The sequence below is a fragment of the Aquarana catesbeiana genome, linkage group LG01, assembly GCF_042186555.1.
Source record: "Aquarana catesbeiana isolate 2022-GZ linkage group LG01, ASM4218655v1, whole genome shotgun sequence".
NCBI lineage: Eukaryota > Metazoa > Chordata > Amphibia > Anura > Ranidae > Aquarana > Aquarana catesbeiana.
The window spans coordinates 244,255,303-244,399,481 of NC_133324.1; the positions used below are offsets into that span (position 1 = coordinate 244,255,303).

At 42.6% G+C, this 144,179-nt stretch overlaps 1 protein-coding gene across 3 annotated transcripts; it reads left to right on the forward strand.

Moving 5' to 3' along the window:
• The first annotated feature begins 6,228 nt into the window (after nt 1-6,228).
• Nucleotides 6,229-89,093, forward strand: SBNO1 (strawberry notch homolog 1). 3 transcript variants are annotated; one of them, XM_073627185.1, is made up of 32 exons: nt 6,229-6,595; nt 8,989-9,120; nt 17,647-17,751; nt 20,222-20,528; nt 34,123-34,223; nt 35,077-35,164; nt 37,078-37,238; nt 37,338-37,471; nt 38,367-38,457; nt 38,542-38,703; nt 38,834-38,969; nt 39,050-39,155; nt 42,783-42,936; nt 43,183-43,365; nt 43,451-43,548; nt 44,852-45,003; nt 45,102-45,305; nt 50,110-50,283; nt 50,383-50,576; nt 54,313-54,444; nt 54,535-54,670; nt 56,909-57,021; nt 57,205-57,276; nt 61,269-61,368; nt 61,551-61,625; nt 63,985-64,131; nt 64,231-64,325; nt 66,120-66,212; nt 74,883-75,020; nt 80,460-80,536; nt 82,313-82,506; nt 87,704-89,093. In XM_073627185.1, the coding sequence occupies exons 2-32, from the start codon at nt 8,989-8,991 to the stop codon at nt 87,844-87,846; spliced, it is 4,197 nt and encodes a 1,398-aa protein (XP_073483286.1). In that variant the 5' UTR covers nt 6,229-6,595; the 3' UTR covers nt 87,847-89,093. The 3 variants fall into 3 exon arrangements, with proteins under 3 accessions (XP_073483286.1, XP_073483302.1, XP_073483294.1); XM_073627193.1 differs by having other exon boundaries at nt 6,246-6,351; XM_073627201.1 differs by lacking the exon at nt 17,647-17,751.
• Nucleotides 89,094-144,179: the final 55,086 nt, after the last annotated feature.

Consider the following 144,179-nt stretch of genomic DNA (forward strand, 5'->3'; position numbering starts at 1 on the left):
TACAAAAAAAAGTGTAAAAAAAAAAACATATATATATATAAAATAAAAAAAAAATAGTTGTCGTTTTATTGTTCTCTCTCTCTCTATTGTTCTGCTCTTTTTTACTGTATTCTATTCTGCAATGTTTTATTGTTACTATGTTTTATCATGTTTGCAATTTTTTATACTTTACCGTTTACTGTGTTTTATTGTTAACCATTTTTTTGTCTTCAGGTACGCCATTCACGACTTTGAGTGGTTATACCAGAATGATGCCTGCAGGTTTAGGTATCATCTTTGGTATCATTCTTTTCAGCCAGTGGTCGGCTTTCATGTAAAAGCAATCCTAGTGGCTAATTAGCCTCTAGACTGCTTTTACAAGCAGTGGGAGGGAATGCCCCCCCCCCCACACCACCGTCTTCCGTGTTTTTCTCTGGCTCTCCTGTCTCAACAGGGAACCTGAGAATGCAGCCGATGATTCAGCCAGCTGACCATAGAGCTGATCAGAGACCAGAGTGGCTCCAAACATCTCTATGGCCTAAGAAACCGGAAGCTACGAGCATTTCATGACTTAGATTTCGCCGGATGTAAACAGCGCCATTGGGAAATTGGGAAAGCATTTTATCACACCGATCTTGGTGTGGTCAGATGCTTTGAGGGCAGATGAAAGATCTAGGGTCTAATAGACCCCAATTTTTTCAAAAAAGAGTACCTGTCACTACCTATTGCTATCATAGGGGATATTTACATTCCCTGAGATAACAATAAAAATGATTAAAAAAAAAAAAAAAAAAAAAAAATGAAAGGAACAGTTTAAAAATAAGATAAAAAAGCAAAAAAATAAGGAAAAAAAAAAAAAAAAAAAGCACCCCTGCCCCCCCCCCGCTCTCGCGCAAAGGCGAACGCAAGCGTCGGTCTGGCGTCAAATGTAAACAGTAATTGCACCATGCATGTGAGGTGTCACCGCGAACGTCAGATCGAGGGCAGTAGTTTTAGCAGTAGACCTCCTCTGTAAATTTAAATTGGTAACCTGTAAAGGCTTTTAAAAATGTATTTAGTTTGTCGCCACTGCACGTTTATGCGCAATTTTAAAGCATGTCATGTTTGGTATCCATGTACTCGGCCTAAGATCATCTTTTTTATTTCATCAAACATTTGGGCAATATAGTGCGTTTTAGTGCATTAAAATTTTAAAAAGTGTGTTTTTTCCCCAAAAAATGCGTTTGAAAAATCGCTGCGCAAATACTGTGAAAAAAAAATGAAACACCCACCATTTTAATCTGTAGGGCATTTGCTTTAAAAAAATATATAATGTTTGGGGGTTCAAAGTAATTTTCTTGCAAAAAAAAATATTTTTTTCATGTAAACAAAAAGTGTCAGAAAGGGCTTCGTCTTCAAGTGGTTAGAAGAGTGGGCGATGTGTGACATAAGCTTCTAAATGTTGTGCATAAAATGCCAGGACAGTTCAAACCCCCCCCAAATGACCCCATTTTGGAAAGTAGACACCCCAAGCTATTTGCTGAGAGTCATGTCGAGTCCATGGAATATTTTATATTGTGACACAAGTTGCGGGAAAGGGACAAATTTTTTTTTTTTTTTTTGCACAAAGTTGTCACTAAATGATATATTGCTCAAACATGCCAAAGGAATATGTGAAATTACACTCCAAAATACATTCTGTTGCTTCTCCTGAGTATGGGGATACCACATGTGAGACTTTTTGGGATCCTAGCCGCGTACGGGACCCCGAAAACCAAGCACCGCCTTCAGGCTTTCTAAGGGCGTAAATTTTTGATTTCACTCTTCCCTGCCTATCACAGTTTCGGAGGCCATGAAATGCCCAGGTGGCACAACCCCCCCCCCCCCCCAAATGACCCCATTTTGGAAAGTAGACACCCCCAAGCTATTTGTTGAGAGGTATAGTGAGTATTTTGCAGACCTCACTTTTTGTCACAAGTTTTGAAAATTGAAAAAAGAAAAAAAAAAAAAGTTTTCTTGACTTTCTTCATTTTCAAAAATAAATAAGAGCTGCAAAATACTCACCATGCCTCTCAGCAAATAGCTTTGGGTGTCTACTTTCCAAAATGGGGTGATTTGGGGGGGGTTTGTGCCACCTCGGGGTCCCGTGCGCAGCTAGGCTCCCAAAAATTCTCACACGTGTGGTATCCCCGTACTCAGGAGAAGCAACAGAATGTATTTTGGGGTGTAATTTTACATATTCCCATGGCATGTTTGAGCAATATATCATTTAGTGACAACTTTGTGCAAAAAAAAAAAAAAAAAAAATGTGTCTTTTTCCCGCAACTTGTGTCAAAATATAAAATATTCCATGGACTCGACATGCCTCTCAGCAAATAGCTTGGGGTGTCTACTTTCCAAAATGGGGTCTTTTGGGGGGGGTTTGTGCCATCTGGGCATTTTATGGCCTTCGAAACTGTGATAGGTAGTGAGGAGTGAAATCAAAAATTTACGCCCTTAGAAATCCTGAAGGCGGTGATTGGTTTTCGGGGCCCCATACGCGGCTAGGCTCCCAAAAAGTCCCACACATGTGGTATCCCTGTACTCGGAAGAAGCAGCTGAATGTATTTTGGGGTGCAATTCCACATAGGCCCATGGCCTGTGTGAGCAATATATCATTTAGTGACAACTTTTTGTAAATATTTTTTTTTTTGTCATTATTCAATTACTTGGGACAAAAAAAATAAATATTCAATGGGTTCAACATGCCTCTCAGCAATTTCCTTGGGGTGTCTACTTTCCAAAATGGGGTCATTTGGGGGGGGGGGGGGGGTTGTACTGCCCTGCCATTTTAGCACCTCAAGAAATGACATAGGCAGTCATAAACTAAAAGCTGTGTAAATTCCAGAAAATGTACCCTAGTTTGTAGACGCTATATCTTTTGCGCAAACCAATAAATATACGCTTATTGACATTTTTACCAAAGACATGTGGCCGAATACATTTTGGCCTAAATGTATGACTAAAATTGAGTTTATTGGATTTTTTTTATAACAAACAGTAGAAAATATCATTTTTTTTCAAAATTTTCGGTCTTTTTCCGTTTATAGCGCAAAAAATAAAAAACGGCAGAGGTGATCAAATACCATCAAAAGAAAGCTCTATTTGTGGGAAGAAAAGGATGCAAATTTCGTTTGGGTACAGCATTGCATGACCGCGCAATTAGCAGTTAAAGCGACGCAGTGCCAAATTGGAAAAAGTCCTCTGGTCCTTAAGCAGCATAATGGTCCGGTCCTTAAGTGGTTAAAGAGGTTGTAAACCTCCCTGGGTAAGCCTAGAATAAGGCTTACCTATAGGTACTGTAAATATCTCCTAAATGTGCGTTGTTTAGGAGATATTTACTGTATACTGTGCTGATGATGTCATTGGTGCATGCGCTCTGAAGGAATGGCCGCCCGTGCCTTTTCTTCAGGAGCATGTGCTGTGACCAGGGGCAGTGATGTCACGTGGCTGGGCCAGTCACACAGCCGGAGTCCGCTGCCCCAGATGGAAGACGGGTGAAGATGGATGCGTCCTGCAGCGGGGACGAGGGCTTCTTTTGCAGGTGTCACATAATGTGCTAGTTTGCGATGCATACTAGCACATTGTGCCTTTACTTTGCAGGGAAAAAGAAGGAAGAAAAACCCAACAGGGTTTACTTCCTCTTTAGGGACTCCTGACCCCGACATGCCACATTTGGCATGTCATTTTTTTTTTGGCGGGGGGGCGGGAAGTTCTCCTTTCCCCCTCCCTCCATGCAATCTTCTGGGACACATAACAAGTCCCAGAAGATTGCCCAGCTATTCAGGATACGCATGCGCACCTGGCTGTGAGCCTGCAAGCTGTCATAGCTGGTTGTCCACAGTAGTGATGCTGGTGCCGGGGAGAGAACCAAGGGTTGGGACGGCCGCATCAGTGGACTGTGGGACAGGTGAGTGTGTGATTATTAAAAGTCTTTAAACCACTTGCCGACTGGCTCACGCCCATATATACGGCAGCAGAGTGGCACCGCTGCGTGAATCGCCGTACCCGTATGGCGGCTCCTTTAAGAGCCATAGCAGACGCGTGCTTGCCGCGATCGTGGGCACAAGAGCCAGAACGGGGATTTGTGTGTTTAAACACAAATCCCTGTTCTGACGGGAGGAGAGACTGATCGTGTGTTCCTACTAATTAGTAACAGTGGTCTAGATCCTCCTCTAGTCAGTCCCATCCCCCCACGGTTAGAAACACACCTAGGGAAAACACTTAACCCCTTGATTGCCCCCCAGTGTTAACCTCTTCCCTGCCAAGGACATTTACACAGTAATCAGTGCATTTTTATAGCACTGATCGCTGTATAAATGTCAGTGGTCCCCAAAAAAAAAAGTGTCAAAAGTGTCCGATCTCTCCGCTGCAATGTTGCATTCCTGCTAAAAATTGCAGATTGCCGCCATTACTAGAAGAATAAAAATTAAAAAGTGCGATAAACCTATTCCCTATTTTGTAGACGCTATAACGTTTGCGCAAACCAATCAATATTGACTTATTTATTTTACAAAAAATATGTAGAAGAATATATATATCGGCCTAAACTGATGAAGAAATTTTTTTGGGGGGGGATATTTATTATAGCAAAAAGTAAAAAATATTGTTTTCTTTTTAAAATTGTTGCTCTTTTTTGTTTATAGCGCAAAAAATAAAAACTGCAGAGATGAGCAAATACCACCAAAAGAAAGCTCTATTTGTGGGGAAAAAAGGGGTGTAAATTTTGTTTGGGTACAATGTTGCACGACCGCGCAATTGTCAGTTAAAGCGACGTAGTGCCATATTGCAAAACATGGCCTGCTCATTAAGGGGGCAAATCCTTCCGGGGCTGAAGTGGTTAATAAACAAACCAAAACGGCTGGAACTACGCTTTAAGGCCGAATTCACACCTGAGTGTATCGTTTTCAGGCGGAAAGTCGCACTTTTTTTTTGCACAGGTCAAAAGGTCACCAATGTAAAACAGCAGAAAACCACCTGTAATCTGCCAAAAAGGAAGCTCATGTACTTTTTTGAGCTTCAGGTGACAGAATGCTCAGATGTGAACAGGGGCCATTTAAATGAATGGGATTTTGCTTGTTGGGTATTTTGGAACTTTTGAGATGAGCATTTTCAGCTCGTAAAACGCTTAGGTGTGAATGCAGCCTAAGCCCAGGTTCACATTGAGGGCATGTTTGAAATTGTACAAGTTCAGCTGAACTCGCACGATTTCAAACTGGCAATGCAGTTCAAATTTGGGGGCAATTTGACAGACATCTATACGGGTTCATGCACAGATGTCTATTCGAATCGCCCCGAAGACGCCAAAAGTAGTACAGGAACTACTTTTGGGAATCGGTGTAGCATCGATTAGGACAGTGCCATTGACGTCAAATCACATGCCAAATCGGCCTAATGTGAACTTATCCTTTCGAATAAAAATCGGTCTTATCTAAAGTAAGAAATCGGTCTCAGAACATTGTAAATTGTTGCAATTAGCTGCAGAGGATTACAGGTGAATCAATAAATGACCCCCAGGGGGCAATCTCTGTCACACAGGTAGAACGACACCAGGCTCCCTCAAGACTGCCTATCAAGCACATTGCACACCTCATATGCACTAACTACATACCTCCCAACGTTTTGAGATGGGAAAGAGGAACACCTATCAGCAAAAGTATGCAAGGCATAGGACACACCCCTTACCACGCCCCCTTAAAGGAGAATTGTACAAAAAAACAAGATTGGTTAAACCCACAAGTGCTTTTTTTTTTGCTGCTATTCCTTTAGATTAGCTTTTGGAATTTACAAATGCAGCAATTTAGAACTCAGATGAAAGATTTAGCGCTGGAAAATACTTTTTGATAGATAAAAAGTGCATTTTGTAATGAACGATATAGATCAGACCAAAATGAGGGACAAATGAGGAGGAATGAGGGACATTGCTCCAAATCAGGGACAGTCCCTCGAAATCAGGGACAGTTGGGAGCTATGTCCCATAAAACTGATAAGAATTTCTGTCAGCCATCTTCCTCGGTTAAACTGGAATACGAAGAGACGCCAAAAGCTTTCCAGCAGTAGAAGGAACCTCGTTGCTGCGCAACTTTCCCCAGCACGACCTTAGGGACGGCCCAGCCAGCCTCTAACACACGCACTGCTATCACATGATGCACCAAACTGCTGTTGACACGACCGTCCCAAAATGGTGTCCTCATGACGACAAGCCCCGCCGCCCGACCGCCCACCAACGTCACTTCCACCGAGGCGGCGCCTAGGTGCATCACGTGATCCCAACTGCCTCCTGCTTGGTGTTACCTAACAAAACAAGAATTATAATGAGAATTGGTCGAAGCGTGCGGCGGGCTCCCGGCGAAGGTCTGTGTCTGAGGTGGAAGCGGCAGGAAAGGAGCCGGCCGGGCGGGAAGAGCTGCGCAGCGGTCGCTGAGTGGGGGGCGGGTGGAGAGGCCGAGGCCTGTGCGGGTCACGTGGTGCTGCGCTGTGGTGTTTCCCCGGTAAAGATGGCGGCTGTGAGGTAGAAAGCGGCGGTGGCTAAAGAGCGACAGCAGCGGTACTGAGGCGACACGGCGCCCGAGTGAAGAGAGTTCCTGTGACCGGCAGTGTAAGTGTGTACGGGGGATGGGAGAGGTATCCGGCTAGAACAGGGCGCCTCAGAATATTGGGCTCGCTCGCGTCAGGCCTGGTGAGATCGACTTATTCCCGGCTGTGCTGACTGGTCTGAGGAGAGGCGACCTGAGTGCGCGGCCTGCTACTCCGACACCAGCCCTGTGTTATTGGCCGCTCCCAGTACTATCTCCTTGTCCTTTACTACCTCAGCTCCCCGGCTACAACTCCCCCTCCGCCCCTAGCTTTCTTCACCGCCCCAACTCCCTCTCACCTCCCCGGCCCTAGCTCCCTTCACCGCCTGAGCTTCCCTCACCACTACTTTCTCTTCTCCATGTCCGGCCCAAGGTCCCAGTACTTTCCCCGGTCACTGTATCCAGAGATAAGGGAGCCCTGACACAGCTACACGTGTTCTGCCCTGGCCGAGCACAATGAAGTAAACCGCTGGACTCTGCCCTCCACCACCCCCCGCACATGGTGCCCCGGACTCGCAGGACTCTAGATTAGTCATCCCGGCCCAACCCGGAAGTTTATGTTGTGAACACGTGGTAGGAGGAAGGTTGGGGAGGTCCGGGCTCGTGTCCCACTGCTGACCTTTACTTTGCAGGTGTGAGGATGGCTTCCCCTCTATTCCTCTCCAGTGTCACACAGGCGACCTTATCTGCTGGCCTTCACTTGTTTTTTTAGCAGAAATGTATTTTGTGCCATGCTGACAAAGGAGGCTTTAGATCGCCTGTTTAGTAAATGGAGATGTAGTCACAGGCAGCAGGCTCTTTGATTTGTTGGAGCTGTTTCTTTAGTATATTTTACTAAAAGGTAATTGAGTAGGCTGCTGACCTTAACCCTCGGTTCACAATGCGACTTTGGTAGCAGCGCGCGCCTTTAACAGAATTCAGTGCAAGTTGTGATGAAGGCGCCCCAAAGTAGTTCAGGAACCTCTTTCTAAGCCACTGCGACTTGAGTCGCATTGATTAGAAGGGTTCCATTGCCCACTGCCAGGGGCATCAAGTCGCAGCAGTGTGAACCGAGCCTAGGGCATCATGCACACTGGAGGTTTCTCTCTCTTCTGGACACCTTTCCTCCTGGAAACGGCATTTTGGCAGTGAAATAGTTTGTCGCTTAACATGTTTGGACGCGTTAGGACGTTCATTTATTTCTTTGGAAAGAACGATGACTTGTTCTGGCCTTTGAAATGGAATAACGCTGATGCACTGAATGTATGTTTTAGACCTGTTTCCATACGTCAAGCTTTTTTTTTTTTTTTTCTTATGCTGCTCCTGGATGCACTGGCAGTGGGCTTTTTTTTTCTGCTTCTAAACGTTTCTGCCTTTTAAACTCTAGCTGCCTATGTGTAAATGGGCTAACGTGCAGGAGCATTTAGAGGCAGGGAAAATAAACACTAAACACCCCTAGAAGCAGATGAGAAAATATCCAGAGTGTGCATGAGGCCTAAATTGTAGAAATATGTAACAAATTTGTAAGCTACATTCACACCTGAGTATAGCATAGTGCAGTGATGGCGAACCTTGGCACCCCAGATGTTTTGGAACAACATTTCCCATGATGCTTAACTTTACTGCAGAGTGCACGAGCATCATGAGAAATGTAGTTCCAAAACATCTGGGATGCTAAGGTTCGCCATCACTGGCATAGTGTATTTTGGGCAACCTACCAGTGTTTTGTTTTATCGCTTGTGTACATGTATTTTGTGAGCTTTGGACAAGACAGGATGAGGAGGAGGAGAAGTCTAGTTGTAAGGCAGAGAAATGCATATAATCACTTGAATTAGGCATATTCAGGCAAACCCATTGAATTTTATGGGGCTAAGTATGCATGAATCTACTCAAAAAGAAGCTCCTGTACTTCTTGTGACAGGCAACCCACTACAAGCAATAGAGCGTACTAATGTGAACAGGGGCAATTTAAATGGAGTTCTAATTGAGTGTTGTCATAAACATGTCAAAACACTCAGGTGTGAATGGGGCCTTAGTCATTTACATGTGTGTGTTTTTTTTTTTTTTTTTTTTTTTTTTTTTTTTTTTTTTTTTTTTTTTTACTTTTACATTTCAAGTAAGAATGTCAGTTTTACAAAACATGTGGTGCATATCAGGTCATTTTTGCATCATATGACTGTATAGTGCCCTTTCTGCCAGAAACCAGTTTTTAGCACACAGTTTTGTCCGTGGCCTTTCAGTCATTGACGTTGGCTGGTGTCTTGGTTTTTATTTGAGATGGATCATTTAGGAATTGGTAGTGCCTGTCCTCTGTTTTGCCTTAGGGCAAATCCAGAGGTTGACCCTTTTTGTCTAAATGTAAATGCTCTAGTTATGCATGTGTGCTGAAATCCAGTGTTGGTGGTCTTATGTGTGACTTTAACACTTTATTTTCAAGATGATGGATCCAAATCAGGATTTGTTACTTGCTGCTCTGAGCGAGTGTGGCATCAGCCCTAACGACCTTTTTGATGGCGATTCCTTGGATATAGGTCTACTTGCTCCAAGCCAAGCCCCCATCACCCAGCAAGTAAGTTTGAGGAAACTGCATGACTTTTGCTACCCTGTAGATGTATAGGGAAAATACTTTTTATTTTTTTTGTAAAGTTTTTCGTTTCAAAATATGAATAAAAAGAAGCTGAAAACTGGTCTTCTGATTGGACTCCTTGTACACTGATGCTGTAACAATTCTGTGACCTTTAAGTAACTCTGTGTTGAGGAAAATATAGAGGCAGACATTGCTGACCTCGTTAGTGTGAGTAAGCTGGAACAAACATGCAGCTTACTAAGTTGGCATTCTCAATCCGTTGACTTTTAGGTCTTGTGCACATGAGGCCGTATATTGTAAATTATTGGTGTACTTCTGCATCGGGCCTACACCTGCTAAAAAAAAAAAAAAACACCAATCCTCAATTGCGAGTAGATTCCAGGAGGTGGAGTATATGGGATTGTATTGATATTATTTTTTATTTATTTTTATGGTTGAACTAGATGGACTTGTCTTGGTTTTTTTTTTTTTTTCAACCTGAATAACTGAGTATAAGGTCCTGTCATGTTGATATAGAGTTCCTATGCTCCTACATAAGATTTATTACCCTTCTGTCTCCCCCACTTGTTGCCACTGTCAACAATCAGACCGTTTATTACTACATATATTCTGGACATGCCCCCTTATCTGCCCTTTTGGGGACTCAGTCCAGAAACTGATCTTTAGACTGACAGACATTTTGCTAGCAGACGAATCGGAGCAGTGCTTGCTTCACCTCACTCCACTTTTGAGGCATAGATATAAGATGTCCCTCTTGATCCATCTTCTCAATGCTGCTAAAATGTATACCACAAAGGTGGAAATGCCCAAAGCCCCCAACAGTTATTGGATAGCTGTGGTACATGAAATTTAATAGCATGATTTCCAGTACTCGGGAGCCTACAACAGCCTTTTGGCCTCCTGATTAGTGACTGTGCATGATTACCCAAACACCCACCACCACTACTATTTTCCTCCAAAGATTTCTGTTCTTTATCTGCCATTTCCTATAGTCTGTTCATTCTCTTCCGCTCACTCTTGCTTGTCATCTAACTTTCATGATGTCATGCTTTTGCCTATATTCCTTTTATTTAAAAATTTGTTCTCTTACACCGGCCTCTGGGTGAGCCTATTGTTACATACTTTTACACTTCTTTACAGAGTACTGAAACTCTCAGTTGCCGCTCAGGAATAGACCTGATGTTTTTGTGTTTTATGCTTATGGCTTTATTTTAATATGTCTGTTTTAAAAAAATATATATATATATATAACCCATGATCTGTTACTTATAACAGGACTGCGATAATGTGGCGATCAATCTGACACTGGGGGGAATTGACTAACTGCCACAGACATTAATTCAGTGATACTATATGCCAGTGATTGCGAACCTTGGCACCCCAGATGTTTTAAAACTACATTTCCCATGATGCTCTTGCACTCTGCAGTGTAGTTGAGCATCATGGGAAATGTAGTTCCAAAACATCTGGAGTGCCAAGGTATGCTGTCACTGTACTAATGACACTGGCTGGAAGGGGGTCAACATCTAGGGCGATCAGGGAGTTAGGTCTGTCTAATTATGTGTAATGTGTGCTGTTTTTCAGTAATGATCTCTCAGGGGGTGGTGCAATTAATAGATACTGGCAGCCCCCACACATTTTCTTAAAAGGAGCATGCTTTTGGTGTGAGAACATGTGTGATCAACCCATGCGATTCGATTTTTGTCCGAAATTGCAGTTTGCACTGCAAACTGATCTGGGGGTGTCACTAACTATTGACACCTGCAGCGGTTCGTAGAGGGCAGTGTGAACTGCCTGTGTGAGATGTGATGTGGGAACCAGTGTGTCTTCTATTACCACCTTCTTTCCGGATATGTCTGATTTTGCTTTCAGTTTGCTAATTTTGGCATTGGGCCTAACATCTTTCAGCTGGCTAGGGAGAGTACCTTTTTTTTTTATTGGTAAGCACTCTGATTGGATAGGGTGCATAAATTTAGGCCTAAAGTCAAGGCCACCCTTGCTGCGTGAAAGAAGTCTAAATTGTAACAGTAGCCCATGTGCTGATAACTATGAATTACGATACAGCACTGCGTCGCTTTAACTGACAATTCCGCAGTCGTGCGACGCTGTACCCAAACAAAACTTACTCCCCCCCCCCCCACACACAAATAGAGCTTTCTTTTGGTGGTATTTAATCATCTCTGCCGTTTTTTATTTTTTGCGCTATAAACAGAAGAGCCACAATTTTGAGAAAAACACTTTTAGTTTTTGCTATAATAAATATCCCACTGCTTTTTTTTTTTTTTTTTTTATTTCCTCAGTTTAGGCCGATATGTTTTCTTCGACATATTTTTGGTAAAAAAATCACAATAAGCGTATATTAATTGGTTTGCACAAAAGTTATAGCGTCTGCAAAATAGGGAATAGATTTATGGCATTTTTCTTTTTTTTTTTTTTTTTTTTACTAATGGCGGCGATCGGCGATTTTTTTTTTTTTTATCGGTACTGCAATATTATGGCGCACAAATTGGACACATTTTTGGGGCCATTGACAATCATACAGCTATCAGTGCTATAAAAATGCATTGATTACTGTATAAATGTCACTGGCAGGTAAGGGGTTAACACGGGGGGGGGGGGTCAAGGGGTTAACTGTGTTCCCTAGATGTGTTCCAACTGTAGGGGGGTGGGACTGACTAGGGGAAGAGAGAGATCGGTGTTCATACGTGGTATGGACACACGATCTGTCTCATCTCCCCTGAGAGAACCGGGATATGTGTTTAAAAGGCTAAATTGATCTTTGTAAAATAGAAAAGTACCAGCACATAAAATTTGTGACATACACGAGTGTTCGCTAAAGGACCGGTATAAGGCTTATTTGGGCTGTGACTATAATTCTCAAGAGCAGAGGAGACATCTTCCAAAGAGGAGCTGCATGGTCAGAAGACGCTCCCATCGACAACAACAGGTCATCTCAGCCATTGATCAATCACTGTAGCTGGTCTTTGTGTTTACATACACAGCCCTCAAACTGGGAGTGGGACCCACGCCCACTCTCCAAACTACCCAAAGGGTTAATAAGTAGAAATAAAAGAAATAAGGGGAAGAAGAAATGGGAAAGGGAGAAAAAGGCAGTGAGCCTCTCTCCTAAGGCACAATGAGGCTAGCCTTAGATCTGACGAGGCTGTCCCTGTCAAGTGATTAAGGGGTCCCAGATATTTTCAAATCGGGGAAGCTGGTCCCGCAGGTTGGCAAAGGGGCTTTATCCAGGACAAAATTTGTTCTTTAAGAGGTCAAAAGATAGCATCGGGGATTTCCAAGATCTTGCGATCGTTATTCTGTCTGTCTGTCTGTACAAATGAAAGATATTAGACGTTGAGTGGGTCTCGGGGGTTCCCTCAACAGGGTGTCCAAGGGGTGCCTGCAGCGGGGACTTAGTCAAATTAGTCCCCATGAGGGAATAGATAACGTTGTATGCTCTGATCCAGAATCTACAAACTTTTGGGCACATTCATCAAACCTGATATGCCGTTCCCTCTTGACTGCACCCTCAGTTCTGGCAGGGACCAAGTACTGTTGCATTAGTACTTTGTAGTTGGCCTCTATTGGGAGGTGTGTATAATTGACTTTGCAGCGCCTTGCGCAGTTTATGCCACTATGCAGGGTACAAGACCTCCCCTATATCCTGTTCCCATTTTTCCATAAAATGGTGTTTGTCACCCGTGGATGTCAAAATGCTGTAAACCTTGGATATAAAAAGTCTACACACCCCTGTTAAAATGTCAGGTTTCTGTGATGTAAAAACATGAGACAAAGATAATTTCAGAACGTTTTCCACCTTTTTTGTGATCTATAAACTGTACAACTCAATGTTTAAAAAAACTGAAATCTTTTAGGTGGGGGGGGTAAAAAAAAAATTAAAAATAAAATGTGGTTGCATAAGTGTGCACACCCTCTTAAAACTGTGGATGTAGAAAACGCATCTGAACTCTCCCAAAAGCATGTAGGAAAATGTGTTATGGTCTGATGAAACCAAGGTTGAACATTTTGGCCATAATTCCAAAAGATATGTTTGGTGCAAAAACACTGCACATCACCAAAAGAACACCATACCCACAGTGAAGCATGGTGGTGGCACCATCATGCTTTGGGGCTGTTTTTCCTCAGCTTGAACAGGGGCCTTAGTCAAGGAAGATGGAATTATGGACAGTGTTAAAAAGTAAAATAGAAAAAAATGTTTTTAAAGTGCCCTGTCCCTCTGTGCTCACGCGCAGAAGCGACTGCATATGTAAACTGGGCTCAAACCACACGTGAGGTATCGCCGTGATCGTTAGTGAGAGCAATAATTCTAGCAAAATACCTCCTCTCTAACTCAAAACTGGTAACCTGTAAAATATTTTAAACCTCACCTATGGCGGTTTTTAAGTGTCAGTTTGTCGCCGTTCCACAAGTGGGTGCAATTTTGAAGCATGACATGTTTGGTATCAATTTACTTGGTGTAACATTCTTTCACAATCTAAAATAAAAATTGGGTTAACTTTTTATCGTGTAATTAAGGTGTATCTCTTTCCCCAAAAATTGCATTTTCTAAGACCGCTGCACAAATACGATGTGACAAAGTATTGCAGCGAACGCCATTTTATTCTTTAGGTTGTCAGAAAAAAAATATATAACGTTTGGGGGTCCTAAAGTAATTTTCTAGCAAAAAAAACCTAATATTTTAATTTGTAAACACCAAGTGTAAAAAAAAAAAAAAAAAACAGGCTTAGTCCTTAAGTGGTTAAAGCACAATTCTGGGCAAAACCCTTTTCTATGTATTAACTTTTTATTTTGGCTAAAGCAAGGGAGAGTTATAACCAATGTCAGATATACAATGTGGATCGAAAGTTTGGGTACCCCAGGTAAAAATGTGTATTAATGTGCATAACAAATCCAAGGAAAGATGGAAAAATCTCCAAATGACATCAAATTACAGATTAGACATTCTTATATGTCAAAAAAAGTTAGATTTTATTTCTATCATTTACACTTTCACAATTACAGAAAACAAAAAAATGGCATCTGCAAAAGTTTGGGCACCCTGCGGAGTTAATATCTTTTACTGCCCCCTTTGGCAAGTATCACAGCTTGTAAACGCTTTTTGTAACCAGCCAAGAGTCTTTCAGTTTTTGTTTGCGATATCTTTGCCCATTCTTCCTTTTAAAAGTCTTCCAGTTCTTTGAGATTTCTGGGCTGTCTGTCACGCACTGCTCTTTTAAGGTCTATCCATAGATTTTCAATAATGTTGAGGTCAGGAGATTGTAAAGGCCATGGCAAAACCTTCAGTTTACGCCTCTTGATGTAATTACCCGTGGATTTTGAGGTGTGTTTATGATCATTATCCATTTGTAGAAGCCATCCTCTCTTTAACTTCAGCTTTTTCACAGATGGCATCAAGTTACCATCCAAAATTTGCTGAAATTTTATTGAATCCATTTTTCCTTCTACTTGTGAAATGTTCCCTGTGCCACTGGGTGCAATACAACCCCAAAGCATGATTGATCCACCCCCATGCTTAACAGTTGGACAGAGGTTATTTTCATTAAATTCTGTGCCCTTTCTTCTCCAAACGTACCTTTGCTCATTCCGGCCAAAAAGTTCTATTTTAACCTCATCGGTCCACAGAACTTGTTTCCAAAATGCCTCAGGCTTGTCTATATGTTCATTTGCAAAGTTCAAACGCTGATTTTTGTGGTGAGGACGTAGAAGAGGTTTTCTTCTGATGACTCTTCCATGAAGACCATATTTGTACAAGTATCTCATTATAGTGGAATAGTGTACCACAACTCCAGTGTCTGCCAGATCTTTCTGGAGGGATCGTGCAGTCAAACGTGGGTTTTGAATTGCTTTTCTCACAATCCTGCAAGCTGTTCTGTCTGATATTTTTCTTGGTCTTCCAGATCTTGCTTTAACTTCCACTATTCCTGATGACTGCCATTTCTTACATTCCGAACAGAGGATATAGACATCTGAAAACACTTTGCTATCTTCTTATAGCCTTCTCCAGCTTTGTGAGCGTCAACTATTTTAAGTTTCAGTTTTCTAGACAACTGCTTAGAAGAACCCATGGTGCTGATTGTTGGGGCAAGGTCAGATGAGTCTGGCCATTTAAAACCTTTGAGATTGACATCACCTGGTCTTCCCAGACGATGATTGAGAATAATCCATGACACTGGCCGGTCTCAGCTTTGCAAAGGGGGCAGTGCATGCTATAAATTCTGCAGGGTGCCCAAACTTTTGCAGACGCCATTTTTTTGTTTTCTGTAATTTTGAAAGTGTAAATGATGGAAATAAAATCTAACTTTTTTTGACATATTATAAGAATGTCTAATATCTGTAATTTGATGCCATTTGGAGATTTTTCCATCTTTCCTTGGCTTCGTTATGCACATTAATACACTTTTTTTTTACCTGGGGTGCCCAAACTTTCGATCCCCACTGTATATATTTTTTTTTTCGCTATCTGTGTCCCATTGAGGAGATTTCCCTTCACTTCCTGTCCCATAAGAGGAAATTATATTTTTGGGGACCCCGAAGTTCACCAGATCTAGTGTCCCAATTGAAAGATTTCTCTGCTATTACTTTTCTGGGGACAACGCAAAATTTGGGATTTTCTTTTACTTTCCCTTTCAATGATAATGGAAAACAGGATAATTGGCACAGACAGCAATAAAAAGTGAGAACCGTTCTAATCCGTCTCCACTCCATCCAAAACTAAAAAAATTTAACTAATATGCAATGATTTTTGCTCAGCAGCGCCGATCCTCCTTCTCGGTCTCTCGCTGGCAAACGTTGGTGTGTTTGTTTTTTTTTTTTTTTTTTTTTTTTGTTTTTGTTTTTCTGACCAAAAATGCAGTACGCAGGATTTTTAACAACTGAAGCACAACAGACCAGTGTAAAGACTAACAGTACATAGAATTTAAAGGGATGTATTTTATTTTTATTTTTTTATAACTTTTCTTGCGCTAAAGATGCCAATAATGGCCGACAATAAATTGATATTCATTTAAATTCATGATATTAAAGTCAAATTTAATTTATTTTTATATATAATTGTATTATATCAGCCAAGTGCATCCTGCATTTTCGGTTTCGGCACCAAAATTTCCATTCAGTGCACCTCTAGTGTTAAGTGTGTCTTGGCAAGGGGCATATCTCATTCACTCTGTACCTCATTAATTTTATGCTAATGTGTGCTTTGTTCTCCATTTAGGTTTTAATTGCTTTCTATGTCCTTGATTGGGAGATGCACCCTTTTTCCTGTTGACTTTGGTCACTTGGATAGAAAGCAATGGGAAATCCAAAATGTTACTTTTGTCGCTAGCATAGGAAAAGGGAAAAACTTCTAAGACATCTGTCTTGCTGATAATTATGTAACAGTGAATTTCCCATCCCCTTCTTCCTGTAGTTATGTAAATGAAGGGGAAGCAGGACACAACAAAATGAGCCATTGGTACAAATGGTAAAGTGGTTGTAAAGTCCTCCGTGTGTTTTTGTTTTGTTTTGGGTTTTTTTTTGCCTTAAAGGATGTGTACACCTTCCGTTAAACAAACAAAAAAAGCGGTCATACTTGGCCCCGATCTTCCTCCTCCTGAGGTCCCTCAGCGGTGCTCTTGGCTCCTCTTCTTGAGTGCCCCGTTGGAGAAACGCTCTCCCTCGGGGCACCCGTGCGGGCACGCTCCCGTGTCCTGCTGCTGCTGTGTCCATTGACAGACAGCAGGACTCAGGACTCCGCCCCTCAGTTTCCCCGTCATTTGATTTGATTGACAGCAGCTAGAGCCAATGGCTGCGCTGCTATCTATCCATTCAGGACCCGAGATGCCGGCTGGAGCAGGTGTGCTCATTCATGGCGCAGGAGCGATCGGGCTCAGGTAAGTAAAAGGGGGGCTCTGAGGGGCTGGTGCACTACAAGAGGGTTTTTCACCAATGCATTGAGGTGAAAAACCGCAAGGGTTTATAACTCCTTTAATGCATTCTCTTATTTGTAGTGAAGGACCACCTTCTTTCACCAACCCCGCCCCCCTTACTTACCTGAGCTCAATCCAGGGCTGTGACAGAGCAGTGGTGCTTCTTTCTTCTTCCTCCACTGGACTCGGTGAGAGCAGTGGGAACTTTGTCATCAGCCTGCTTTGTGGCACATAGCAAAAAAGAGCTGCCAGAAGCACAAGCTGGGGGACCCCAGAAGAGGGGGTTAAGTGGTTGCTCTGTGCAAAACCATTGCACAGAGCAGGTAAGTATATATGTATGTGTGTGTGTGTGTTTGTTTTTTTTTGTTTTTTTGTTTTACAAAAAACCTTCACAATTCCTTTAAGCCTACAGTGTAGCTTAGTCTATTTAGCACGATACTATAAAAAATAGTGACTTTTACACTTGCAAATTTCTACTAGCTTAACCATTAAATGTTAGTGTATAGACCTAAGCAAAATACATTTTTTTTTTTTTTTTTATCCTCCTAATTTTTTTTTTTTTTTAAATGTCATTTTCCACCAGTCTGTGCCAATTGGTGCTTTAAGTGGAAACAAAGAGATTGAAGCATCAGTTTCTGTAAAACAAGAAGCAGTGTCTCTAACAACCCCAGCATTGCTGAATGTCCGGGTAAGGTTCATTTCTAATTTTCTACTTAACCTTGTTCTAAAACAAAGTACATTTCATAAGGTTTTGATAGAGTAGGGAATGGTTAAAGCCAGCCCTCTAGTCCCTCTGAAACTTGTTGGCTTTGTGCAAAATAGTATATGAATAATTTAACTGGAAAATGGAAACTGTTGTATGATCTCGATAGTGGAAAGGTGGTGATTTTCCTTTTTATTTTAAAAATTTTTTAAAAAATTTATTCTAAGTCGTCATTTCTCAACCTTTTTCAGTGAAGGCACCCTTGGGGGGTTGGGGGTGCACGCAACATGGTGACCGGTAGTGTGTTGCTCTGATGACGTAGGCTCTTTACTATGTGATCAGCTGTGCCCAGTCACAGCGTAACTAGGAAGTGTCAGTTATCGGCATTCCTCTATACACGCTGACAGGTTGTGAGTAGAGGGAGAGCTGATGAGTGGTTCTCCTGACATGGGGGATCTGTACTGATAATTGGTGCAATGCCTGTCAGTGCCGCCTATCAGTGCTCATAAAGGCTGCCCATCAGTGCTGCATATTATTGCCTCATCAATTCCTGTTGGTGTTGCATATTAGTGCCTCCCCATCAGTGCTGTCTCATCCATCAGTCCACATCAGTGAAGGAGAAAACGTACTTATTTACAAAATTTTATAACCGAAACAAAAACATTAATTCTTTTCAAAGTTTTCATTTGTTGTACTGAGAGCTGAAAAATGGCCTGCGCAGGAAGGGGATTAGGGTGCCTGGTATTGAAGTGGTTACAATTATGCACAATCTTGAAGCACTCCTTTCTATAATGTAAAAAAACTAAGTTTTACATAATGCAGTGGCCTCTACACATGTAGCACACCCAACATTTTAGGGTGATATTTACAAAGCAATACACCTTTGTTACATAGGAAGGACTAGTGTTCTCAACCTCAATTTCTCTACCTCATTCAACTAACCTGACCCAAGAGCCAATGGAAAGGGGCAGGGGAGGGGCAAACAAGGATACTGTCAGGTGCTCAAGATCCTTATTATCAACCTATGGTGGCATTGGTTGTTATAAAGCTGGCCCACACAGTGCACCAGGTTGTAATGCTGCTCAATAAAGACTTTTATTTATTTTATTTAGGCTTTGTGTAACAAAAATGGAAGGTCTGATCCATCCACTGGCTTATTGACCATTTTTGGCAATTTCTGGACCTTTTGTCAAGGCATCCCTGAAGAACCTAGAAGGCACCCCAGGGTGCCACAGCTCCCTAGTTGAAAGGCTGATTTAAGTGCACAGCAGTTTATTTAGGTGCCCATATGTATCTGATGTCTATGAAATGCTACCATCTGACACTGCAGAACACTTCTCTCTTTTCTTTAGACCTAAATAGCCCAGTTACACCTGTGTGTGATACGTGTGTTCTATGTGCCCTAATTTCCATGCACCAAGAAACATACCTGACAGATTTTTGACTGACACAGTACAGTGCATGTACAGTATATGCACATGGATGCGTTTTGGTACATTGAAGGGCCAGGTATGTTGTTTACTGTGCAAATGTGTATTGGAGACTCATTATAAATTAATGGGAATTCCTCCCATGTGCAACTTGTGCTACCAACATGATTTTAATGTGCGTACATCTAGCCAAATGGTCACCTGATGCTGTGTATGTTAATTCCTGGTGGAAGTCAAATCATGTGCATGTCTGGCCCCTCCCTTTTAGTCTTTACAGTGTATGGCACAGTTGACCATTACTGAAAGGTTATTCTGTTCAGCAAGATTGTGGGAAACCAGCCTGTGTTAAGGACATTTGTGAGTCCCAGCTGTCTGTATTGCTTTCCCTTGGTGCAGGATTGATGCATTTTTGAATGCTGCACTACAGCACTGTAATTAACCTTTAGCCACTTCAGTTGTAGGTGGGGTGGTGTTTTTTGATCATTTTAATTTCTCATGTTTTCTTGATAGCCTGGAAACATGCTTGGTTATTTTGTAAAATGGTGTGTAGAGCTATAATCTATTGCAGCCAATTAGATTTTTCTGTGCAGTTAATAAATGAAAGAAATATGAATTCCATTTGGGAACTGCATCCGCTGCAGTGTATGCATTGCTGTTTGAATAAGCCATAGTCCAGAGGTAGGCAGCCACGACCCTCCAGCTGTGGTGAAACTACAAGTCCCATGAGACATTGCAAGACCCTGTCAATCGCAGGCATGACTCCTAGAGTCAGAGGCATGATGGGATTTGTAGTTTCACCACAGCTGGCGGGCCAAGGTTGCCTAGCTCTGGAATAGTCCATAATAGGGACTATTATGATGGGGAAAGATCTTTTGTTAGAGTGCATGAAATGCCTAGTTGTCTTTGTGTTTCCAGATGTTTGAAAACATGAACAATTAATCTAAATTTAATTTTGTCAGGTTGTTTTGTAATGTTACAAACTTTAAAGACAAAACTTTTTTAAAAAAGGTTTGTTTATTTTTCAGCCTCCATCAACAACAACATTTGTTCTGAATCAGATTAACCAGTTGCCAACGCTTGGCAACACAATAGTGATGGCAAAGACGCCTCCTGTTACTACCACCCGACAGACTATTACAGTAACAAAAATCCTTCAAACAAGTGCTACAACAAGGCCCTCCACAGCTGCCCCTGTAGTGCAGGCCACTGTGACTACTGCACCAACAAAAGAACAAATTCAGTTGAAGGATCTACTAAAAAATAGCAGTCTAAATAAATTAATGAAACTGAAACCACCTGCAAACATTGCACAGCCAGTTGCAACAGCAGCAAGTAAGTATCTGTCTTGTAGTTTTACTTTGTTTGAATTTCTTGTATGTTAATAAGTTAAAGTGATTGTAAGGCTTCGTGGTGTGTGTGTTTTTTTTTTTTTTTTTTTTTTTTTTTTTAACATGTCATACTTGCCTCCACTGTGCTGTTAGTTTTACACAGAGTGGCCCCGATCCTCAACTACTGGGGTCCCCCGGCGGCGCTGGTAGCTCCCCCCCCGCATTGTATAAGTCTCGGCCCCGGCGCCCACGTCATTGGATATGTTTGACAGTAGCGCAGCCATTGGCTCCCGCTTCTGTCAATCTATCCAATCAATACAGGACTCGGATGAGTAAAACGGGGGCGCTGGGGGGTTGGTCAGTGACAAGTTTTTTTTCACCTTAATGCATGGAATGCATTAAAGTGAAAAAACATGAGGGTTTACAACCTCTTTAAGATCCTAGTCTCCCTTATGGGCAAGGTAATGACCATTGCAGCAAGGCCTTGGTTATTATCTTGGTATGCAGCTGGCCACACAGGATGCAGTGGTCCTGGGCTCCCCGATCACACCAAAGATCACAGAAATGGTGGTGGCACAGGGGGAGGGGGGCATACCACACCACACTCTGTTAAATTGATCTGCAGGCGAAGAAAGGGGAAAATTGGGACTTTAAATGACGCGGATGTCTCCATCCCGGTTTTATGAAAAAGGGGAGAACATGGCGGGACTTTAAATGAGACATGTAAATCATGATTAAAAATTCATACAGTGAAATACATGATAAAACAGCAAAATTCATATATATACTTATAGCAGGGATTCTCAACCTTTCTAGTGCCGTGACCCCTTGATAAAATTTCCCAAGTTGTGGGGACCCCTAACAGTAAAATTATTTTCATTGGTCGCGTTTGCTGGGCACAGTGGCGACGACAATTGATGGGCACAGTGGCTGCGTTTGCGGGCACAGTGGCTGCGTTTGCGGGCACAGTGGCTGCACAGTGGCGACAATTGATGGGCACAGTGGCTGCATTTGGCACAGTGGCAACAATTAAAGGGCACAGTTCCTGTGTTTGATGGCACAGTGGCAGCGTTTGCGGGCACAGTGGCTGCATTTGATGGCACAGTTGTGGCGTTTTTAATGGGGTTTTTTTTTTTTTTTTCTGTTTTTTTTTTTTTTTTTTTTTTTTTGCGCCCCTCACTGATTTATATATAAACGTTCCGGTTGGTTCCTCAAAAGTGGTTATTCCGTGCCAGTGCTAGATACATGTTTGGGTGCTATACACTTTGTATATCTAGCACTGGCACGGAATAACCACTTTTGAGGAACCAACTGGGATATCTATCTATCTAATCTCTCTCATAATAAAAAAAATGTTGTCTTGTCAGCTTTTCCTGTGTGTCTGACTTACCAGAAGTCACAGGTGTTCTTCTTCAGCAAGTGATGTTTCGTTGCCTCCCTCTTGGTACACTCATCCGCAGCAAGCGGACTTCGGTGGGTGTAAAAAGATGTCCGCTTGCCGACCTTTAAGTCTAAGCCTTACTGCGGACGAGAGTGCCAAGATGGTGGCGACGGAACGTCACTTCCGTACAGTCCCTCCTCTCCAGGAAGTGACATCTTGCTGGCCGAGACGGACGGACTCCGGCAGTAACTTCGCGTCCGTCTCGGCCAGCATTCACGACCCCCTGGAGAATCGGCAATCGACCCCCAGGTTGAGAACCACTGACTTATAGGAACATGAGTAAACATGACAGTATGTAGACCCTTATGCTACATCAACTGAGCAACTCCCTATTTGCTTGAAATTGCTGATAGCATTGCACATATCCATACAAATAAAAAATACGTGTAAACAGTTAAACGGTTTAGGCATTGCATGTACTACGGCTCTACGTGTTTCGTGGAGTGTGTTAATCCACTCATCAGGAGCGGCAATGTCTTTGATCTGAAAAAAAGACCATAAAAAATGTCTAAATCAATTGCCTTAAGGGGAAGAGTACACCAAGTGGAAAGATGTAGTGTGGGGAAAAATATACTCTGGGTAGTACTCACAACCACCATGTGGAGATGCGATCTTGAGAGCTGGAGGCTCCCCTAAGGGTGTCCTGTCCGGGAGCTGTGGCAGGGTATGGCACAAGCGGGCCTGCCAACTTTGTCCCGCAGCCTGAGAAGGACTCTCCAAACACCGGTGGCTCATCTGCACCAATGGCAAATGGTGGCTAACAAAAAATCTTGAGTGGTTTCTAAAAATTATAAATGTAAATATATATATGAAGTTGCCGAAAAAACTGTTTCTGTGCTTGAGTAAGATCAGAAAAGTACAAGTAGATCAATGTAACTACCTTGTATACCTGATAATGGGCTAGGAGTCAACAGGATGTGCATTCACAGGATGCTAACCAAAGAAAGGTGAGCCAGCAGCGTGGACAGACCGTCTCAAGTGGGGCCAATATAGGGGCTCACACGTCCAACCCCGCCTAACGCCACGTAGCGTGAGAAAGGAGGGGGTGGCGCCGTTGCCCAGGTGACACGTCACTAGGCATGGGCGTCAGGGATCCCCCTCGCTTACCGCAGATGGATTGACACAGCCAGTGTAACGTAGCTAGAGAGAGCGCCGCACGCATGGCGTGTGTCACGTGTTAAATTGATTTGGTGGCTGTAGAGCCTCTCAGATCACTTCCAAAGTAAAACCCATCTCCGGCTGCAAATTTTGATACTAGGATCATGGTGTGATATCATGATCCTGGTATAAACACTTACGTCCCTAAGTTGCACCCATACATCCTTGGATGTTAAGTGGTTAAGGTGTAACTAAAGGTAAAACTTTAACTCCTGCAGTGTATCACGTTCTGTGAATGGGTTATGGAGCAGTTGACTGACTGGATTCCACAGCCCATTTACAGAACAGAGTATATTGTGAGTTTTGTAATACAAGTTCTGTGGGTAGCTAAGAAGCCAGAAGGGGATGGGTGAGTGGTCTAACTTTTCATGGTAGCAGAGGCTGCAGTTAACCGTGTGGGAAGACAGCTGCTCAAGAATGTATCTGGTGGCTTTTAGGCAGCACTGCAGGGGTGATTTAGCCTGCAGGTAATAGAGTACACATTATTGGGCATAACGTGTATGGAGCTCTAGCCAAAAAAAAGTTAATTTGAGGTATAATATTTCCGTGTCAGCAGTCTACAAGGCACATCTTATTGGCTGAAATACAGAAAATTATTGCTTGAAGCTTGTTGTCTCTTCACTTCCTCATACCTCCAATGCGGGGACAGTAGGCGGTAGTCGCCATCTTAGTTCCAAAGCAGAGCTGAGCTGTTTACTATATAATAAAGGAGTTGCATAGAAACATGTATACACATAAGAAAATAGGCATTTTTATGATTATCATTATGTACATTACATTCCTTCACAGTCCCCCCTAAAATGGCTATTTTATTTTCTCTTTTCTGTCACTCATCTAAAGGTCATCCTCACCTGGCCCATTCTCTTCAGCAACTCTTTTAGGCTGTATATAGAGACAGGCAGCAACTAGTTCACTACCCCCCTCAATACAGCTAGAGAAAGGTAGTCAGGTGCTATCTATCCCTATAGGATTGTGAGATTATGGACAGGGAGTGACTGTAGAGGGGTGAAGGGTTTGTCCTCTTCCATCATAAGGGGGTCCTCCCCTTCTTGGTGGAGAAATGTAGGTGTGCTGTTATCTACAGCCTTGCTCATTAACTTCTTTACGAAAGGTAGAATACAGCATACAATTGGTGGATGTATTAGTGAAGGGGCTGAGGAAACATTCCTGACTGTCTTGTGGGATCTGGAGAGGGACTGTCCCTAAATGTGGCCTGGCACTACCACAAACATAGCAGTTACTTCTGTTATGTTGATTTGCACTGAATCTCATCCGCTCAAGCCACAGATTAGTGTCAGAGAACCCGGTTTCAGCTGCCATTGTCTCTTCAAAGGTTGGGTTTGCCATTGCTATCATGTCTTTTATAGCAGTGGTGGAAGGTTTAAGGGGATTTGTCATTGGTTTTGATATGTTATACAAGTCTTTTAGATAAAATCTTGCTATAGGAACACCCTTTGATGGGTACCTGCCTAACCAGTAAAGTCCTGCGTCACCAGGGGTGGAATTCTCAATGTTTAAAACAAGGCTTTCTCCGTCATCACTGCATCCTGACATCCAGATGGACCTACGCTTAATGAGGGACTTCCCCATGTGATCTTTCCTATTTAAGGCGCTCTATGGTTGATACCACCAGCCTGCTCCGGGTATTCCATCCCACTGATTCCCAATAGTCAGTTTTGTCACCAATAATCATCCGTTATACATATGTATATCTGATCAGGAATGGGTGTCATGCAAGCCCACTGTGCCCAACCTGGTCTATACCTGTTGCAATATCTGGGTAATATACTACAGAAATCAAAGGTAAATGCAACCATTGTGTGTTGGATGAATTGTACCAAAATGTGGTGATGCCATTCATCTTGGTGATGGCCGCCTGTTGAGTACCTGTTTTGGTGATAACCATCTGCTGAGCTTTTACCAAACTTATTAGAAAAAGGATATACAACACGATCATTGTGGTGCAGAAGAGAGTCTTGTCTTTAGAAGATGGAACTTTCTTGCATTGGGAGGCATGTATCCAGGTGCTTTTCCCTTCTAGCTTGACTGATGTAGCTGTGGTCAGCAGCACCTGGAATGGTCCATCATATCTTGGATCAAGGGAATTTTTCCTTGTGAATTTCTTTACTAACACCCAGTCTTCTGGCTGAAAACTGTGGGTTCCCGAGTCTCTCTGGATCTGGAATGGAGGAAAACAATTGAGAATGGATATTGGTTAATTCCCTAGACAAACATGTGACATAGCTAGGTAACACATCAGATTGTAACTGCACTCCACGAATGGACAGCCACCACCTCACCCACCTATATTAAAGACGCGAACGACACCCTTCAATCCCATCCCTCTAAAATCGCCCAACTCTTTCATGACTACTATTCTACTTTATATAATGACCCGAGTGTTCCACATAACCCCCCCTCTCCTACTCTAGCCCAAGCCATCTACTCCTATTTAGCAGATTGTGACCTCTCTGCCCTGGCCAGCCTTAACTCTCCTATTTCGGGAGAGGAAGTGGCTGACACTATTAAATCCCTCCCGAATAACAAAGCTTTGGGGCCTAACGGTCTGCCATACCTCTACTATAAAACTTTCCTGCCGCTTCTCCTCAGTCATATCACTCTGCTGTTCAACTCCTTCATGGTCAATACACCCATTCTGAGAGATATGCAGACCTCTTTCCTTACAATGATCCCCAAGCCAGGAAAGGACCATACACTGTGCTCTAACTACAGGCCAATTGCTCTCCTGAATACAGACCTAAAATTTTTTACTAAACTACTGGCAAACGGGTTAAATAACTTCATGCCTTTACTGATACACAAAGTTCAAGTGGGGTTTATCACCATTCATCAGGCTGGGGAATAAACTCTCCTGGTATATCAACCTCGTGGAAGTAGCAAACAGGAACAGGTCTGAGGCATTGCTTTTAAGCCTAGATGTGGAAAAGGCCTTCGATAGGCTGGGCTGGCCCTTCCTCTTTGCTACCCTTCGACGAACCGGTATAAAGGGCCCCTTCCTTCAAGCCATCACCAGTCTATACTCTTCTCCCTCGACCCTAGTCAAGACTCAGTTTGCTACCTCCTCTACCCTACCTATCACCAATGGTACCCGACATCTCCTAGTCGCGCACCTACCAACTCCTGGTTACAGATATGTCACCAACAGGACCTCTGCATACCTATATGAGCAAATGGGAGCAGGTCCTGGGTGAGGTCATACCATTGAAGACATGGCAGCTCATCTGGTCACAGGCCTCTAAGAGCTCTATATGTACTTTATACAAAGAGAATCAATACAAGATCTTACTTCACTGGTACCAACCCCCCGACCTGCTCCATTCTATATACCCCTCTGCTGGTCGCAGTTGCTGGCATTGTCACGAAGAGGTGGGGACGCTGTATCATATCTACTGGACCTGCCCACTGATTACCCCTTATTGGCAGATGGTACAATCTCTTCTCCAATCCATCTTTGACTCATGGGTGCCACTTGACCCTAAACTGTTCCTTTTAGGCCTCCCCCCTCCTTCCTTCTCTAAAACCTCCAAAAAACTCCTGGCTCAAGTGCTAACGGCCGGGCGATGCCTGATAGCCCTGAAATGGAAAAAGAGGGAACCCCCCTCTCTGTTTGAATTGCACACCAGGATTAGGGACGTTAAACGAATGGAATATTTGACAGCATCCCTAAACAATACTCTTGACAAACATAACCGAGTTGTGGGATATGCTAGAAGCTCCCAAACCCAGATGAACTTGGGGTGGATTCCCCCAGACAGCGCGGAGGCTCAGGGTGGGTGTCCTCTTCTCTCTTACCTCCTTATATACCTCTAACCCCCTCTTCTTTCCTTATCTCCACCCTTCTTAGCCCTCTTGACTATACCTAACCTCTCTACTCCTTTCTTTTTTTTTTTTTTTTCTCTCCTCCCTCTTGCTACAGATGCGCATTTGAGCAAGTTTGAAATAAGTGGTAGCACAGAGTCATTGACTCATACTCCATTGTTTATTTGCGGATATGCAATGTTTTTTTCTTTTTTCTTTTGTTCCCCTCCTGTTATACATGCCTCAACCTTGTTTCTATACAGGTGACAATGTGTATGAATAGCCCGCTTGATGTATACCACTTATCACATAGCAAGACTTTTCTTTTTTCTGTTTGTCTTTTTATGTTGGAAAAAATGTAAACTCAATAAAAACTGTCAGTTTTCAGATTGCAACTGCAGTGGGAAGTAACAGCCAAGTCTGGGGGTTGAACCAAACAAAATTTCATAAGGGGATAGGGCATGTTTCCCCCCGGGGGGGGGGGGGGTCTGACACTGAACAGGGCAATGGGCAAACTGTCTGGCCAACTCATGTTAGTCTCTTGGGCCATCTTTAACATCCTGTTTTTTAGAGTCCCATTCATCCTTTCTAGCTTCCTGCTACTTTGAGGGTGGTATGGGGTGTGTAGAGCCAACTGAACCCCTAGTGCTGCCCAAATCTCTTTTGTAAGGGTTGCTGTGAAGGCTGGGCCCTGATCGCTCTGTATCACCTCTGGGACCCCAAATCTACATACTATCTCACTCAGTAGTTTCTTAGCCGTGGTCTTAGCTGTCATGTTTGTAACGGCATATGCTTCTGGCCAGCAGGAGAACATGTCCACCACTACTAGGGCATATTCATATCGGCCACTTCTTGGCACCTGTATATCATCAATCTGTATCCTCTGGAACGGACAGAGGGTTTTCGCCAAATGCTGCTGTGGTGTCTTTTCTGTTCTCCCCGGATTGCATTTTGCACATACTGCACATGGGGCGCAGTCATTTCTGGTTAAGGTGGTTATCCCTGGGGCCCAGTAGTATTTGCTGATCAGTGAATTCATTAAGTTCTTCGAGAGATGCGCAGGTCCATTCGCCCATTGGAAAACTGCTGGATACATATATCTTGGTAAACAAGTTTTCCCTTTCATCAAATGCAGATCTCCATCGTGGTCTGCTCCTTTATCGATCCATTCCAACTATTCTTCTGTGTGAGCAGCCCCTTGCATAGAGGCTAGGTATTGCTGGTCAGATGGCACATGCACTGCCAAAAGCATTTGCACTGAGGATCCACTCTCCTCTTTGGCCACTTTGGCTGTTTTTCGCTTGTTTAGCAGTTTTATATCCGCCAAGTGGTTCCCTCTGGCTTCTTGAGAATTTAGTTTGCCGTGTGCTTTAACCGTCAAGACAGCCACTTGGTCAGGCAGGAGTAGTGCATCCATTAAATCCATGATGGCTGGGCTGTGTTTCACCGGTGTTTCGGCCGCTGTCAGAAACCCTCTGACCCTCCAGATGATACCGAAGGCATGAGCTACTCCAAGGGCGTACCTTGAGTCTGTGCAGATGTTGGCTCCTTTACCTTCAGCTATCTTGCACGCTTTAGTGTGGGCTTGGAGCTCTGCTTCCTGAGCAGATACAGTTGGTGGTAATGCTGCTGCCTGTAGGATTTCAGATTCGGAGGTCACAGCATAACCTGTGTGGTACTTGCCTCCTTCATCTGCATATCTGGAGCCATCCACAAAAAGTGTATAGTCAGGGTTTTCCAGAGGAATTTCACTTGCTGTAGGGAAATGTGTGGTTTCCATGCACATCATTTTAAGGCAGTCATGTGGAGTAGTACAGGGGTCTCCTCCTTTACCTTCTCATTCTTGTCCCCACTCGAAAAATGGCAGAAGGGTGGCCGGGTTGAGAGTAAAACACCTTTTGGAAGGTCACATTGTCAGGAAGAAGTAGGGAGATGTGCAAACGTAGATGTCTGGCCGTGGACAGGTGTTTGGGTTGCACCTGATTTAGGATGGCAGCAATATCATGCGGTGCCAGAAGAAGCCGGGGATGTGCTAAAATGAGATCTGAAGTTTTGTCCAGCAGAGCTTGGGCAGCAAAGACAGCTCTTAAACAGAAAGGGCCACCTCTAATCATGGGGTCCAAGTAGCAAGAATAGTACCCAATGGGTCTAGTCTGTCCTCCATGTTCTTGGGCTAGGACCCCTGTGGCGTGGCCTTTCCGTTCCGACACAAACCGTTTGAAGGGTTTCCCATAATCTGGAAGGCCCAAAGCAGGAGCGGTGGATAATGCTTGCTTCAGCAGAATAAAATTGTCCAGGGCCTCACTTGACAGGGTAAATAACAGACTTGAGGGGATCATACAGTGGTTACATAAGGATTGATGCATCCGGGATCCACGCCCTGCAGTAAGATATGAGTCCAAGAAAGGCATGCAGTTGTTTAGCTGCTTTTGTTTTGGGAATATCCTGGATTGCAGCTACTCGGTCCGATGTGAGATGTCTTGCGCCCTTGGAAATGCAGTGGCCCAAAAAGGTCACTATCTTGGTACACCACTACATTTTGTCTTTGGAGGCTTTACAGCCTTGTTCCTCAAGGTAGCATAGTAGACTTTCTGAATTTTCTTCTGCAGCGTGTTGGTCATCTGCACAGAGGAGATCGTCCACATATATGAGGAGAGTCACTGCAGGGTGTTTTTTGCCATGTATCAAGTATGGGGGCTATGGCTTTGGCAAACTGGCTCTGAGAATTTTGCGCCCCTTGTGGCATAACTGCCCAGGTGTACTGTTGTCCTTCGTGGGAGAAAGCGAAGAGGTACCTGCAGGAAGGATGCAGGGGTACACTGTAGAATGCATTTGTCAGGTCCACCACAGTGAAGTACTCAGCCGTTGGAGGTACACCTGATAATAAGGTGTGTGGATTTGGCACAGTTGGGGTGTCCAACACTGTGACTTCGTTAATTACTCGCAGATCCTGCACCATCCTGTATCTGTCAGGTTCTCCCTTAGGTGTTTTCTTCTTGACAGGAAAAAGAGGTGTATTACACGGTGAGGTACATGGGATCAAGGCCCCATTCTGGACCAAAACAGCTACATGTTTTGAAATAGCTACTGATTGTGCCAACTTAAGTGGGTATTGTGGTTTCCGGGGCAATGATGCGCCCTCTTTGAGCTTGACTGAAACTGGTGGCACTTTTAAGTGACTGATGTCTTCCAGGCCTGTGGACCATAGGCACGCAGGGATTCTGTCAAGTACTTCCTGTGGTATTGAACTTGGAGTTATTGCTTCATGAAGTGTCATCATCGGAGGCAGAGCACACAAAGTAGATGAGCCTTCGAAGGATAGGGGAGTATGTAGCTTCACCCCCCCATCCCCCCCCCCCTTCAGGCGTGAAGATGATTGAAGCCTGTAGTCTGGACAGCACATCAGCTCCTAGCAGATTCAAGGGACATGTAGAGGACACCACAAATCTGGCAAGCAAATCAGGAAATGTCCCCACTTGGAGTGGCTCAGTAAGTGGACTGGAGCGGGGCACCCCATCCACTCCCACGCAGGAAACCTCAATAGTGGAAAGGAAGGAAATAATCGGGCAGGTCCTCAACACGCTTCTGGCTGCACCTGTGTCAATGGGAAAGGTAGGTTTTCCTTGTATAGGTAACGTGACCTTTGCTAGGGGTCCCATTTGAGGACACTGCCATAAGGGGTGACACGGGTTTGCCCATTTCCTAGCGAGAGTTGGGGTGCGGGGGTTGATGTCCACGTTGCCCTTCGCGGAGATCCCTGTCTTGTCTGGGATGTCTTGGGGCTCTGCATTCTCTTCTGAAGTGACCCCGTTTCCCACAGTTGTAACAGGTGATCCTTTCCCTGGTATTGGGCAATGGTGGTGGACGAGTGTAGATGGGATCTTCGTCATGGGTTACCATGTGGGGCGTTGTTTTTTTCCCTTTTAGGTTTTCTATCCCTCTGGCCACCAACAGTAAATCTGACATTTTCATTGAGCGGTAATCAGGGCGGGCCACCATCAGGCTTTTTCTGATCTCCTCTCTGAGCCCTGAGACAAAAGCAGATAACGTGTGTGTGCGCGCGTGCCTTTTCATAGTGGGAGAAACCCAGATCATCAAAGGCCTGTATGAGTCTAGCATGATACTTTTCCACAGACTCCCCTTTTATCTTGGCCAATATCTTGGATTGTGGTCGTCTGATCGCCAATTTCTCCTTTGTCTAGTCACGGAGTTGGGCACAGAACTCCACGCCTGAGGTATAGGAAGTGGCACTTGAAGGCTGCCTGTATGACCGGCCAAAAGACATGTCCTGCTTTAATTTGGCATAGGCTGATCAAGTCTCTCCAGGCAGCTAAGTAAGTTTCTTGTATCTGCACTATCCTGCGGTAGAAGGGCATTGGCTGTCTCTCTGGGTCAGGCAGACTTGTCACTAAGGCCGCTGCTTGTGATGGGGTAAAAGCGACATACATCACCGGTGCCCCTTCTGGTAATCGAGACTGGTGTTGGGGCGGGGGCTGAGAGGGGGCACTGTTCCCTTGTTCCTTACAGTTGTCAGCATACGTTTGAGATCCTCTCGGAACTGTGAGTCCGGAGCTGGATTGGTGGTTAAATCAGCGGGTGGCCTTGCTGCCTGCTGTTGGTCTTTTATTCGGCCTGTGAATGTGGGGCTTCCGTATTGGGGAAGACAGATGTGTGGTAGGAACCATCCTGGTTTAGAACAGGGAGAACTGGGTATAGGCCATGGTTGGGCCTTCCGGGTGTACCAAGGTGGCCGCCTGCAGGAAGTGCGCTGGGCAGGAAGTGAAGGCCTGGGTGCACTAAGATGGCTGCCACAGGAAGTTGTCACGGTGGTGTCATAGGGTGGTGGTTCAAACACATTATCAACTTTGTGGTACACATACGTAATACAATCGCCATCTTTCTTGATTTCCTCCTCTCTCCAACCCTCTTTGTGCAATGCCTTTGCCGTTCTGTACCAAGCTTCTGCCACATCCAGGAAGCGTTATCACACAGAATTCCTCTCTGTTCCCTTATTAGTATATGCCATGCCTCCGGCTGCAGTCTGCCAGCACCGTCTTTAAAATCACAAACTTTCGCTACTTAGGACAACCTAACCTATTAACTACTTCAGCACCTTCTCTCCTCTCCTCACAATATCACATGCTATCATTCTCTTCTCCGGCTTGATTATCTTCTGACCCCCCCCCCCCCAAGCTATGTCGCCCTATTCTGTTCCTTCCCTTTCCCTGCAGTCTCGGCTGATGGCTTGGGGGGGGGGAGTACGGACAACTAATAGCTTGATAACCCTCCTGCGTGGCTCTCTGTTCTATCTCTTCGAGGGTCTGCCCAAACCCCTGTTTCACCGGGTAATGTACGTTTAATCTCAGAACAAGCACGTCAGGGGTGGTGGGGAGCAGCGGCTTGTGGCCCAACTGATCCTTCGAGTAGCCACCTTCCCTCACCTTCACCAGTCCCCAACCCCTCTCGTGTATGGCAAACTGTAATCCACAAATGCACTCGGGACAGGACATTACACCTGCCACCCTTTGTACTGTTTAGCTTCAGCAGCTGAGCTAAACCCTCAGGGGTCTCTCACACTGTCAACCCCGAGTCAGCGTCCGTAAACGCTTGTTGCAAGGTTCCATCTTCTCAGGGGCTAACAGCTCACCTGAGTCAGGACATTCAATTGCAACTGTACTTACTTTCGGTCTGCTGAGTCGCAATCCTTCAGGATGACAGACACTACACAAATACACAGTCAGCAGAGATCCAGTGGCAGGTTCATTAAAACAGCCCCAGGCGAGGAATAAAGGTTACCTGCCTCTGAACATTCTCAGGGAGCCAACAAGACCGGTGGCCAGACCAGTCAGAAACAAGTCGTACAGTGGTAAGGATAAATATGCTTACCGTACTGTTAGGGTTGCGCAGACCCCCTTGGTCTGTCTCGGCCAGCCACTCTGTCCCTCAATCGCGGTCTCCCTTCGGTCGAAGCCTGGAGCCCCACGCTCTGGGTGCCAATTGTGATGGTTCAAAACCTCAATCGGGTTCAAATTTGGTATCTGCTGCTGGTCCTAATTATAAAGTGAAGCTATGCGTGCACGCCGGAAGCAACCACTCTGACACCTGTTCAGCTCGATTACTTCCACATCTCTGTTTATTGCAGGGTGGTGCCCAATGTTTTATACACAAAGAATAGAGTTATACTTCACTACTATGTAAATGTGGTCAGCAGTCTACAAGGCACATCTTATTGGCTGAAATACAGAAACTTGATGCTTGAAGCTTGTTCTCTCTTCACTTCCTCATACCTCCAATGTGGGGGCAGTAGGGGGTAGTCGCCATCTTAGTTCCAAAGCAGAGCTGAGCTGTTTACTATATAATAAGTAAGGAGTTGCATAGAAACGTGTATACACATAAGAAAATGTTTTTTTTAATGATTAGCATTATGTACATTCATTCCTTCACAGCAGCAGTGGGCTTCATTGGCTCCTGTTTCTGTCAAAGTAATTGAGCCAATGGGGGGGGGGGGGCGCGACCCACAAATTTTTTTTTTTTGTGCAATAGTAAAATGTATATCTTGTGTGGTTATCATACCTTGTACTATGTGCGTATGCTTGCTGGAACCACATTGTTTTCGCAGCATTGAAAAATACATTGTTTGTTTCAGAAATTGTAATATTTTCTCCAAAGGTGGTAAGTGCCACCAAACCAGGTAAATTTTTTTTTTTTCTTTTTTAGTTTGGGTGTAGGTTTTGTGTTCGCTTTTTTTTTTTTTTTTGTTTGTTTTTTTGTTTTTTGTTTTTGCACAACCTCTAGATGGGTATTTATTCACGGATTTTCTTGGTGAACATTGGCTTTCTCTGTAGTGTTGTCATCTCTCCCCTTCCTCATATAAAAAATATTATTTTAGATGGGTAGGCATGGAAGCAGATCACTTGAATATATGCTGGTTCACGCCTCACCTTTTTGTGCCAACTGAAAGCATGGCTGGCTGCTTTGAGAAATGGTCCCACGGGCCATTTTAATCAGCTTTTTGTCTTCAACTGTGAAGTTTAAACCTATGCATGGAAGGGATAGATGCAAGCAACTAAAACACATTATATTTTCGGGAAAATTAAAAGATTAGGTTACTGCTTCTTCAAAACTTTACTTTTATTTCCCCCTGCTTCTTTTATATTTCAATTTGACATTGTGTTTACAGCTGATCTTCTCAATGGTGCAAAAAAAGATATTACTAATAAGGAAGTGACAAGAATTTGGATCAATGATGACATTAAGATGAGAAGTTTTTCACCAACTAATGTAAGTTAAGTGACATTGTAAACCTGTTTTCATTGTTGTTTTTGGATGCACAAGACTTCTGGGATATGAACCCTGCTTATAGGCATTTGGACTCTTAAACTTTTTTTTTTTTTTATTATTTTTTTTTTTTTTTTAATTTAACACTTTTCATTGTAAGAATGTTGTAAAAACTTTTGTTCGTTTTTCTAATTATTAGTGGGGTCAAATTGATGTTCTTGACCACATTGCAGTATGAAAAATTTATTCTTGAAAGAATTTCTAACCGTATATGTGGTTTTTGTTTGGTATAGTCCATTCATTCCAAAATTGATTAAGGCCCCTTTCACACTTTTACGACCTGAAAGTCGCGTGACTTTGCCGTGACTTTGCCGTGACTTTGCCGTGACTTGAAGCAATGCTTGTGTAATTTTGATGTCTATGGACCTCAAGTCGCATCAAAATCAGACCAAAGGTAGTGCCAGAGACTGGATGTTTAACAGATGTGAACGGTACACATTGGAAATCATGGGGTGTGACTTGTCATGTGACTTTGCAGCCCCAAGTCGCACAAGTGTGAAAGGGGCCTAAAGCAAACACAATCTTGAACTACTGTCGAATGACATTAGAGTGTTCTGAGAATTTTCATTTACAATTCTCTAGGGGAGTGTATACCCATCTTAAATGTACAGGGGGTTTTTTTGGCTATATCTCCCTTGTCTATTTTTCTGATAATTGTATGCATTTAATTTAGTTTCATTTTGCATAAAGTTATAGAAAAATAACACTTAATATGTATTCAGTTTCATACATAGTTTAATACATTGTTAACCAAATCTTTGGTACTTTTACATTTTTTTGTGTACACTGTTTGCAGAAAGTTAAAGAGGAGGATGAACCAGAGGAAGAAGATGAAGACGAAATGGGACATGCGGAGACCTATGCAGAATACATGCCAATAAAACGTATGTTGTTATTCCTAGTTAGTAGATCTTCATACTGCCTAAATAGTTTTATATAACTTTTCAATTGACAAAATAGTTTTGTGTTTTTCTCTTATCTTGTTCAACCCTTGGCTTGGCTTTCTAGTAAAGAGTAAAGCAGGATATAAACAGACTAAAAATGTAATCCCATGTGTACTGCTGCCTGTATATATTTGCATGTATATTTTAATCAGTCTGTAAGACAACTCCAAACATCACCTAATTAACCTTTTGAAAATAATATGAAAACTGTTTTACATACTGTAACTTTTCAGATAGCCTTAAATTACAAACCTCTTTGAATAGGAAGGCCGGTGACACCTTGAATGAACCCTCAAATTGTTGGGTTCCTGCGCTACAAGCAAGCCACAGAGGCTGCAAGAAAAAAAAAAAGTTGTTTGAGAAATATAGAGACTGTGGTTGCTGAACACAGCTTTTAAAAATACTAATTGCTTGGCAGTCATAGTCCTGTTTGTTTATGTTTAATTTTATTGCCTAAGTTGGCATACACAAGAATTTTTGACTCCCCTGATCTGGGTACTTGTTCTAGGTCAGTAACTGCATGTATGGAAACCACTCGGCCAGAACAACAACTAACATTTTTAGCAGGTCAGCAGTAGCAGCTCCTTTGTTTCAGTCATGATGGGTCTTTTTAAAGTACTCGGTGCCACCTATTTGTTCTTGGGTTGAGCTTTGTATTTGGGCTCGTTCTTGCCAGAACATGGTATGGGAAACGCGTTCCGTGTGCATTTCCTGCACCGCGATCAATATGCACTGGGTGTGTGATCTGTTGTGTTTTTAGTACCATGCAATCTGGTTGCAGGGTACTTTTAAAAGTGGTGCATACATTCATTTTGGTGCGATTTCGAAGTGAAGTATGGGTTTTGGGGTTTTTTTGTTTATATAGAAATCACACTTGCCTAGGTGTGCATCTGTCCCCTGCCTGCTCTAAGACTAAGCGCTGAGTGATCAAAAACGACTGATCATTCAGTTCTCAGTGCTCTGTAAGCAGAGAACTGGTGACTGTAAGTCTAAAGTGGACCTAAATGCATCAATTTAAAGCCCCCAACTCCAGGCAAAAAGTTTTTCCTTTGCAGTGTGGCTGTGCCTGCATTGCAAGGGTTAATTGCTCGTTTGCAGTATTGGGGAACGTAGACAGTCCTGCTCTGGACGTGAGATCATCAGGAAAAGTCTGCCACTGGATCGCACTGTTGGCCAGCAAAACTGAGGGTTGGGTGAGTGTAGGCTTTCTACTCTCCCTTGGACAAGCAGTTAACCCTTGCAGTGTGGGCACAGCCCCAATGCAAGGGAAAACATCTTTATTTTTATTTTTTTGCCCGAAGTTGGGTTTTAACTGTTATAAAAACAGGTACATATAAGGCATACTTTGAATGATAACTGTTACCCTTACTGGTGTGCTTATGTTGGCACTCAACCAAACTCTCAAGATATCAGATGGCTGGTGTTGGGCTAATCATTTTGTGCAGTGCCATGGCAACTGCAGATCAGAGGCTAGGATGGCAGCTTTCTTGATGGTCAAGAATAGGAAGGTTTATTTTTGCTTTCGAGTGCCCTTACCTCACATAACAGGTGGGCAATTACTCATATTGGGCCACCTGCATCAGATCATCCTCCGCAGTTTTATTACCCTTTGTACCACCGCCCCCTCCCTCTAGATTGTAAGCACCATGAGCAAGGCCCTCCTATTCCTTCTGTATTGGAATGTATTGTACTTGTACGGTCTCCCTTTTTATATTGTAAAGCGCTGTGCACACTGTTGGCACTATAAAAATTCTGTATAATATAATAATGTCTGTTGGATAGGCATTTGTAGTATAAGGTCTCTTACCAAAAACTTAGAGGATTTTTTTTTATTTTTTCCCAACACACATTAGTTAAAGTTGGGCTGCGACATCCTGATCCTGTTGTAGAAACCAGCTCTCTGTCCAGTGTGACACCACCAGATGTTTGGTTTCAGACTTCTATCCCTGAGGAATCCATTGACCATGGCTGGCTATCGGCTCTGCAGTTAGAAGCTGTAACTTACGCTGCACAGGTTAGTTACAAACTTTGCAATAATGGGACATAAAGTAAACCTTTTTTGTTTTGTTTTTTTATCTTCCTGTTCCTGACATTGCATTATCTCTTTTTAAAGCAACACGAAACGTTTCTTCCTAATGGTGAGAGAGCTGGATTTTTAATTGGTGATGGTGCTGGAGTTGGGAAAGGAAGAACCATTGCTGGAATCATATTTGAAAATTATTTGCTAAGTAGGAAAAGGTCGCTGTGGTAAGTGAAATATTTCATAGCCCACTTGTCATAATTTCACTAGATCCTGCCTTAAAGTGTTTGTAAATGCAGAAGGTTTTTTATCTTCATGCATACTGTGCATTAAGATAAAAAGCCCTCCTGTGAGCATCAAATCCCCCCCAATACTTACCTGAGCCCATCTCCATTCAGCGATGTCCATGAGAGCCCTGGCCATCTGGGACTCTCCCTCCTGATTGGCTGAGAAACAGCAGCAGGACAATTTGGCTCCTGCTGCTGTCAATCAAACTCAGCCCATGAAGAGATAGGAGGCAGACCAAACTGCTACTGTGTCTGAGTGGATACACAGAGCCTTGGCTCAGGTGCCCACATAGCAAGCTGCTTGCTCTGGGGGCACTCAACAGGAGGGGGAGGGGCCAGGAGCTCCAGCCAGGGACCCGCGAAGAGGAGAATCCAGGCTGCCCCGTGTGAAACCACTGCACGCAAGTATAACATGTTTGCTATTTTAATAGAAAACAAAAGACTTTACAATCACTTTAAAGCTGAGTCCCAAAAGGCAGTTTTATTTTATTATTTTTTCAACCAGCAAGTTGTACAAAAAAAACTTGACTGATCCTTGAATCGACACACATTGATGTGGGAATCTCTCCCACTGTGCTGTTGAATTCTTGACATTGTGACGCCTCTTTCCTGCCAGAATACACTAATCGGCGTTTGCAGCCAATGGTGTTCCAGCATGCTCGTTTAACAGAAGTCAATCATTAGACTGGCTTCTGTTGACAGCTGTACACAGACTGAAAGTTGGCCGGTTTGTGCCATGTCACATTGTTGTGCACCTTAGACTAAGGTGTCATGTATATGGTGTTGCTAATGGGGGAGAGTTATAGATGTTTTGTTTGTTTTTGTTTTTCTGCAGGTTTAGCGTGTCAAATGACTTAAAGTATGATGCAGAAAGAGATCTGAGAGATATTGGAGCAAAAAACATTCAGGTTCATTCTTTAAATAAGGTTGGTCCAAAAAACTCCCTTAACCACTTATTATTTTATAGATCTTGCGCTAATATTAATTATATTTGTTTTCTATCTCTACAGTTCAAATATGGCAAAATCTCATCAAAACATAATGGAAGTGTGAAGAAGGGTGTTATTTTTGCTACCTACTCTTCTCTGATTGGTGAAAGTCAGTCAGGTGGTAAATATAAAACCCGTTTAAAGCAGCTTCTTCATTGGTGTGGAGAGGACTTTGATGGTGTTGTATCCTTTTCATTGGCTGTATTTCACATATTTTAATCCCCACCCCCACCTTTTTTATTGTATTCATTAGCGATAATTCACAAAATAAGCCACAGTGTCAGTTTTTTTTCCTTAATTCAATTGTAAACAGATTGTATTTGATGAATGTCACAAGGCTAAAAATCTGTGTCCAGTTGGTTCATCAAAACCAACAAAGACTGGTTTAGCAGTGTTGGAGCTACAAAACAAGCTGCCTAAAGCCAGAGTTATATATGCTAGTGCCACAGGTATGTACATTTATGTTGGTAAGAACATAACCTAACACCTCTCTCCACTAGTTTTTATAAAAGCTCGTTGTGTCTTTCAGGTGCCTCTGAACCAAGAAATATGGCTTATATGAGTCGTTTAGGAATTTGGGGTGAAGGTACTCCATTTAGAGAGTTTAATGACTTCATCCAGGCAGTGGAAAGAAGGTAGAATTGTGTTTTTTATATTTTATTTTTTTTCCTTTTTGTTAATATTCTGTGTTGGCAAATGTTTTATGTGACGTTAGATTATGTATGTACAGTATAAGAAATTTTGAATAAAAATGCTTGTTTCGCTCAATTGACAAAATAACCCAAAAGAATAAAATGATGTTCAGTTCTTGGTACCATGTTGTGCCTAGAAAAAGTATTCATACCCCTTTTTTGAAGTTTTCTACATTTTGTCATGTTAGAACCAAAAACTTAAATGTATTTTATGTGATGGACCAACACGAAGTGGCTCATAATTGTGAAGTGGAAGGAAAATGATTGATTTCAATATTTGTACAAAATTTTAAAAAGGTGTGGCGTGCATTTGTATTCAGTCAATACTTTGTAGAACCTCCTTTCACTGTAATTAAAGCTGCAAGTCTTTTTGGGGATGTCTCTACCAGCTTTGCACATTTAGAGACATTTTTACCCATTCTTTGCAAAATGGCTCAAGCGCTGTCAGATTGGATGGAGAGCATCTGTGAATGGCAATTTTCATATCTTGCCAATTGGATTTAAGATTGCCCTGTATTTGGCTCCATAAATCTTCCCATCAACTCTTGACCATCTTCCCTGCTGAAGAAACCTACCCACAACATGATGCTACCACCATGTTTCACGGTGGAGATGGTGTGTTGAGTGATGTGCAGTATTAGTTTTCCACCACACACAGCGTTTTTGCTTTTAGATCAAAAAGTGCAATTTCGGTCTCATCTGACCAGGGCACCTTCTTCCACATGTTTGCTATGTGTCCCATATGGCTTCTCGCAAACTTCAAACGGGACTTCTTATGGCTATCTTTCAACAATGGCTTTCTTCTTTCCACACTTCCATAGAGGCCAGATTTGTAGAGTGCCCAGCCTGTCAGTTTAGGTGGATAGCCATATCTTGGTAGGTTTGCAGTTGTGCCATGCTCAATCCATCATTTGAAAATTGGAAAGAATAGTGATCTGTGAGATGTTCAAAGCTTGGGATATTTTTTTTTAACCTAACCCTGCTTTAAACTTCTCCAATGTTATCCCTGACCTGTCTGTGGTGTGTTCCTTTGCCTTCATGATGCTGTTTGTTCACTAAAGTTCTCTAACAAACCTCTGAGAGCTTCACAGAACAGCTGCATTTATACTGAGATTAAATTACACACAGGTGGACTCTATTTACTAATTAGGTGATTTGTGAAGGCTATTCCACTAGTTTTTAGTTAGGGGTATCAGAGTAAAGGGGGCTGAATACAAATGCATGCTACACTTTTAACATATTTATTTAAAAAAAAAAAAAATTGAAAACCATTTATCGTTTTTCTTCTACTTCACAATTATGTGCCACTATGTGTTGGTCTATCACATAAAATCCTTAAAAAATAAATTTACGTTTTTGGTTGTAACATAACAAAATGTGAAAAATCACAAGGGGTGTGAATACTTTTTCAAGGCACTGTACTTGCTTTCAAGCCCCATTCATTGACTTAAGTCCCTGAAATAATTCTGCTAAAGCCTGCTTTGTGTTGACAAACCTCTGCTGAGTGCTTTTCTGATCAGCTTAGAATTGTGTCTGAATAAATTCAGTCCTATTGATGACTGACTTTGTAGCCTGTAGTCCATATTTACAGCGAGATCTATGAAGTCTGCACTGTTGTGCTACAAAGCAGCACCAATACATGGCATAAGACTATAGCTTTAACCCCTTGGGGACTGGCCACTATACACATGTGGATGGTTCTCTCCCCTATTGTGATGGGACATAATTTACATCCTCCTAGAACTGTTCTCCTGTGCGTGTGCACAAATCTGGCATCGTGCTGTAATTGGACACAGTGGATCACAGGAAAAAGGAACAGAGCCAGTGAGTGGCTCCAATACCATGCAATCACTGACCAATCGCAGAATATAAGCAAAGGCTGCAGTTAGTAGCAGTGTCTCACACACCTATTGCAAAGAGAGCCTGTTGACCATTAAGCCAGCACCAGTTCAATCCAGTACAGTGCCAACAATATAAAAACCCAGCCCACTACTGTCATTCGCCTCTCTTTTACCTCCTGATTGACTCCCCTATGTATGACCTGTACGTTTAATGTACCTAGTGCACAGTGACAAAGCTCCATGTTCTGTTTTAACCCCCACAATGTAGGCATGTTTTTTTAACTTTCAGAAAATTGTGACGCAACATAGATCACCTTGTGGTGTCTACTTTTTCAAGAAGGGACAATTTCTTCTTTTTTTTTTTTTTTTTTTACTGCTCTGGCATTTGCTTTTTAAAAACTGAAGCTTTATGCACTTTTTATTTTTTCTTCTATATAGAACAAGCAAACTCCAGTGGTTATTAAATATCACCAAAGAAAGTTCTATTTGTTTCAGGGAAGATGTTTGTTTTTGTGTAGGAGGTTTAATTGCTCACTTTGTGTACCCTTTTTTTTTTTTTTTTTTTTGCTACCTGCTGAGTCAACCCACCTGCACACATTCATGCATGAGTTAATCAGTGGTCATCAGAATGCTCCCCTCAAGCCTTGGGCCTGGTTCACACTGATGCAGTGCGAGAACCGCAGCGGTTCACACACCACATCAGAATCCAGGCAGTTCACACTGTGCTCTGCGAACCGCTGCTGGTGTCAGTTTAAATTTAATGACATCCCCATATCTGTTCGCAGAACGCAGTGCAAACTGTGGAATCGGATGGCATGGCCCATTTCACACCGCACTGAATTTGCATGTCATTTGTACAGAAATCTGGTGTGATTCCTGGAGAAATCACATACGACCGCGTCAACGTTAACCCAGCCTGAATCTTCCAAGGAACAGGAATAAACGCTTATCTACACTACTGGTTTAGATTTTCAGTTATTTCCTAAAGTAGACTTCTTTCTGATAAAGCCATGGTTGAAGTGACTTCCTTGTTATGTCAAGTGCTGCAAGAATGTTGGTGCACAGATATATCTCTTTTAGTTACCTTCCAGAGGTCTTGAAGGCAGCAAACATGAAGTTAATTTAATATGGTAACTTTCTTCAGTAATAATTTATTTTTTTGTACTTTTTTGTATACCTCAGCCTTCTGTGCCTTTTTGATTGGCTCATCAGTGTGATGGAAGGCCTTGCAGACCAGTTGCTTGGTTTGGAGGCAGTAACGCTGGGTACACATGAGCTGAAAATCGGCATACTTCCAGCCTGTGTTCAACTTCCTGTTCAACAAGCCGATCTCATGACTGGCCTCTGTTGAATGAACATGCTGGAAGCCAGTAGGGGGGGGGGGGGACGACACAATGTTAGTACAGTGATCTCCAGACTGTGCTATTGTGTTCTAACAGTTTGTTTTTGTTTTTTTTTTCGTTCAGCCGCAGGGTTGAATGGAAAAATACTTGGTCTGTACCAGGCTTTAAGCCAACTGTCAACTTCCTAGTGCAAGTCAGTATTCTCTTATTGGTAAGCCCTTATTTTTGGAGTGAAAACTAAGTGAGCTACTCTAGTGAGTACAGCAATCATCGGATTATAGCTAAACTTAAGAACATTGATTGATTTCTAGTGTTTTTCTTTTCCAGGCCAAGCACAGTATTGTACAATATTACATTAACACTGAAACTTTTTTTTTTTTATATAGGGGTGTTGGTGCCATGGAAATTGTTGCAATGGATATGAAACTGCGTGGCATGTATATTGCAAGACAGCTGAGTTTTACTGGTGTGACCTTCAAAATTGAAGAAGTTCCTCTTCGCCACGATTATGTCAAAATGTACAATAAATCTGTGAAACTGGTATGGGGTCTGATTTTATCTAAATATTTTATTTACTGGAGTTTTTAGCACAATTTTTTACTAGAACAATGTGTGCTAGCTTTCCTGCAACCCGTTGAGGTAGTTACAAATTTTATGTAAATGTATTCCTTGTTGCAGTATAAAGCCTGATAACCCAAACCATGAAGTAGGTTATACCTGAACTGCTGCTTTTTGTCTTGGTATTTGGTCATGGTTTTTTTTTTTTGTTTTGTTTTATCTCTCAAGTGGGTATTGGCCAGAGAGCGGTTTCAACAAGCTGCTGATTTAATTGATGCTGAGCAACGGATGAAGAAATCAATGTGGGGTCAGTTCTGGTCAGCACACCAGAGATTTTTCAAATACCTCTGTATTGCATCCAAAGTTAGAAGAGTGGTTCAGCTTGCTCGCGAGGAAATAAAAAATGGAAAGGCAAGTTTTTTGTGTCTTATACTGTAGTTCAATGCATTTGGCCCAGCCAATTAAACTTTTTTTTTTTTTTTTTTTTCTTTTTCAGTGTGTGGTTATTGGTCTGCAGTCAACTGGAGAGGCAAGAACTCTTGAAGCTTTGGAGGAAGGTGGTGGAGAGCTGAATGACTTTGTGTCTACAGCAAAGTGAGTTCCATGTTTAACATTCTGTCTTTTAAGGATATGTACGTAGAACAAACTTCAGGCATAAATTGTATTACTTTTACTAATCGTTTGCTACATCTACCATTCCTAAAGTACTTTGCCCAAAATTAGTTTGTCTGCTTTATTAATTAGACTTTAGAATAACTATATAGGGAGAGTTCCCTCATGTTTTCTAAATCATGCAGGACAGGGCAACAGGTTCATATATTTCCCACTCCCAGCAGCACATAGTCAGCCTTTCTTCACTCCCATGCTGCTACATTTGGCTACTGAGTAGAAGAAACCACATGTAATCTTTGAGTCCCACAAGTCATCTTAGATTGATAATTGACCCTGTTCTGTCAGATGAGCCAAAGCCCTTAATTTTTTACATTAACCTCTCGACATAACACATATATATGCGGCCTCACTGGGCTCGGCTTTTTGCTGTGGGGCCGCATATATGTGTATCTGTTTTGTGCTAGGGGAGCGCCGCACAGCTTGCTCCCAGCACAGAGACTGGGGTTCTCACCAAGAGCCCCGGGTCCCGTACAAAAGATCCGTATCCAGAACTCCCAATTCCGGGTCACCTGATTGCTGTGGTAGCCTCTGGCTGCCACAGTGATCAGTCACTGTGAAGCCTGCCTATCTCTAACGATACATTGTATCTTTCCCTGCTTTTAAGAGAAAAAAAAGCGTGTAAAGAAAAAAAAAAAAAAAAACCTAAATCAAAGTTTCATCTAGGTCAGTGCCAGGGTTAAATTGGTATCAGTATTCGTGTCGGTGTCTGTTTTAAGAAGGATTAAAAAAAAAAGCAAAATGGGCACTATTGTTTCTGTTCTACAGATATGAACAACAAACTATACACGTGGTATTGCTGAGATTGTCAGAAGTGGTGTGGTGTTTTTTTTTGTTTTTTTTTTGTGTTTTTTTTTTTTACTATTTTGGACCAGTTTCCTTTGATAATCAAGAAAAAAAAAATCAAGAGATGCTCATTACCATTTACCGCTAAACCAAAGCCCCATTTGTCCTGAAAGAAACCTAGTATGATCCACCTGGATGCGCAAAGTAGTTGTGGTGATATGTACGGTTTTACTAACGCGTGTCTAAGTTACAAAATTGTGCTTGGGCATTAAGATTTGTTTTACCCTTAGGCGTAAGGGGTTAACTTGTATCTTTTGTTTTTCCTTGGCCTTACTTGATGCGAAGTCCATCTTGGTGTTTTTGTACAATGTTGCTGACAGGCTAATTCGCTAGAATTTGTTTCACATTTACTAATGAATGCATTTTTTTTTTTTTTTTTAAGAGGAGTATTTCAATCTCTAATTGAAAAACATTTCCCTGCTCCTGATCGAAAGAAACTCTTAAATCTGCTAGGAATTGACCTATCAGCACAAAGCAGTAACAATTCTCCCAGAGACAGCCCTTCTAAAGACAGCAAAACAAAGAAGAGGAAAGGTGGGCTATTCTTTCTGCTTTAACCATTTTACTTTTGATATGAGGGCAAAAAATCCTTAATCTCTTTCATCTGTCATGCTGCATGTCCTATCTTGTAGGTGAGGAGCTGTCTCGCGAAGCCAAAAAACCACGAAAAACAGGTGGCCTTGCTGGTAGCAGCTCAGATGAGATGGACAGTGAGTCTGATGCATCTGATAAGGAAGCAGAGAGCGAAAGTGAAAGCTTTAAGTCTATTAGCTCTGGGGATGACGAAGATGATTTTAACCCTTTTAGGGATGAATCCAGTGAAGATGATGAAGATGGTGAGTGCTGCTTTTCAATGGAAAATAAAACCGTGTATATATTGTACGAGATTTCCTTTTTTTTTTTTTTTTTTTCCTTAGACACACTGCCAAAGGAGTCAAAGCAAATACTAAAATGACCTGCTACGGTTGTGTAAAAGCACATCAAACATTTCAGTATTGGTTCCACATAAGTGCAGTATTTTTCACAAAAACTGAAAACATAAAGCCTGATTTCGCTCAGACCACTGCTGGTATCAATCAAAATTGCATTAACTCACTGGATTGACTAAAGCAGTGTTTATTGTACAACAATTTTATGAAAACCTATATTAAAATGGTACCACACAACCCATTACATTCATGCTAAAAAGGCTAAATATCAGCCTTATTTACGCCAATATACCATTTTGTCTCCCCCCACAATTTTTTTTTTTTTTTTTAAATGTATGTGGATAAAATCAGAACTATAGAAACAACTCTTCCCCCTTACTTTGCAGCATCCTTGTATGGGGCCTTGATCCAGTAGGCCTCAGAAAATGGGTCCTGAGAATACTCCCAAAATGTCTGGGGTTGCTTAGGAGAGAATAAGGGACTGCAGTAAAAAGTGTATAGAAGGACCATGTCCATAAATGTGCTGTAACAATGGGTGTTTAGAATACAAATTGTATATTGCGAGCAGTATATGCCATCTTATAATAACCCCGATGAGGGAAAGGTGCAGTGTTTTAGAGTAGGTTAGTTGTTCCAGGCTTGAAAGGTATGGTCCTCTACAATAGCCCACTCAGAGTTGAGCCCATGTACAGGTTTCACTTGATGATATATACTTAAGAAGCCTTCCTCGCACTGTAATGAATGTCCAAACAGTGGCAGGAAGATGAGGTAATAAATCTGCCCAAATATTGATTTACTGGGTATGAAAAGTAGCAAACAGTTTGCATATAGAGTGCTTCACAAACAAGTGTCCATCAAGATAATTGTTTACTTAGCTGGTCTCGCTGCCTGTGGCTTGGTTCTTGTCCCGTTTTTTTATTATTTTTTTTATTTTATTTGTTTATTTTTTTTCAATCCAGCAAGGAGCAACCCCATCTCTGTGTAGGCCACTGGTGGGTCATAGGTTAAAGGTGGATAGAAGCTTGACCTATGCCTGACCAGTTTTGCTGGTCTCTGCCTGCTGCTTCATAGGCTCGGAGTACCAGTATTTGTGTTCATTGCTACGCTACACACAATCTTTCTTCCCTGTTATTGTTGGACCTTTTATGAAAATTTACAGAGATCAAAAAGCATGTCCAAGTGGAAGGAAATCTTTAGGCCCCTTTCAAACTTGTGCGACTTGGGACTTCAAAGTCGCAAGACAAGTTGTACCCCTTGATTTCTAATGAATACCATTCTTATCTGTACGACTTCAAGTCCCTACACTACTTTGGTCCAACTTGAGGGCCATAGACCTCAAAATTACACAGGCATTGCTCCAAGTCGCATCTAAATCACAGCACTTGTAGGTTGGACAAGTGTGAAACGGGCCTTATACTTAAATACTCCCCAATAGTATTTATTGTAAGCTAAGTTCAGCCTTGTGTCCTAAAATGCAAAAATTAGATTTTATACTTTTTTTTTTTTTTTTTTTTTTTTTTTTTTATTTGGCAGTTTCAGTGGCTGTCACGTGACTTCAAACCCACCCCCTTCTGAATCTGAAAGGGCCGCCGATGGGTGTGTTTACTGAAGGCTAGTAGCATCACTTCCAGAAGTCACCCTGCTCTGTAGCCATTGAGCGTATAGACAGGAGGAGCTGATTATAGGTTCCCCTGTTGGTGCGCTCTCAGGAATAAGGATGCTTATGCACCTTCATTCATGAGAAAATTTAAGAAATAAAAAATGAATCATTCACATAGGCTGGCTGGGAGAAGGTCCAGTGCACGTATACACTATAGCTCTGCAGGGCTTTGATTCAAGACTACCTTGGGGAAGGGAACTGGATGCAGGGGGACCGGCAGCATAGCTGGAAGCGCTCTTGGTGTCAGCTCCACTTAATCCATAATGTTCAGTTGGGGTGCTGGAAGTGGGAGAGTTCGTTCCAGCCCTTCTGACAGCTCTCTGCATCCAGACTAGGGCACAGCAAGCAAGGATTCACTGCCTCCTTGTCGTTCAATTTCTGGACTGGATATTCTACATGAGGGTACCCAGCATGTGGCCTTGTATACGTTTAGTAGCTGTCTGCGTGGCAGGCAGGATGTGATCGGCTGCTCATGTTCCCTTTCCCCCAGAGCCTCCAGCCTGCTTGGGACACTTTTTTTTTTTTTTTTTTTTCTGCACGCAGGTCAGCTAGTTGCTTTCGGCACCCTGACTGGACTCCTGGATCATAAGTTACAGTGGGCGTTGTGGACTGTGAGTTGAGCTAACACCCCAGAGCGCTTTGAGCTATGCTGAAAGTTCCTCTTGGATCCAGTTCCCTTCTCCCATGATAGTCTTGATTCGAAGCCTTTTTCTTTGCAGCTAGTGTGTGTGTGTTTTTTTTTTTTTTTTTTATTGATATATTTAGAGTTCCACGATTTAATCGTTGAAGAATCAAAATTGCGATTCTACGCCCCTCCCGATCTTAAAACAGCATTCTATGTAGCAAGTGCAGAAAGTTCTCTGCTCACTTCTGACAGTTGACCAAAAACTGTACTTAGATTAACCACTTCCCGCCCGCCCTATAGCGGATTGACGTCCGGGAAGTGGTTCTGTTATCCTGACTGGACGTCATATGACGTCCAGCAGGATAACATGCCGCAGCGCGCCCCCTGGGGCGCGCATCGCGGCGATCGGTGGAGCGGTGTGTCAGTCTGACACACCGCTACACTGATCTTGGTAAAAAGCCTCCGGCGGAGGCTCTTTACCACGTGATCAGCCGTGTCCAATCACGGCTGATCACGCTGTCAATAGGAAGAGCCGTTGATTGGCTCTTCCTCACTCGCGTCTGACAGACGCAAGTAGAGGAGAGCCGATCGGCGGCTCTCCTGGCAGGGGGGGTCTGCGCTGATTGTTTATCAGCGCAGCCCCCCCGCAGATCACCACACTGGACCACCAGGGATCCGCCACTAGGACCACCAGGGAAGGGGCAACATTTGGATGGCCAGGTATGTACCCCATGGCCATCCACATGTGCCCAGTGTGCCAAATCTGTGCCAATCAGTGCCCACAAATGGGCACTGATTGGCACAATTATGTTGCAGTGATGCACAGCAATGCCACCCTTAGAGGCATCACTGCAAATAAGCAATGCCATCAGTGCCACCCATCAGTGTCCATTCGTGCCCATCAGTGCCCATCTGTGCCAACTATCAGTGCCACCCAGAAGTAACCATCAATGCCGCCTATGAGTGCCCATCAGTGCCGCATGCCAGTGCCACCTATCAGTGCCCATCATCGGTGCCACCACATCTGTGCCCGTCAGTGCAGCCGTATCAGTGCCCGTCAGTGCAGCCATATCAGTGCCCGTCAGTGCAGCCATATCAGTGCCCATCATTGAAGAAGAAAACGTATTTATTTACAAAAAGTTTTAACAGAAACAAAGAAAAACGTGTTTTTTTTTTCAAAATTTTCGGTCTTTTTTTATTTGTTGCACAAACAATAAAAACCGCAGCGCAGAGGTGATCAAATACCACCAAAAGAAAGCTCTATTTGTGGGAAGAGGTCAGTTTAACCACATAAAGACTAAACTAAAGTTAAAATCATTTTTTGCTAGAAAATTACTTGGCTATATATATATATATATATATATATATATATATATATATATATATATATATATATATATATATATATAATATATATATTACATCACATCACATTCACCTATACTATCATATATTAATACAAATATTAAAAATGTTCAAAAAAAGAGAAATTACAAAACAAAATTTTATCCATGCAAAACGTCCAAGTATATGTCCCCACATTTCAGTATCCAAGCATGACGAGAGAGAGAAATATATACTCTCTAGGGTCCCTGCTAAAAAAAATAAATATATATATATATTTATTTTTTTTAGCAGGGACCCTAGAGAGTATATATTTCTCTCTCTCGTCATGCTTGGATACTGAAATGTGGGGACATATACTTGGACATTTTGTTTTGTAATTTCTCTTTTTTTTTGAAAATTTTCAATATTTGTATTAATATATGATAGTATAGGTGAATGTGATGTAAATTAATATATAAGGGGTTATAGTAGTATATGGGTAGTCTGATAGATTTGATAATAGAACAGGTTAACTTGTGGGTTAACATTACTGATTAGCTTGTAAATGGGCATGGAGGGAGCAAGTGAGCTGTTAACCACTGTGTATACGCCCACATGTTTGACTATTTAATCACATGGGCTGCTCAGATGTGCTAGGGAGAAAATGCTCATTATAGAAACTCACTGAAAACTGAGCATGTACAGTAGCTGCCAACACTGCTCTGCAAAATCCCCAACTGTATTCGGGACATCAACAGAAGGTGGAGATGAAAACAGCAGATCAACCAGGTTTTTTGCATAATACAGAAAACGAATCCCAGAGTAGGAACAGCATGTAATACAGCATTTACTGATGGGTGTGTTGTCTTTTTTTTTTTTTTTACGAAGTGGGTTTAGTGACATTTTAAGACTTCGTGTGTAAGGCAGGTTCTTGCATATATATGCTTTTACTCGTCCTCATGAACGTCTGTTTTGGAAATCTTGAAAAAGTGCTGCAGGATTCCATGTTTTGCAGGCCTGCATGGTTCCAGTATGGCAATTCTTGATGTTCACCTGGTGCACAGTTGCTAAACAAACTTTTTTGATTTGCATTTATACAGATCCCTGGCTAATTAGAAAAGAACATAAGAAAAGTAAGGATAAAAAGAAGAAAAAGAAAAGCATTGATCCAGATTCCATTCAAAGTGCCTTATTAGCTTCAGGACTTGGGTCTAAACGCCCTAGCTTTTCATCTGTTAAATCTGTTCCCACAATTGCTGCTTCTAGCCTTCCAGGTAAGGAATGATCACTGCAGCCCTATAGGCAGGCTATTTAGTCTGCAGATGGCTTTTAACAATTTTTTTTTTTCTTTTTTTTTTTTTTTTCCATGACAGCCGTTTCAAGTAGTGCTTTATCCACAAACTTTAATACCAGCAACAGTTGTGTCACTAGTCAAGATTCAGTGGAAAGGGCCCAGCAAATGAAAAAGGAACTTTTGGACATGCTGGATGAACTGGCAGAAGCACTTCCTCCAAACACATTGGATGAACTTATTGATGAGCTTGGTGGTCCTGATAATGTAGCAGAGGTAGTTAATGCAACCGTTTTTTTTCTTTTTCTTTTTTTTTTTTGTAAAACACTCATCTCAGCTTTTTATGTACAGTAGATGTCTAATTTAAAAAAAAAAAAAAAAAAATAGCCAGCAGAACTCCTGCTACTCCCAGATTGCCTCAGTTTTTTACTAGGAGGATATTCTAGGGCACATGTGTCAAACACAAGGCCCACGGGTTGAATCCGGCCTGCCAGGCGATTTCACGTGGCCCTCACACCCCGGGCTTTTTTTTTTTTTCAGACAGAACCCTGCACACTGTGCATAGCACATTGCTAAACCCTGCACCTGTATGTAGTGCACAGCACACTGCTAAACCCTGCACCTCTATGTAGTGCACCCCTGCACTCTGCACACCCCTGAACTTTCTTTAGTGAATTGTGGGGGAACTCAGCAGGAGGGAGGGGCCAGGAGCACCAGCGAAGCATCTGAGAAGAGAATCTGGGCTGCTCCGTGCAAAACCACTGCACAGAGCAGTTAAGTATAACATGTTTGTTTTTGTTTTTTTCCTTTAAATACAAAATATCTTTAGACATTTAAAAATATAAAATTAAAATAGTATTGTTTCTTCCACCAATAAAGAGGACAATATTGTCCATGGGGAGATTTCCCTTTGCTTCCTGTCTCATTGCCAAAACAGAAAGTGAGAGTCAATTCCTACAAATTAAAAAAAAATCCCCCGGGGGGGCTTGTTTACAATGGCTTGTAAACAAGGGAACCGGGAATAATGAAATGGTTGTTTCTGGTTTCCATACCATATCTGGCTCCCCAATCGCTCTGGAAAGCCTGGTAAAAGTAGTGACGGGAGGGTAGTTAAACAATCTTCCGCCGCCTGTAAAAGTAAAGCTAGCAGCTAAATAGCCACTAAAATTACTTTTACAATGTGCAGAATCGCCTGACCTAAAAACAATACCAGAATCGTGACACTAGCTGCAGTCATGATCCTGGTATAACTGCTTCTATACCAGGACATATATGTGCGTACGGTATTGAAGCAGTTAGTGGTTCTAAAGCCTTAAAGTAGTTCCACCCAAAAGTGGAACTTCTGCTTATATGCTTCCCCCCTCCGATGGCTCATGGGGGGAACGGGGACTCGTTTTAACAGGTCCCATTCCCTACTTCGGGGGGACGGGCCGCTGGCCGATCTCCCGGAGGTATGGCAGCACACCCCTGCCGATGGGTCAATTAGAAAGCGCAGCGTGCTTCACGCTTACGCAGTAGTGAACCCGAAGGGCTTCACTGCCTTGTTCCCTTACCAGGAATGACGGCGACAGCACTCGGGAGTCGATCCGGAGATCCCCTGGGGTGCCGACATCGCGGGCTCCCTGGACAGGTAAGTGCCCTAATAAGTCAGCTACAGTATCTGTAGCTGCTGACTTTTTATTCACCCAGGCTGGACCACCTCTTTAAGGTTTTCGCCGCGTGTAGTAAAACATAGTGACACACACCCCTCCTCCTGTCTAGCTCGCCTAGCGCCCTGTAGGCTAGTTTTGGGCTGGCAGCGCATGGTCACGGGGCACGCCCCCCCCCCCCCCCCCCGTAAATGATGTGGTCGGTGCTGGGGATGGGGCTGTCAGAGATTGGGAGGGGGTTTGCTATCACTTCCTACTTGACAAAAAATAGGCCTGGGCATTTTAGACTGAGCCTCCCATTTTTTAAAATTACAAATGAGCACTTCCGGTTTCATAATACTTATCTGCTCTGTGTAATAATTTTGCACAGCGCAGCCTGGATCCTCCTTTTCTTGGGTCCCTTGCCAGCGCTTCTGCCTCCTCCCTGACCAGTGCCCCCCAATAGCAAGCCATTTGCTATGGGGGGGCACTTGTGTTTGCTCGCTCCGAGTCGCTATCTGTGTCCATTTGATACACAAAGCAGTGGCTTGGCACTGCCGCCTCACTGACTGTGACAGCAGTGCTGTGTCTCAGGCAATGAGGAGAGGTCTGGGAGAGCCGCTGTTCCCATGCGCAGCGCTGGAACAAGATTGGGCTCAGGTAAGTATTAGGGGGTCAGTGGGAGGGAGCAATACACTGAAGGTTTATTACCTTCATACTATGAACGAAGGTAAAAAAACCTTCTGTCTTTACAACCACTTTAACTCTTTTGTGGAGGGGGGTTAATTCATTTACAATGGTATTTTGTAATATGCAGCATGAAGGGGGTTAATGTACTGCCACTGGTCACTGACACATTAGTGACCAGTGCTAATTAACCCCTTTGTGCTGCATTAGTGGCACTGAGCTGCACGGTTCTGGCTTTTTTTCTTTTTTCTTAGAATAAAGATCGCTAATTGGGCTGACTTTACGGTTTAGTTTTAATTCATAGAAGTGTATTTTTTCCCAAAAAATTGCGTTTGGAAGACCGCTGCGCAAATACAGTGTGACATAAAATATTGCAAAACCGCCATTGTATTCCCTAGGGTCTCTGCTAAAAAAAAAAAAAATTATATATATATATATATATATATATATATATATATATATATATATATATATATATATATATATATATATATATATATAATAATTTTTTTTTTCTTGCAAAAAAATACTGAAACTTTGTAAGAAACAACATGGACAGTGTTTTTTTTTTTTTTTTTTTTTTCTTTTTTTTTTTTTTTCTTTTGACAGAATTCTCTATACTTGTTGCATGATTAAATCAGGAAATTATAGCGAGGGGGGGTTGGTTGAATTGATCGCGATTTTTATTTTTCAATCGTGCAGCTCTAGTGTCAGTGTTTATTAACCCCCGTCACCTCATTGCTGCATATTACAGTAGGCTATTAGCCATTGTGCTCACTCCCTTGCAGTGCACATGGGTTCTGGCTACTCGCAGGCCGCACTAGCAGCACTATATTTTCTTGAATCATGACATCATTCCAGCTGGGACTAGGAAGCTCCTGTCAGACGCAGATCACTCCACCTGACAGAGAAGTGACTGAAAGATCTGTGAATGCAGGAGCGCACTGGGCACTCTCACCGCTCCACTGCAGCTCTGCAAGTAACACAAGTAGTACAATGTGTAGCGACAGCTCCAGTGTCACCCCTCTGGCTGGTGTCAGCGGCTCCCCCCTAGTGATGCCACTGGCTGTCAATCAAATGTTGTGACAAGGCAGCGGGTGGTGGGCCCGAGCTACACGATCTGTGTTTGTTGTACAGCTTGAGCTACACATTTCGTGTCTACTTTAGCCATCTGGCCCAGGTAGATATAGTAACTCTGGCCTGATCAGACTCCTGGCAGATGTTCTGTGGCCTTGTCCAGATCTTCACTCCTAAGGACTGGTTTCACCTCCTGCTTCACAGTTACTGGCTTTAACGGCATGGCTAACTGTTGGCATCACTGACTCTGTAATTTCCCACGCTGCTAAATACTAGGAATTCTTCTTCCCACAAGGTCTATCACAAGGTCTATCATTGCACATGGAAGGCATACTTAATTGGGTACAAAGAAAAACGTTTATCTTGCGTTCAATGAGTGATACAGGTTCCATCCCTCTAATCATGCTAGTGGTACTGCTTTTCCAAACCTTAAAAGGGGTTGTCTGGGGGGGCGGGGGGTGTCCAAATCCTTTTATAGGTGGCAGTATTGCCCAACAGCCTCAATGAACTGTAAAAGTGAATATTACAGAGATTTGGTACAGCTAATATATTAACAATGATGTGCAAAAAGGTACTTGCTGTATACTGTTGAGCTAAGATCTTGTTCTTTTCCCATAAAGATGACTGGCCGGAAGGGCAGGGTGGTCAGCAACGATGATGGAAGTATATCATATGAGTCCCGATCGGAGCTTGATGTTCCTGTAGAAATTCTTAATATCACTGAAAAGCAAAGATTTATGGATGGTGAAAAGGTAGGTATTACCGGCAGTGTTGGTGGTGTGTTTTTTTTTTTTTTTTTTTTTTTTAAGTGTTGACTGTTTTAACGGTGAATTGTTTTACAGAATATAGCAATCATCTCAGAAGCTGCCAGTTCAGGAATATCCTTACAAGCTGACCGCAGAGCTAAAAACCAGAGAAGAAGGGTACACATGACCCTGGAATTGCCTTGGAGTGCAGACCGTGCCATTCAGCAGTTTGGTAAATTCAGAATCCCTGGAGGTGGTAGAATAATTTCATCTTCAGGGCCTATTAACTGTAACCGCTTGCCACCCAGTGCACGACGATATACGTCGGCACAATGGCATGGCTGAGCAAATGGGTGTACCTTTATGTCCCCTTTAAATTGCGGGCTAGTGGGCGCGCGCCCTGCGGATTCATTGATCGCTGGTGGCCCGCAATCATGACACGGAGCGCTAGAGCGGAGAAATGTAAACAATGCATTTCCCTGTTCTGCCTAGCTGTCATCGGGGGCAGTGATCTGTCAAGTTCTAGTGAGCCCATTCCCCTACAGTTAGAACACACTTAGGGAACACAGTTAACTCCTTGATCGCCCCCTAATGTTTAACACCTTTCCTGCCAGTGTCATTTACACACTAAGCAGTGCGTATTTATAGCACTGATTGCTGTATAAATGTCACTGGTCCCAAAATAGTGTCAAGTGTCCGCTGCAATGTTGCAGGCACGATAAAAATCGCAGATCGCCGCCATTACTAATATTAAAACAAAAAAATTCGTAGACACCATAAATCCACTATTTTGCAGACGCTATAACTTTTGTGCAAACCCAGCAATATATATGGTTATTGCGTTGGCTTTTTTTTTTTTTTTTTTTTTACTGAACTGGACAGTCGAACAGTGAATTGTATAGAAACTTGCGTACATCGTCAAAGAGTAGACTTGCATGCAGAATAATGCAACTTGTTACTATTAAGATATAACTAATACATGTCTGTGCCGCATTCACAATGTGGATTCCTGAAGAAGCACGTACTGCATTATTGAAGCTGGAAGGAATTAGAAAAGAAGAATTTGGGGCATTAAGAAGCAGTCCACTCATCAGACAGCTTAGTCTAAAGTTTTAGGCTCCTTTCACACTTGAGCGATCCGAATTGTGGGCAGAATCGCGGTTCTAATCGCAAACCTAATGGCACCCTAACTGCGGCACAATAAATCGTGCTGCAATTGTGGCAAATCACAACATGCGATGCTGTAACTCAAAAGAAGCTTCTGCTCCTTTTTTGAGCGACAAGCCACAATTTATGGCACCAAAATCAATGTCATCGCACAAGTGTCCCACAATTTCGAATTGTGGACTGAATAGCGGCCATTCTGATCGCTCAGGTGTTAAGCCACTAAGTGATCTTTATATCATCCCCTCTGTCACATAAAAAAAAACTGTGTCCTCGTGCCTGTGCTTTGTATAAAAAAAAAAAAAAAAAAAACTGGGAGCGATCACATGACTCCAGGCTCCCAGCTCTCCCTGTGTGAAATTTTCCTGCTGACGTCAGGCAGAGAGTCAGGAGTCATTTTTTTTTTTTTAAATTAAAAAAAAGGTATTTTTTTTTTTCTCATTTCAGGCCGACATGTATTCTACATATTTTTGGTAAAAAAAATTGCAATAAGCGTACATTGATTGGTTTGCACAAAAGTTATAGCGTCTACAAAATAGGGGATAGATTTATAGCATTTTTATTTATTTTTTTTTACTAGTAATGGTGATCAGCGATTTTTATCGTGACTGCGACATTATGGTGGACACATTGACAATTTTGACAAGTTTTTGGGACCATTGGCATTAATACAGTGAACAATGCTATAAAAAAATGCATCGATTACTGTAAAAACGTCACTGGCAGTGAAGGGGTTAAAGCCAGGGGGTGATCTAGCGCTTAACTGTGTTCCCTGGGAGGTGATTCTAACTGAAGGGGGAGGTGACTGACTAGAGGAAGTGATGGATTGTGGTCCCTAGCTAATACGAACACTCGATCTGTCAGAACTGGGAAGCGTGTGTTTACACACACTCGTCCCTGTTCTGTGTCTCCTGCTCACGATCGCTCGTGGCCAGCTGTCATTGCGACCATCGGCCCCAATCGTTTGTAACCCCCCCCTGCACAGCGGGCACGCGCATGCTATCCCAACCCCGCGAGCTGACGTATAGCTACGACGGCTCGCACAGGGGAGCCAGCCTGCCAAGCCGTCGTAGGTTTACGAACACTTTAATCATAAACATAAAACAAGCATAAAGGCAAGTATTAACTGCTGTGCAGTTTCTTCTCCTTAGCTAGCCATAGTGCTTTGAGAAACCTTTGCCACATACATACTAAATGTTTGTAAAACAATGATTGTGTATTTGCAGGTCTCTGATATTCATATTTTATTTTTATTTCTTTGTATGTCTTTTTATTTATTTATTTATTTTTTTCATATATTCTACAGGTAGAACACATAGATCTAATCAAGTTACTGCTCCAGAATATGTCTTCCTCATTTCTGAATTAGCTGGAGAACAAAGATTTGCTTCAATTGTTGCAAAAAGATTAGAAAGTTTGGTAAGTTTTTTTTTTTTTTTTTTTGTTTTGTTTTTTTTTTTTAACTGTACACTGTGCATAGGCTGTCATAATGTGTGAGATTTTAGAATGTTTTTTGGTTTGTTTCAAATTTGCATCTTAACGACTAAAAAAAAGTTTTTTATGATTGAAAAGTTGAAATTTCTTTTAATTTGTTTAATTAAGGGGGCCTTAACGCATGGTGACAGGAGAGCAACAGAATCAAGAGATCTGAGCCGCTTCAACTTTGATAACAAGGTACATTTGTGGCTTACTGTTTGAGAGTTTGATTATTCCCAGACGTTTATTGTGGTGTACAGCATACAACAGTGTAGCATATAGTCATGAATGTTTTTGCAACAATTTATGAAGCTTTAAAAAAATTTGATTGACGTTATTTGCCCCTAGAACTAATGGAGGGCTTGGTCTCCCCAATTTTGCCAGCTACTACAAAGCTGCCCACCTGGCCAGTATCACCAAGTACCATACAATAAAGGAAATCCCATTATGGGTACTAATAGAAGCCTAGGAATGTGATCCACTTTCAATCTTTAATTTATTATGGCTTCAACCTAAAGACTGTCGTACACTAACCCTATAAGTAAATATTTTGTGTATCTCTGGAACAGTCAAACTAAAAATTAACTACAATCAAAACATAACCCCCTATTATCCTTTTTCATAAATCCTGCTTTCTACCCGGCATGGATATATCCAAAATCATTTAAAGCCTGGTCAAATGCCAACCTCTTAATGCACCATGAATTCATTACTCCTAATTCCTTCCGATCATTCCCAGAACTTAGGGAAAGCTATGGTTTACCGCAGTCTGAACTATTCAGGTATCAATTTTTTTCGCACCCCTTACAAATGCTGAATCACCCTTACCTCGCCTTTCCACTTTTGAATCAATGTGCAAAAATGACCCACTTGCTAAAGGAATGATATAATCTTTTTACACACAACTTTTGACTAAATCAAAATCTGATATATTAACCTATGTCCAAAAGTGGGAGGAAGATTTGGGAGAAAAACTGGAGGATGCAGAATGGTCTGAAATATGGTTAACTACTAAATCTTCCTCGCCCAAGTTACTGCGATGGAAGCAAATTATAAAGTTTTAACCCGCTGGTACCTTGTACCTGCCAGAATGGCTACAGTCACTCCCAATCATTCAGCCCTCTGTTTCAGGGGTTGTACTGATCCAGGTACACACCTACATATATGGTGGACATGTCCAATAGCGAAATCTTATTGGGGGAAAATATTTGAACTAGCCTCCAAAATGTTCCAAACGCCGCTAACACCAGACCCTTTCATTGCATTACTTAATCTAAAACCAGAACATCGAACATTCTCCCAATTTAAGCTTTTTGTTCAACTTTCAACCGCTGCTAAACAAACAATGGCAAAAGCATGGAAATCACCAAAACTGTCATTGGCTGAAACCAAGAACAGAATGAATTCTGCAATGCCTCATGCTAAAATGTCTGCTATTGAAGGAAACCAAATTCCAAAATTCAAGAAAATATGGAATCCATTGATAGACTCATTTTACCCCCAAATTTCAATGATTCAGTCCTTCAGCCATGGTAATTGATTATTTAACTGATTACCTGATTAATTAACAAAACCGTGTAAACACAGAATAAATACGCAGAACCATGCTCTGGTACCTGGACCGACCTTGTGAACTTACTCTTTATCTATTCTTTCTTCTCCTTCCTTTTCTCTTCTTTTTATTTTTTTTATCTGATTTTATGTTATGGTACAATATTTGTTCATCCATATCTGCTCTATATTAATACATGCTAGACCGATATATGTACTAACTTTTTAAGATGTCTTTTGTTAAATATTTATAGTTACAACTTTAATACTTATCAGATAAAGTAACCTAGAGCAGTTAACTAAATGTATGTGATGAAGTTTAATGCAAACAATAACATACTATGTGTGTATATGTGTGTGTGTGTATGTGTATATGTGTGTGTATGTATATGTATATATATATGTGTATATATATATATATATATATATATATATATATATATATATATATATATAAATAAATTTAACATCCTTGTACATGTAACCAATGGACTTTCATTCTATTGTGCAATTAATAAACCCTGATTGAAACCTCTTGGATTTTCCCGCGGCAGGTCGGCTCTATTGCGCGAAACAACGTACCTGTATTTCATTTCGTGCAATAGACACTGGGGGCGTGTGTTGATTGGACTGAGGGGGAGCCAAGTGGCGCATCCAGCAGACCTGATATCCCCCCGGCCACCCGCGATCGTTCCGAGCGAGGCAGATTGTAAACAAGGCAGATCACTGTCCTGATGGGGAACAAGATGGAGATCTTGTGTTCCTGCTAAGCAGGAACAGGAATCTCTGTCTTCAGTCAGGCAAATACCCCCTAGAGACACATTTAACCCTTTGATCGCCTCTGATGTTAACCCGTTCCCTGCCAGTGTCACTTGTACGGTAACCGTGCATATTTTTAGCACCGATCACTGTAACGTCACTGGTTCCCAAAAATGTGGCAGGTGTCTGATTTGTCTGCCGCCAACGTCGAAGTCCTGCTAAAAATCGCTGATCACCGCCATTACTAGTAAAATAACTGCCATAAAAATATTCCAGCGTTTGTAGAGGTGATGACTTTTGTGCAAACTAATCAATATACGCTTTTTGTAATTTTTTTTTAACAAAAATATGTAGCCGAATACATATTGTCCTAAATTGATGAAGAAATTTTGACTTCTTTTTTTTTTTTTTTTTTTAATTCGGTATGTTTTATAGCAGAAAGTAAAATTTTTTTATATATATCTATCTCTATCTCTATCTCTATATATATATATATATATATATATATATATATATATATATATATATATATATATATATATATATATATAATATTTTTTTTTTTTTTTTTGCACTACAAAGTGACAATTTTGGACAATTTTTATCTATCTCTATCTCTATATATATATATATATATATATATATATATATATATATATATATATATATATATATATATATATATATATATATATATATATATATATATATATATATATATATATATATATATTTTTTTTTTTTTTTTTTTTGCACTACAAAGTGACAATTTTGGAAAAAAAAAGTAGAAGTGCTCAAATACCACCAAAAGAAAGCTCTATTTGGGGGGGGGAACATACATTTTATTTGGGTACAGCAGCATACGACCGCGCAATTGTCAGTTAACGTAATTTAGTGCTGTATCGCAAAAAAAGGCCTAGTCATTAAGGGGGTAAAACCTTTCAGGGCTGAAGGGTAATAATAGTACAATACAGGACATATGCTAGGGGCACCAGTAATGGCGAACCTTGGCACCCCACATGTTTGGGAACTACATTTCCCATGATGCTCACGCACTCTACAGTGCTTTTTTCCTAACTACAATCAGTCTTCAATCAACAGTTGAGCTGGATAATGGAGATCCACTAGTCACTCCAGTTCCGCCTATGAGAGCATGTAGGCCTTCATGTGTGTGCTGGGCTGACTGCGACAGCCCTGTTAGGATGATGGACAGCCTGTGAGTGTTCCTCATGGAGATGGCGCATATGACTGTTCAGCTGTCGCAGCGTTTCCCCAGGCTCACAGATGATTTTATGTTCCTCTTTGTACTCCTCAAGGTCCCAAGATGCATCACATACTAGCACATTATGAAAGACTTGCCTGAAAACAAAGCCCTCCACCGGCTCGCTGTCGCCACTGACAGGACTTCCATCTTCACCAGGTCTTCCTTCTGGGTTCGCAGACAGCTGCCATTTGGCTGAGCAGCGAGGAAGTCTCTCTCGCACATGCGCACGGCAGTTATGGCCGCGGCACGTCACTCTCTATAGGCGGCATGCCATCCATTGAGAGCTCAGTGAGCATGCAACGGTGACATCACTGGCGCTACTAAAGTAAATATCTCCTAAATTGTGCATGTTCAGGGGATATTTACTGTACCTACAAGTAAGCCTTTATTGTAAGCCTACCTGTAGGTATAAATGGGGGGGGGGGGGGGGGACCCCTCAGTTTAACTATCACTGTGAAATGCCTTCAGACCTGCTTTAAAGATATTCGCTAAAAGTGTAGTTATTAAACACTGCACTGCTTCTGAACAACAGAGGGGCAAAAAAAAAAGCAGAAGAACAGAAAATTTCTGTTTTATTTTGTCTTTTAATTACTAATTGTATGCACTTCCCTTGCAGTATGGAAGAAATGCTTTGGAGATAGTCATGAAATCAATTGTGAGTTTGGATGCTCCTTTGGTTTCTCCACCTCCAGATTTTCCTGGTGATTTTTTTAAAGGTGAGTTGTATAATGCTATGTGATCCAGCTCCATTTAAATAATTTTTGATCGTATAGTTTCCTTGAGTCTCTTCCTTTTTTGATGCTCTTCTAAGAACTGTAAACTTCCTTCAGCTTGTTCTGTGCTTTCCTAAGTGGAATGAATTTAGTCATCCTTTTTTTTTTTATATGTTCAATTTCAGATGTTCGTCAAGGTTTAATTGGTGTTGGGCTTATAAATGTTGAAGACCGTTCAGGAATTTTGACACTTGATAAAGGTACATTTGTTTTATATGTAAAAGCTTTTTGCATAAATGTGTAGGCAGTATTCAAAATGTTAGGGAGAGAGTATGTGGCCTTTTTGGTCAGGTTCTTCCCCCTCCCATGGGGTCTACCTTCGGGGCAACCAAACCTAGAATTTGGGTAGGTCTTGAGCGTTTCGGCTGGGTAGACCAGGAGTACACCAGTCCCTGTCAGGAACCTTGCGCCCTGTGCATCAGGGCCAGTGTCTTTTCTTTTTCAGAGGAGGACCATATGTACAACTTGTGTACTACTGTATATACTCGAGTTTAAGCCAACCCGAATATAAGCCAAGGCACCTAACCACAAAAAACTGGGAAAACTTATTGACTCGAGTATAAGCCTAGGGTGAGAAATGCAGCAGCTACTGTAAGTGGAAAAGAGGATTAACAATGCCCATTTGCATGCCTCATGTACCTGATCTTCAGAACACAGGCGCTATGACATGCAGTCTAGTCGGCGGCCGTCTAGTGTAACAAAGCCTCCTCGTCCGTGGCGGAACACTGATTCAGTTTCCCAGCAGTGACTTAGTGTTCCGCCTATCACGGACGAGGAGAAGGCGGGGCTTTGTTACACTGGACGGCTGCCAACTAGACTGCAAGCCACAGCCCCGGGAGATCAGGTGCGTCAGGCTGCAGATGGGCCCAGTGAGGCAGAGAGACTGGAGTATCAGCCGAGGGGGGGGGGCGTTTTCAGCACAAAAAAGGTGCTGAAAAACATGGCTTATACTTGAGTATATACGGTATTTATTTTAATTTTTTTTTTCCTGGTTTTGAGTTTGCTCACTGCACCACGGAACTTGGGGAAAAAAATAATATTAATAGGGGCTCCCTGGTGATAAATTATGTCCTAGCAAAGTAAAAAGAGAAATGTTCTGATAGTGGAATACCATTTTTTTTTTTTTTTTTTTATTTTATTAAAAAAAAAAAAAAAAAAAAAAGCAATTCAATTATTCAAATGTTTCCCATAGCGAAGAGGGCCTGTGTCGTTGGCATATGTAGCTTGAGTTAAAAAGAAATGTGTTCTAACAAAAATAAGGATTGCCATTCTGGACCTATTTGTAAAAAAAATACTAGCTGCCTGGCTTTTTATAGTTTTTAGTCACTGGCACAGAACAAGCATGTAGGGGCTTCTTCACACCACATGCAATCCAGTGCATTTTTGTTTTCCATTGAAATCCATGTAACTTACTGTCCATGCGTTTTCAATGCAAAAGTTCATACCATTGCAGTGTGTTCCAGGACAGTCACCAAAAGTAGAGCATGCTGCCTTTTTTTTTCTGCAAGGAACTACACACTGGAATACAGCAAAATGCACCAGAATGCATTACAGCAAAGAAAAATTGAAAAAAGAGGGAAAGGAATTGAAAACTTATCAAAAGTGTGCATACAGAAACGCATCCAGACTGTTTCTATGGTGTAAATAGGGCTTTATTTATAAAATCAGTTTAGCAGCTCAAAGCCATAAACATGAACACCACCTTTTGCTACCTGCTTTTTTTTTTTTTTTTTTTTTTTTTTGTCACAACTCCTGATGTGCCCACAACTTTGGGTTGAAGTGGAAGAAAAGCTTTACTATATTCTTAAAAATATTTACTCGCCTGCCTACCTGTATAAAAAAATGATCTGTACATTTACCTATTTTTTATTCGACTCAGTCACATGTGCGGCTCCTGCAGGGGATAGGAGAGGGTGGTGACAACAGCTGGGCAATGGGTGACTCCATGATTCCCTCAGAGCCACTGTCAAGTGTTTTTTTTAGAACTGCAGGATCATGTAACTGGACTGGAGCAGATTAAAAATGGGTAAGAATACATATTTTTTTTTTTTTTTTTATTACAGGGTTTGGCAGGCTAGATAGGAGGGGGAAGAAAACGTTTTATAAGAATGGATATAGATGAAGGAAAGGCCAGCAGTGGCAGTTTATTCACTCATTGCAAGTTTCATTTGTTCATTTTAAAATAATACTCTGCTTTGTAATAAAATGTTTTTTAGTTGTGAATATGGGAACCTTTGTATATACTTTATGTATACAAGGCATGGTTCTCTAGGTTCTTTTGCGTAGAGATTTTGGTTTAGGATAACCAGCAATTGACAGATCATATACATAAGGTTCTGTGGAGAGACCACACATGCTTTGAGTCGTGTTCAGTGATCAAGTAGCAATGAGTTGCCTAACCAAAATGCAAACAATGTATAACTACAATGTACAATTCACGTACCTTTTTTTAGTGTGTAGTGTTCTAGAAACAAAAATAATCCATCTTTATATTTGAGCGAATTTGTACATTAACTGGATTTATTTTAGCTTCTAAAAATATATTTTTATTTTTTACAGATTACAACAACATTGGAAAATTTCTTAACCGTATTCTGGGTATGGCAGTCCACCAACAGAATGCCCTCTTTCAGTACTTCTCTGACACACTCAATGCGGTTATACAGAATGCAAAGAAAAATGGCAGATACGACATGGGAATTCTAGGTAAAAAAAAAACTCATAACCAGCATGCTTTTAGTATTTTAAAACACATCTGTACTCTGATATCTGAAACATATTTTTTAACTTTTCTTCTATTTTCAGATCTTGGCTCTGGGGATGAAAAGGTTTGCAAGGTTGACGTTAAAAAGTTCCTGACACCAGGATATTCCACTTCAGGCCATGTAGAATTGTACACAGTAAGTTCTGGCTATAAAATATTTGGGTAACTAGTACTGTTTTAAAGGCATGGACGTTTAACCACTTAAGGACTGGAAAGCTTTGCCCCCTTAATGACCAGGCCACTTTTTACGATATGGCACTGCTTCGCTTTAACTGACAATTGCGCGGTCGTGCGACGCTGTACTCAAACAAAATTAATGTCCTTTTTTTTCCCACAAATAGATTTTTCTTTTGTTGGTATTTGATCACCTCTGCGGTTTTTATTTTTTGTGCTATAAACAAAGAGCGACAATTTTGAAAAAAATAAAATACAATTTTATTTACTTTTTGCTATAATACATATCCCAAAAAAATCTAAAAGAACAAATTCATCAGTTTAGGCCATTTATATATTCTACATATTTTTGGTTTAAAAAAAATTGCAATAGGCTTATTTTGATTGGTTTGTGCAAAAGTTATCACGTCTAGATTTAGGAATAGAATGGAATAGATTTAGGGACTTATTTATTTTTTACTGTTTCTACTGGTTATGGCAGAGATCGGATTTTTAGTGGGATTGCGACATTGCGGCAGACAAATTTGACCCAAAATTTCATATTTTTTTTGGACCAGTGACGTTATTACGTTGATCAGAACTATAAAAATGCACTGATCAATGTAAAAATGACACTGGCAGGGAAGGGGTTAACTGTATTCCCTAGGTGTGTTCTAACTGTAGGGCGGATGGGCTGCCTGGGACATGACAGATCACTGTTGCTGATCGCTGGGAACAGTAGATCTGTCATGTCTCCTGTCTAGAATGGGGATCCGCCTTGTTTGCAAAGGCAGGTCCCCTTTCTGCCTCTGTACTAGGTGAATGTGGGTCGCCAGCGGACAGTCTGCCTGACCTGTGGGCGCTTGATAACTGGTTAAAATAGGGTGTGTGTGTGTTTGTTTTTTTTTCGGTTTAAAATCTAAGTACTACCTAAATAGCAAAAGAAAAAAAAATCACTTTGTCCAATTCCTATGCTCCTGATTGGCATATTACCAACTTTCCGCCCACACTATAGCCGAAAAACGGCTACAGTGCAGGCTTCCAGTGCCAGGAGGGCATCAATAGACTTCCTTTGGACTCAGCTGTTTACAGTACAGGGTAAATGGCCAATCATGGAGGCCCTTTACCACATGATCAGCTGTCGACTAATGACAGCTGATCACAGAAGTAAACAGAAGCCGCTTGCCGGCTTTTTTTTTTTTTTTTGCCTCCCGATCAGCGTGAGGAAAAAAAAGAAAAAGACGGTAACCAGCTTCTGTTAAAGGGACATCGGTCCCAATCTGTGCCCATCAGTGCAGCCTTATCAGCACACATCAGTGAAGGAGAAAATTGCCTATTAACAACAATTTTTATAGTTTTGTTCTTTCAAAATGTGCGTGTTTTTTTTTTTTTGTTTTGTTTTACCTTTGGTGGTAATCACCACTGCTAAAGCTCTTTGTGTGAAAAAAATAACAATTTTGTTTGGGTACAGTGTTGCATGACTGCACAATTGTCATTTAGAGTGTGACAGCTGGAGCTGGGTGTGGCTATTCTTCTCTGCAAACACACAGCTTGACCCCCAGTGGGCCTTATCTCAGGGTGGGCACACACCCAAAATTCAGGTTCTCTGGGGAGATCAGCTTTCTATTTGCAGCAATCAGGGATTGCTATAATGTTAAACAATAGAAAAGTTTTGGAATTCTGTAATTTTGTATTTGTACACATTGTGGACATATTCTTCTCAGTTATCCCGAAGGACATAGTGATAACTATTAACCAAGTTCTTTATTATGCACAGATAAGTGTAGAAAGAGGAATGTCTTGGGAAGATGCAACTAAAATTTGGGCTGAGCAAATTGGACCCGAGGATGGCTTTTACTTATCACAGCAGGTAAGCATTATTAATTCTCCACTCACGGCAGAAATTCAGACACAGGGTTTTTTTCTTTTAATTAGCGGTACCTGTGTGTGTACACACGTTTCTGCTGTTGGTGTATGCCATCGCCAGGATTGTTTTTGATCTTTTAAAATCACTATTTTTTCTTTCACAATGTAGTATAACCCTGCTGTACTATGGCCTGCTGTCGATGTGAGAGCTCAGCTCTGGTAAACTAGTGCTAGTGACGTTTATTCGCTGTTTTTGTGTTTTATATATTTTGAGTTTTATTTTATAGTTTGCTATACCGCCTATTACCACGGCAGCTATAGTAGGTTTTGGGGTATCTGGCCAAAAGGAAAACGCTTGAAGGAGCAGTGAAAGGAATGAATGCTTGAGCCAGGAGACACAATGATAATCCTACTCAAACTCTTTAATATCTTTTGGGTAATTCTTTACATGCTTACCAAATAGCTCTGCCATGGAAGCATGCAGACAAAATGGGAGTTCCCTGTTTTAGAACCGGTATCAAGCATGCCGCTTAAGACACTAAACATTTACTGAAATTATGTATTGTGGATGTAAACCCTATTCATGAAATCCGACCTGGGCACGTATATCTGCAGTGTTTACTTATCTCTCTCTAAATCCTTAATTCCCGTGTTTTTTTTTGCTGCTTGGTTCCTCTGTTATCAGCAGTCACTTCTGACAAGCTCTCCAACACATGAGATAAAAGCATCTGTAAATTTGTCAGGTGGGTGCTATAAATAGATTAGCAGAGAGCTTGTCTTATCACAGCACAGCTCTGCAAGTTTCTTCGTTTCTCTGCCTAAGTGGAGGTGTGTGTGTGTGTGTGTGTGTGCGCCTTTCCTCCACTTAGCTGTCACACAGTGTGTGCCCAGACTGCTCTCCCACTGCTGAAAGCGGAAGAAAAATTTCTAACACCATGTGCACCTTCTAAAGAATATAGAAAGCTGAAGAACGCAAATATACATGTAAAACTTATGTAGGGAGATTTGTTTCATCTGTGTATTATCTGAGGCTGTTCACTTAATTGGGTATATGTGAGGGTTTACACTCTCTTTAAAGCTCAACTCCAGTCTTAACTTCAGTCTTGCATAGTTGTACCTGCTTTTCTCCTGTACTGAAATTGCTCGTTTTGATTTCGCTGCACACAGAGCACATTATTGTGCACTAGAAACTACACCAAGTTGTATAAAGCCTTTCAGCATTATTTAGCTCTTTCCTCGCCGGTCTTACTGTCCCTGGCCTGCTTGTTTTATTCATTGAACTATGGAGGCTGAGCATCACATATGGGTGTTACTCTTTCTCTCTCTCATTGCCTTTATCTCTTCTTTGGCCCCCAAGCTCCGTGGGAGCGTGGGTGTGTTCGCAAGTTGATGTGCCCGAGCCTGCTTGGAAGCTGACAGCACAGGCACTGACATTTCCTAAGCTCTGCAGCTGCGGACCGGGAAATGTCTTGGTGCAACGCTGTCCGCTTCCTAGCGGGCTGTGGCACATTAACTTGCGAACACAACCCAGCCCATCCTTAAATTTAATAATATAAAAGGGGGGGGGGAGCTGTTTAACCATTACCCGGCTATAGTAATATGACATCCGCAGGAGGGATCTCCCATCCTGGGCGGGCGTCATATGACGTGTGCCTGCCGCAGTGCTTGTGCCCGGCGGCCGCGATTTCCGCCGGCACCCGCGATTGCCCGTGAACACAGCAGGACCACCAGCAGTAAACACAGATCCATGTCCTGTCAGCTAAGAGGTGACCGATGGTGTGTTCCCAGTACAGAGGAACACCGATTGGTCCCCTCTCCTTGTGAGTCCCCGCCCCTACAGTTAGAATCACTCCCTAGGAAACAATTAACCCCTCGATCACCCCCTAGTGTTAACCCCGTTACTGCCAGTCACATTTATACAGTAATCAGTGCAATTTTATAGCGCTGATCGCTGTATAAATGTGAATGGTCCCAAAAATGTGTCAAAAGTGTCCGATATGTCTGTCGCAATGTCAGTCAAGGAAAAAATCGCAGATCACCACCATTACTAGTAAAAATAAATAAAAATGCCATAAATCTATCCCGTATTTGGTTTGCGCAAGAGTTATAGCGTCTACAAATCAATATACCCTTATTGCGATATTTTTTATTTTATTTTTTTTTTATTTTATTTTTTGGGGATATTTATTATAGCAAAAAGTAGAAAATATTGATTTTTTATTTATTTCCAAAAGTGTCGCTCATCTTTTGTTTATAGCGCAAAAAATAAAAACAGCAGAAGTGATCAAAATCCCACCAAAAGAAAGCTCTATTTGTGTGGGGAAAAAAAAAAACATAAAAATTTCATTTGGGTACAGTGTTGCATGACAGCGCAATTGTCATTCAAAGTGCGACAGTGCTGAAAACTAAAAATTGTTCTGGGCAGGAAGGGGGTGAAAATGCCCTGTATTGAAGCGGTTAAGAAAGGGAAATATTTTATTGCACAATAGGTATTACAGATAGTAAAAACTAGGTGTCCACCACCAACACCTATATTGTTGTTTTAAGTGTGACAGCGTAGTCTATTAAAAAGCAGCTGTGTCACATGTAAAACAAGCACCATATACAGAGACAGATTGCAAAATAAAGTGCAAACAAGTGGCAGTGGATTGGTTCACAGGTCCTGGTGAAGATCATCGTAGAACAATGTGTCCAACCCGTCACTATTATTAAATAAGCCCCCAGCTGGAGTATATGGTTCATTATTACACATAAATGAAAAGGATCCCAGAGATGAGCATAGCACAGGTTGACGCATTGAGTGGTTATAGCTGGTAATGTATCCTGTATATAGAGTGGCATACAGCCACTAATAGTAGTTAGTCCAGGTATTTTGTTGCAAGTTAGAACATATAAACCAAAGCTAGCTCTGAGTGGGATCCCATAAATTAGGGCAGTAGGTTGAAATTAACCACAGGTTAGAACAGGCATATTTATTGTAGGTGAAAGAAAATGTCAAAGGACCAAGTATCGCTCACCCGATAGTGATATGCAAGAGTCTGTGGAATCAAAGAGGTGTCCCTCATATCTCCAAGGTATTTCATTTCATAGGAGTGGCCACACTCTACGTGGGTCTTGTCATCCGGCGTGCTCTATTGCCACATGGTAATGCAGGGAGCTTCACTGAGGGTTCTCCTGGTCGCAGTATAGCATTGTGGGTCGTCTGGGTAGCCCTTCTAATACCTCAGCCAGAGATGGCTGCTGCCGATTTCAAAGTGTGTGCTGCGCCAACATGACCTTTTATCAAGGGGATAAAAAGTGTATGTGTGTGTATGTGTATGTGTGTGTGTGTGTGTATGTATATGTGTGTGTGTGTGTATATATATATATATATATATATATATATATATATATATATATATATATATATATATATATATATATATATATATAATCATTTTAAAAAAAACCAAGCTCATCCTTACCCTGAGTGGAGCTTGGGGGCCACAGAAGAGATATCAAGGCAAATTACAAGTGAGGACCGTATGAAACCGGGCCAGACTTTGGATGTATGCCTGGTATGAAAGAATGCTTGGGAAACTAGATGTGGATGGTCTGACACATACAATAAGCAAGATAAAATGTCCATTTTGTAGAAAGATCTGGCAGAATGGCTTTCTTAGTGTCTTTTGGAAGATTCCCATGCCAGACTGTCAGGCTGGATACTGGGTATCCAGTCGGTGCAGGAAATTTATCATCAAAGGAGTCTCCTTTCCTCCTCCTCCTTCCGCCGCATATCCTGGAACTTTGGGCATTTTGGCTCTCTGTGTACAGTGTTGGTCCATCCCACTGGATGGCCATCCGATTCAATTTTAGTGGGCAATGCCTGGGTGGTGGTATACATAAATTCGGGAGGAACCAGAAATCTAGATGCAGCAAAAATAGCTTCTTGTCAAGGGCAAAAATTCATGTTCCAGCCTTGTCAACTGTGTATGATCCAGACATACAGTCCCCAGGCAGCTTTATTCAGCTAGCTTTACCAGGACCTAGGTAGTGGTTACTTACCCAGAGATGTTCCAGGACCTGTTACAGGTGGGGGCTACTGAATGTGGACCTCCAGACTGGACGGAGTCTCCAAATACAGGGATCCTTTAGTGGAAAAAGCGGATGCTCTGTTGTCCATATGGCCTGAAAAAACCTGTGAGATTCTCTGTGGGATCTTCTGGTTTGCCAGGATTTTTCTGTACCAAGAACCAGTTTTTCATCCTGCTTCACGGTCGCCTCTGACACTCTGATATTCCTACAGTGCTAAAAGCTAGAAAGTGTACTTTCCACAAGGTGCGAGGATGAATTCTTTCTTTCCTGTTGCTGGGTGTGGACCAGTGTCTGGTTCTCAGCACTACCAAAAGTCAGGTTTTCACCTGTTTTTTTTTTCACAGGCAATTGACTTCTCAATCTTTAAATACTTTAAAGATTAATTCCTTTTGCACAAAAATCTCTAAAAACTAGATCAAGGACTTTATCGGTACCACTTGAGTAAAATGGAAGAAAAAATGTATTTGTATAAATTTAAAAACACATAAACAATGTTTGAAGACACATCATTGGAACAAACGCAGATGTGTACATAAAGAATATTATAATACTATGTATAGATTTTCTCATCAACCCTACTAAAGCCAGGTGATGGATAGCTGGCTGTGACTTTGACACAGGTGCGTTTCACGGGTCACTGCCCGCTTCTTCAGGAAAAGCACTACAGCCAAGCTCTAAGATAAAAAATGATCATCAGCAAAACCTTATAAAACGGTTCAAGCTTATTGATCATCTTACTACCAGCTGTTACCAACCCTTTTGATAGGTGGAGTAGTCCACGTGGGTTTTTTTTCCATAGAGCACCATAGGCCCAATATTTGTATTTGAGTGGATGAGTATCTTTAAAGTGGTTACATGGTAATAGTCTTTGGAAGTGTATAAGGTGTGATAATATATGGGCAAAAAGACAATGTCATCATAAGGCATGGCAATACAAAATGTTCCCCCAAAAGTTGGCATGGGACCAAAACTATGCATCTGATGAATAAAGGGTATAACTTTGCCAAGCTGATTAACACCTTGTCAAAGTAGCTATGCTAGTGACCATACATATCGGCCCCATATAAAAGATCACCTATATAACATTTGGTTACCTGATGACACACTATTGTTAAGGAACAATGGGAAGTCGGGAGGAGTAAGATTAGGAGGGCACTTTCAGGACACCTACTGAATTAGTTGAAATGGCTCCTGTCTCTCTATCACTACGGCTCTCTATAAATGGGGTAGTGGGCGCAACCATTGCGGCCAAATATCCCTCCGCACAAGCATGCATCTGCGGCCTGTGTTTGGCGCCAATGAGGCAACATGGGATTGATCGCGCATACGTGGTCCTGATGAAATCAGATGCACCTGCGTTGTGATCGAGGACATTGCACGTGCTTTGTCATATAGCAACAATCGGTGTGGCTGCACATGCACACTGCGATGTGCCACCCAAAGTGAGCCAGTTAATCTGTAATTCAATTCGGGCATGCGACCCACCTTGGCCAAACTCCATCTATTGAGCTCATTCTATGGACTAGCACTCCTCCCAATCCTCTACCCACGCATGTAAGATATTCTGCCCTGGTTCACACTGTAGTGAACACAGACATCACATGTGATTCGCACTGCAGTGCTGATCACATGCAATGTCTGTGCAATGCGAGTTCAGCCATACAGTTCTATGGCTGAACTAGCATTGGATTCGCACAAAAAAGATGCAGGGAATTTTATTTTTATTGTTTTCTTCCCCACACTGGAATCGGATCGCATGGGTGTTTTTACCCATGTGATCCGATTCCTGTCCAAATCCACAGATCTGGGGGTGTCATTAACATTGTATTGACACCCGCAGCAGTTCGCAGAGGGCAGTGTGATCTGAGAGATGTGATGTGGGAACCAGCGCTGGTTCCCGCATGGCTACAGCGTGAACCCAGGCTCAGTGTGAATAATAAATGATAAACAGGCCACAGCTAATATGCCACCACAGGGCTAATCTGCGCAGCATCGTCTGCCTACGCTTTCAAGGATAACAGAGGGCTCCTCCCTCCAGGGAAGCAGGGGGTGCCAAACTCATGATGGCACTATATGGCCCCCCAGTGGGCAATCTCAGCCCACGAGGGCCGCAAAGGCTACAGGGAAGGGGGAGGAAACAAATTCCATAAAGCAAAACAAATCCTTGGACCTTACCGCCCCCAGAGGGACAACAGCTGGTCGTTTATAACTGTCATACATAAGATTATGTCAAAATGTCAACATATTCAGCCATATTTGCACATATGCAACACCCAGCACAGACACAAAATATACAAATGTTGAACTAAGACTTAACCTACATAAAATAACCTAAACCACATATAACATATTGGGAAAAAAGGGGAGGGGTGAAAAAAAAAGAATTTGGGTTGTTACATCCTTATTCTATAGGTATCTTATAGGAATGATTTCAAGCTAACCGTGTCATTGAGACCTGGTGCTTGTGTTGCCCCCAAATGGTGGATCCATCTGGCCTCCCTTTGTAGAATGAGGCAATTCCAGTCACCTCCCCGTGTGTCAGTGTGTAATCATTCTAGGGCAAAGAACCTTACACAATGTGGATTTGTATGGAACATGGAAACACAGTGTCTTCCAATGGGAGGCGTGTCTCCACCTTTGGATGGCTGATACATGGTCGTAGATAAGTTGCCAGGAATGGCGCTTAGTCTTACCAACATAGTAGCTTCAGCATACACATGTCATGAGGTAAACAATACCCATTGTTTGACAGTTCACAAAGTGTTTAGCCTGATGGACTTCACCATTTGGTAATATACTTTATAATGTAGCTCCCCCAGTCTTTTCCCCTGTGACTTCTGATTTGAATCTGGTGTGCTCTATGCTTTGGAAACTCTTTTCTGAACCTACTTACAGGTTGGTGTTTCTTGTAGCATCCCCTCTGTGGTGACTTTGGGGAGGAGGGGCCTGTTAGTATTTTCTGTTAGAGGTCGACCGATATGGGTTTTTCTCATGCCGATATTTAGAAATCGCAGTGGCCGATGGCTGATATGTGATGCCGATTTTTTGGGGCCGATATATTAGGCCGATTTTTTTTTTTTTTTTTTTTTCTTCATCTCATAAAATCTAACAGTTAGGCCCCTTTCACACTGGGACGTTTTTCAGGCGCTTTTGGGCTAAAAATAGCGCCTGTAAAGTGCCTGTAAAACGGCTCCCCTGCAGTCTCAGTGTGATATCCCGAGTGCTTTCACACTGAGGCGATGCGCTGGCAGGATGTTAAAAAAAAAGTCCTGCAAGCAGCATCTTTGGAGCGGTGTATATCGCTCCTCCACCACTCCTGCCCATTGAAATGAATGTGCACTACTGCCAAAGCGCCTGCAAAGCGTTTCGGCAGCGGCGCTTCAGGGGCGCATTTAACCCCTTCCTTGGCTGCTAGCTGGGTTATAAGCGCCCCGCTAGCAGCCGAATAGCGCCGCTAAAATGACGGTAAAGCGCCGCTAAAACTAGCAGCGTTTTACCGTCAACGCATGCCCGCTCCAGTGTGGAAGCAACCTTAAGTGAAACAGAAATTTTTTTACAGTTAAACATTTATTAAACAAACCTCCAATCAGTTCACTTGTATGTAGAATTTAGATAAAAAAAAAATAAAAAAAAAACTATATTAAATACACAAAAACAGGTAATCAAAACTTTTGGATGAAAAAAAATGGGCTAATTTTACTGCTTAGTTTTTTTATTTTTTATTAGTGTATTTTTTCAAAAAATATTGCGTATGAAAGACCGCTGCGCAAATACCATGTGACATAAAATATTGCAACAATTTTATTCCCTAGGGTCACTGCTAAAAAAAATATATATATATAATGTTTGGGGGTTCTAAGTGATTTTCTAGCAGAAAATAATGATTTTTACTTGTAAGCAACAAGTGTCAGAAAAGATTTGGTCTTTAAATGGTTAAACTGAGAACTTCTACACACAGAGCTCAGTTCATTCATAAGTGTAAACATTGTATCCTTCAGGTTCTTTTTATCAGGTTTGGCAGGCTGCCCAGAGGAGGGGAGAAGTCTCTTCACAGATGTTTTCAGGCAACAATCGGCCGATGCCGATTAAGTAAAAAACACCAAATATCGGCCGACCGATATATCGGTCGACCTCTATTTGCTGTGTTGCCAATACCTCAGTTGGACTGCTTTTGTATGTCCCAAAAGTTAGACTTCTGTGTCCCTAAATGGATGAGGGAGAAAATAAGATTTGTATTCACCATTAAAGCCTTTTCTTGGTGTCCATTGAGGGACACAGGTCCCATCCCTGTGTGTTTATGCACTCCATACTGCTACCACTCCTTTTGGCATCACGGCCGGGTCCCTACTGCGAATGCACGAAGAGCGGCTGCTCTCTCCTACTGGCCCCAACAGTAGGGGAAGTAAGAGGGAGGACGACTGGGCCAAACTTCTGACGTATCTCGCCGTGGTGAGGTCCGACAGAAGTGGGGACAGGCTACCTGTCAAAAACAAGTACCCACTCCCTCTCTCATTACAGGGCTGCTTTAATTCCATGTAGGCTGGAATGTGGTGTTACATTTAATTAGATTTAACAAATTAGATTTGTTTTTATCTTTTAGATAAGAAACAACAAGAAAACTGCAATTTTAGTTAAAGAGATCAACCCAAAAAAGAAACTTTTCCTTCTGCACAGACCCAATACTGGAAAGCAGCTGAAACTAGAAACTTTATCAGACTTGAGAAAGAAATACAAGAAGGTAACTATTTGCTTGAGTATTTTTGTTTTACCAAATATTTCAAGAATTTTCATGTATGTTTTAAGTGTTTGATAAACACATCAATTGGGGAAAAATGTGTGCTGTGACATAGTAGAAGTTAGAACCTTTTTATCTTAAATGTACAGCGCAGGTCACAGGGTAGAGTACATGGATTATAGCTGGTGATCCTTCAGATGACAAAGGGGGCTTCTTGGGCCCCTCCTGTATAATCCCTCCCCCACTCCTTGAGTCCTCATTTTTGTGCTAGTGTTTTATTTTTCTTATTTCATATTTCTGCAATCAAACCCTCACTGTCTTCTAATGCCAGCATAGAAGCAGTGTATCCCGGATGAGCACAACCTTAGGAGTCGTACCCAAACCCCACACTGTGGGGACAGCCTGTAGTGTTGCTTTGGGCACTGGGTCCGGCATAAGCGCTCTCCTTGGCGCAACCTGGTTTTATACAGGTCTATGACCGTAGTCCTTTGCCATAGAAGAGGTACCCTTTAGAGGTTTGCCCACTGTAATGAGCAAAGTCTGTGCTTTCATGGTCATGGACGGACGGATAAGACTGGGTCAACCTGTATGTGACTGTTGCTGTAAAAATGGGGCTGTTTGAAAAATTTTCACTGCAAGGTGAAAACAACCCTAACTTGGCTTTAGAATTCAACCACTCAAAGCTTGTCTCAGATGAATGACATGGTGTATCGTGTCGATGATCGCACGTTTTACTGGCCTGTCTGCCTTTTTATATTCCTATTCACTTCACCCAAACCAAGCTCACTGCATAGTTAGTTATCTTGTGGTAATCTGTTTTCTAAACCATTTAGTATACATGTGTTCATATATTATATTCACAGTTCATTTTATTGGAACAACCTATTTGGGCAATTTATTTGAACATTCTATTCAAGTTGGTTTTATTTTATTTTCATGTATCTGATTTATTTTTGACACATTTTTTACATATTCATGTGCACTTCTTTAAATTACACGTTGATCACCTTTGCCAAAGGAGTTCATTTAATTGATTATCTAATTAGGTAATTGGATTCAATCAATCACACATGAAGTCACATGTCTAAATATATTTTTATGTGTGTGTTTATGTGTGTGTGTGTATGTATGTATGTATGTGTGTATATATATATATATATATATATATATATATATATATATATATATATATATATATATATATATATATATATATATATATATATATATATATATATATATATTATTATATTTTCACATCGTTTTTTTGGTGGTAGGGTAGCTATGATTAAGCACTGTTAAGTGTGAAACGCGTCAGCTCATTTGTCCCATTTTCTGATGTGACTTGTATTTTTGGATTTTTTGCCATAAAGGCTATATTCTGGAGTCCTGAACTTCCTTTTTGCTTCATATACTTGGGTTATGTGCTGGACGCCAGAGTAACCAAAACCTTTGACGGAAGAAAAGAACGAGGCAGTGCTAGGACTGTTTACATCCTTGATGCGAGCCATCACCTAGGCACAGGTCCACATGAGGCCTCTACAAAATCACATTTTGACCCAGTAGGATGGCGATCCATCATGCTTGAAGATGTCCATTCCTGTTCCTCAGTTGACAAACAATCTCTTCAGTGGTGGCTTAATCCACACTGTTACGCTGAGGGGTGCAGATGGATCCAAGCCAACCCTGTGATCACCACAGATGCCAGTACCCTATGATTGGGGGGGGGCGCACATGAGGGATCTATTCCCTAGAATATGGTCTCGCCTCCTAAAATATGTGGGAAATTAAAAGCTGTAGAGAAACCGCGGAGAGCATTGCAACCAGCTATCCAGGGTAGAAATGTCAAGGTATGCATTGTCTAAGAGGCAAGGAGGGGAAAAAATCCCCTCGTTTGAGCCTGAGAAGCAATTCTGTCATTGGCCGAGATAAACAACAGATCAATCTCGGGCATCCCCCTGAAGGGACAGACAACACGCTGGCAGACGTTCTAAGTCGAAAGACCATAAAACAGAGTGGTCTCTAAACCAAGTAACCTTCTTGTGGATTACGCAAACCTGGGGAGTGGCTGAGGTAGATCTGTTTGCTTCAAAGACGAACCCAAAACTGCCAAGGTTGTTCTCGCTGGATCCCACAGATGGCAACATCGGAGTGGACACGTTCAATCAAAGCTGGGCACACCAGCTGTGTTGCTTTTCCTACGACCGCTCTAATACCAAAAGTGAGCCAAAAAATCAGGGAAGAAAGGGAAGTGGGTGATACTCATAGCACCTCACTGGCCCTAGGGAGCATGAGTGTCACTTAAAGAATCTGTGTCCAGCCGCACCTGATTCAGCCAGACCCTTCACGAGAGCCAGTCAACCACCCGAATCACAAACTCCTGAAGATTTCGGCTTGGTAACAGAGGGTGAGGCTGCAAATAAAAGGACTGTCTGACAGAGTGATCAGCACCATTCTAGCCAGCAGAAAAGCCGTAACTAGAGCCACTTATGAGAAGGTGAGAAGGAAGTTTGTCTCCTGATACAGGAACAAACGGGATTCCGACAGAAATCATCCCGGCGGTTCTGGATTTCTTGCAGGGGGAAGCAGACGAACATCTCTGAGCACACTGAAGGTACAAGTGGCAGCACTCTCCTCCTGTCTGGACACCAGATTAGCAGAGGACCTGCTCATAAAGATATTCCTGATCTTGTTAAATAGAGCCAGACCCGTGAAAGTTGGCAGAACTCCGACGTGGGACCTCTCCAGGGTGCTCAGAGGATTCCTCTCTCCACTATTCAAACCACTGGAGGAGTGCTCAGATAAAAATCTTATACCTAAAATCGCACTCTTGGTGGCCCTAGCATCGGCCAGGGGAGTGGGTGAAAGTCGAGAAGTTTTGGGGTTTTTTGGGGGGGAGGTTTTACATGATGGAACCCTACTGCCTGATCCTGACGGATAAAATAGTCCGCTCGCCAAACTGAGCTTTTCTACGAAGTCTCTTCAACCTTCCACAGGATGCAGAATGTGATGATCCCATCTCTTCCTAAGTCAATGGATAGCAGAAAAGAGACACATACAACAAGCCAGACATAATACTCCGCTTATCTCGAGAGAAAGGCTGTCAAAGAACTACCACGTCATTTGTCCTCCATGCAGGAGTCAATAAGGGAAAGCAGGCATCGAGAAACACGATAGCCAGATGTATAAAGCTTGCCATGAAGACAGCCTATTAGGCACAAAACCTTGCCCCCCAAATGGGGTCAAAGCCCACTTGACCAGAGCCTGGGCAACCTCAGTCGCAGAGAAGGCAGGGGCAACACCGGAGCTTACAGGGCAGCGACATGGTCGAGCTTCAGTACCTTCATGAGGCACTACCACATCGACCAGCTATCCAGTCAAGACCAAACATTGGTTGCAAGGTGCTCCAGGCCTAGTCCCCATACTAGGAAGTATATTGCTTTATACATCCTCGGATGCTGCCCTGGAAGACGATTGGAGGAAAACAGAGTTGGGTACCTGCCAACTCTTTTTTTTTTTTTTTTTTTTTTTTCTAAGAAGTCTTCTAGGGCAGCACTAGTTTCTACCCTAAGCAAAAGTACCAAGTATTGTGGGGCCACATTTTCTTACTGAGAGTTCTTTCGGTGCTTTAATACTACTGAGGCACATGGGGTCGACTAACACATTTTATAATGGTGGACTAATGTGTTTCCTGTTGCAGGAAGGAGGAGCTTATCTCTCGGATGCTGCCCTGGAAGACTTCTTAGAGTTACCAGGTACCTACCTGTTTCCCTTGTATTTTACAATGACAAGTTTGGCTTATGTCCCAAGGCTATCCATTGTCCATTGGATTTAGACAGCGCCATTACCACAAGGCTACTGCTTCAATCAGATGGCTGGATGGATTCATGGTTTCTCCTGTTCTTGGTCTTCTCAAGGGACACCCTGCTACCAACTTCACCATTGCACGATATATATGAAATGTCTTTACAAGCGCTTTCCTTTTCCAAAGAGAAATCTTACTGCGCTTTTACGTGCCCATTCCACCAGGTCAGTGGGAGTTTCCTGGTACCAAGCTTTTGTTACCCTAGTTGTGTAAGGCTGCCACTTGGTCTTCTGTTCAAACTTTTTCAAAAGTTTACCAGGTGGACAGCCAATCTTCTGCTGATGCAGCTTTTGGCCGCAAGGTTTAGCAGCGGCTCAGATGTCTTCTGACCCGATTTTGTTGCGCCTATTAGCACAGTTCTGTTTGACTCATTGTTGCCCACCCTCTTCATTGCTTGGGCACATCCTATGGTGTATGAATACTCTGCCTTTGTGCTGTACTGTAAGATTAGGAGGAGAGGAATATTGACTTGCCTGTAATTTCATATCTTGGAGTACAGTATAGGCCATCTTTGACTTTGAGGCTAACATTTCTGTGTAATGCATTACAGACCAGCCTGTTTGTTCTTGTCTTATCTGTTGTAGTATTGACTGTATAGAGGTTTTATAGATTACCGTATATACGCTTAAAGCTATAGCAGTGACTTCATTTGTAAATTACAGTCATCAAATATTGATCGGTAGAATGTTTTTAGTGAAGCTATGTAGCCAAAAAAGAGCTGGACTTTTGTACACTTTTTAACTATAAGAAATGTGGCTCCCTTCTGCGTGTTTGTTAGTGTGTTTTTTTTTTTGTTTTTTTTTTTGTTTTTTTTTGTTTTTTTTTTTCTTCAAACCTTTACTGTGGCAAAGGTGTTGTAGTCTTGTGTTTTGATGGGACATGGGGATTGTGATGCTTCGGAATTTACACATTGAATTCAGTGGTTAATATTGAATTAAAACTGCATTATTAAAACTGGTATTAGTCTGTCCCTGTTTCATATTCATATACATATCATATACAGACTGCTTTAACACCTTCAACTATTTGGATGCATCTGGTACATCAAGAGTTTGAACAGGTTAAACATGGCTGCAGTAGCATTTTGAAGCATTTACCGTTTTTGCTCAGCCAGTGCCTGGCTTTTATGCAAGTTATCTGGATGACTCTAGATCCACCCTATCACTTTTATGTGACTCGCGGCCCTTACCTAATCAACAGTGCTGCTCAGCAAGCTAGAGCACTGGTAATTGCAGCACTTTGACTCTTCAAGGTATTTTATGCACATGCTATTTTGACTTTTGATGCAGCACTAGTAAAGAAAAAACTGCTTATTTTGTTTCTGTTTACACAGCCTGACTGCATTAGAGTAATGCAGAGAGTTCAGCTGTGCTTTAACATTTCGTGGGGCACGGTGTAGAAAGTATTAAAGGGAATTTCAAAGTAATATTTTTGTTAGGTTACATGGGATTTTATTATGCAACGGATTATGTTGCTTAGGAGATAAAGTATTAAAGTATTGTGTGTTCCTTTTTTTTTTTTTTTTTTTTTTTCTATAATTTTATGTAGGTAGTAAAGGTAATTGTTTTCCTTTCCAGGTACCCTCTGATGATGCTTATGCTCACTGGAAAGAACAGTATACGTCTTCTGCTGACATATGTACGCATGCTTATTGGTGAGTATCCTCCGTATTCTACAGCAGTGTAAAAAATGCATATTTACACCAATATAATATGGCTGTCACTTAGGAACCATGTTTCTTCATCCATTTCGTCCATCTGGGAGGGCCGAGGAATTAAAAAAAAAAAGCTGGGGTATAGTGCCACCTGCAGGAAGTTGGGACACTGGCAAACAAAGTTGGTAGAGTAGAAGCTTGTGATATTTTTCCAGATCAAAGAGCTGTAACTATCCCAGATGCATGCATACACTGAGGCTGGAAGAAAGATTGCTTACATTTGCATTACAGGTGCATCATTTCTTCAGCTCAGTTTCCCCATGGTGGTGAATTTCTCTTGTCCGGATTTCTAGAAGGATTTTCTGCATCTCTCCTTGGTTGCAGCAGTTCCACTGTTTTTACCTCATCTAGCCTAAATTCGGACGTTGGTCCTTAAAGTGGTAATAAAGGCTTTTTTGCCATTTTTGTACCTACAGGTAATCCTATAATAAGACTTACCTGTAGGTGCAGTAACTATCTCCTAAACGTGTAGTTTAGGAGATATTTACTTTAGCAGCACCAGTGTGCGGTCCGTAGAGAGCCGTGCCGTGGCTGTGCCCCCCACATGCATGCGCAGGAGTGAGGTCATCGTGGCTTGGCCAATCAAATGGCGGCTGCCCGCGAACCCAGAAAGAAGACCGGGCAAAGATGAAAGCCCTGTCGATGACAGCGTGCCGCTGGAGGGCTTCGTTTTTCAGGTAAGTCTTTCATAATGTGCGCGCGTTGTGACATTCATTTGCACGGAGAAGAGTTTTTGTTTGTGGTTTACTACCGCTTTAAGAATGCCTCTGAAATGTAAATGTTTTCTAAACTCTTCTTGGGCCTATCTGTGGCTGTTGCCCTCCCCTCAGACTGCTTTTGTACTTTCTGAATTCCTGTGTATCCAAAGTATGATGGCACAGTAAGATTTCTGTACTTGCCATAAAATCTTTGAGGGAACATCACACCTTGGTTTTTTTCTCTGGTTCTGTGTACAGCTTTCTTACAAAAAATTAAGTACAAATATTTTCACAAGTCTGTCCCTAACCAAAACACTATTGCTGCCTGTATCTTTATTGGAGATGCCTTATTATACAGTGACTGTCACCAGGACAGTAAGTGAAGGGAAAGCTCAATGGCAAAAATAACTGACACCAGTTCTGACTGAACATTAAAGTGCATCTCTAGCTCAAACTTTTTTGCCTTTTACTGAACAGAGTGAATGCTTCTGTAAATCTTTCGGTAGGACCCACTCTGCATCATCCGGCTGTTCAAAATTGGAAGTCATTACTCTTAAAGCGTTAATACTATAGCATTAGGTCTAAATATAGTGTTATTCCCAAAGTGTGTACCACAATATAAAACTGGGGGGGACACAAACACCAGTGGCTTTTTGACTTGCTCCTAGTTTGCCGTGTTCCTCAATTACTTGTTTGAAAAAGGTTTTATGGTGAGTACAAAAGTACCCTTTTCTTGTGTAAAGTCAGCTCACTGAACCTGCCATCACCCACCTAAAAGGGAAAAATAAAATGCTTAAACATTTACCTTTTCCGGTCTTAATGTATATTTTCATTTTATTCGTGTTTCTCTTTTTTTGTGTTTGGCATAAGTGAAAACTGAAGTTGTCATAATGTGATTACCGGACCTGCCTTAATTGCCTGGCTCAAACCACAATCATCTAATGTCTGGGGTACTTTATATGTATAAATATATTTTAGGTAGATACTTAAAATGTAATACTTGTGATATTCTCTCTAGGAGAGGCAACTGTAAGAAAGCAAGCCTAGGACTGGTGTGTGAGATTGGCCTGCGCTGCCGGACGTATTATGTTCTCTGTGGATCTGTCTTAAGTGTATGGACTAAAGTGGAAGGAGTTCTTGCCTCAGTGAGTGGCACCAATGTAAAAATGCAAATCGTAAGATTACGAACTGAAGATGGACAAAGAATTGTTGGTAAGTTGAGCTTGATGGGGTCAAATATGTACAAATCTTTTCCCCTTTTTTAGTGCTCATGTAAATGTAGTCTAAATCTGACCAAAGTGTGCGGTTTATAAAAACCATACAATTCCCAGGTAGGAAATGTATTGTATGTATTGTGATATAGAGCTGTAGAAGGAAAAAAAGTTCTGCATGTTTTAAACTCGGCTATGCCATTACCACAAAGTTGCTTGTTTGTGAATTACTCTTGTTCCTATCTTTAAAACTACCTTTTACACAACAGCCTGTGTGTGGGTTTTTTTTTTTTTTTTATTTATTTATAAAGAATTTGGTAATTAAGATTTACATCTCCACTGTACTTTTCACCGTTTGTTCATTGATTAACTAAGTAGAGGCATGCAAGGATGTTCTGTTCAGGTGAGGTTGGTTACTAATTCTGGACAGAGAAACTGGAGGTGGTTAGCAGGCAATTTCCTGGCCAGTGATTCCGTAACTATCAGCCTTATGGACAGCATGGGAAGATGTTCTGCAGACCTCATCAAGGGAAAAAGTCATACTGACTAGGCAGAATATACTTGCCGGAAAAAATGGAAAAATCTGTCATCTATGTACCCTTTTGGAAGGTTGTTCCTCTACTTGGATTTTAACCTTTTTTGCTTCATCGTATGACTGATCTTGTGCAGCCTAAGAATCCCAAGTTGGATACCCTCCACTTTTTGTGTTTCCTGCTGTGCCAATGCTGGTCTTTGTTTTATTGCTTTTGTAGATGTTCCTTAAAATTCCAGAACATGGGTTTAAAGATTTAGCGGTGAGGCTATAGTATTTAGCTTGTTGGGGATTTCAAATTTGTGTTTAGGAATGTGTGTGTGTGTGTGTGTGTGTGTGTGTGTGTGTTTGTGTTTTTTTTTTTTTTTTTTTTCTCCAACAGCTCTAAATGGGAGTGCAATAACTTGGGCCCAGGCAACAGAGGCATAACGCTGGTAAAAATGAAGAAAGTCACATGGTTATAGGGGGGAACTATACTTTTTTTTTTTTTTTTTTTTTTTTTTTTGCCCTTTACATAATATTGGCAGTTTTATAGGGTTGGGGTAGTCCTCTTTAACTAGTTGTTAATATGAAATCACGTAAAGGGTAATGTACGTCACCTTACTTGGATAGCAAAGTACAGTCAAAATGATAAAAGGCATCCAATTGGGTTTAATCTATAATCTTTCCAAATATATCTTTTTTTTTTTTTTTTTTTTTTTTTTTTTACACCTATTTGTTTAACATCAAAGTGCTTCCATTAAAATCTGTGTTTAATATTTCCACAGTGGAGCTAAATGGTACTTTTAACCGCTTGACATCCGGAGGACGTCATATGACGTCCTCGACTTTCAGGGCTTATATCTGAATGATGTCTGAGGCTACAGACATCATTCAGATACCGGCATTTTCAGCCGGCGATTCCGTACACCATAAGAACGATCATAGCGGCTGTTCCGCCGCTTGATCGTTCTTACGGGCGGCGGGAGGGGACGTCCCCCCTCCTCCCGCCGCCCTCCGGTGCTACTACCGACTCACCTCAACGATCGGTGAGTCGGATAGCGGATCCGCTGGCGCCGGATGTTCACCATAGAGATTTCCGGCGGACCAGATGGTCGCCGGAGTCTCTATGATCGTTCGGAGGCCGGGCGCGATGTTATGACGTCACGCCCGGCCTCTGCATTAAAAAAAACGGCGCCGCTTCGGCTGTGAAGCGGCGATCGTTTTATTTTTTTTTTTTTATTTTAGGCTTCCCAGCCTAGAGGTGAGATGTGGGGTCTTATTGACCCCATATCTCACTGTGAACAGGACTGATCGTGTCATATTCCTATTACAAGGGATGTTTACATTCCTTGTAATAGGAATAAAAGTGATCAAAAAAAAAAAAAATTTTTTTTAAAGTGTAAAAATAAAAATTTTTAAGTAAAATTAACAATAAAAAAAAAAAAAAAAATTTTTTAAAGCGCCCCTGTCCCCGTGAGCTCGCACGCAGAAGCGAACGCATACGTAAGTCCGGCCCACATATGAAAACGGTGTTCAAACCACACATGTGAGGTATCGCCGCGAACGTTAGAGCGAGAGCAATAATTTTGGCCCTAGACTTCCTCTGTAACTCAAAACATGTAACCAGTAAAAAATGTTAAAGCGTCGCCTATGGGGATTTTTAAGTACCAAAGTTTGGCGCCATTCCACGAGCGTGTGCAATTTTGAAGCGTGACATGTTAGGTATCTATTTACTTGGCGTAACTTCATCTTTCACACAATGCAAAAAAATTTGGCTAACTTTGCTGTTTTGTTTTTTTTTAAAGCATGAAACTGTTTTTTTTTCAAAAAAAACGCGTTTGAAAAATTGCTGCGCAAATACCGTGCAAGATAAAAAGTTGCAATGACTGCCATTGTATTCTCTAGGGTCTCTGCTAAAAAAACATATATAATGTTTGGGGGTTCTATCTAATTTTATAGCAAAGAAATGATGATTTTTGACATGTAGGAGCGAAGTGTCAGAAATGGCCTGGATGCGAAGTGGTTAAAGGCATTTACCTCTTCCCATCCTTAGACTGTACATCCTCGGATAAGAGCAGTGATATCTGGGTCATGGCTGCAGTTATGATCCAGGTATCATTTTTCTTCAACCGATGATTCCCCATCGCTTTTACAGGCGCCGCCTTAACCGGACTCTCCCATCCCACCAGGGAGCCCCGGTATCCATGCTACCAGTCACATAGAAGGCCCTAGACAGTGAAAGGAATGATCGTTGTTCAGCACCTCTGTGACATCAGGATTTCATCAACTCTGGATTCGGTCTGTTTACTTTGGTTTGGTCAGCTGCTTTGGTGGAGTGCAGAGGAGAGAGCTAGGGTGTCTGTAAATAGTGTCAAAAAATTTCAAACAAAATTTAACATGCCCCTGTGGTCACGCACTGTGAAATAATTCTAGCACCAGGCCACCTGTGTAACTCTAAAGTGGAAACCTGTAAAGGATTTTAAAACCACCCATGGATAATTTAATGTACCATACTTTGTAGCCATTCCATGGGCGTGTGCATTTTTAAGGTGCAACATGATGGGTATCTATTTATTTAGTCAGCATAACCACCTCTTAGATTTTACTCAAACATTGGGTATACTATTGATATTGTGTTTGTATGCACTAAAATTAATGTACATTTTTCCTGAAAATTTGCATTTAATAAACTAGCGCAAATCTCGTGCAACATAGGAAAATATTTAACCACTTTATTCTCCAGGGCCTCTACTTCTAAAATATGTTTGGGGGTTTTAAGTAATATTCTAGCAAAAAAATTAAGAATTTTACATGGGTATGAGAAAAATGTCTGAACTGGCCCGGACTGGAGGTGGTTAAGAAATACTTGAAATGTTTCGGGGAAGCATTGGCAATGATTTGTATAAGCTTGTGCATGCTTAGCCTATGTGTGTGAAGGTGCATGTGGAGTTAGTGTTTTGCATTTCTGGAAATGTATGAATTTTACTATGAGTAGTTCTATTTGGGCTAGCCCATCTCCAACAGACCCCAGAATCCAGAGATTTGCACCGATTGTACCCCAACAACATGCTAATAGGGCAGTTATTTGGTTAGGCTTTTGTGAGTCCCACTTTAGATGCCAATAGATAAAAAATTATTAGAGTGCAAAAGGAAGACTTGCAGTGGCAGCTCTTCCCCCTCATTCATATATTTTTAATTGTCTTTATTACACAAAGTAAGCGATCTCTGTACAACCTTTCACTTTAAATTTGTGCCTTTCAATAGATACAGGGACACTTGTTCTCCACTTTTTGTCGCTAAATATAATCGGACCTTTTTCTGTCTGTCTCTTGCAAAAAACTTTTGGCTATGTGCTGTTAACCTTTGCAGAATATATTGCAAATAGTATGGTGATAATTTGAGATAACATATGGCTTATTCTCTTATTTCGAGTGCATCCCTTGGCACTATTCTATCAGAAAGTGTGGGGGTGTACAGCTTCCTCCCTTGACTTTGCTGGTTACTGCAAACTACTGTGTTCCTTTTTCTTGGCAGTGATTACTGGCTCTGGCAGAGGCCAGAGAAGAGATGAAACAGCAGAAGATATATTGTATTATTCAATTCTGCACCATCTTTGAGTGCAGGATTTACTTACAATCTAGTGCTTTCTTTGCAGTGTCAATTGTCTGCATTGCATCATGTTGGAGAATTGATGGTCAATGAAGAGGCATGACATAAAAGAGAGCTAAATATCTAAGTATAATATGAACTCCTTTAAAGCGGAGTTCCACACATTTTTTAGTTTATAAATAGTCCGCAGCTACAAAAAGTGTAGCTGCTGACTTTTAATATACAGACACAATCCAGCGATGAGGCCGCCTGGAGCCTCGCTCTCTCTCCGCAGTCATAGCCACTGTGGGCACCCAGCCGTGACAGCTTTCGGCTTCACGGCCGGGCGCACATGCGCAAGTCGCGCTGCACTCTGCTAGTGGCCAGGCAATCTTCTGGGACCTGTCGCGTGTCCCAGAAGATTGCTGGCAGGGAGGGGCCGCCTAGGGAGAGAGATGGAGTCGCCTAGGCGGCCAAGAGCAGGAAGAAGGAAGTGGGACAGGAAGTCCCACTCTAAACTAAATACCTACCCCCCCAAAAAATGACATGCCAAATGTGGCATGTCGGGGTGAGGAGTGCTTAAGTCGGAAGTTCCACTTTTGGGAGGAACTTCGCTTTAAACACCAGCTTTAAGTGTTTGACGTTCTGCAAAGCAGTATGTTAATTGCCTCTAGCTCAACCTATAGCTCTAGGTGAGAAGTGCAAACTTTGAATGTTTAGTTTTTGGACCACATTATGTTTATGATGAAACCAAAAATCTGCTGTCGTACATGGCAACTAATCATGTTATAGTTCTCATTCCTTCCCTCTCACTGGATAATGAAAGACGGGCTATGTGTTATGCTTTAGTTGAATTGTGTGAATCCTACTTCTAAATCTGCCTTAGTATGTTTTCCAGTCTAATGTCCTCACAGGTAAAATAAAGAAGTGTTCTTCTCAAATGTAATGTATTTCTATTTTGTAAAATGTGGGATATTCTCTCTGCATGGCTCCTATATAGGGCTATTTATTAAATATCTTTCACTGATAAGATCAAACTGATCCAATAGATGCGTTTGTATATTAATCAGCTTTTTTTTTTTTTTTTCCCTGACAGGTTTAATCATCCCAGCAAATTGTGTCTCATCACTAGTAACATTGCTGTCAACTTCAGACCAATCTCAGCAGATTGCAGTACAGCAGCAGCAGATGTGGCAACAGCTTCATCCTCAGAGTATCAGTAATTTCAGCACGCTGTAGGAAATCTGCCCAGTAGAGACTCTGACATAATACAGAGGAACTGGAAATGCTGACAGTGCACACAAATCAGGGCCAGATTCCAAAGAAATTAAGTCTACTTGTGCATAGGCAGACGCTCTGTTTTGTTGGACACCTGGACTTTCTAAGTCTTTGTGGCAATCTGCAAGTTCCTTTTTAAAGTGGCACATACATCTGTTTTGGTTTTCTTTTCTTTGCTGCTTCCCATCTGTATCCTTAGTCAATAAGTGTTTTATTTTTTCATTTGGTCCTCTTTATGAAACTGACTTTTTCTTGAATGCTGTACCTCATTGCTTTCTGTTCAGTTATTTCCTATACAGTGCTCAGGGTCTTGGTAATCATTTTACAAAGGGGAGTTTTCCCTTCATGCATGTACATTAGCGGTATGATTCATATACCAGTATATGTATATATAAGGTTTTCTTCACTCGTGTAAGAAGGATGCATGCTTTCATAAATGCACTGTATTTAAAAAGGGTATATTTGTGTTCTTCCCCATATTGGTTAATGCAGCGCATGTCTCCAAAAGCATGACTAGACAGACTTGGAAAGTTCAAGTCTACAGGGAACGATCAGTTCCTCAGCTCCAGTTATATAATTTTATTTTTTATATAGTATTTTAAATATTTAAGTTGAGTTTTTTTTTTTTTTTTTTTCTGTGTTAGATCTTTCAACATATTTGCTCTTAAAATTTGTGACCTGTAATATTTTAAGTGTAAAAATGACTTTTTCTAATGTGCTGCAGAAAAGGGCTTGTGCCTTTTTTTTTTTTTTTCCCAGTCACGACAAAGGGGAACAATACAATTCCAGATTTTTCATTGCTTCTTGTAATTTAATAGACATTTGACTAGTAAACAAAGGCACATCTTGAGTTGTACAATGTTCTGTATTTCACTCAAGGCTACCTGCTGTGTGTGGTTTTTGCCTTCTCTGTAACTTGAATACGATTTACTATGTTGTAAGACATTGTAGAGTTTCTTGAGCTGTTTAAAATGTTAATGTACAAATGTGAATAGCTATCTATAATATGGGTAAGGTTTTTTTCCTTTCACCTCCAATAGTACTTGTTTATAAGGATGTGAAAAGGACAATGTTTGTCATTTCTTGCTTGCACAGGTTGCACTATTGAACGTTTTCAGACTGTATAAACCTGTTTAGGGAAAAAAAAAGAACCCTACAAGGTGTTGAAACCTTGGAAGGAGCAAATAAAACTCATTGTACTAACATGATCTAAATTTGTGTTATTTGAGTCTCACTTGTTATGTGAGGACATTTAATTTCTACCACATTTACAGTGAATACACTGAAATGTATACAAGTATTAAATGCTCTAGGACCACCCACAGTACTTCTACTGTGGACAGGTGGCACAGCCAGGTTCAGCAGCATAAATATACATAGCTTTGCTCTGATGCGTCGCTCCTGTTCTAGGTACTTGTGACAGTGAATATTTTTAGCTCTGATCACTGTATGCATGTCGCTGGTTTCCAAAAACTGTCAGAATGTCCGCCACAATATCAGAGTCCTGCTAGAAGTCACTGATCACCGCTATTACTTTCAAAAATAAATCAATAAAAATTCCAGTATATATCCCATAGTTTTGTAGATGCTATAATTTTTCTGCACAAACCAATCAAAATATGCTTATTGGGATTTTTTTTTTTTACCAAAAATGTACCAGAATACATATATTTTTTTTTTTTAAATTGGATATGTTTTATAGCAGAAAGTGAAAAATCAAATGCCACCAAAAGAAAACTTTGTGGGGAAAAAAAATGTCAAATTTTATTTATGGACAGCGTTGCATGACATAATTGTCAGTTAAAGTAGCGCAGTGCCGTATCGAAAAAAAATGGCCTGGGGGGGGGGGGGGGGGTGTACATTATATATATATATATATATATATATATATATATATATATATATATATATATATATATATATATATATATATATATATATATATATATATATATATATATATATATTTATTATAATATATTAATGTCAAACATATTGGGACGCCTGCCTTTACACGCACATGAACTTTAATGGAATCCCAGTCTTAGTCTGTAGGGTTCAATATTGAGTTGGCCCACCCTTAGCAGCTCTAATGGGGCGTACACACTGTTGGACTTTTCGGCTACAAAAGTCCGATGGACGCCGACGGACCAAATCCGGCGGACAATCCGATCGTGTGTGGGCTTCCCCGGACGTTCAGCGAACTTTTCCATTCGCAAATCTGACGGAATTTAGATTTGGAACTTGATTCAAATCTTTACGTCGTAACTCCGCATCACCCAGAAATCCGCTCGTCTGTATGCTAGTCTAACACAAATACCCACGCTAGGGCAGCTATTGGCTACTGGCTATCAACTTCCTTATTTTAGTCCGGTGTACGTCATCACGTAAGAATCCATCGGACTTTTGTGTGATCGTATGTAGGCAAGTCCGTTCATTAGAAAGTCCGTCAAAGTTGGTCGGACAGGCAGTCGGACTTTTGTAGACGAAAAGTCCGACCGTGTGTACGCCCCATTACTCTTCTGCGAAGGCTGACTATGTCTTTAGTGTGTGTGTGTGCGTGTGTGTCTACGGGATTGTTTCCTCAAACGTTTTCGGTATTTTTTGCATTTATTTAGCAAAAAAATGTATTTGGGTACAGTGTTGCATGACAGTGCAATTGCCAGTTAAAGTAGCACGGTGCTGAATAGCAAAAAATGCCCTGGTCATGGGGCAGGGGGGTGTAAAACCTTCCAGAGGTCAAGTGGTTAAAACGGGCGATACGCTTTAGAGCAGCTGTGGATTGCATATATTTTTTTCCAGTAGAATTAACAGCACAATTTATATATATATATATATATATATATATATATATATATATATATATATATATATATATATATATATACACACACTGACAGAAAATTATTTGCATATGTATCATTGTAAGTACAAAATCTATAGCTTAAAGTGCTGAAAATGGGGCCTTGAGAGTATAAATTAGAGTTTAAGGAAAAGAGATCCATACGGGTGAAAAATTGTGTTTGATACACGTAACACTAAATTTACACACACTTATAGCTGCACATTAACGCTGAATCTGTGCTTTTAAACATTTGATGCAAAACGCTTGCTATTAACCTTTAATAGCCAGACAGCATAATGCTCAAATTTTGTGTGACTGACTGCTTCAACATACTGCATGTATAGCTCACACCAGGAAGGAAAAATGACAGCAGTTCAACCAATAAAAAAAAGCTTGAAACAACCTTTTGAGTGACAGCATGCAGGAATTCCTCTCTCCCACAACTGGGCTTCTGTCACACAAAATTAGAGCAGCTGTGTTGGGCTGCACCCAAATAGCCATGCCATTCATTCGCAAGAGAGCTGTGAATAAACTACCCATCTTGGCAGCGAAGCAGATGCACGTGTAGTTTTCAGTGGATACTTGCTGCAAATTGGCATACTCGTAGTCCACTGACAGTTCCTCCCAGCTCTTCAACTGAAAGTCCATAAAAAGGTACAGGCAGAGAGCTGGAGCAAGAGTGTGCAGGAGCCTGACAATGCACCTTCATTCCACTGATTGCATATGTAATGCTTTACAGGCTCCTGTGGAAAAGAATAATTTTATTTTTTATTTTTTTTTTCTGAAAAAATTAGCATTTATTTTTTCCTAAAAGGCAAACTTGGTATCTTCAGTAACCACCGAGATTGAGCTCTTGATTACATCCTTTAAATCGTGAATAAACAAATTAAGAGCAATGGCCCTAAAACAGAGCCCTGGGGCACACCACTGAAAACTTTTGTCTATTAAGTTAATGGGTAATTTATCACTACTCTCTGGACCTTTTCATGTAACCAGTTTCCTATCCATGTACAGCAGACCCTATTTTTTAGAAGTAAACATTTATTAGGCACAGTATCAAATGCCTTATTGAAATCTAGAAAAGTTTTGTGGTATTTTTTTGTAAATTGGTGTACTACATTTGCTCTACGCTATTTAATTGGTACCGTTCCAGTCAGTAAAGGGTCTTTCGTACCTAGTTTTCAGTCACCTACAGAGGCACCTTTAGTAAAACTTCATTAATATTGCTGTCAAGACTATCCAACCTTTTTTGACTGTAAAAACTGAAGAGAAGGGGGTGTGGTCTGGACATGGCCGAGTAGAGATGTGCTTTAATAGAGCTCCTGACCGTCTTCTACCTACCCCGGCTATTACAGCGCAAAAAAAAACTCAGCCAGAAAGAAATTGGCCAAAAAGACTGCTAAGGCTCCCAAAGCCTCTCCTTTCCCCTCCTCATCGGGTGAGATCCAGCAACTTTTCAAGTTAAAACACCCGGAGCACAAGATGGAGACACGTGCAGCCTCGGAGAGCTCCAGGCCTCATACACTGCACCAGACTCTACCACATCGGAGACATACTCAGAACTACCGAATGAGTTCCTATCTGAACCGAGAAGATCGCCACACTGCTCACCTGCTACACACTGAGATCGCTCCTCCGAGCCCTCCCAACCAAAGTGGACATAGAGGCCCTTATCGGCTGTGTAGAGGCAGCACACCGGCAGGAACTTAGAGAGGTGCGGAAGGAGGTACAGGCACCATCGTCCAGACTGACCACGAGCGAAGCCTCCCTATCTACAATGGATCAAAGGGTGTCGGCGCTGGAAGCAGTACAAGACGAGCACACCGAGACAGCACTACAGCTCCATCTCGAAGATATGGAGGACCGGAGCCGAAAGAACAATCTTCGGTTCCACGGGCTACCGGAAGCCATGGGGACAGAAAACCTAGCAGCCACAGTGATTGATATCTTCAAGGGCATAACAGGCTTGGATCTGCCAGAGAGAGTGGAATTAGACCAGATACACAGAGCACTAGGACCCCGCTCGAGCGATCCTGCTAGACCCAGGGACATAATCTGCAGACTGCACCATTACATCCACAAAGAGACCATCATCTGTGGAGCCTGGGAAGCAGGGGAGATAGATTTTGACGGAGCTACACTAAAGATACTGCCAGATGTATCCAGAGCTACACTCCTGAAATGGGCCAAACTCTGACCATTGCTATAACTAGCCAGGAGGCTGGGTTTCACATACAGATGGGGATACCCTATTTTGGTCACATTTAAGAAAGAACATCGATCGTTCACTCTGTGAGCACCGGAATCCCTCCCTGTCCTATTTTCTTTTCTAGGAGCAATCCTCATAGATGTTCCGAATGGCGGAAAGACCATGTCCTTCCAAGCAAGAAGGCAACTTCAGACTGAGACCCAGAGGAGACAACCCCCGTGCCCGCCGACAGTCCCAGGAGGACCACGTGAGTCTTAAATTACACACACCAGTCAGCCCTCACTGTCTCTAAACTGGCCCCTGCACACCTGCATTGCAGAACTGAGATGCCTCGATACTCATGTAGTATCTCCCTGGCTTTAATAAACTGAACTCTTCCCTGAACTTGCACCCCGTGCCCCCCCTGAGTGATCACTTTAAAGGCTCCCTCTATGAGACAAGTTTTTTTTTTTTTTTGCCCGAAGACACCCCCCTGGCGATTTACGATCACCCCTATGACTAGCTCTGCCACACAGGACAAAGAAATGAGCAAGGGACTGAAAGAACTGGCACACCTTACCCCTACACCACAAACACGCTCTAGGAGGACTCTGAGCCTTCATTTATTACGCTGTTGTTAGGCCAGCATTGCTATAAGGAAACCGCATAGACATTGAAACAACTGCTCTAATGTCTGCATGTTATGTTAAAGGTTTGCACATCATACTAAGCATTTAAAACATACCGTCTCTTCACAACAGCATAGTGGGCAATTATAACTATTAAATATATAGCAAAACAAATAAGGGTGACCATACAGGGAGAAAAAAAAGTGCGAAAAGGTATGTCGGGCTCCTATTGAGACCTCCTGAGAGAAATGATGGGATAGTGTTATCCCATTTTATGAGACGGGTGAATAGGAAAAAACATGTATAGCAGGGATATGCAATTAGTGGACCTCCAGCTGTTGCAGAACTACAACTACCATGAGGCATAGCAAGACTCTGACAGCCACAAGCATGACACCCAGAGGCATGATGGGACTTGTAGTTTTGCAACAGCTGGAGGTCCGCTAATTGCATATCCCTGATATATAGCACAATCACACAAAACACGCAACGAGACTTTGACTAGGAAGCCTCTCCCTCACAAACAATAGAGGAATAACAACCATACAAAAAGTGGATCATACTAGCATAACATACAGAGGAGGGGAGCATGGCCGTGCATACCCAAAAGTGTATTGGCTCACTAGAAAGACACACTAATAATATACATGGGATGTTTTCTGTAGTTGAACCTGGGATGGACAATAGAGAACCCCCCACTAAAGACAGGGAACACCTGAGAGGATTAATATCCATACACCAGTACATCCAAGAAAAAGCAAACTCCAGGGAAGAATACGGTACTAACAGTAAAAGGACACCTATAGACAGACATATAAGGGGAACCTGCACATGGAGCAGCAACACAGGTCTCCTCAGAATAGCAGAGATGACTTTTGTAGATTGAGGGTTTTGACAGGACACAGCCAGTTATATGTTAAGTTAAATCTTCAAGATAAATGGTTGATAGCTGTATTATGGTTATGCTATGTTATGTGCATTACAGGTTTGATGTATGGAATTAAGCTGGGGTGGGTGAAGTGGCTGGACACTCTACCGCTAGGCCCTGACCAACCTCCTCCCCCCGTAGGATAGCATACTCCCCCGACCAGTCGGGAGTGGTATGCTCATGTAAGTTTATTAATTGAAATAACAGAAATACTGGGTACTACATCCAGAATTGATCACTCTAGATCTATAACTACTCTTAACTACTTACTCTTTCTCTTCCTCTTAATTTCTTCTCCCTACTCTCCCCCTACGGCTTCATCCCTCTTCTGACCCTTCCCCACCTACCCACAGGTGACATGGTGACAGACAATATTAGAATTTTTTCCCTAAATGCGAGGGGCTTTAATGTACCCGAAAAAAAGACGTATGCTACTGAATGAGTTGAGACATTCACACGCTGATGTGGCTTTCATACAAGAAACTCACTTTAAAAACAACAAGCTTCCACTTCTTCAAAATAAAATTTACCTCCTGACCTATCATTCCCCTAACCCAAAAAACAAATCAAGAGGAGTATCCATTCTGATTTCCAATAAACTCCCCTGGAAATACCAAGACTCTATCAAAGACCCCATGGGACGATTTATTTTCCTGAGGGGATCGATAGGTGAACCTAAGGTGATGGCAACTATATATGCTCCTAATGAACGTCAAGATGCATTTCTCCGTGTCACCCTGGAGAAACTATCAGAGTTCTCGGAAGGACAGTTGATCCTGGGAGGGGACTTCAATATCCCATTGATCCCCTCAGAGGATACCTCCTCCAGCTCATCATCGATCCAGTCGGGACACTTGAAAAGACCCACAGATTCAATCATCAAAGCCCAATTAATAGATGTGTGGCGCTTGCAACATTCTGGCGAACGCGACTACACATTCTATTCCTCTCCACACAAAATCTATACTAGAATAGATTATTTTCTAGTTCCCCATGATCAACTCCAAGCAGTTAAAGATACCTCGATCGGTCACATAACGTGGTCAGATCATGCCCCCATCCTTTTGACTTACAGGCTCTCCGAGATCCCCTCTTTCATAGCTCGCTTCTGGCGCCTGAATGAAAGCCTCCTGCAGACACCAGAGGTCTGACCTATCCAAAGAAATGAAACATTTCCAAACGAACGATCAACTAGATTGCGACCCGGGCACCTTATGGGAAGCACACAAAACGGTCATTAGAGGAGTGCTTATCAAACATGGTGAGAACGTAATGAACAATTATCCTTACTCCATAAACTTGCCGATATCAAATATAAACACAAACATGATCCCTCTCCCACTCTTGAACTGGAACTCGGTACACAAGCAGACAGATTACTGATCTGTTACAATACAGGGCGAAGTCAGCACTACAATTTTTCCGTAAAACAAATTATGAATCAGGAAACAAATGTGGGAAATACCTAGCGAAAATGGTCCGAGAACACAAATTATCCACGTATATCTCCCAAATAATAAACCCTAAAGGTCAGATAGCAGTATTACCCACACACATCACAAGGGAGTTTATAGATTATTATACCTCACTGTATAACCTACCAAATAAGTCACCACCACAAAACATCATAGTTGAATATATCACATCTTCCCAACTCCCTTCTCTGTCACCTGAAGTGAGAACAGAACTAGATTCCCCACCTTAGAGGAAATCCAACAGGCCATAGGATCGATGAAACCTGGTAAAGCCCCGGGCCCAAATGGCTATACCATACAGTACTACAAAACACTCCTCCCGATCCTGAGTCCATACATGATTACATTTTTCAATGCAGCTAGTACAGATGTGAGCTTCCCCAGAGATTCCCTAAGGGCGCATATATCAGTAATCCATAAAGAAGGAAAAGACCCCACATCATGCAGTAGCTATAGACCAATATCATTACTGAATGTGGATCTCAAATTTATTCAATAAAATCTTGGCTACCCATCTGGCTCAGCATCTCAAGCAGTTAATTCATCTAGATCAAGTGGGATTCATCCCATGCAGAGAAGCTAGGGACAACACCACTAAAGTGTTGAACCTTCTTCATATAACGTATTTCACAAAGAAACCATGCGTCCTAATTTATACGGATGCTGAAAAAGCGTTTGATAGGGTAAATTGGACATTCATGTTTTCGGTACTCCCACATATTGGTCTGGGGGAGGTGATGCAGAGATGGATAGCTAGGATTTACTCTAACCCGACAGCCCAGGTAAAAGCGAACAGCACTCTGTCCGACCCGTTGCTCATCGGCAACGGGACACGACAGGGATGTCCACTATCCCCGCTCCTGTTCGCTCTATCATTAGAGCCATTTTTATGTAAAATCAGACTGAACCCTGACATGCAAGGTATACGGTGCGGTGACACTCAACACAAGATCTCCGCCTACGCGGTCGATATGCTCTTCACTTTGACGAGCCCCATAATATCAATACGGAACTTTCTACGGGAATTTGACACATACGGGAAATTATCGCACCTCAGAATCAACTTCTCTAAATCTGAAGCTTTGGGAATAGCACTGCCCCCACACTATTTACCAAATTTGTTTCAAATGGACAAAATCACATCTAAAATACTTAGGCACCCACATCCCACCAGACTTGTCTCGTATCTTTGAACATAACGTCCCCCTCTGCTGACCACGACCCGAATATTACTAGATAAATGGAATACGGGCTTACAATCCTGGTTCGGCAGATGCAACCTCCTAAAAATGAGTATCCTGCCTAAGTACTTATATCTCTTACAAGCCCTACCCATCAAGATTCCGCCCTCGTATTTTCGTCAAGTACAAGCACTATTTACGCGTTTTGTATGGGCTTGTAAGAAACCCTGCCTCCCTTGTTCTCAATTATATCTGCCAAAACAATTCAGTGGACTGTCTAACTATATCTATGTATATATGACTGGTGTTACCCAATGTACGTACATATTACCAAACGGTACACTTGGGCAGGATAATCAATTGGAGGCGGCATTCGACGAATAAACTCTGGGTTCAGATAGAACAAGCCCAAACAGATATCCCTTTCAGGAGTGCACTATGGTGCTACGAATCTCTCCCCAAACAATTAAAATCCCTCCCATTTATAGGGAACACACACTCACAGAGCACGCAAGCTGCAAACTTGACATCCCTTACAACGAAGGAATCGCCATTGATGCCAATTATAGGACATCCCAGTTTTTCACAAGGACTCCTACTGACAGAATACAAAAACTTAAGATCTCTAAACTTAGAAAATGCTGCTAAATTTGTAGTTACAGGACGATGGTCATCTATGTCAGAGTTAACAAAAGACTCCAGCTTATTTCAATTACCCTGTTGGAGTGCAGCGAAAATTCATCATTTCCTACACACCATTCCAAACCACCAAAAGTTCACACGACCGCTAACTACCTATGAGGAATACTGTTCAGGCACTGATCACCTCCCACAGGTCCTCTTCAAAGCGTACTCACTATTAAACTCACCCCAGGAACAACCATGTCTACCGGGTATAGTAAAATGGGAATCAGAACTACACCGCGCATTCACCCCAAAACAGAAAGAAAACATTGTCAATCGTCAATATGCACAAAAATACAAGAGACTCATTTTAAAGTACTCCATAGGTGGTATCTCACACCCAGTAGACTACACACAATCTTCCCTGAAACATCAGATCTCTGCTGGAGATGTCAAAAAGAAAAGGGAACGATGCTAAACATTTTCTGGACTTGCCCAAAATTATCAAATTTCTGGGAAACTGTTCACAAGGTCACCCAGGGACTCACTGAGCGGGAGATACCATTAGACCCAGCGTTCGCATGCATCGGACATACCGTCTAAAGCTTACAAGAAATCCATCATAAGACACCTACTTAATGCTGCTATATCTTGTATCCCTCTCTTGTGGGAACAACAACACCCCCCGACAATATCGACATGGTTAGAGAAAATAGAAGATATTAAAAGACTTAATTCTCACAACGCAAGATAAACAGGAGACATACACCAAAACCTGTGGACCTTGGAATCTATATACATTCTCAGACGAAGGAAAGGCCCTCTTTGGATCATAAACACCAAAACATGATCTGCAGAACAGATCTCATGTCATACTGCCCTCCCCCTCCCTACCCCCCCTTTCCTCCCCCCTTTTTTTCCCCCTCCTACTTCTTTCTGGTCCCTCAGGCCAGGTACTGCTTCTTAACTCCTTTTTCTCTTGCAGCTTTTAAAATATGTGGTAAAAGGAAAAAGGTAGATTGGGTGACCTAAGGTCAGGATACAAAGTGGATTAACTGAATGTTACACAAGTATGGAAAATTAAGAAATGTACCTACTGTAAATTCTGTATACCAACTCTTAAGTTAAGTTGTAAACACCCATCGAGCACTTTGATATACTATGGTTTTGAATTTAAGAGTATATATTTATTATTGATTACCAGTTATCTCTGTATTACCTGGGTTCCACCCCTTCGTGGAGTTTAATAAAAGCTATATTTGCAAAAAAAAAAAAAAACTGAAGAGAAAAAAATTAATACATCTGCCTTTTCCCTGTCAGCTATGACCAGTTTCCTGTGTTTCTGTTATGGGGCCTAGCTGTTCTTTCCTAACCTTTTTACTAATTATGTGTAGCGATGACCTCCGAAAGAGCTGCTGGAAATTAGTCCTCTGTGCCTGTTCAAAGGCTGCCCATCCAGTTCCAGTAGTACATCGAAACTCGGGCTCCGGTCTTTTTATGGTTTATTGCAGTCCTGAGCCAAAAATGCAGGGATGAGGGTGTAGGATAACCTAGCCACATGAAAAACAGGACAGCTTCCGAAAAAAAATTCCCAGTGCTATTAGGCTTTTTTTTTTTTTTTTTTTTAAGCTACAAATACGTGCTGCAGGTGAAAGGCGATACCTTTCCAGCCCAGCTTCAACAGGTAACTTTCCTCAAGCCCCTAGCACATATCACCTGCTGAGGCCTGGTAGTAGCGTCCCTGAAACAAAGAGCCCTCCTCCCAGGAGAAGCCCTAAGGGAGAGAGAGTGTGTCTGATCAGTTCCTCACAAATATTTATCTTCTCCTTTTAGTCATACCTTCTGAGCCTCCCAGGGAGTGACTGAGTAAAATGAATATTCATAACTCTAGTGGCTGATCATCCCACACTATCACTGGAACCAACAGGCAGGGGTAATCAGCCACCAGGTTCAGGGGAAAAACGTGCAATATTTAAAAAAAAAAAAAAAAAAAAAAATGCATCTTAGCTGGCTAAAGCTCAGCCACAACACGAAATTTAGTCCAAGGCAGTGGTGCTATTCTCCCCTTAAAAAATCTGCAAAAAAACAAATGCTTTTGCTCCTAATTCAATTGAATAGATAGAGATAAACTACTAACAGATACAACAGTATATGTGACATTTCACACTAATAAAACAACTTTGGAGTAGTGCAGTAGACGCTGTTACAAGGTGAGAGCAGCCATACAGTGACAGATACTCTTGCAAGAGCAACATTCCATCACAGGTAAGTCCCTACCACTGTTTAACTGCTTGCCGACCAGCTGCCGTTATTATACTGCGGCAGGTTGACATGGCTGCGCGAATCGCCGTTGGGTCTACGGCAGCTGCCTTAAGAGCTATAGGGGTCGTGGGCGACCCACGATTGCTCCTCAGAGACCGAACCGGGAACGGTCAATGTAAACAGACAGATCACCGCTCTTTCAGGGAAGTAGCGAGATCAGGCGCCTGTTCCTAGTAATCGGGCAGTGCGTCCCCTGGTAGTATCCGGTTTTAGGTAGAATCTCTTGCAAATTTAGAAGCAGGTTGTTTCCTACATTAGGCTAAGTTATAGTCCTCAAAAAATGGTAGCAAATAGTGGTGAAAGCCTGAGACAGTTTTTCACTTGTAATAATGAAGACCACGAACCTGAACCATTTTCTCCTTTGCATCAAAAATGTTGAAAGTCCACTCCTGATCTCTTGAGAGATGAACCTTCCCGGGTTTCAGCTCTTCCTACAGCCAAGAAAATTCTCTCAAAACATAGTAGAGCCCTATTTCCAGCATGGCTTTACTACACCTACGTACGCCCACACCCCTTTCTCATACCAAGCCTTCCAGTGTTCCTCAATCCCCCCTCCGTTTGGGCACATATGGGTACTCCTACCCTTATTGTACAGCAACACTTTTGTTGCACTGCATTCTGAACAAACAGGGTAACTCTGTCACCTTCTCTTTTCATGGTGGAACACAGAAATCAGGGGTTTTCTTGATCAGTTCACTATGTGAACAATTTGAACTACAGTCTGGTTTAGAGTGTGTAGTGGGGAAAGCTCTAGCATATGCTGTCCATAGGTCTCATCCAGGTGCAGTGTCTTAGCACTCTCTAAACACGAGGTAGCAACTTCTTTCTGTTCCACTTGGTCTGGCTCACAGTCCAGTTCTTCCTCCTCCACAATGTCCCCCCAGGCACACTCAGGACAGGACACTTCTGGGGGGCATGGTCTGACTATGGAGGAGTGAGGACGTGCTGTGCCTGAGCTCCGTCTGGTCTGCAGCACTATCAGCAGCTACAGGAGCGATTTACTCCCCATTCTTCGCCCAGGGCATATCACAACGGTGGCGAGCATCTTCACAGCCCACAATAACTCCCCCGCAAGGTCAGGGTTAGTTGGAATCTTTCCTCTCCGGCACCCCTCGCCTGCAGAAGGGGAAATCCAAGATGGTGCCGGAACGAACGGCCCCACAGCAGCACCACGAGGCTCAGCCTGCAATGCCAGTGCTGTCTCCTATCCCTTCTCCCAGGGTTGTAAGTGACTCCATCCCCCCGCTCCACCTCATCACAGGATCAGGGCACCGAGATAGCAGACCTGGCAGGAGACAGGGACATAAGACAGCACCTGTGGTCTCTACCCACAAAAGAGGACTTATGGGCCGTACACACGATCGGATTTTCCGACGGGAAATGTTCGATGTGAGCTTGTTGTCAGAAATTCCGACCGTGTGTATGCTCCATCGGAATTTCCAACAACAACTGTTTGAGAGCAGGTTCTCAAATTTTCCGACAAGAAGACTTTGTTGTCGGAAATTCCGAGCGTGTGTACACAATTCCGACGCACAAAAGTCCACGCATGCTCGGAATCAAGCAGAAGAGCCGCACTGGCTATTGAACTTCATTTTTCTCGGGTCGTCGTACGTGTTGCACGTCACCACATTCTTGACGTTCGGAATTTCCGACAACATTTGTGTGACCGTGTGTATGCAAGACAAGTTTGAGCCAACATCCGTCGGGAAAAAAATCCACGGTTTTGTTGTCGGAATGTCCGATCACGTGTACATAGCACTGAACTGGCTTTTAAGCAGGATATTGAGCAATTGAAAACAGACACTACTGAGCTAGAACACAGCCTAGAGACTTTGGAACAAAAATTTGATGATACTGTGCCCGCCATCTCTCAGCTTAGAGAGCAGTCTTTGGCACAGGAGGGCCTCTATTTGGTGACCATGAGCAAACTAGATGACATGGAAAACCGTAGTAGGCGAGCGAATATTCGCATATGCGGCCTACCGGAACACACCGCACCCAAGGACATTATACCTACGCTGCAGGGGGTGTTACATGAAATCTTGAATCTACCATCCTCGGCCCTGATCGAGATACAGGGCCCACAGGGCACTTAGGCCCAGCAGATGGCCCAGAGAAATCCAGGGATATTATTTGCAAACTCCGCAAATATACTCGTAAAGAACGCATCATGCAAAAGATGCGCAACAGACCGGTCTTTGACTTTGATGGAGCTCATCTGTCCTTTTACCAGGACCTCTCCAGATGCACCCTAATGCAGCCAAGGGCCCTGCACCCACTACTAGCGGAGATTCAGACGGCAGGCCCCACATACCATTCAGCCTCCAGGCGTCCAAAAATGGCCGATGGGCTCCCCCGCTTCCTGCACACCCTGGACCTTGACCCAGTTGACTTTCCAAATTGGCGTAATATTCCTGACATCCCGATCCCTCAGATGCCTCAGCTGTGGATCCCGGCAGCCAGCAGGCGACGATCTTGTGGCTGCAAACTGCAGACCGAGGGGCCTTCCCTGGGCCCTTCTGTAACCTGAGACTGACCATACCGCTGGTAAATTTATCTACAGTCCTTTGGAAGGACCACGACCACCTCCTCCCATGTACCGGCTTCCTAGACTGGGTAAAGAGCTACTGGACGCTTTACTGTAATCACAGACCCACACCATGGAAGATGCTGGAACTTTTGGTCCCTGCGATACTATCTAGCACTAAGTTGAACTCTCCTCTACATGCTGGAATGAAGGGCCTGTTACAGGGTTACACGTTTGGACGCTTTGTTTTGCACCTTTTATGGGTACATGTTAGAGTACCCCTTAATCGTCACCCTGTTCATTTGTTTCTGTCAGGGCTGGCTCAGCTGTCGGCTAATTGCCAGCTCTCATCTCTCTCCACAGTTAACCGGCTGTTGTGTATCTGCTTGTCAGTCCCACCTACTTAAAGATCTCCAGCTCACTTCATTCCTGCCTTCGCCTTGGTCACATCACAAGAAACCATCTCCTGCGTTCCTGTTTAAAGACTGGCTTTGCTGACATCCCTTCTGGTTCCTTATCCTGCTTGCTGTTCCTCTACTTGGATCCCTGACTTCTGGCCTGGCTGATTACCCGATCTGGTTACTGAACTCTGGCTTGACTGATTACCCCATCTGGTTACTGAACTCTGGCTTGGCTGACTTTCCGATCCAGTTACTGGACTCTGGCTGTGCTTTGACTACGCTTACTCTACTTACCTTTTTATTTTTATTAATAAACAAGTGTGATTTTACTGTACTTCTGTCTCGGTCTGGTTCTTGGTTTCTGACCGTTTCCATGGACTGGACAGGGCATCGGGTCCTGCGTTCCCTTGGTGGTTGCCCACGTACCCCACTTAGGCCTCACCTAACTAGGTGACTGTCCCTAGAGGGACACCAAGCTAGTGCCCAGGGGGTTTTCAGGTTTTGATACCCTCCCTGGGCCAGCTTTGTAGTTAAATATTGTACAGTGTGCCAGACCTGTTTAGCCAAGGTCTGGCCCTCCATTTTACTTTTACTTTTACTTTCTCCCCATTTTTTCCCTTCCCCCTCTTCCCCTCCCCCTCCTTTTTTCTTTTTCTCTTTCCCTTACTCTCATCATTGTTCTCCCCATTGTTTCTTATTTTTAACGGTTTGTTGATTCGACCTTTAGGTAGTTTTTCACCTGCCAACTCCCACACGGGACTTACTGCAGGTGACAGATGAATCGATTTATCTCTGGCTTCAGGTATGCCGTCACTAAAGGTACTGTCCTATAATGTTAGGGGGCTCTGCTCTCCACACAAGTGTGACAAACTATGGCTCGAACTGGAATGCCTAGGGGCCCAAGTCGTGTTCCTGCAGGAACCGCACTTTAGACAGCAATCCATCCCCAAGATACCTACACATTTCTACAATCAATGGTTCTTTAGTAACTCCCGGTAGCTAAAACACGTGGTACAGCCATTGCATTTCACAAATCATGTCTACTCCAACCCTCAGAAAGCCGCTTATACCTGCAATGCCGTTATGCCTTCATGAAAGGGGTCATAGCCAACCAAAAAATTCACATTTGCGACTCTATTAGAAAAGTTGACAGAATTTCAAAAGGGCCTCCTGATCCTTGGGGGAGACTTCAATGCTAGCCCTGACCCCCTCCTAGACACATCCCGTGGCCGCCCCACACACTCCCAGGCCTTCCTTAAGCATTTCCACAAATCGTTACAGAATAATTTTCTCATCGACACTTTGAGAGCACTGCACACGTCAGACAGAGATTATAGTTACTACTCAGGGGTACATTATGTCTATACACGCATAGATCTTGTGTGTGTGTGGATAATGACACTCTAGAGCAGGGGTCTCAAATTGGTGGCCCTCCAGCTGTTGCAGAACTACAAATCCCATGAGGCACTGCAAGGCTGACAGTTACAAGCATGACTCCCATAGGCAGAGGCATGATGGGACTTGTAGTTCCGCAACAGCTGGAGGGCCGCCAGTTTGAGACCCCTGCTCTAGAGCTTCTGCAATCTGCTGAGATAGGGAGTATCCCTATCTCAGACCATGCCCCTGTTTTTGCTACGAGCAGGGTCCCCAATGGGTCTCCGAAGGCATGGTCTTGGAGACTCAAAGAAAATCTCCTAGATGACGCCTCAGCGATATCGAAGGTCTCCGACACCATCACTCACTTTTTTTCAGAAAATGTGTCTGAGTTACCAGAAGATGTTGTATGGGAGGGCCATAAGGCGGTACTCAGGGGAAAATTCATCTCACTGGGTTCTAAACTTAAAAAGGAAAGACAGATTGATTTTCAGAGGGTGCTGTCAGCTTTACAACAGGAGGAACTTAAAGATAAACGCCAGGGAGACGTTGAGTCCCGCACACGCCTCTGAGTTGTTTTCATGCCTCCTTGATCGTCGCGCCCGCAGACAACAATGTTATCTACCCCACAAATATTACGAACACGGTAATAATTGCGACAAAATGCTGGCCAGGGCACTCCGAAAGAGACGAATAACCTCTCACATACACTTAGGTTCCCCGGTGGTACGGCGATCATGCACTCTTCTGGGTTTGTATTTAGTGACTACTATGCAGATCTATACATCTTAGACAAAGACATCTCCCACACGGAACAGGAAGCCAAACTGTGCGCTATCAGCGACTACCTTGTGTCGGCTGGGCTCCCTTCTCTGATGCCGGAGTAACAACTAGAGGATGATAGTCACAGAGGGGGTCATAAAACTGTAGTATAATGGGTGAGGAAACCAATATCTAAATTTAGGCCATTGTTTTTTGTGTCAAAAAGTGGTGTCATTCTTAGCTCAAACATTTTCCTTTCCTGGATAGTTCTGAAATTCCCTTTAAGAACTAAAACATTGAAGTCTTCTATAGTGTGGTCCGGTTGTCAGAAATGATGTCCCACAGGTGTGCAGAAACTGTCTTCCTTATGTTCCTTGATGGTATGTCTGTGTAAATTCATCCTCACTTGCAACCTCTGTCCTGTTTCACCAACATAAGATCCTTTGCTACACCTGTTGCATTGGATGAGGTACACCACATTACTGGAGGTACAGCTGTATGATCCCATGATATTGAAGGCCCCATTCGTGTTTTATGACACTTTTGGATAGATTGATCTGGTTGCACAGTTTGCATCGTTTTTTATTGCAGGGCTTGCTTCCATTATTTGTGACTTTATAATCGGAGTGAAGTTTCCTGCTGATTTGTTTGTCTAAGGTTGGGTGGTTGTCTGAAAAAAATATTCCAACAACTCCCATTATTGGCTTTCAGAGTTTCATCCTCTGTTATAATGGGTTGTAAATCTTTGATTATCTTTTTGATCCCTTCTAGTGTTGGGTTGTATGTGGTGACTAGAAGTAGTCGGTTGTTTGTTTTTTCTCTGTGTATTGGAGGAGATTTTCTCTTCGGGTTTTCAAAGCTGTGTTTATGCTGTTGTTGATGGTTTTGTCTTTGTAACCTTTCTTATGGAAGGAGTCTGCCAGTGTTCTGAGGTGTTTATCTCTGTCTTCTGGGTCTGAACATATTCAGTGGTATCTGGCCTGGCTGTGTATGATGGCTCATTTAGTGTGTTGGGGGTGAAAACTGGAATTATGGAGATAGCTGCATCGGTCAGTCGGTTTTCTGTATATCGACGTGTGAAGCTTATCATCCCTGGTGTATACTGTAGTGTCTAGGAAGTTGACGTGTGTGTTCGAATAATCCATTTTTAGTTTGATAGATGGGTGAAAAGTGTTGATCAATGAGAAAAATTGCTTTAGATTTTCTTCACGTTCGCCTATATTCATGAAGATATCATCAATATAGCGGTAATATCTGTATGGCTTTTGTTGTATGCTGTTCAGGAAATTGTCCTCCAGGTCAGTCATAAATTTGCATATTGGGGTGCCATTTTACTTCCCATAGCAGTACCCATACATTGGAGAGAGATGTCATTGTTGAAAGTAAAATAGTTATGTGTAAGAATGAATTTGATGAGCTGTGTAACATCCTCAGCAGTATATTTGTGGTTTGTTGAGGATGATAAGAATCTGTGACATGCTGCCAGCCCATCCTTGTGAGGGATGTTACTGTACAGAGATTCTACATCCATAGTGACTAGAAGAGTTTTTGGTGGTAATTGTATATTGTTAAGCTTGTTCAGAAAATCAGTGGTGTCTTGCAGGAAACTAGTAGTGTTCATGACTAACGGTTTTAAAATGTTTTCTACAAGGCCTGGGATACGTTAGGTAAATGTATTCATACCTGTTATAATGGGTTTGCCTGGATTTCCTGGCTTGTGAATCTTGGGCAGCATGTAGAATTCTCCAGTTTCTGGATTATCTGGAATCGCATTGATAAGTTCTGAATGTAGGTGGCTTGGTATTGTTGTAATGAGACCTTTTAATTGCTTAGGAAAATCCTGGGTCGGATCATAATCCAGTTTTTTGTAGTAAGTAGTATTTGCCAGCTGCCTCTGGCCCTCTTGTATATATTTGTCTGTATCCATCATGACTGCTCCCCCCTTTATCTGCTGGTTTGATGGTCATGGTCTGATTATAGCGCAGATCGTGTACAGCCCTTCACTTCAGTGGTGAAAGTTTGTATATTTTCTTTTGCTGGATGGATTTCAGGGATGTGACACGCAGCCTGAAGCTGTCAATATAGGTATCCAGTTTGGGGTTGCGTCACCTCCTTATTACAGGAACCTAAAGAGGCGGGGGGTCTAGGCCTTCTAGACATAGGTCGCTATTATAGTTATATCGCTCCAGCACGTTTTAAACTGGCACCATCATACCAGCTCCAAACTGTGGGTCTTACTAGAGAAAAGCCTAGCGGCCCCTTGGCTACCCCAGGAATACAGAGGGCTTTCACAGTCAGCTTCTTTGCTGACCATTCATGCCCTCCGTGTCTGGGATCGCACCAATGCTTTGTATGCCCTAGCTCCCCGTTGGCACCGCTGGGAGGATTCATGTGGTTCCCTCCTGGGGAACAGGCAGCTTTTTTTGGGTCCTGGGTCACCGATGGCAACTATAGTTGTGGCAAATTCCTGGAGGGTGGCAAGTTGATCCCCCTAGAGACCCTGAGGGACAGGCATGGACGCTTCCCAATGGACTGGTGGAGACACAAGTAGCTCCAGCACTTCATTGCGATCCACGGTGCCTCTATAAGGTTAGACACTCTTACTTCATTTGAACAATTGTTCATTGAAAAGGAGCCCACCCCCCATTCGATTTCTGAACTCGATCAGCTTCTGCTGTCGCCAAACCGGCCTTTATCCAAGAATGGGAGCGTGACCTGGAAGTTGAGTTCTCAGCTGAAAAAAGGTTGCACATGTTTAGACTTGCACACTCCAGCTCCATAGACTCCAAGACACTAACAGGAAACTAACTACAAACTTCTGACCCGTTGGTGCCGGGTGCCTGCAGCTCTATCACATATCTACCCCTCAGTCACAGACTGTTGGCGTAGCTGTGGCCAGAAAGGCACACTCCTCCACAGTTGGTGGGACTGCCCAGTGATTAGTTTATTCTGGCTAGAAATCCGCACCTGTATAAAGGATGCCCTGCAGATCGAAATCCCGCTTTCCCCAGCTCGCTTTCTCCTGCACCTCCCTGCCCTTCCTCTGATCCATTACAAGAAAAGCACACTTCCTCATCTCTTAAATGCTGCTGAAAGGCTTTTACCTCTCTATTGGAAATGCCCACAGATTCGGATAACGGAGTGGCTTAAGAAGGTGGCCAAAATTAGGGAGGCGGAGGAGTGGGTGGCGAGGTGCAGGGACAAAAGCGAATGTTTTACCAGTATCTGGGCACAGTGGCAGAAATTTACTGCCGACCCAGACCCTGTGCCATCTAGCCTGGAAGTTGCGCTGTTGGAGTTAGCGGAGCCCTCACTGAAACTGAAGATACCTGTTAATGGTGACGTGCATACCTGAACATGACCTTTCACGAATCCTTCCTGAAGTTGGGATTCCTATAACCTCCCTTTCCCCTCTCTGGTTTATATAGCCGACAATGGAGCCCAAATCTAAGGTCCAACATATCCTTTGCAACTTTTTTGTTATGTTTTTTCCTAGCTAATGCACTTACAGTACTTAGGTGATTTTTCCCATCGGGTGCAACCATCAGACAACCCTGGTACCTTGGTGGGACCCGCATCTGAGAAGGCTGCAGAGGGGGCCCGGGAGGTGTCTCCCCTAGATGGAGGTATGATGGAGGCTTTTTAGCCCCTCTCCTGTGTGGGGGGTGCCTGTCGGTCCTTGGTGGCCGCTGGGCTGAGATACGCCCCAGCGTATTAAATGAGACCTAGAATATGGACTAGGCTCCCGCCAAGGTCACCAGGATAGAACTTCTCCTATGCATTGCAATGATACAAGTTCCCACCAATCTTCCTAATCCCCTACTCCCTACCTCAGGTCTCCCCAGTTTTCCTGTTTTCTCTAATACTCAGATGTTATACAACGTTATGCTCCTAGGCTAAACCTGCCATCCCTCAATGAGACGATGCTGATTTTGTTGTATTCTATGTATTTTATGTTTTTAATAAAAATAAAGATTATATTAAAAAAAAAAAACAGGACACTTCTGAGATCTCTCACTCCTCAATGTCCCAGTTGCACAGGTGACTCCCTTTGTCTTAAATTTGGGTTACTTTGGGTGCAAACCCTTGTCACTAGCAACACCAAAGGTCTCGCCTTCCTGGGTCACCCCAGCCTCCACCACAATGTCAGTGTTAAAGGTAGGTCCTGGTGTCTACAGATTTTGATTCAAGGCCTTCTCCAGGGGCCACAGGAGTTGCCAACCATACTGATCCCCATCACAGATGAACTCCCACTTCCTATTTCAGTTGATCCACTAGAAGTGACCGGAACCTTGGGCTTCTCAGCAGCAGGCCTGGAAAACTCCCACGCCCTCTATGCAGTATCCGGTGTGTCACTCAACCTGGAATATAATTTGCAGGCGGTTCCCTGGAAACAGGTTCAAAAGAGTTTCTGCATCAATCACGGCAGCTTCAAGTTTTGATGGTGGACAACTTCCCACACTTTCTGCAGATGTCTGCTAGATGCTTAGATCCCCTCATGGTGCACAAGGCTAAGCTACCTTACTTCTGTGTCAGTTAAGCATTTATTCCTTGGATTGGCTTGCCAATCTGAAATCTTATGCCGCGTACACACGGTCGGACTTTCCGGCATACTTGGTCCGGCGGACCAGAGTGTGCCGGACAATCCGCCCGTGTGTGGGCGGCGGCGGACTTTTCCGGCGGACTTCTTCCCAAAAGCCCGCCGGACCTAGATTTCAAACATGTTTTAAATCTTTCCGTCGGACTCAGTTTCGGGCGGAAAGTCCGCTCGTGTGTGTGCTGGTCCGACGGAAAGCCCGCTCGTGTGTAGGCTGGTCCGACAGACCAAGTACGACACGAGGGGATGGTATTGCATCTCGCGCTCGCTGCAATAGGAAAAACAAATCTTCCTATTGCGGCGAGCGCGGGGCATACCAGGCCCTTAGGTCTGGTATGGATTATAAAGGGGAACCCCGCTACGCCGAAAAAACGGCGTGGGGTCCCCCTAAAATCCATACCAGACCCCGATCCGAGCACGCAGCCTGGCCGGTCAGGAAAGGGGGTGGGGACGAGCGAGCGCCCCCCCCCCTCCTGAACCGTACCAGGCCGCATGCCCTCAACATGGGGGGTGGGTGCTTTGGGGGAGGGGGGCGCCCTGCGCCCCCCCCCCCAAAGCACCTTGTCCCCATGTTGATGAGGACAAGGGCCTCTTCCCGACAACCCTGGCCGTTGGTTGTCGGGGTCTGCGGGCGGGGGCTTATCGGAATCTGGGAGCCCCCTTTAATAAGGGGGCCCCCAGATCCCGGCCCCCCACCCTATGTAAATGAGTATGGGGTACATGGTACCCCTACCCATTTACCTAGGAAAAAAGTGTAAGTAATAAAACACACTACACAGGTTTTTAAAATATTTTATTAAACAGCTCCGGGGGGGGGTCTTCTTCCGGCTTCGGGGGTCCCTCCGCTTCATCTTCTCCCGGCGTCCGGTTGGTTCTTCTCCGCTCTCCGGCCTCTTCTCCCGGTGTCGCAGGTCTTCGGCCGGCCCCTCCGCTCTCTTCATGTAGCTCTATTGCGAGCGGAGGTCCGGACTTCTTGGCTTCTTGGCTTCTTGGCTTCTTGGCTTCTCTTCTCTTCTCTTCTCTTCCCCCAGATGTTGACACGACGCTCTCTCCGGCTGGACTGGTCTCTGAGGGCTGCGTTGTGACTTATATAGGCGGAGACCCCGCCCCCATATGATGTCACAGTCCCTGGGCATGCTGGGACTGTGACGTTTTAGGGGGCGTGGTCGACCACGCCCCCGACCACGCCCCCTAAAACGTCACAGTCCCAGCATGCCCAGGGACTGTGACATCATATGGGGGCGGGGTCTCCGCCTATATAAGTCACAACGCAGCCCTCAGAGACCAGTCCAGCCGGAGAGAGCGTCGTGTCAACATCTGGGGGAAGAGAAGAGAAGAGAAGAGAAGAGAAGCCAAGAAGCCAAGAAGTCCGGACCTCCGCTCGCAATAGAGCTACATGAAGAGAGCGGAGGGGCCGGCCGAAGACCTGCGACACCGGGAGAAGAGGCCGGAGAGCGGAGAAGAACCAACCGGACGCCGGGAGAAGATGAAGCGGAGGGACCCCCGAAGCCGGAAGAAGACCCCCCCCCGGAGCTGTTTAATAAAATATTTTAAAAACCTGTGTGGTGTGTTTTATTACTTACACTTTTTTCCTAGGTAAATGGGTAGGGGTACCATGTACCCCATACTCATTTACATAGGGTGGGGGGCCGGGATCTGGGGGCCCCCTTATTAAAGGGGGCTCCCAGATTCCGATAAGCCCCCGCCCGCAGACCCCGACAACCAACGGCCAGGGTTGTCGGGAAGAGGCCCTTGTCCTCATCAACATGGGGACAAGGTGCTTTGGGGGGGGGGGGCGCAGGGCGCCCCCCTCCCCCAAAGCACCCACCCCCCATGTTGAGGGCATGCGGCCTGGTACGGTTCAGGAGGGGGGGGCGCTCGCTCGTCCCCACCCCCTTTCCTGACCGGCCAGGCTGCGTGCTCGGATCGGGGTCTGGTATGGATTTTAGGGGGGACCCCACGCCGTTTTTTCGGCGTAGCGGGGTTCCCCTTTATAATCCATACCAGACCTAAGGGCCTGGTATGCCCCGCGACGGGGCTCGCAAGGTGTCAATCTAGCCGATAAAAGCGGCAAGATTGACATCCTTTTCTAGTCCCGTCGCACCTGAGTCACGTTCAAAATGAACGGACTTGTCCGTGTGTGGGCAAGTCCGTTCATTCTGAAAGTCCGCCGGAACTCCGGCGAAAGTCCGTCGGAAAGACGGGCGGACTTAGCCCGCCGGAAAATCCCGGCGTGTGTGGGCAAGTCCGTTCGTTTTAAAGTCCGGCGCACCTGGCGGACAAAGTCCGTCGGAAAGTGTGCCGGACCAAGTAGGATAGAAAGTCCGCTCGTGTGTACGCGGCATTACTCTACGAGAACTGTCTTCTCTGGCAAACTACACTCACTATCCGAGGCTTGTGGCTCCACACTACTACTTCCCCCAAATTTTCTCACCAGATTCTGAACTCCTCATGCTGTGCCAGTTAAACCTCTGATTGCCAGCCAAAAACATACGTTTCTTCACAGGAACAGAATTTTTTTTTATTCTGTTTTTCCCTGCATTTCCACAGTCCAGAAATCAAAGACATCCACAATAGTCTATCAGTTGCTAAGGGCAACAGCAGCATGGACTAGGCTAGGAGAATCCTGGACTATGAGCCCTCATATGTAGCGATGACCCCCAAAGGAGTCGCTGGAAATTAACCGCTTCAGCCCCAGAAGATTTTACTCCCTTCCTGACCAGAGCACTTTTTACAATTTGGTACTGCGTCGCTGTAACTGACAATTGTGCAATCGTACGATGCTGTACCCAAACAAAATTTGCGTCTTTTTTTCCCCCACAAATAGCGCTTTCTTCTGGTGGTATTTGATCACCTCTGCGGTTTTTATTCTTTGCGCTATAAACAAAAGAACAGCGACAATTTTGGAAAAAACACTATCTTTTACTTTCTGCTATAATAAATATCCCACATTTTTTTTTCAAAAAAACTTATTTTTTCCTCAGTTTAGGCCAATATGTATTCTACATATTTTTGACAAAAACAAATCACAATAAGCGTAAATTGATTGGTTTGCGCAAAAGTTATAGCGTCTACAAAATAGGGGAAAGATTTATGGCATTTTTATTTATTTTTCTACTAGTAATGGTGGCGATCTGCAATTTTTATCAGGACTGCGATATTGCGGCGGACAAATTGGACACTTTTGACACATTTTTGGGACCATTGACAATTATACAGGGATCAATGCTATAAAAATGCACTGATTACTGTATAAATGTCACTGACAGGGAAGGGGTTAACACTAAGGGGCGATCAAGGGGTTAACTGTGTTCTAACTGTAGGGTGGGTGGGACTTGCTAAGGGAAGAGAGAGATCGATGTTTATACTTTAACATGAACACGCAATCAGTCTCTTCTCCCCTCAGAGAACCGGGATCTGTGTGGTTGCACACACAGATCCCGATTCTCGCTGTGTCACGAGTGATCGCGGGAGCCTGGTGGTCATCACGCCCCTAGTGGCCACAGGGTGAAGCGACGTAACATAATGTCATTTCGCCCAGTCATGCCATTCTGCCGCAGTAAAACTGCGGCGGCTGGTCGGCAAGTGGTTAACAGAGTCCCCTTTTACCTGTTCAAAGGCTACCCACTAGGGGTGCAACGGATCAAAAAACGCACGGTTCGGATCGCTCCTCGGATTAGGAGTCACGGTTCGGATCATTTTCGGATCAACAAAAAAAAAAAATCTCCCCCACTGTAATATCCACAATCTCCCTATTGGCAGGGTGTGGCAGAGTATTGCAGGGTATGGCAGAGTATTGTCAGGGCATTGCAGCAGGGTATTGCAGAGTATTGGCAGGGCATTGCAGAGTATTGGCAGGGTATTGCAGCAGAGCATTGCAGAGTATTGGCAGGGCATTGCAGAGTATTGGCAGGGTATTGCAGCAGAGCATTGCAGAGTATTGGCACTGCTGCCATCCGATCTCTCCCCTCCACTGTACAGATCAGTACACAGAGGGGAGAGAGGACCCGGCGTCATTTGATGGAGCGATCACGTGCTAAACGGCCGCCGGTTGTACCAAGATGGCCGCCGCTCCGGAACTAGGCCGAAGCCGCGGCCTTTCCTATGGCTGAGGCCACAGAGCGCTCCGTAGATCGCGGGTGTCCCGTACGGATCAACCTCTGCGGATCGGATCACGGATCGATGACGATCCGTTGCACCCCTAATACCCACCCAGTTTCCAGTAGCACACCTACAAACTCGTGGTCTTTTTATAGCTTATTGCAGTTCTCAGCCAAAAATACAGGCAGAAGGGTTTAGGGCAGGGGTAGGCAACCTTAAAGAGGTGGAGATCTACCTGAACAACATAGGAGAAGGCAAAGATCAGCGGGCACAATGTCGCCTCTTCACACCTGATTTAATCACCTAATTGCCGTGCTACCGTGTTGCAATCGCGTGCATTGCATGGCAATCATGGATCTGAATCAGGTGCGGTAAGGCGGCAACATATCGCTTCCTCACCACCCGTCAAACACACAGATCGCTTTTCAGAGGAGCAGCAGTGCCTGCTGTACTTGTAAATAAGCAGCGGCACCCTTAGGGCTTGTTCACACGTAAAGTTGGGGGGGGGGTGTAAAAGAATCAAAAACAATGTGTACCAAACCCATAGGATATAATAGAAGTCTATGGATAAGTGCAGCAAACCTTCAGGAAAGCTGCAGATACACTGCACTGCTGAGGGTAAACTTTAGCACATCAGCGTGAAAGCAGCCCTATGCTATTATGCCCTGTGTATTGCTGCTCTCAGCACTGGATAGACCCTGCAGTTTATCATGTGACCATGGGATACAGATCAGCCAAAAAGGTATATAGTGCCAATATTTTAATGTAAAAAGATTTATTAACTGTAGGCACTGGGGGGCAGATTACCTATTTTCATGAGTACTTCAGTATCTGGAGCCTCAGGCAGAAGGTCCTACTTCTCCAGCCCAGCTTCATCAGATCACTTCTCTCAAGCCCCCATCTGCTGAGGCCTAGTAGTACGCGTTTCCCCAAAAATAAGCCCGGATCTTATATTAATTTTGGCAACAAAAGACCCAGTAGGGCTTATTTTCCGGGCAAAGCTTATATGCTGTCTTCTCTCCCCATCTCCCTCACTGCCTGTCAGGAATCCCCAGTAGCCAATGGAACAGAGTAAAAGTGCTTGTAAAATCCTAGCATGCACTGTATTACAGTATTATATAATGTGTGTTTAGCAATAACTCTCAGTGGAGCTGCTGGTTTAAGCGGGCTTGTTACCTTCACTCTCGACACCCCTGTTTCACCGGCACCGGGTCTAGGGTTCCATTGACTTTACCTCTGGACGATATAAGCACCAAACACTTGAGTAGGTTTTCCAATGCTTTAATAAAACGAACAAGGGAAGTAGCAGGAAAGAGGTAGTAGGAAAGGTGCAGGGAAGCTCAAACACCTTTCTGTGGTATTTCTTCAGAACATTCTTTGTAATTGAACACTTTTAATTGAATAGTCCCCCTTTCGTAGGATTCAATCTTTGCCCGCCTGGATAGACATCTCTCACTTGCCTAGCAGCCAGCACGTAGCACGAACAAAAGTCTCTGCCACAGACTTATCTGGAATAAAACCCGTACGATCCTCTGCCACAGGATGTATTGGTTTGTGATGAATGTCAGATACAGTACTTGAACCTTTAAGCCAACCCGGCAATACTATACTGTAAGATTACTTTGGAATGTGTACTCCAACCGAGTCACCAGGCCCCTCTCCAGACCAGCACTCTGCATGATCCTTCCATGACGGGTCCTCCCCTGGGATCTTCTCGGTTGTCCAGCTTCTTCACTCAGGATAGACAGCTCAGGACCATTCCTCCGCTGCTGTGGTAGGCCCCAGACAGGCTTCTGGGCCCACCCACACGCTGCAGCGACGTGGGCCTCCGGAACGGAGGACCACGAGGTGGTATTCCTAGTGCATACCTGTCGGCCAGGAAGGCCAGCAGGTGGCTGTAAAACGAACCCCAAACATGGCATCTGTCCCATAAATAACCTCTCCCAGAATGCAACTCGGAGGACCACCTCCACTGAGTTATCTCTGGGACAGAGGAGCACTCATTAGCTTCAACACGTTGCTTTTCCAACACCTGCCGATGGTGACAACGACCCCCACCGGCACAATGTGGAACTGCATGCAATGTCAGCCAAGCTGGAACAGAGGCAAATCTAACTTCCTATAATAAGCGACCCACTAAATTTACCTATCAGCAGTAGATAAAAATCTACCAGCGCTACATGTGTTTCTGTAATCCATTTGTAATAAATACCTTCTTATAGAGCCACTTAACGCTTCCGTGACCCACTGGACCTCTCTCCTCCCCTCTGAGCAGAAGGGGGGGGGGGGGTGGCGATATCCCCTGCTGACAGCTGGGAAAATTAGAGGAGAGCAGCGGGAGGTTAGCTGAGTGCCGAGCGAGGCTGTAACAAATGTATTTATCACAAAAAGATTACAGAAAAATACACAGTTTACATTATATAATACTGTAATACAGTAAATTTTAAGATTTTACCACTTTAATCTAGGGCTTATTTTCAGGGTAGGGCTTATATTGCAGCCCTCCCTGAAAATCGCAGTAGGGCTTATTTTTGGGGTAGGTCTTATTTTTGGGGAAACACGATAGTTTCTCTGAAACACACATGCCTCCTCTCAATAGACGTCCCAAGGGAGAGAGAAATTCTGATCAGATCCTCCAAAATATTTATCCTGTTTCTTAGCCATTCAGAGAGAACCTGTAGAATCATAAAAATAGATTACAGCTCAGCTGGCTACAGCCCAGCCATAACACAAAATTTAACCACCCCAAGGCAGGGGTGCTACAGATATAATTGAAAAGATTTTGGGGGTTTATTTTACTTGTAGCAATGTGTTTCTCGTATTCTTATTTCGCCTCCCTGATTGCTCCCTTCCTGTTGCACTCCTTGTGAATCTGAAATGCAGAGGGTGACCCTTCTAGTTTGTACTGTTTAAATGTCTGTTTTTTCTCTTCTTCCTTTTTTTTTTAACCTCAGAATTTAGCCACATAGGTTTTAATTTTGTTATTTTAAGTTTGTTACCCAACGGAATACAATGGCTGAGAAGCAACCAAATGATAATGGGGAACTCTAGACAAAACCATTTTCATTTTTACTTTTTGATTAACCGGTTAAGGAACACCCCACATACATATACTGCGGCCCTTAAGTACAAAATCACATACCTGTACGTGATTTTTTTTTTCTTCGGCTCTAGGGCAGGAAGAGAGAAGAGAGGCAGGAAGGCTCTAGAGAGGAAGAACGACGGTCTACCTGTGTAAACAAGTAAGGAAGACAGATCTTGTGTTTCTGCTAAGCAGGAACACGTATCTCTGTCTTCCTACAGGTAAACCATCCCCCACACAGTTAGAAAGCATTCTCAGGGAACACATTTAACCCTTTGATCGCCCCTTATGTTAACCCCTTCCCTGCCAGTGTCATTAGTACAGTGACGGTGCATGTTTTTTTTAGCACTGACCACTGTATTGGTGTCACTGGTTCCCAAAAAGTGCCAAAAGTGTGTTAGGTGTCCAATTTGTCCACCGCAATGTCACAGTCCTGCTATAAGTCGCTGATCACCACCATTACTAGTAAAAAAAAAATAAAAAGTCCATAAATCTATCCCATAGTTTGTAGACGCTATAACATTTGTGCAAACCAATGAATATTAAGAGAGGTATGGACTCCAGAGAGAGAGAGATCTCATTTTGCCTCTCTAAAAATCATTAGTAAGACCTCATCTGGAATATGCAGTTCAGTTTTGGGCACCAGTTCTCAAAAAGGATATCGGGGAACTGGAGAAAGTGCAGAGAAGGGCAACCAAACTGATAAGAGGCATGGAGAAGCTCAGCTATGAGGAAAGATTAGAGGAACTGAATCTATTCACTCTTGAGAAGAGATTAAGGGGAGATATGATCAACATGTACAAATAGTGGTCCATATAGTGAATTTGGTGTTGAGTTATTCACTTTAAGGTCATCACAGGGGACAAGGGGGCATTTTTACGTCTAGAGGAAAAAAAGATTTCATCTCCAAATACTGAAAGGTTTCTTCACAGTAAGCGCTGTGAAAATGTGGAATTGACTCCCTAGTAGATTCCTTTAAAAAAGGCCTGGATTCTTATCTAAATGTACATAATATAACTGGGTACTAACATTTATAGGTAAAGTTGATCCAGGGAAAATCCAATTGCCTCTCGGGGGGCATCAGGAAGGAATTTTTTTGCCCTGCTGTAGCAAATTGGATCATGTTTTGCTGGGGGTTGTCGCCTTCCTCTGGATCAACTGTGGATGAAGGATTGTGTGTATATGGATTGTTTTTGTTTTTTTTTGTTTTTTTGCCTGGACTTTTTTTCAACCTGACTATGTAACTATGTAATATACGCTTATTGGGATTTTTTTTTTACCAAAAATATGTAGCAGAATACACATTGGCCTAAATTGATGAAGAAATTTGACTTTTTTAAAAACATTTTATGTATGTGGATGTGTTTTTAGCAGTAAAAAATATTTTTTTTTTTTTTCAAGGCTGGTTGTTCTTTTTTTGTTTATAGCCCAAAAATTAAAACCGCAGAGGTGATCAAATACCACCAAAAGAAAGCTCTATTTGTGGGGAAAAAAGGACATTTATATTTGGGTACAGTGTTGCACGACCGCGCAATTATCAGTTAAAGTAACGCAGTGCCGTATCACAAAAAATGTCTAAATTGAGTAAGGGCTAGTTTACACTTGCTTCAAAACAAGGCTTCGGACACGCTTTATTAAAGCTCTCTGAATGCCAAGCTCTTGTCACTAAATAAAATTGTTAGCTTACAGTCCTGTTTGCATCTTGCTTTTGTTTGGTGCTTCGGTGGGCTTCGATGAGGCTTTGGCGGGGCTTCGATGGGGCTTCAAGCAAGCTTTGCCATAGACTTCTATGGAGGCTTCGAAGATGCTTTGAAGCACAACTAAAGCGACTTGAGGTATAATTTTTGAAGCGAAGCAAAGCAAAAGCAAGGTGTAAACGGGACTGTAAGCTAACCTTTTTATTAAGTGACAGGAGCTTTGACTAGCGTTGAGAGAGCTTTAACAAAGCATGTCCAAAGCCTTGTTTTGAAGCAAGTGTAAAATAGCTCTTATTGTGTGTTGAAGCCGAAGCAAGTGTAAATGAGCCCTAAGGACTAGTTTACACTTGCTTCAAAACATGGCTTCGGACACACTTTGTTAAAGCTCTCTCAACGCCAGTCAAAGCCCGCCACTAAATAAAATGGTTAGCTTACAGTCCTGTTTACGCCTTGCTTTTGCTTGGTGCTTTGATGAGGCTTCGGTGGAGCTTTAATGGGGCTTCAGTGAGGCTTTGATGGGGCATCGGTGGGGCTTCAATCGAGCTTTGCCATAGACTTCTATGGAGGCTTTGAAGGCGCTTTGAAGCACCACTAAAGCGACATAGGGTATCATTTTTGAAGCGAAGCCAAAGCAAAAGCAGGGGTAAACAGGACTGTAAGCTAACGATTTTATTTAGTGTCAGGGGCTTTGACTAGTTCAGAGAGCTTTAATAAAGCTTGTCCGAAGCCTTGTTTTGAAGCAAGTCTGCATTCACACCTGAGCGTTTTCAGCTTGTAAAATGCCTGAAAAAAACGCCTGAAAAATGCCCAACAAGCAAAGTCCCATTCATTTCAATGGCACCTGTTCACATCTGAGTGTTTTGTCACCTGAAGCAAAACGCCCTAAGCTCAAAAAAGAACATGAGCTTCTTTGGGGCAGATTACAGGCATTTTTCTGCCTTCTACATTGGTGACCTGAACAAAATTGCGGTAAAAACAACCGACTTTGAAACGCTCAGGTGTGAATGCAGCCTTCAAGGCCACATAGCTCTCAATGTCCAGTAGTCTACACATAGTGTGAGCCTGTTGAATAATCAGATTTTGGTTAGAAATAAAAAATAAAAACCCGAACATTAGGCAGTTCATTAGAAAGATTTAAAGAGTCTGTATACAAATTTCTGTTGGCTTTGAGGTGATAGAGTTCTACCTAAAGCCTAGTATACACAATGAGATTATTGGTCAAATGATCGTTCGTTTTTCTTTTTTGCATGCTAGTCTCCTTATCGAAAACAAAGAGGTTACTAAAGTATGACAGAATAAAAGTTTGGAAGTGATGTAATTAGTATTGTATTTTCTGACAAAAACTGTACTGATTAAACGAAAATCATTTGATCTGGTATCGTGCAAGAAAAGTTTTTGTATTTGTCCCTTTGGATCATTTTGGACGAAAGCTGTGTACTTATAATTAGATTATCGTACAATCGCTTCGAATGCAGTATTTTTTATATGATTTTCTGATAGTGTGTTAAGGGGGCTTAACCCCCTCAAGATAACAGAAAATTTCCTATCAAATACTTACCGTAATTTTCCTTTCCTTATGGGCTCCATGGCAGCATAGGTTTGGGTAGCTTCGCCTTTGCTCCTACCCGATAGGACCCCACTCCAATAAATTTTCAGGCTGAGCCAGAGGCCACATTTCATAACTATCTTACACATGTCACTAGGAGGGAACTCCTGCTGGCATGGAGCCCATCAGGAAAGGAAAATTACAGCATTTGATAGGAAATTTTCAGTTTTCCTGAGGGCTCCATCACAGCATACGTTTGGGAACTAACTAGCCCAAAAAACAACGGTGGGATGCCGAAAAAGGGAAGGTTTCCAATGTAGCAACACAGCCAACAGAAACCTAATGGATAGATACTAAGGAAGCTAGCTACACCTTACAATGAGCCAGAACAGCCTTAATAGAAGACATGCAGACCCCCTACAAATATTCCTGGCACCCTTTCGCAGGGAGCCTACGAAGTCAACACACTCCTGGTTAAGTGTGTTGTCACTGTTTCCATAAAAAACAAGCCTTAAGCTCTATAAGCCTTTTTGCTAGCTGGAATGACCCATCCAGATGATTCTGGATGATATCTCTGACCTGCTGGTTCTGTTAAAGAAAGATATGTCCTGAAACTCTAAGTAAAGCTATAGCTTGAGAGAATGCTCCAAGCATCCCAATATCCATGGCATAGAACCAGTTATCCTTGGTGGTCCTGCATATGGGAGGAACAAAACTTTTGTTCTCATAGGATGCCGAAGCCATCTCAGATTGCAACCCATTATGGATATAAACACTACCCATAGTAGGCAGAATGCCAATGAGGATCCCTTATGGCAAAAAAGCCCAGATCCTGGCAAACCTCCTGAAGAAAAAAGAACCCCTACAGAGGCTGCCTTCATGACTGAACCTTTAGGCTTGGTTCACACTGAAACTGGCTGCGGATCGCACAGCAACACTGTGTGTCCCCTTTCTCAGTTTCAAGGAGGAATTGGGGCAGAATCTCTGCCTGAATTTGGCCCTGAAACAGAGCCAAAGACACAGCCACCCTGGAGATATGTGAACCGGCTCAATAACGAACCGGTCACATTTTCCTGCTATGTGAATTGGATGTGGAGAAACCCCTGAAGGACACAGCATCCTTCAATGACAACTCCATGTATATGGCTAAGCTAATGAAGGCCACGTCAACCAGGCAGGTGACTCATTATGCTGGAAAACCTCTTCCTCATAATTACCTAAACCGACATCCTGCAGTGCAGGTAGAAGTGTCCTGATTTGGAGTTTGAACTGAGCAACCCAGTACTGCAAGGTGCTGATCACTAAGACCTTCTGCTCCTTTTTCCTTCTCTTCAATTTGACCCCTCTTCAAGAATATGTTTCTAGCTTAAACATCATAAGAAAAAAAAGGCAATTCTCCTTTGGATGTGCTAAAATACTTGCATTGCAGGTACCTCTAACCATTTTTTTGTACCTCCCTTTTGTAAGGCTGTTAGGATGCCTAAAATGGCAAAGATCTTCCTCATGATTTCTGATGCACACAGGGTCTGCTCCGGGCATACTCCCTTGTTGGTGGCCCCTGGGTGGGTTCCCTACCCGAGATCTTCCCCCCCATGTATCATACTGATCCATTGCCCGTTCAGGGGCCTGGGAGGTACGATAGTAGGACTTCTATATGTTTCTTTTAAATCTCTCATGTTCTGGGACAGGACACCCTGGCCTTTGCATTACAGCCCTCTAAGATATATTACTACACTGGAATCTGGATTTTTTCAGTTCTGCTTTGTATTTTTATTACCGTATTTATCGGCGTATAACACGCACCCCAAGTTTAGGAGGGAATTATAAGGAAAAAATGTTTTAAGGAAAAAAACTTACATTTAAATGGCCATCAATGCAGCCTTGCACAGCGTCCATCTGCATGCTTGTCCAGTGTCATTTGCAGTCTTGCAGTCAGCAGCCTTGGTGTCATTTGCAGCCTTATCAGTGTCGATCTGAAGCTTTTCTGTGTCCTTTTGCAGCCTTGCCCAGGCTGCAGTTAAACTGCAGTGACATGTCAGTGTCACTGCAGTTTGAAAATGGCGCCGCCGGCGCCGAAATACACAGAGCCGGTCCTCGTCTCTTCTCGGCGGCTCTCGTTCACTTTCGGCCACTTTCGGCTCCACTCGTAGTCCCGCCCGGGATGGGCGTGACTGTGAGCGGAGCTAGCCGAACCTAGCTGAGTACACTTGGCTAGGTTCGGGCGGCGCTCGAGTGAAGCCGAAAGTGGCCGAGAAGAGCCGAGGACCGGCTCTGTGTATTTCGGCGCCTGGCGGTGCCATTTTCAAATCGCGGTTGGCGATCTCTCCGCTCAGTCAGCGGGGGATCGCAGGGGATCAGCGTATAACACGCACCAGCAATTTTCCCCTGATTTTAAGGGGAAAAAAGTGCGTGTTATAAGCTGATAAATACTTTGTGTGTGGATATTTGTGTGACTTTAAAGTTGCCTTTTTCCTTTACAATACAAAATTTGAAAAAAAAATCTTCCTCGTCCACGTCTTCTATTTAGGAACAGGGAGAGTTAAAACAGACTCCTTTAGAGTGTCTTGACTACTCGTGGCAACCTGTTGGTCGCTGTCATCTTGCTCCCTGGATGCCTGAAAAAGCAGGAAAATCGTACAGGGTTTTACCAGCCAAGGCATGAGCAGCAAAGGCCCAGTTTACGGTTTGCATAATACATGCAGATCTGGAAAGGCTTAATAACCAGTGTCCATTAGTCAGCTTCCCATACATCAGCTTTAAGAGGCCCGCGGAAGGGCTGACAATCCAGGAAACAGTACCAGTAAGGAAGACACTGCCCCCCTCCAGCTATAACCTGCATAGAGCAGTCGCAGCATAGAGGGATTAGGCTGTGGCAGCACAAGGACCTGTTGGAGAAATAAATAATCCCTGCAAGTCTAAGGGAGAACTCCACATTGTTAAGAAAGAATAAATATCACATCTACAATTGCAACTCAGCCATGTAGTAATGTATTAAATAACCTTCCCTACTTACTGCTAAAGGCATACTGACACTGCAGGTTCTCACATCTGAACATCACTACAACACGTGATTCATTAAACAGAGCCTCCAACACAGAAAGAAAAACCTTGCTTAAACAAACAGTTATCTGTTTAGGACAGAAGGTTACTGCACCAAACTTTGATAAAATGTTGCAATGCACATCAAAGCACAGTCATCTTCATATGTTTTCATTTTGGTTATTGTTTTCTTTTTTTACCGTAAGTGGAGTCCCCATGGCGTCTGGTCCAATCTGCTGACCTCAAGCCAAACATACTCTCGTATCCTGGACCTCTTCCACAGGGCAATCGATGCATATGCAGGGCGACCCGGATCCCAGAGGTAGGAACAGCAAAGCACACCATCATGCTGGGCACACTTTAGAGGTCACCTGCTGCTAGCAGGGCATCCAACCTGTTGCAAGCGCTCGCTGTTGGCCAGTGACAGCCCGTCCATTAGGGGTGTCGCTCGCCTAATCCATGTGTCTGGCCCCTAATCTACATGCGGGGCGCCGGACGCATGGATTCCAATGGGTTTTTTAGTTTTTTTTATTTTAGAAGCACATGATTAGAGCCAGAGGCAAATTAATATTTGCTAATGTCTTCCTGTTTCTGCTCCCGGGCCAATCAGGAATCTGGTCCTGAGTCCCGATTGGCCGGGAGTCCTAAGACCCGATTGGCCGCAAGTCCTAAGCCCTGACTGGCCGGGAGGAGTAGCGACCACCGGGACATGGTAAGAGATGCAGGGGGGGCGCCACCTGGATGGGGTAAGTGCAGAGGCTGGCGGGGGGCCTGGCAGGCGATCGAGCAAGCTTGGGGGGGTGTGGCTGGCTAGGGGGGCTGCGGGCCACCCTACCAAGAAAATTGAGCACCAGCCGCCACTGCTGTTGGCAGAGCTTCTGTTATTACAGGTGTCAATCTTCTGCGCATGTGTGCCATTCACCACCCCGCTGTTAGCTGGGGTCTCCTGACTACCAGAGCCATCCCAGAAGACTTCTGGACACCACAGGATGCTCCCAATAGCCACCAAGCTGTCCCGCATGAGACCCAGTTGCCAGTCCTTCCAAAAGGTAGGAAAACTTCATACAAAATAGTCCTATGAGTGAGGAGAACAAAAAAGGAACGTGGCCTTTATGGGAGTGGGGTCCTATGGGGTAGGAGCGAGAGCGGGGCTACCCAAATGTATGCTGCCATGGAGCCTGTCAGGAAAATGACCTTTCCAAAGAAGGCTTTGACAGATAAGGAATAAGAAACTAGGAGATAAATAGTATAGTTAGCAAAACTGACTATCAAAGCAAGTTACAGATGAGTGTGACCCTCAAAGACCCCTCAATGTTACAGGGAAGGAAGGGGAGTGAGTCACATGCTTCCCGCATTTGGAAGTACCAGATATTTTTCTGTGTTTCTTTTTTTGAGTGGGGGAAGGAAACGTGGATATCTGCGGCTGTTGGGGCCACAATTAAAGTGAACCTGTTTTTGTCCTGCATGGGCAAAAGCATGATCTTACTTTAGAGGGCAATTAAAACGGCCCTTTCACAATGGGGCATTTCAGTATTGTGAAATAAAGCATGCCAAATAGTGAAGAGTCTGATAAGAGGCTGCAGCTCTAGAATGATGCAAACATACCAGACAGTTATTGGAGAGGTGAGTATAATAACTTGCAGGGAACTTTCCAGCTGCATGCATAGCAAAAGCCGGAGAGGTTTGCTTAAAAGAACAAGTTTCTATCTCTTTAGGTAGAATCTATACCAGGACTGCCTAACTGGTGGCTCCCAGGCTGCATGAGACCTGTGGACCTTCCTTATTAGGCCCATGAAGCTCCACCACCATTTCCAGGCTGTACACACAAGGCAGACTGGCAGTAGGGTGCCAAGTGTTGGAATTTTCTCTGCACCCCAGCACTTAGCATTGGCTATCAGGCTTTTTTTTTTTTTTTTTGGTGCTGTGAGGTAGCCTCTGCTTCTAAGAAAAATCGCACAGCTTGCCCTCTTTTGCCCTCTCTGCTATTCACAGAACACATACTATTATTGTCCCACAGTGTATCCCATTCTGTGAATGAAGGAGAGCAGTTGAATGGCAGGATCTCCCCAGCCCATTCCCAGAACTCACTGCATTGTGCGGCAATAATAGTAGGAGTACAACCACTCAGGACAGTATCTGGATACTCAAAGGAGGCACAGCAGGGAAGATTTTTACCAGAAGCAGCAATCTGCAGGTAATGGAATACCCACCATTACACATAACAAATGTGTCTGGTGCTGTATCCCTAGAAAAATATACTATATTTTAGCTTTACTTGTACAGAATATCTAAACATTTTGCACTTAGCATAGTAAAGTCTTTTGGCTGTGTATTTATCTGTTTGCTTGGAATTTACTGTAACTTTAAACTTGTAGGATTCTGCTAGTATTGAAACTTAGAAAATATTTACAAGCAGCAAATTCAGCATACTACAAAAGTACAGCAAATGTGGTAAGTTCAAGGCCTGGTTCACACATATGCAGATTGCAGTTTGCATATTCCAGGTGCATTTTGCGTTTTTCAATACACATTTTTTATCCATTGAAGTCTATGGAACCAAAAAACAGAAAAAGGTCCCTGGCCCTTTCCATAAAATGCACAGATGTTTTCATGACCCATAGGAAACCATGATAATGCACTGTAGTGTATTTCTGCAAAACTGAAAATGCACTAAAAATGCATAGGTGTGAACCAGGCCTAAAGCAGTATTAAACCCAAAAACAGAAAAATTATTATATTGCGGCTTACCAATTCTTAGATGTGTTAGGGCAGTGATGGCGAACCTTGGCACCCCAGATGTTTTGAAACTACATTTCCCATGATGCTCATGCACTCTGCAGTGTAGTTGAACATCATGGGAAATGTAGTTCCAAAACATCTTGGGTGCCAAGGTTCGCCATCACTGTGTTAGGGTATGGACGATGGCCAGGAGAAGATTTCACCAACCTAATAGGTGGTCCCCTGTTACCCCGTTGTGGGGCAATCCCAACCTTCCTCATCTTCATTCCATTCCTGACCCTCAACTTTGGGCCAGGTGTGGGATAAAGACTTTGCGTGACATTTTGGTGACGGACACCTTAGTGCCAAATTCCAACTACCAGGTTGGATGATCTTTAGATATTTCCAGCTGCAACATGCGGTACACGCTCAGTTCTCTACTCCGCCACTTCTTAAAATGGATCCTATAGAGCAGGGATATGTAATTAGCGGACCTCCAGCTGTTGCAGAACTACAAGTCCCATGAGGCATAGCAAGACTCTGACAGCCACAAGCATGACACCCAGAGGCAGAGGCATGATGGGACTTGTAGTTTTGCAACAGCTGGACGTCCACTAATTGCATATCCCTGCTATAGAGGAACTACTGGCTCAAGACTCCCTGTCCAAACCTCTTTCTGCCCTATATTTTGACTTACTTTGTGTTGACTCTGCCAAAATGGACTGCCTATGGGATAGATGGAAGGCTGACGTTCCCCACCTTGACTAGGAGGACTGCCTGGGGGATAGTGCCAAACTGTTGATCTCTTCCCCGGATAGGCTAATCCAAATTAAATTCTTACACAGAGATGGCATAATATATACCCTCAAAGATCCCAGAGCTGTACTCGCTGTGTGGAGATATCAGTACTTATATGCATATATTTTGGAGCTGTCCGGGAGTGACCGGTTTTTGGGGAGAGGTGGTTGAGCTTATAAATCTCTGCCTTCAGCTGGCCCTTCCGGCTACTCCTGAGGTGCTGCTACTAGGTGCCCATGACGATGATCAAAGGCCTAGATACACTAAATGGCTCATTTTTACTTGCTGTATTATGCTAAGAGAGAGATTATCCTTAAGTGGAATTCCCGTTCCCCTCCCTCTGGAGCCTCATGGGAAAAGTCATTAAATACTGCACTTCCTATGTACAAAAAAACATATCTCAGCAGGAACTGCCCTAAGAAATATGATCGAGTGTGGCAGCCGTGGACTGCATAGGAGGGGATGCTTCCTCATTGCTTTTGCCCGTTCGAGCCTGTGGCTGCTGCACTCTGTCAGGACTCTCCTTCTCGCCTCTGTCAATGGGCTCTGCTGTTGGAATATCTGTAATTTACTTATGTTCTGTGAGATTTGGATATAAGAACTAAGCTCCTCCCTTACTGTATCTGTATATTGTGTGACTTTGCTCTTTTACATGTGGTTTTTCTTTATTCTTGTACCATGCCAAGTTTCAATAAAGCAACATTTTGTTTAAAAAAAAAAAAAAAAAAAAAATTCTTATATGTGGTGGCATATTCGTTTTTTTTGTTTGTTTTCTTCTGGTGATCCTGCCAATTACACTGTTATTTTTCAACCTCCTTTTATAACACCAAGTTGCCCAGCAACAGTATCAGTTAGACAGTTGAGACAAACCATTTAACATTGGTAGGGGTGCTTACAATGATCAGATTTTATTCTTTTATGTAATACCTTTATCTCAATTGCCTAAAAAGCATTGGCTGAAGTTCATCCAAATCTGCCAGTGCTTGTACCGTGTCCCTAGACTGACAACACTGTTGTCCTAAGATGTCTCCATCCAGAGTGGAGTTACCCTAATGCCGCGTACACACGAGCGGACTTTACGGCAGACTTTGCCTGGCGGACTTTTCAACGTAATTTACGACAGACTTTCCGAATGAACGGACTTGCCTAAACACAATCCACCAAAGTCCGTCGAATTCATACGTGATGACGTACGACTGGACAAAAACAAGGAAGTTCATAGCCAGTAGCCAATAGCTGCCCTAGCGTGGCTTTTTGTCCGTCGAACTAGCATACAGACGAGCGGACTTTTTGACCGAAATCGATTTTGACGAATTGATTTAAAACGTTTCAAATCTAAGTCCGTCCAAATTTTGAGCAAACAAAGTCCACTGGAGCCCACACACGATCGAATTGTCAGACGAAATCCCGTCCGCCGGGCAAAGTCTGCCATAAAATCCGCTCATGTGTACGCTGCATAAGAAAGCGAGTGCATTACTGGCTGGATCAGCAGGTGAAAATAAAGGGAAAAAGTCTTAAAAAACAAAAAACAGAAGCTACCACATTTAGTGATTGTCAGGCTGCAATATATTAAAAGTTTGCTTTTGTCTTTAATATCAGCTGGGTTTTCTGCAGTTTTTTTTTTTTTTTTTTGCTCGGTCTCACCTGCAATGTTTTGGATTATTCTAGGATTTTGAAATTAGGTCTATGAAGGTGTCTAGGTCCCCTGTTGCTATTAATGTCCCCAGATTTCAGCTGACTTGTGAAAACACTGCTCCTGCTATGTCATTTTTCACAAACTTCTACAAACCAATGTATACCATATGACTTAGTGTTCTGCTCCCAAAGACAGGAACTTGGATGTCAAAAGCAGGTGACAAATCAACATGCAGCTATATAAAAGATTCTGCTATCTGAAATATGTAACAGTTTTTGTAATAATCAAACAAGGGCTACAGATATGTAAATGATGAAGATGCCATCTGACAGGCAGCGGATTTTAACTGCTTATGTATTTGCATCTGGTTATGCAGACAACTGACAGCTGCATTGACTGGTGACTGAGACAAAGAATGAACCAAATGCTGCATTAAAAAAAAAAAAAAAAAAGCAAAGCCATCCGGCGGTCAGGAAGAGGCTTCCAACTTGCAAGGCCTTAGAGGTATGGACATAGCTTGTTACAGTGTTGAAATATTTGTAACACTCCTGTTTCCAGAATTAGAATCATCTCCTTTTGATGACTTGCTATATTACTGGTTATTTTCATGATGTCGTATTTAGTATAGGAAATAAAATCCTCGTAAACCATAATCTAAACCTAATCTTGTAAAACTCAGTGCATAATATCTTTTTTTTGCCAGCCTTCATTTTGCTAATAATAGAATAATATAGAGTGAGCCTCATAACATACATACATACATACATACACATAACATTTATTTGTGAGAGTAGTGCTACTAAAGCTGGCTACACATTATACAATTTTTTATTGTTCATTTTTTTTTTTTTTTTTTTTTAGATTTACCTTCAACTATGTAGTCCAAGGGCCTGCCTGATTGCATACAATTTAAAAGTGTTTAGGTTTGACCTCAAATTATATGGTTTTGGTAAATCTAAATGAAAATTGGAGCAGAAAGTTAAATAATGTGTAGCCAGCTTTAGATTACCTTCTGCTGTGTGCAAAATGCAGACTTTAATCACTATGTACCAATGGATATCACGTTGCAAGCTACAGTACACATTGTTACATGTAGCAAAAATAAGCCCAGCTAAAGGATACCTGTAGCAAAGAAGTATATAGGAGGCCTGTCTGTCTAAAAATACTACGGGGCTATGTTTAGTATTAGGCCTCATGCACACAGGCTGTTAAAATAACGTTATGAAAACGCCAGTATCTTTGCAGTGATTTTTTTTTAAACTTTTTTCAGCTTTTTTCAACGTTTTTGCAATAGCGGTTTTTAGCGTTTTTCCGCGTTTTTTAGCGTTTTTCCGCGTTAGTGTTTTTTAGTGTTTTTTTTTCCAAATTTTTTTTTTTCAATGGTTTAAAAACGTTAAAAAACGTTGGTGAATGACGTTTTTGAGCGTTTATCAGCGTTAGAGCGTTTTTGCAGCTGAAAAACGTCTCTCAGAACCCACTGGTCCTGGGTTTTTTTTACAGCTTAAAAACGCCTATGCCATTTGCAGCTCAAAAACGCCTAGGTGGGCATGAAGCCATAGACTAACATAGACAGGCCTTTTTAAGCTGAAAAAAAAGCTCAAAAAAGCAGCTGTAAAAACGTCCGTGTGCATGAGGCCTAAAGAGCTAAACTGCTGCTCCAGAGCAATCCAGCTGGTTTCTTATTGTTACTTCCTGCACGGATTGCACATCTTCATTGATGGAATAGTGTACTATGTACTCACAATTTACCCGCTCTGGGTTCATACATGCATTACCAAACTGCTAAGGCTTCATGCACGCTGGGGGTTTAGCTGCAGGCAGAGGGCACAGGTATCCCTTCCAGCCTGGCTGGACAGATGCTGCAGCTGGATGGGGCACCTAGCAGTGCAAACGTTTAGGGCAGTATGCGCTTAGGGACGAATGCCCAGAATGAAAGAAATCTATGTTCTGGGCATTCATCCCTGGACGCATACTGCCCTAAACGTTTGCACCTCCAGATGCTCTGTGCAGCCGCAAAAGCTGTCGGGCCTCTTATAGAGTTTGACTGGCTACCAACAGAGGGGCTGGATGTGCCCTTCGCCCTCAGCTAAATGCCAGAGCCCCATGCACCGGGGCTAAACACCCATGTGCATGAAGTCTAATAGATTACACTTTTAGTCATTGGTTTTAGGTGTTCTGAGGCAGATTGGGCAAACTGTCTTCTTCCCCTTTCATGTCCCCAGCCCAGTCTTATTTGTTTATAATGTCAGATCTTGTTGGTGTGATCCTAAAGCTGGATATATAGATTCCTTAAAGGCTAAGTTCACCTTTTGGAACATGTTACATGTTCCACCTTGAATATGGGTGAAACATGTAACATGTTCCACCTCCTGCCACCAGTCCCCCCAACCCCTCCTCGGCGTGACAGCAGGCGGGGGATCTTCTCCCGCTGTCACAATTTAAAAACATTGTGGCCATGCAGGGCTCTGCCCACACAGCCGCATAATTCATTCACAGTTTTCTGAACTATAGCTACTGTTAGCCACTGCGGCTGACGGCTTATAGTTCAGAATTAACTGCAATGGCGCTGATGAGCGCTTTGGTAGTTCATTTACAAGCCCTATAGTATTAAACAGAAGGTACAGGGAGATCACGTGTGCAATTCTTTCCAGACTCCTGCAAAAAAAAAAAAAAGTACTTTTTTTCTTGCAAAAATATATGCATTTATTATTTTTTCTTAAAAGGTGAACTTATCCTTTAAATATCTAGATTTCTCCATTCATACCCCTGCCAAGCTATTTTATTCTGACAGCTGGTACAGCCGGCTATCACAATATCCGAACATTGCATTTGAATAGATGTAGACGCTGTTTGGTCGACAGGTTCCTTTTGAGCGCACAAATTACTTTTGTTGAACAGAGTGGTGCCAACAGAGCCATACACTACTTGTAATTTGGTAGAGCCAGCGGGAATCATCCAAAAGTCAAGCAGTGTACAGTATGGCCAGCTTAAAATGTTTGTTACCCAAACACTTCATATACTTGATACACTATATTACCAAAAGTATTGGGATGCCTGCCTTTACACACACATCAAATTTAATGGTATGCCAGTCTTCGTTCAAGGGGGTTCAATATTGAGTCAGCCCACCCTTTGCAGCTATAACAGCTTCAACTATTCTGGGAAGGCTGTCCACAAGGTTTAGGAGTGTATCTATGGGAATGTTTGACCATTCTTCCAGAAAAGCATTTGTGAGGTCAGGCACTGATGTCACAGTCTCCGCTCGAATTCATCCAAAAGGCGTTCTATCAAGTTGAGGTCAGGACTCTGTGCGGGCCAGTCAAGTTCCTCCACCCCAAACTATCTCATCCATGTCTTTATGGACCTTGCTTTGTGCAGAGTGGTCAAACAATCCCATAGACAGACTCATAAACCTTGTGGGCAGCTTTCCCAGAATAATTGAAGCTGTAATAGCTGTAAAGGGTGAGCCAAATCAATATTGAAGCATACGGACTAAGACTGGGATGCCATTTAAGTTCATGTGCATGTAAAGGCAGGCGTCCCAATACTATTGGAAATATAGTTTATGTGCTGCTTCAGTATTTCTAGATCTTTTTGTCAGATGTTACTATGGTATACTGAAGTGTAATTACAAGCATTTCATAAGTGTCAAAGGCTTTCATTGACAATTACATAAAATTTATGCAAAGAGTCAATATTTGCAGTGTTGACCCTTTTTTTCAAGACCCTCGCAATTCGCTCTGGCATGCTGTCAATCAACTTCTGGGCCACATCCTGACTGATGGCATAATCAATGCTTGGAGTTTGTCACAATTTGTGTTTTTTTTTTTTTTTTTTTTTTGTTTGGCTGCCTCTTGAGGATTGACCACAAGTTCTCAATGGGATTAAGATCTGGGGAGTTTCCTGGCCAAGGACCCAAAATGTCAATGTTTTGTTCCCCAACCCACTTTGTTATGACTTTTTTCTTATGGCAAAATTGAGAGTGAGTCCACTCCCTGATCTCTCTGTCAAAATTGATGGCACAACTATAAGCCCATCCCTGCTTGCCAAGGTCTTAGGTGTAGTCCTGGACTCTGAACTCTCCTTTAAGCCCCACGTCCAATCACTGTACAAATCTTGCCACCTCAATCTCTGCAACATCTCCAAAATACGCCCCTTTCTAACCAATGACACAACAAAGCTCCTAATTCACTCCCTGGTCATCTTTCGCCTCGATTACTGCAACTCCCTTCTCATTGGCTTACCTCTACATAGGTTATCCCCCCTTCAATCCATCATGAATGCTGCTGCCAGACTCATCCACCTCACCAATTGCTCTGTGTCTGCTACTCCTTTCTGTCACTCCCTCCACTGGCTTCCGCTCGACCAAAGAATTAAATTCAAAATACTAACAATGTCTTACAAAGCCATCCACAACTCTGCCCCTAGCTACATCACTAGCCTAGTCTCTAAATACCAACCTACTCGCTCTCTTCGTTCCTCTCAAGACCTCCTCATCTGTCCAGTTATTTCCAACTCTATTATCTTTTAGACGATCCCTGAAAACACATCTCTTCACAGAAGCCTGTCCTACACACACACCTAACAAGTGTGTTTTCATTTTCTCCACCTCATTCCTCACAGTTATTACCTTTTGTTCCACTAGACTCTCCCTTCTAGATTGTAAGCTCTAACGAGCAGGGCCCTCTGATTCCTCCTGTATTGATTTGTATTGTAACTGTATTGTCTTGCCCCCATGTTTTAAAGCGCTACATAAACTGTTGCCGTTATATAAATTCTGAATAATAATAATCCAATAAATGGTCGATTTTGGTGTAATCTTAGTAGCAGCGATATCCTTGCCTGTGAATCCCTTTTTGTGCAAAGCAATAATGACTGAATGCTGAATGTTATGAAGAGTGATCAGATGAATTGCAATTACAGTGCCTTGAAAAAGTATTCATACCCCTTGAAATTTTCTGCATTTTGTCATCTTACAAGGTAAATGCATTTTATTGGGATTTTATGTGATAGACCAATAAAAAGTGTCAGATAATTGTGAAGTGAAAGGAAAATTATAAATTGTTTTCAATTTTTTTTTACAAAACAAAATCTGAAAAGTGTGGTGCACATTTGTATTCAGCCCCCCCGAGTCAATACTTTGTAGGACAACCTTTCACTGCAATTACAGCTGCAAGTCTTTTTAGCTATGTCTCTATCAGCTTTGCACATCTAGAGAGTGACATTTTTACGCATTCTTCTTTGCAAAATAGCTCAAGCTCTGTCAGATTGGATGGAGAGCATCTGTGAACAGTAATTTTCAAGTCTTGCCACAGACTCTCAATTGGATTCAGATCTAGTCTTTGCTTGGGCCATTCTAACACATGAATATGCTTTGATCTAAACCATTCCACTGTAGCTCTGGCTGTATGTTTAGGATCATTGTCCTACTGGAAGGTGAACCTCCGCCCAGTCTCAAGTCTTTTGCAGACTGTAACAGGTTTTCTTCTAAGATTGCCCTGTATTTGGCTCCATCCATCTTCCCATCAACTCTGACCAGCTTCCCTGTCCCTTCTGAAGAAGAGCATCCCCACAACATGATGCTGCCACCACCATGTTTCACGGTGGGGATGGTGTGTTTAGGGTTATGTGCAGTGTTAATTTTCCACCACACATAGCATTTTGCTTTTATTCCAAAAAGTTCAGTTTTGGTCTCATCTGACCAGAGCACCTTCTTCCATATGTTTGCTGTGTCCCCCACATGGCTTCTCGCAAACTGCAAACGGGACTTCTTATGGCTTTCTTTCAACAATGGCTTTCTTCTTGCCACTCTTCCATAAAGGCCAGATTTGTGGAGTGCATGACGAAAAATTGTCCTGTGGACAGATTCTCCCACCTGAGCTGTGGATCTCTGCAGCTCCTCCAGAGTTACCATGGACCTTTTGACTGCTTCTCTGATTAATGCTCTCCTTGCCTGGCCTGTCAGTTTAGGTGGACGGCCGTGTCTTGGTAGGTTTGGAGTTGTGCCATCCTCTTTCCATTTTCGGGTAATGGATTCAACAGTAATCCGTGAGATGTTCAAAGCTTTGGATATTTTTTTTTTATAACCTAACCCTGCTTTAAATTGCTTCCACAACTTTATGCCTGACCTGTTGGGTTTGTTCCTCGGCCTTTATGATGCTGTTTGTTCACAAAGGTTCTCTATCAAACCACTGAGGGCGTCACAGAACAGCTGTATTTATACTGAGATTGAATTACACACAGGTGGGCTCTATTTACTAATAAGGTGACTTCTGAAGGCAATTGGTTCCACTAGATTTTAGTACGGGGTATCAGAGTAAAGGGGACTGAATACAAATGCATGCCACACTTTTCAGATATTTATTTGTAAAATAATTTGAAAAACATTTATCATTTTTCTTTCACTTCACAATTATGTGCCACTTTGTGTTGGCCTATCACATACAATCCCAATGAAATACATTTACCTTGCAACATGACAAAATGTGAAAAATTTCAAATGCTATGAATACTTTTTCAAGGCACTGTAATTGCAATTCATCTGATCACGCTTCATATAATTCTGGAGTATATCAAACTGCCATCATAAAAACTGAGGCAGCAGACTTTGAAAAAAAATATATAATTCTCAAAACTTTTGGCCAGGGCTATACTTGTATGAGAAAGTCTCCTTTTCTCTTTGTATTGCTTCCTTTATGTGAAATCCCTGGTGTTCCTGCTAGTCCCCTTGCTTTCCTATTAAACACTGACCACACTAAACAGGAGAGCACATCCTGGTCATTCTCTATGCTGGGAACTCAGCCTGCTTTCCTCCAATGATTAGACTTGTTCTGACACGCCCCCTCTGCGCAGCCATTCACTGGCAAGCTCAGTGTCCTGCTCCTTCTCCTCCCCCAGCTCTTATGCAGCTGAGAACAGAGGGAATGTGATCACTTTATAAAAAAAAGGGAGAAAATGTATTTATAATGTTTTTTCATAGGTATACAAAAATGTTTTGCTTTTCATTTCTATTTTAAACTGAATGGGTTGTTTTACAAGGTGATCGTTCACAATCACTTTAAAGCTAGCCAGTCAAATAGAGTAGGAGATAGGCAGCAGAAAACAGTTGGCATAGTGAGGACTGAAGTATAAATGCAAGCATATGCATGCTAAATTTTTTTTCAGTAGTCTAAAATTGGGTATCAAGCCACTGGAAAGCTGCAGCTTTGCCTGACAGAACTTTCCTAAAAACAAAAGATTCACTATGTCAACATGAAACAACAGATGAAAGACCAACTTTGTAAAGACTTCATGCCACAAAATATCAGCCATGTGTGCTAATCTGATTTAACTCTGTTAACATTCTTTTATTTATTTTGTACAAGCACTCTGTCACATGCCATCTAAAGACTAGAAAATACTATAGAAAAAATTTGATTTACCAACATTTTCTGCATAAACTCTGTGACACCCTGTACTTTGTCTATAGAAAAGTGTATGATGGCTAATCCTTGATGAATTTCTCATTATTACCATGATCTCCCTTGTGCTGTCACATGAATGTGAGGGGCCCACTAAGAAAAAAACAATCAGTATTTATTTTTGTCCTGAGCTGTAAGGCGTAGACACACTGTGCTTTTTAAATTACAACAATTACATAAAAGCTTGCATAACATCACATGCTTTATTCATTATGCTTTGGATTAATAAAATAAAGATTTTTTTTTGGCTTGGTAAAAATAAAATATTTGCATATGAATAGTTAATATGTATGATATCCAACAAGCAGGTGGCGCTGTGGACTCCTTTTCACATCCTTCCTTACCAGGATAACATTAAAGCAAACCTGTGCTAAGAAAAATATGGAGGCTACCATCGTTGACCTCCCCCTGGAAAGTATAAAGTGTTTTTTTTGTAAAATAATAATGTTATAAAAGTAAACACAAAAAAACAGCAAATTAAAACTTAAAGGTATTATTATCATGGGTCTTAGAATTGGTAAAAAATAATAAGGAAAAAAGGTGGGTTAAATTGGAAAACACTATTAGTAATGCACCATTGGGGAAGATTATATGGATACCACCACAATTTAGAGAATTGAGTGAGAATACACATGAAATAACACAGAAAGTACTTGCAATATGGGATTCTATGCACACAGGAAAAGTGGGAATTGAATTCACCCTTAATACTGTTAAGAGAAACTAACTATTTTCCACCAGAGAAAGGGAAACTGTTTGGGGAATGGATAAAAAAGAAAATGCACAATTAAAGGACATAATGGAAAAAGAGTAAATACACACTACAGGTACTAAAATACAGAAAAGATTTAATGGTGATGGCGGTACTCCCAGCTGAAGCACTTTGTTACAACACTGCCACAACCAATAAGATCCGGGGAAAATTTACTGCCGTTTGAGCATTTATGCTCAGCGGGCAAGTACAAAGAATGGGATTTCACAGATATATAAAACACTTGTGGGAATAAAGGGGTCGGAAATATACCGTTCATAGTAAAATGGGAAAACAAGAGAAAGATCAACACCTAGGGAAAATATTAAAGATGGTACATAGTTCGGCAATAGATAGTAATACCATAGAAATGAACTACAAATGTCTATCACGTTGGTATATAACACCGGATAAAGCATATAAATATCAAAATGGGGTACCGTGGCTTTGCTGGCGAGGGTGCAACGCTGTGGGAACCATGGTCCACATGTGGTGGACATGTCCAAAAATTAAAAAATATTGGAAAGAGGTGTTGCAGTTAATAAAGGAGATCACTAACATAGAGATACCAGAGGAACCCTGGAGGTGTTTATTTCATGGGGTTAAAATGTCAACAAAACAATATATGAGAACATTGAACGCAGCCAAGTTTAATACCTCAACAGGGGCAAGAGTTGGAAATCCCCACAATGGGGAATTGGTGTAAAAAAAATAAAAGATACATATAACATGGAATATTTAAGATGTAGAGGAGAAGAGGAAATGGACGGATTTGAAAATAAGTGGAAAGTTTGGACAGAATTTAGGCATATTTAGAAGTGATGGGAGCAGAGGAAGGGGAGATGCTGGGAGAAACAGGAGAAGGCAATTAATAAAAGGTAGGATGAGAGAGGTGAGGGGGGGTGGGGGGAGGGATCAGGGGTTTAAACAAATGTAAAATGTTATTGTGCTGGAATTTTTTTTTATATTTTGATACAATGAAAATTAATTAAGAAATTAAAAAAAAAAACTTAGAAGGTAAAAAATGCCCTAATACCATTATTATGTTTAATCCCTTGCTCTACCACTACCCTTGTCACTTCATTGAATACCATTCTTTTTTTTTTTTTTTTCAAGCAAAATACGTTTTTATTGTGCCAATTGCACTACTTCACAGGTTACATATATATATATATATATATATATATATATATATATATATATATATATATATATATATATATTTTTTTTTTTATCATCAGCAGGTATGTAAAATACAAATGAAAGGAATAAGACCACATGGAATTCAACAACATACCTTATAAAAAGGAAGAAAATGTTCTGGTATTAACACAAGGATGTGTTAATAATGACAAGGATGTAATTGACTTATTCTACCCAATGTGTCCTAGTGCAGTGGTCATCAACCCTGTCCTCAGGGCCCACTAACAGGCCAGGTTTGCAAAATAACTGAAATACATCACAGGTGATATAATTTGCTGCTCAGTGATTGCAGTATTCTAGTCTGCATCTCCCCAAGGTGATACATAAAACCTGGCCTGTTAGTGGGCCCTGAGGACAGGGTTGATGACCACTGTCCTAGTGGGCACACATGGAGAAAGATATCCCTCAACAAGGGATAACTCGAGAGTGAGAGTGTAGATATACAACCCTGGGCCTGGAGAGCATGTCTCAATTGGAGGTACTTATAAAATTGTTGTCTAGGTAGGTTAAATTCTGCCTCAAGGTCCATAAAGGATTTTACTAACTTGGGAGCTATATAAAGTAGACTGAGCACTGCTATATTAATGGGGGCGCATATATTTCTTCATCAACAGCTCCTAAAATGTAGATTGAAGGGTCCAATGGGACCCTAACCTGTAGAGATGGCTTTGGTTATTTCACCCCAATAATGGTGCAATTTGGGACAGCACCAGAAGTGAATTAGAGAACCTTAGAGTGAGATAACCTGTGTGACTGTGAGACCGATGTAATCGGCCCAGCTTGCAAACACATCTCCCAGATCTCATCATTTATCTCTCCTAGGTTCTGTGTCCATCCCCTCCTACATGGCAAAGTCGCTGGGTCCTGTGTGGATGATAGTAGGATTGAGTAGGTATGAGATATCAAGCCCTTTTTCTCTTGTCCATAAAAGATATCCCTCAACAAGGGATAACTCGATAGTGACAGTGTAGCTATACAACCCTGGACCTGGAGAGCATGTCTCAATTGGAGGTACTTATAAAATTGGTGTTTAGGTAGGTTAAATTCTGCCTCAAGGTCCATAAAGGATTTTAGTATATTCTTGTTATATAGTTGGGAAATAGGGCAAATGCCAGCTAGTTTCCATGACTGGAAACTTTCCAGTTTATGTACTTCTGCCAGATTTGGATTGTGCCATAATGGGGTGTTGTCAGGAAATCCTAAGATCCCCAAACTGTTTTAACTGTAGCCCAGAGTTTTTTTTTTAAAGAATTACGCTGGGTGCTGATTGTAGCAGATTGGGTAGTCCAGCCTCTAAAACGGAAGCAGTTAGCGTTCCGGTCTGCAATAGGTCATTGATCGGGTCGGATTAATTCGGTAACCCGAAGCCACTCAAGTGTTGTAACTGGGAGGCATAAAAATAAAGCTTAGGATTGGGCACCGCTGCCCCTCCCCGATCCTTGCTACAATGCCTTGCAAAAGTATTCACCCCCCCTTGGCTTTTTACCTATTTTGTTACATTACAGCCTTTAGTTCAATGTTTTTTTTAATCTGAATTATATGTGATGGATCAGAACACAACAGTCTACGTTGGGGAAGTAAAATTAGAAAAATATATACATAAGACAATTTTTCAGAAATAAAAAACTGATAATTGGCATGTGCGTATGTATTCACCCCCTTTGTTATGAAGCCCATAAAAAGCTCTGGTGCAACCAATTACCTTCAGAAGTCACATAATTAGTGAAATGATGTCCACCTGTGTGAAATCTAAGTGTCACATGATCTGTCATTACATATACACACCTTTTAGAAAGGCCCCAGAGGCTGCAACGTCTAAGCAAGAGGCACCACTAACCAAACACCAGCCATGAAGACCAAGGAACTCTCCAAACAAGTAAGGGACAATGTTGTTGAGAAGTACAAGTCAGGGTTAGGTTATACAAAATATCCAAATCTTTGATGATCCCTAGGAGCACCATCAAATCTATCAAAGAACATGGCACAACAGCAAACCTGCCAATAGACAGCCGCACACCAAAACTCATGGACCGGGCAAGGAGGGCATTAATCAGAGAGGCAGCACAGAGGCCTAAGGTAACCCTGAAGGAGCTGCAGAGTTCTGGAGTATCTGTACATAGGACGACAATAAGCCGTACGCTCCACAGAGTTGGGCTTTATGGCAGAGTGGCCAGAAGAAAGCCATTACTTTCAGCAAAAAACAAAATCGCATGTTTTGAGTTTGCGAAAAGGCATATGGGAGACTCCCAAAATGTATGGAGGAAGGTGCTCTGGTCTGATGAGACTAAAGTTGAACTTTTTGGCCATCAAAGAAAAGGCTATGTCTGGCACAAACCCAACACATCACATCACCCAAAGAACACCATCACACAGTGAAACATGGTGGTAGCAGCATCATGCTGCGGGGATGTTTTTCAGCAGTCGGGACTGGGAAACTAGTCAGAGTTGAGGGAAAGATGGATGGTGCTAAATACAGGGATATTATTGAGCAAAACCTGTACCGCTCTGTGTGTGATTTGAGGCTAGGATGGAGATTCACCCTCCAGCAGGACAATGACCCCAAACACACTGCTAAAGCAACACTTGAGCGGTTTAAGGGGAAACATGTAAATGTGTTGGAATGGCCTAGTCAAATCCCAGACTTCAATCCAATAGAAAATCTGTGGTCAGACTTAAAGATTGCTGTTCACAAGCGCAAACTATCCAAATTGAAGGAGCTGGAGCAGTTTTGCAAGGAGGAATGGGCAAAAATCCCAGTGGTAAGATGTGGCAAGCTCATAGAGACTTATTCAAAGCGACCTGGAGCTGTGATAGCCACAAAAGATGGCTCTACAAAGTATTGACTTTAGGGGGTGAATAGTTATGCACATTGAATTTTCTATTATTTTGTCCTATTTGCTGTTTGCTTCACAATAATAAAAACAAAAAAAAAACATCTTCAAAGTTGTGGGCATGTTCTGTAAATTAAATGATGCAAATCCTCAAACAATCCATGTTAATTCCAGGTTGTGAGGCCACAAAACATGAAAAATGCCAAGAGGGGTGAATACTTTTGCAAGGCACTCTATTTTGCAGTGTGGAAAGACGAATCCTAGCTACTTGTTTTTTCCATATTAAAGATCTGAATAAGGTGTCAATGCGAGTGAACCATCTGCGGGGTATCCACTGAGGGGAATTGTGCATAATGTACAGCGGTTGGGGGCACCAAACCATTTTAACCTCCCTGGCGGTATGATTATTTCGGATTTTAGGTGCTGAAAGTGGTACAATTATTTTGCATGGAAATTTGGCGTTTTATATTGTAGGCCTGTAATTCTTAACATTAGCACACTTAAATCTGTCCAAACAAGAGTCTAGTAGAAATCCCGGTTATGATGAAGTTTGAAACACAAAAACATAAATTATAATATAATAAATAAATATAAATAATTAAAAAAAATAATAATATAATATTAATAAAATTAATTTCTCCATAAATCACTATCGCTCAATTCTGCAAGTGTTCTAATTTACTATCGCTGTTTTCTAGCTGGTCTAAAGCCACTTTTGACGTAAAGGGACACTTTTTGGTTGCTATGGATAATCACCAGTTTCCAGGCAGAAAGAACAGTATATATAACATAAAACTGCATGCAGGGCATGGGCCAAAGCACTGGGGACAAAAGGGATGTGAAATAATTTCATACAGTACTGTAATCTGTAAGATTACAGTACTGTATGTGTTATTATTTTTACAATTTTTTGGATTTGCCGCCAGGCTCTGCCCCCGTGCGTCGCGACGCTCGCAGGGAGCGGAGCCTGGCACGGAGAGGCTTCGGAGGAGACAGAGCCCATGGACACTGCGGGGGACATTACAGGATCCTGGGGACAAGGTAAGTAAGGCGGCACCAGCATCCTGCAATGTAATACCGAGTGTGGCTCGGGGTTACCGCTAATGGGACTGAATTTTAACCCTGAGCCACACTCGGGAAAACCGTCAGGGAGGCTACTTAGGTTTATCCTACCAATTACTGACAGTGGTAACTTACACCAAGTATTACAGGTCATTTGAAGTCTCCTGAAAAAGGGGAGTAGATTCTCCTCAATGGGGATTTGTAATGGTTTGGGAATGGTATTTCAATGGATTGGCAGGCACCTGCACTCCCAGATATTTGAATGAGGAGACTAATTTAAGGGATTTTGCAGCAAGTCGCAACAAAACCGTTGGATCATCCAGGTAAAAGAACTGATTTGTTCCAGTTGATGAAAAATCCCGACAAAGATCCAACGTACTGAATCACTGACATTGCATTGGTGAGGGATACATCTGTGTCCCCCAGATAAAGAAGAGTGTCGTCAGCGTAAAGGGAGATCTTTTCCACACCCAATTCCCTGTGGAAGCCTGCAATAGATGGGGAAGACCGTATGGTAACCGCCAGTGGTTCCAGGGCTAACGCAAATAGCAGGGGTGACAATGGGCACCCCTGTCTCGTGCCCCTGAAAAGGGGAAAAGAGTCTGTTAGATCTCCATTGATGCATAGCCTAGCCACAGGTAAGGCCATTCCACACTGTTGAAGGCCTTAGCCACATCTAATGACAGAATCACTTTGTGACCCGGATTGTCGACAGGTAACCGGAGGTTGAGAAATAATCGACTAATGTTTAGGGCTGTGGACCTAGAGGGAATGAACCCAGATTGATCTTTGTGAACAATTTTGTGGATAACTTTAGCAAGTCTGGTAGCTAGGACCCTGGCCAGTAGCTTCACATCCGTTGTCAATAACGAGATGGGCCTATAGGAATCTGGGGAGTGGGCATCTTTACCTGGTTTCAACAATAAAATGATTACCGCTTCAGTCACAGACAGGGGTAGGCTTCCATGCTCCAGGGCATCCAGAAAGACCTCTCTCAATTGTAGCACAAATGTCTCAGAGTACCTTCTTTAAACTTCCTCCGGCAAGCCATACGCGCCTGGAGACTTGCCGGGAGAGGAAAGTGCCATTGCCTCGAGTAGCTCATCAACAGTAAGAGGAGCATTCAGTAGCTCTACATCTGAGGTTGGGAGTTTAGGGACCTGGCTATTATCAAGAAAGGACCTAATTTTGGATAAGGCTAGCGAGACTTTGGAGTAGGACACATCAGCATAGAAATCTCTAAACGTGGAAAAAATGCCCGAGTGGAAGGAAACCAGGACTCCCGAGGGTCTAGTAATTGACTCTATCTATGAGGATCCTTTCTATGATTTTGCCATCATTGCTAGCATATGGCCTGTATTTTCCCCTTCCTCAAAAAATTTCTGTTGAAGAAAGAACCTTTTGTTTTTAGCTTTCGTTAAAACCATATTCTTAGCTATATGTTGAGCCTCACGCCATGCCCTTTCAGTTTGTTCAGAGGGGGAGTCAACAAACGCTGACTCGGCCCTCTCAACCTCTTGCAGCACAGATTGTTCCCAGGATCTGGTCTTGGTCTTAATGGCAGTGATTGTTTTAATAAATTGGCCTCGTAGAAAGGCCTTCAACGTGTCCCAGAAAATTCCAGGACTAGCCGATGGTTTGTTTAGGTTAATAAATGTGGAGAGAGTGTTATGTATGGGATCAGGGCTAGGAAATAGCGACAACCAGAATGGATTCATTTTCCAATAGACCCGTTTGACTATGGCAGATGTGAGAATCTGGACACACAAGGGAGAATAGTCGGAGACAGTTCTCACCTCATAGCGTGAGGAGGACACTAAGGGGAGCATTGCATCATTGCCCAGACCAGGGTCGATTCTAGAAAGTCTGCCATGGGTGACCGAGTGGCATGAATGGCATTTAACCCCTGGATGTTTGAGTCTCCCAAACATCCCTTAAGCCCAGCTCCGACAGAAGCTGAGCAAAGGAGGTTGGACACTTCCCCAAACTTTGTGGTGGAGCCCGGGTAGAGTATTTGTCATGGTCTGCATCTAAGTAATTATTAAAATCTCCAACAATGAGTTCCGGTATACCGGGGTGATGTGCCAGGAAGTTAGCCATAAGTCTGATGACTTCTACTGAGAACAGAGGAGGGACATAAATATTCACTATAATGCAGTCCAAACCATCTAGGGTACACAATAAAAAATATATAACGACCATACGGGTCAATGAGCGAGGTTGAGCATGCAAAGGGTACATTCGAACAAACTAACACACTAATCCCTCTGGAGTAGGAGGAGAAGACAGAGTGAAACTGAGTGTCAAATACACGGGTAGAGAACGAGGATGCCTGGGTTGGAGACATGTGAGTCTCCTGTAAATAACACTAAAGAAGAGCCCAGGCGTTTGACTATGTGGAATACAGCCAAACGTTTCACTCTGTCTCCCAAACCCTGCACATTCCAGCTTGTAATCACAATATGTTTAGCCATGGGGTTTTAAAACACAAGCATATATGACATACAGTCAGGTCCA

What these genes read in the sequence shown, in the direction of transcription:
- SBNO1 (XM_073627185.1), top strand. Translation starts at nt 8,989, where the DNA reads ATGATGGATCCAAATCAGGATTTGTTACTTGCTGCTCTGAGCGAGTGT. An exon ending in CTGTAACTTACGCTGCACAG is followed by an intron (nt 37,239 to 37,337) that starts GTTAGTTACAAA and finishes CTCTTTTTAAAG; the next exon opens with CAACACGAAACGTTTCTTCC. An exon ending in ATATGTACGCATGCTTATTG is followed by an intron (nt 80,537 to 82,312) that starts GTGAGTATCCTC and finishes TATTCTCTCTAG; the next exon opens with GAGAGGCAACTGTAAGAAAG.